Source organism: Rousettus aegyptiacus, unplaced genomic scaffold (assembly GCF_014176215.1).
Source record: "Rousettus aegyptiacus isolate mRouAeg1 unplaced genomic scaffold, mRouAeg1.p scaffold_m13_p_11, whole genome shotgun sequence".
Taxonomy (NCBI): Eukaryota; Metazoa; Chordata; class Mammalia; order Chiroptera; family Pteropodidae; genus Rousettus; species Rousettus aegyptiacus.
The window spans coordinates 5,783,975-5,926,136 of record NW_023416286.1 but is presented as its reverse complement, the minus strand read 5'-3'; the positions used below and the strand labels follow the sequence as shown (position 1 = coordinate 5,926,136).

At 42.3% G+C, this 142,162-nt stretch overlaps 3 protein-coding genes across 7 annotated transcripts in view; 2 read left to right on the top strand and 1 right to left on the bottom strand.

Moving 5' to 3' along the window:
• Window positions 1–31,658: 31,658 nt before the first annotated feature.
• Window positions 31,659–61,606, bottom strand: MTMR6 (myotubularin related protein 6). 2 transcript variants are annotated; one of them, XM_036228447.1, is made up of 15 exons: window positions 61,389–61,564; window positions 50,781–50,897; window positions 49,031–49,193; window positions 47,668–47,825; window positions 47,339–47,467; window positions 44,302–44,436; window positions 43,568–43,681; window positions 42,133–42,265; window positions 41,302–41,411; window positions 40,790–40,915; window positions 38,562–38,611; window positions 37,940–38,140; window positions 35,928–36,053; window positions 35,720–35,846; window positions 31,659–33,871 (listed from the first exon to the last, which is right to left on the bottom strand). In XM_036228447.1, exons 1-15 carry the CDS (start codon window positions 61,410–61,412, stop codon window positions 33,611–33,613), a joined length of 1,974 nt encoding a protein of 657 aa, XP_036084340.1. In that variant the 5' UTR covers window positions 61,413–61,564; the 3' UTR covers window positions 31,659–33,610. The 2 variants fall into 2 exon arrangements, with proteins under 2 accessions (XP_036084340.1, XP_016020625.2); XM_016165139.2 differs by lacking the exon at window positions 43,568–43,681 and having other exon boundaries at window positions 61,389–61,606.
• A 9,137-nt stretch (window positions 61,607–70,743) lies between these two features.
• Window positions 70,744–121,952, top strand: NUP58 (nucleoporin 58). Of its 4 annotated transcripts, none has more exons than XM_016165129.2 (16): window positions 70,744–71,024; window positions 75,661–75,803; window positions 76,834–76,869; window positions 79,199–79,348; window positions 79,975–80,112; window positions 82,211–82,321; window positions 86,085–86,109; window positions 87,263–87,328; window positions 87,648–87,822; window positions 90,870–90,949; window positions 92,865–92,983; window positions 93,353–93,435; window positions 96,085–96,286; window positions 101,679–101,777; window positions 103,363–103,458; window positions 113,959–121,952. In XM_016165129.2, the coding sequence occupies exons 1-16, from the start codon at window positions 70,918–70,920 to the stop codon at window positions 114,141–114,143; spliced, it is 1,815 nt and encodes a 604-aa protein (XP_016020615.1). In that variant the 5' UTR covers window positions 70,744–70,917; the 3' UTR covers window positions 114,144–121,952. The 4 variants fall into 4 exon arrangements, with proteins under 4 accessions (XP_016020615.1, XP_016020616.1, XP_016020617.1 ...); XM_016165130.2 differs by lacking the exon at window positions 113,959–121,952 and adding an exon at window positions 104,671–106,926 and having other exon boundaries at window positions 70,745–71,024; XM_016165131.2 differs by lacking the exon at window positions 76,834–76,869 and having other exon boundaries at window positions 70,745–71,024.
• Window positions 121,953–137,355: 15,403 nt separating this feature from the next.
• Window positions 137,356–142,162, top strand: part of ATP8A2 (ATPase phospholipid transporting 8A2) — a 476,394-nt gene continuing 471,587 nt past the window's right edge. The window contains exon 1 of the mRNA XM_036228443.1: window positions 137,356–137,468. Within this exon, the coding sequence (XP_036084336.1) occupies window positions 137,387–137,468 (82 nt within the window). The 5' untranslated portion in view covers window positions 137,356–137,386. The remainder of the gene's footprint in view (window positions 137,469–142,162) is intronic.

The window sequence follows — 142,162 nt, the reverse complement described above, 5'->3', positions numbered from 1 at the left end:
TAGCAGAGGGGAGTGAGAATCTCGTGATTGTTTCAAACTAATCACGATGCGTCCTCTAGAGCGGGTCCATCTTCCTTCAGTCACTGATTCCGGAACAAAATCGAGATTTCACTCACAAAAGAGGGACTGGCTGTTGGTAGGCCACCACACGATCACCAAAGACACCCAAGACAAATACCACCTCCTTCTGCCTCGTGGCTCTGCCCAGGTCAAATCACGAGACAGAATTCCTCAGTCCTTCTTCCTCGAAATGAAATAGTCACACACGTGAGTGACTGGGGTGATGGGAACTAAGCTGAGCCCTCCACTTTAAAGAGGCTCGTCCGTACATGGAATGCCCTCTGAAGCCCTAACCAAAGAGCGGGAACCATGTCAGGGGGCCGCACCAAGACGCGTGCCCCCGGGGCTGAGGGTTCTCCCTCTCACCTGGGGAGGGGCGGGCCCTGGCCCCGCCCCTGGGCCCCTGCGCAACCCGGGAATGGGCGCTGCTGAGGGCGAACGTAGCTACGAATAAGGGAAACGCAAGAGTGTCTTAGGGTTGGCGCAGGGGAGAGAGGAAGCGAGAAGAGGGCTGGGATGTAATGCGAAAACCAGCCAGAGGCAACGCGAGGGGTGTCGGAGTTCTCACAGCCCACAGCAGATGCTGCTGCTACTACGGAGAGAAGGTGTAAACGTCTGAGCAGATGGAAGTGAAAAGGAAAACGGAGAATGGAGGTGGAGAAGGGGGGCGGGACAGGGGAACCAGAAGGAGAAGAGAAAAGGCCGTGCCTTCTGGATTTGTAGGTTAACCTTGGGAGACTTACCTCTGTTTCTCTCTTCTCCCGGCTCCTGGTTTCTGGTGAACCCTTAAGCTGGTTATCATGTGGCTTGTTTTAATTCGTTTGAATATCCATGCTCTGAGTTCGGGGGTTCATTTAATTTTCGCCAGTGTAATAGACTAATCGGATTCTCCTCCTGGGGAGTTTGAATGTGAATGACAGAGACAGAGTCAGCAAAAAAAAAAAAAAAAAAAAGCAGAAGCAAAAGGGAAAGGCAGAAGGCAGAGGTCGGAGGCCAGCAGAGCGGGAGCCTAAGAAAACAGTGCAGCGGCCAAAGGGTCGTCGGAAAACGTCTCTGGGTGGTGGAGACGGGCACGCTAGTATCAGAAACCCAGAAGCCGTATGAGGGGCAGGGGGAAGCAGGGCCGTGGAATGAAACTCAGCCTGTTCCCGCTGGGGGTGGCGGCGTGGGGGGTGGTGGAGAACAGGAGTCCTGTCCTGAGAGCTTTTCTATTCAGAATGAGAAAGATGGCCTCCCTCTCTGTCTTCCTGGGACCCCTGCCACGTGGCAATTCTTCATTTCTTATTTCCTCACATATCCATTTAATAAGCTCTCCTTTAAAAAGAAAAAAAGAAAAAAGAACGTTTCCTTCCTGCCTTTGTATCTAGTGTGATGCGTGGAGCTGTGGCAGCTATCTTGTGACCAAGAAGAGAAAAAAAAATAAAATCAAGAGAATGCAGAGAAACGGACCCAGAGAAGTACCTTTTTTTTTTGGACTAAAGAGCTCAGTATATACTGTTTCTTAACATTCTTTTATCGCTTCTCAATTTTTATCCCAATCAATAAGAATATTTTTCTGACAGTGAAATATGTTCCGGTTCTGTATTCATGAGCAACATTATTGTGAGTTGTCTGGTATGGCTAGCGTTTGCCTGCGTGGCCAAAAAATAAATTCATTCATTAGTTTATTTATTTATCCAACACATATTTAATCTGCACGAGGTGCCAGGTGATGAGGTTTCAGGGATGAGAGAAATGGCCCTAAAATATTAATTCAATCTGGACTATTTTACAATTCAGAAAGGAGCGTGGAAAAAACGAAAATGAAAACAAGCGAGCTATGGAGCAAGAAAGACTTTAAATAAAATGTCCCACTGGCTTAAAGGAAGAAGGAGGAAGGGGACGGGACCACGAGTCATCTGTTTCCTGGTGGGGGATGGAGAGCCATTCAGGAATCCCTCTCATTGCCACTTGGTCCTCTCTGGACAGGTAGCCTGTCCTCGGGGACAATCTGAAACTCTCCTGCCAGCACGCCCACACTTAACTCGCACCGAGAGCTCTCCCCCGCCTGCGACACTTGGCGTGCATTCTGTCACTCCATCCTTGCAACGGCCCTGAGATAGGTACTATTGTCACCCTCACTTTGTGAAGACGGAAGCTGGGGTGCAGGGGGGACCCTGCCGGAGGTCACCCGTGGGTCAGCAGAGCATGGACGCCTGATGCCAGAGCTTTCAGCCCGCAGCCCTGCCTGGCACGGTGCCTGGCACGGTGCCCGGCACGCGGTGAGGGGACAGTGGCGGCCACTGTTACAGCCCCGACCTCCACAGAACCAGGAGACTCGGAACGCGACCCCGGCCGGCCCACCTGGGCCTCTCAACACCAGCCTAGGAAAAACCCGCCTCCAGCTGGCCTGCAATTTAGTCTCTTTCTGCAGAATCCACATCATTACGCTCACTAGGTGGAAGCCATTTATTTTGTGGAAATGGCTTATTTAAGAGGCTTCACACTCACCGCTGTCCACAGCAGGGCACTTTTCCAGTGGAGAGCCTTTGAGAACATTCATCGTTAATGAAACAGACTAATCTTAAGACAGAATTAAGATGGTAAAACCCATACAATTTTGTGAGGAAAAATCCTAAAAGGACGATTTCTTTGCAGGGATGCAATGCCAGGAGCCTGAGGTCCTCGTTACTCCTTTCCTGCCCCTCCAGGTTATGCTGAGTCAGAGAGCAGGAGAGAGGGACTTCCCGGTAGAAGGGGCTTCCGCGTGCTCACCGTCCCTCCCGCCCCGACTCCCTCCTTCCAGGGTTCATTGCCAGGCTTCTCCACGCCAGCGACTGCGATGAGGAAGAACGAGACAGGTGGGGTTCCACCTGAAGCTTCTGGCATCTGGAAGCCAACCCGGGACCCAGCTCTGGGACAAGGTGGCTCTGGATCGTGGTGGCCGTGCGTTTGGCTTTTAAAATTGAAAGACAGTGAAGGTGTGTGAGGCCAGGTGCGACTGTAACAGTGTCGCAATGCTTCATCCCGAAGAGCCTTCTAGATGTGCAAGCACTTGTTGCGGTCCAGGGGAAGGAAATGACGCGTGATTGTCAGACGCCAGGTTTTCCGTGATGGAGCGATTGCTCCCAAGCGTCCGCTGGCTGCATTTGGAATGACGGAAAGGAAGGCCGAGCCGCAGCGCACCCGCTGGCTGACACAAGGCCGGAATCCGAGCTTGTGCTGAGCTCAGCTGCGCGGCACTTGAAGGACTTTTTCAGGCAGTGGCATCTTTCACAAGTCCAATTGATCCTCGAGGTCTCTTCGAATCCTTGAAGCCTGGATGTGAGAAACATGCTCTGAACGCACTTTCAAAAGGGGGAAAGAACGATTTGTCAGACTCTTCGCGATAGCTGGGAGTTACATATTATTTTCAGATCGCCACCGCCTGGAGTATTGGGCCCTGGACGGGAGCTGCTCAGAGACCGTGGCGACCGCTGGAATCGCTCCTGAGACACTTCGCTCCACATTCTCCTCTCTGCCTTGTGCTTAGTACAGGTAAAAACGGTTACACCAGCTTGAACTTGCTCATGAAAAAAAATAAACACAGATCCAGGGTGGAAAACTTCTGGCAAGAAACCAAGCCTTGGCCTTAAACTCACAAACCAAGGGCCTTTAAAGAAATTAGACTGATAATCTGAACAAAGCAAAGTAGGGCAAAAAAGTAGAGTGTTTGAATAAAGACTTTCCGTATGAAGTTTTGACTCTCAACACTGACGAAGTTATTCTCATCAGTCTGGCTGCATTCGCCTGGCTTCAGCTTTGCTTCGTTTCCTTCCGGAATGAATTATGCACATGGAGAGGGACGTTTCATGAGGGGAAATTGGCATAGTCCTGTTTTTCTTTATATTTTGTATGTCAGCACCCCAACACTTCTTTCTGTTGGGCGGAAGCAACCTTTAACCTGCAGGGACGAGAGTCACCCTGCTTCTCCCCTGGAAGCTCCACTTGGTACCCCCTCCACAGGTCCCCACTGAGGGTGAGAGGTGTGTAATTATCCAGATGACAAACGGGGAAAACACCCAAAGACCCACAAAACAGATCTTCCAACTGTTGCCTAAAAAGGAGCTCTTACATTTCTCTTCGTCGGAATTGTCATTAGGCCACTATCCACAGGAGGGACATTCGTTGAATGGATGAGTTACACCGCAGGGCCATGTTCATCCCAGGCGGTTCCCCTGGTCCCCGGCACCTGCACGCAGACCAGTCTGTGGGAGACCACCTGTGTGGGATGCGCAGGCCCTACGGGATGGGCAGGAGCGGGGGGCTGTCTCTCCAACAGCTCCCTCTTTTCTCATTGATGAGACTCAGAGAGTAAAGTCCGTTTCCTGATTACAACCACCCAGTAAATTTCCTATTTCTCTTAGGACAATCAAGTCTGGAACTCTTAACCTAGTCCACATATCCCCATGACGTGACCTTTGCCTCTGTCACACCCTGCCTCTTTCCCTTGTCCTCTGCATCCTCCAGGCTCCCGCCACCTGGCCCCAACAGCCTGCCCACTGCCTGCCTCGGCCTTCCCATACAGGAGTCCCACCCCGACACTGACCCTGAGAAATGTCCTCTAATAAGGCCCCCTGCTAAATGGTCTCATGCCCTCTATGCCTTCCAGGCTTCTCATAAGCCTTCACCGTCTGGAACATCCCCGCCTGACAACCTGCTGTCATGTGAGAAATCCAGCCGCCCTACGACCACTGTTCTGTCCAAGCCCGGTGAAGGGAGAAAGTCTCCGTGGCGAAACGTGGAAGGGCCGGACAAATGAACGAAGCCTTCCTGACCTTCCAGGCCAGCCAAGCCCCAGCCGGCACGCAGGGAGAGCAGCCGCCAGGCTGAGCCCTGCCTGGATTCCTGACCCACAGCACCATGGGAAAATAAAAGTTATTGTTTTAAGCCAAAAAAAAAACAAACAAAAAAACCCCATACCTTCACTCTGGCTGTGTTCACCTGGGTTCAGCTTTGCTTCGTTTCCTTCTGGAATAGTACAATCAGATCGTAGGGGTAGCTGTTAGGGCCAGACGCCCAGGACGATGTCTGCTATATGGCAGGCGCCCCCAAAATATTTAAGAAACAGTGATTCTTGACATTCTCAGGAAGACTGTATTACCTGGAGTTTATTAAAATTGCAGAATTCTGTGCCCACTCTTACAGATTCCAACTATGAAGGTCTGGGGCAGGGTCCAAGAAACTGAATTTTTAAGAAATATCCCACGGGTGGTCTAAGGACCGCATCCCGAGGAACCAACTGATCTACTGTGACTATTAAGCAGCTATGATATGCTAGGTTAAGGATAATCTTCATCGTAGGGAGGGACAGAGAAGGAACAAGAAGTCAGTGCCCTCGCGGAGTAGTGATGCTCATTGGTATAACTGCCTGCTCCCGTTAGACTGTAAGCATTAGGTGCAACCCCACCAGTCTTGTTCATCCTCATCGCAGTCGCTGGCATGGAGAAGCCTGGCAATGAACCCTGGAAGGAGGGAGTCGGGGCGGGAGGGACGGTGAGCACGCGGAAGCCCCTTCTACCGGGAAGTCCCTCTCTCCTACCCTCTGACTCAGCATAACCCGGAGGGGCAGGAAAGGAGTAACGAGGACCTCAGGCTCCTGGCATTGCATCCCTGCAAAGAAGTCGTCCTTTTAGGATTTTTCCTCACAAAATTGTATGTATGAGTTTTACCATCTTAATTCTGTCTTAAGATTAGTCTGTTTCATTAACGATGAATGTTCTCAAAGGCTCTCCACTGGAAAAGTGCCCTGCTGTGGACAGCGGTGAGTGTGAAGCCTCTTAAATAAGCCATTTCCACAAAATAAATGGCTTCCACCTAGTGAGCGTAACGATGTGGATTCTGCAGAAAGAGACTAAATTGCAGGCCAGCTGGAGGCGGGTTTTTCCTAGTCTGGTGTTGAGAGGCCCAGGTGGGCCGGCCAGGGTCGCGTTCCGAGTCTCCTGGTTCTGTGGAGGTCGGGGCTGTAACAGTGGCCGCCACTGTCCCCTCACCGCGTGCCGGGCACCGTGCCAGGCAGGGCTGCGGGCTGAAAGCTCTGGCATCAGGCGTCCATGCTCTGCCGACCCACGGGTGACCCCCGGCAGGGTCCCCCCTGCACCCCAGCTTCCGTCTTCACAAAGTGAGGGTGACAATAGTACCTATCTCAGGGCCGTTGCAAGGATGGAGTGACAGAATGCACGCCAAGTGTCGCAGGCGGGGGAGAGCTCTCGGCGCGAGTTGAGTGTGGACATTGTTCATAAACCATAAACCGCCCGATCAGGAGCTCATGGCAAAGTGAGGGTGCAGGTGCGTGTGGCCGCCGCCAGGGGCGCGCGTGTTCATGTATTTACGTCTTCACTGTGCGAAGAAGGAAACTGAGGTTTGGGGGTGGGAGTAATAAAAATAGCTTTCGGGAAGTCCGCGTGGTCATCTCAGATTGCCCAAGTGACTTTGGGATGCTCATGCAGATTGATTTGTCTGCCAAGCCCCTGTCCTCCCTCCCGGCTGTGACCTGGAAGGAGGGGCGAACACAGCCCCACTTAGAGAGTGGGCTGAGAAACGCCACCACCTGCCAGCCCGGTACCCCCCTACGCACCCTCCCACCCCAATCTCCAAGGCTGAGCATCTACTACAGGCCAGGAGAACGGTCTTTCTGAGCTTCCGGTTCCTTAAATCAGATGAGAAGGATGCTCGTGGTCCATAATCCCCAGCATCACAGCGAAGCCCGAGGGAGATGCTCAGTGATACTGCTCCTGTAAAGTCGGAAGCATTGCACCAATGGGGCCCTTGGAGCTTCGTGCTGTTTGTCCAGAGGTGGCTCTGGGGGGGGGGGGTGGGGTGGGGGTGGGAGAAGCCCTTGGAGCCCTGGTTGCCCCGTGGCAGCCTCAGGACCTTGATCTGAATCCTCAGAACCGCTCAGACTCCTCTTCCTCGTTCATTACGTGGAGCCAAACGCACGCCCTCCTGGAGGGGCTGTGTAAACCCTAACGCTCCACCCAAAGGTCGCTGTCCTGGGGGGAGGGGTGCAGTTCTGGTTTTCGCCCTTCTTCCCCTTTGGTGGTCTCTGCGCCCCCTCCCACCCCGCCCCAGGGCAGGAGGAGCTTGGAATCACATCCAGAGGTCTCGGGCCTTTTCAAATTCCATTTCAGACTTCATCTCTTCTGTGCGCATGACCCGGGCGGCTGGGCCGAAGCGGAACCCGCCGCGTTTCATCCGCGGGCCGCTCTGCATGGACCCGCTCTGCCCTCGTGAGAGCCGTTTCCGAGAGAAAATATATATGGCTAATAAAATACTTTTGGAATAGTGATTCTGCAAGCTTCGATATAAAATAATATTTATGAAATATTCCGGGCTTCGGGTTGAAAGTGAAACATGAGAGTCATAAATATATCATCTAAGTCATTAGCCGAGCCGCGGTCCTGATGTCACAGGAAGTAGGTCTGTAGCCCGGGGCTCCATTCATCACATTATTCTATGATTACTATCTTGAAACCGATAACGCGTCCCTTTCGTGGGAGCGATGATTAAGGATAAAATTTATCACTGGGAAATACAGAAGTCCATCTATACAGCCAATACTCAAAGAAATGCTAGGTACATGGAATTTAGAAAATGGTTTTGGGGTTTCCCCCAGTAGCTGGGGACACACACGTGTGTAGCAGAGTCCCACACGTAGCGCTTCCCCCAATGAGCAGAGAAAAGTCTCGGCGTTTCCCCAGGCCTGAGTTGCTGTCCCAGAAGCTCCGCGCACTGTGGGTGGGGAGGGAGTAACTCGGTCCGATGTAGTCATTTACGCATTACCCGCGGGTATATGCACAGTTTCCTAAGTAAAATGCTGAGTCCGCCAGATACTTCCCCGTCTTCCCATTCTTCTCCAAGATGGCGAGGGAGAGGCTGGGGGTGACCAATGACAGCACGTGGTGCTGGGGAATGTCATCTCCCCCGGCGTCTTCCAGAGACCCTCTTGTCGTGACCCGCAGAGTGGCTGATGGAGCCAACCCCAGCTCTGCCGAGGGACAACGGGACCTCCCTGGACTGGGGTCGGGAGGAGAATGTGCCCACGCCTTCTGCAAGGGTCCTTGTCGCTGCCCTAGTAGTAAGTAGTTGGGCTCTCACGAGGTAATGAGGGTGCGGCGGGGTCCCTGGCACACCACAGCCAAGGGACCTGCACTCCCAAAGGGGCAGCTGAGCCGCGGCTCACACCGTACCTACAGGGATCACACTGGGGACCAGCCCTGATTACGAAGGCACCTTCACAGGAAGTGCGTCCGTTTCTCAGCAACGGCAATGGGAAGAATGACGTCATTACAGGTGACTTCTCCTACGGCGGATGGTTTAGCAGGGATAGTGGTGCAAATAGGGATGAGCAGAGGGTGTTGGGGTCCCCACCCCTGGGTCACGGTCTGGCCCCTTTCACTAACATAGAGAGAGGCACGCAATCGATTTACTGTCAAAAGGATGCGATAAAATGAAGACCCCGGTGTTGGCCCCCACCTGAAGCTTCCTCAGTTTCCGCTCAGCAGGCAGCACGTCTCGCGGTCCCCATCTCTGCTCCCACGGCCCCGGGGTTCATTCTCCAACGCCGTCACTCGCGCATCCACACGCACTTGACCCTGGCCGCCACGGTCCTTTCCCAAGTGATCGCTGTCATTTCCTCTTCCTGATTCTTCTTTGACATGTGAAACTACGTTGAAATAACAATCATCTTTTGAGCAAAGTGTCCTGGGGCCAGAGGGAAGGGGGCCAGCTCCTCTAGTAACTCCTGAGTCAGGACCCAGGAGCTCAGGGGACATTCATGTGTCCCCCACTCCCCCCATGCTTTCCAGCCCCACATTTGCTCTCTGGTCTCCATGGCTGCGCCAAACGAGGACTCCCTCTTTGACCAAATTTCAGTGAGGCTCCAAGCCCTCTTTTTAACTAGGCTTCATCCTTGGCCCCTCTCCTTGGTCCGTCAAGTCCAATTTTACCAAAGAGTCTAAGTCAAGTTCATCGAGAACCGCCCTCCCCCACCTTGATATCCAAGCAAGCTCCTCCACCCACCTTGATACCTGGCCAAGTTCTTTGGAATTTTCCATCCACTACCTCATCCTGCCCGTTGGGTAAACTTCCCCACGTGTCCCCGTTGCATTCTGGGTTGTGTTCAGTCTCTCTCTCTTGCTGCCATAGTCTTGACTCCCAGGGTCTTGGATAAAGCCTTGCTCGTCATTTTTCACGAGCGTCTGCATAATTGCTCTTCGCCAGTCCCGAAACTACCCTAACCCTTAGTCCCTGAAAACCGCTGTTTGATTTTGCTTCTGGGGCCCGGAAGAGCACATCCGGGCAATCTGTCTCTGACCCATGGGAGACGGGGCTTGGGGAGCCACTTCTAAGACGGCATTTTCCCTCCCATGTCTGGCACCTCAGGGCCTCCTGGTCTCTCCATCTCTACCCAGCATCTCATCCGCTGTGGCCCCTCCCTGGGCCGGGGGGCTGCTCCAGCAGGGTGGTCCCAGGGTCGTCAGGCTGTGGGCACGGCGCTGGCCTCCCGCAGAGCGAGCATTCCTGGCTGAGCTGCCACGAGGCCCAGGAGAAGATGCAAAGCTTCCTATGACCCAGATCTAGACGTTCCAGATGCCGCTTCTGCCTCTTTCCCTCAGTCAAGCAAGTAACTAAGGCCAGCCCAGATGTTGGGGGGAGGGAAGACTAGATGCCACTCTCAGAGGGGAGGTGGTGTTTGTGTCCAGGGAGGGAAGGATCCGGTGGTGGCATCTCAGAGATGAGCTACCCCACCTGGCATCAGTTGCCTTGGGGCTGTCACTCTCAAAACAGGTCATTCCAAGGAATTAACCCTTGGGCCATTGACTTCTCTCTGATTTATACTCTAAACGTCACAATAATTTTGCATCTTTATCCGTTTCTAGAGCTCGAAGGTCAAAGCTTAAACAATGAGAAAACAAACAAATAAATAACGTAGTTTTAATTTATAACCCAAAATACAAATGGGCGAATACATGAGTAAGTAGGTAGAGGAAAAGAAACAAATGTAAATATAAAATAAAATAAAAAATTCTTTATGAAAGAATTCTGTATGTTGTCCAATGGGTACTAGGTTTCTCGGGATGATCACTTTGTAAGGTATATAAATGTCTAATCGCAGTGCTGTACGCCCAAAAGGAATAGAATATTGTATGTCAACTATAATTGAAAAATAAATTTAAAAAAAAAATCCAATTTATGCAGCTACTCCTTCAAAAGAGTGGCGTTGAACTCCCTACTCCTTGAGTATGGACTGTGCTTAGTGACTTGCCTCCAAAAAAGTAGTTTGGAAGGAGGAAAATATAACTCCACTATGCGCATGATAGTTAAATTTAGGCATCAACTCGACTGGGTCACGGGACGCCCAGATATCTGGTTGAACGTGATTTCTAGGTGTGTCTGTGAGGGCGTTTTCAGAAGAGACTCACATTTGAATTGGCGGACGGAGTACGGGTGATGACCTTCCCCATGGCGAGTGGGCATCATCCAGTCTGTTGGGGGCCTAAGGAGAACAAAATGGCGGGAGAAGGTCGAATCCGCTCTCTGCCTGACTGGCCAGCTGGACCGTCATCTGTGCCATTCATTATCTGTTCTATCGGTTCTTCGACTCTTGAATCTTCAAACTACACCACTCACCTTCCTGGGCCTCGAGTTTGCAGACTGCAGATTGTGGGGCTTCTTATGCCCCATGATCACATGGGTCAATAAGCCAAGACTTTATGATAATAATACAATTAAATTTTATAACAATATATTATTATGATATTAAATAATAAATGCTAAAATAAGTAATACCTCATAATCTATATATACACACACACGCACACACACACATATATATATATATGAGCAATAGGATATATATCTTATTTGTTGTGTTTTCCTGGAGTACCCTAACACAGTGAGAAACCTGGCAAACTCTACCCCAGCCAGAATTTCAAGGTCAGCATCAACAGCGATGAGTCACGTTGATAACGCGTACCCTCGATACGATGTAATAAAAATGGCAGTTTACTTCTGTGCTATTCCTCCCAAGAACACATAACCTCAGTCCAATCACGAGAAAAAAATTAGACGCGTCCCAATAAAGGGTCGGGTCTCTTAAACTCAGTTCACACTGACCGGTACTCCTCAAAACTGCCACGGCCATGAAAAACAAGGAAAGAATGGGCAATTGTCACAGACCGAAGGAGGTCGAGGAGACATGACGCTTAAGCGTAGTAACCCGGATAAGATCCTGGAACAGAAAAAGGAGATCGGGATAAAAACTAATGAAATTCGAATAAAGTATGCAGTTTAATAGCGACGTGCCGACGTTAGTTCCTAAGCTGTGACCATGTGCCGTAGCGATGGAAGCTGTTAACGACCCCGGAAACCGGGAGTGGAGCATGTGGCATTTTCTGTGACGTCTTTGCGGCTCTTCTGTAAACCCGAGACTATGAAATATTTCCTAAAAAATTAGGTGAGTCTAAACTAAAATAATATTAGGTGATGGGATAAGACTAAGGAATAGAAAACTGGAAAATAAAAATTAAAAAAAAAACGCACGCCCAATGATACCCGGAGCCTGTCACTTCAAAGAACAGTTAAGAAAGCAGAAAAGGATTCCCCGGATGCTAATTACCTCAGATTGGGGACTTAGGATTTGGAAATGATCGTGACTATATACGGAGTCATTAATTATAAAAGATTAACGAGACTCTGATTCAATTTAAATTTTGAGTTTCAGATTTGCTCCCTTCTCGCCCGGATAATCCCAGCTGAATACCTCTCTGAACTGAGAACCGCGTGAGCAGCGACGCCTCAGAAATTTGAATCAGAATGTTCTCCTCCGGTGGGGTGGCTCTTTTCACGAACTGATGGATCAGTACCAGAGTCCGCTCTTCTGCCTCTGGCTACCTGGTGAAACTTAACCCACCACCAGCATCCGCCAGTGCTAGGTTACGGGAGCAGAGCTTTACGTCCCACCGTGCTGGTGAAGACGATGATGGTGATGCTGGTGAGAGCGGCCCCCCTTTTCCCAGAGCTGTGTCTCAGTGGAGATGGTCCTCACTCAGACGCTCATTCGGCCATGGCAACCGGGTTGACGGCTTCCAGTCATGCTGCCCTTTGAGTGGCGGCTCAGTGGGAAACCCAGCTCGGCACAATGGAGGCCCTGCTCTTTAAGGCCAAGTCGGATAGAGACACAGCTCTTTTCCCAGGCCTCCTGAGGAAGGCGGAGGCCAGGCCAAGGGTGCTGCGAAAGGGTCCCTTCTTGGGACATCCCGCTGTGTCATTTCCCATCGCTGCCTTTTTCAATAAGCAAGCATTCATGTACTAAAAGTGGTCATATCGTGGTTTTGACAGTGGAATTGACTTTGTCGTCCTGAGAGAGGATCTGCAGTGAGGACAAAGCTTCCTTTCATCACAGTCTAGAGCAGCATGCAAGGGGGAGGCTGGCCCGGGAGAGGTTATGTATGCTGTGAGAGTTTTAGATCTTATTCCAAGGACACTCGGAAGTCACTGGAAGGTACAGCCATTTAAGGGCAATGTGTGCTGGGGAATTTAAGAGACCTGCCTGGAATTGGAGGGGAAAGTTTATTGGCACTCTCATCTCTTTCATGAATTTTAATGACATGGTAGAAAATTAGGGTAAAAAAAAAAATTCCCAAAGTCTTGATTTCCTGGGGAAAAAAAAAAAAAAGCTACAATTTACCCTACCCTATGAGCAGCTGTTTTTGCGGGCTCCCACAATAAGATGGAATCAGGTTTTTAATCGGGGAAGGGGATCTTGTCCTTCTAGGCCATCAGCTAGCTAATCAACAAATATTTATTTGGTACCAGCAGTGACCTAGGCAGAGTGTTAGGAACCAAGAATAATGATGAATAATACTCAGCCTCTGCCCTTAAGACACTTGCAGCCTAGTTTTGGAGAGAGGCTGGTGGGGAAAGATCAGTTCCAATTCCGTCTGACTTTTAGAAGTTTTATAAACTCAACCCAAGTTTAAATATCTACAGGATGATACCCAATTTTTCTCGAGATCCTATAGCTCAACCTTCTTTAAAGTGTGTGTAATTTAACAACAACTTTTTCTGCTGACAGTCATGATTTTGCCAAGGTCAACAGCCAATCCCTCAGATGCCAGGAATGTTGGAACACTAACAAAGTCTGTCCTGTTTGTCTTTCTAGATCCTTTCCACTCTCTTTAGAATCCAGAAATCTCTCATTCTCTCTCCCCACCCCATCCTCTTAGAAGAGAATCTAAAACTTACCCATATTGAGATTTAAGGGACCGATGAAGCTCCAAGTGTATTTCAAAGGAAGCAAAGTTGGTAGATGGTTAATTTAATATACGTGGGTTAAAATAATAAATGAAGATACAAGCAAAAAATAGAATAGAATAGAATAGAATAGAATAGAATAGAATAGAATAGAATAGAAAAAAAGAAAAAGAAAAGAAAGAAAAGGATAAGATGTATTAGAGAGAGCAAAAGGGGAAGTAGAATTAGGCAGAGAGAACAGTGGCATTTCACTGGTCCAAGTGAGGTTTTCAAGCAATCAACAAACAGAAATAAAGAAAAGAGATTATAACAGTGAAACATGCAAAGATGACATGCTCTCAGAGTCAAGATCATTCACCCCAAGAGAAGACAGTTGGCAGTCTGATCCCAGCACAGGTGGACGCACCGCGTCCTCCTGCCTTGGCTCATTTTGCCGGACTGGGAAAGCTTTATCTTGGCCGAGGCCAGCAGCAGTCCACGGGCTCACTGGTGTCTGGAGCCACTGGGCCAGAAGACGACCCTACTCACAGGACGTGTGATGTGGAAGCAACAGAGTGTCGCACCCCACTGCGTGCTGTTCTTTCCCTGGAAACGGAAGCCTCTGATCTGTAGTGTCTGTCCTGTGAAAGGTGAGCAGTGTTAAACCCATAATGTCCCAGCGCCTTTGCTCGGGAAGAGGGTGCCACCTCACGTCCCCTTTCTCTTCCATTAATTCCACCGCCTCGTGCGACCATGACTTCTGAAAATCAATACACTCCTGATTCCTCTTTCCAAAAGGGAACGCTTAAAGGTCTTCAATTATTCAACTTGCACCAATTGATATCGACTTCTTGGGTAATTCTTTTTTCAAGCCACTCTTTAAACAGAGCAAAATGCTGTCGTATGCTTGTTACCCCCTCCTCCACACACACACACACACACACACATACACACACACACACACACACACACACACACGCCTACTCTGTCTAAATGACTCTTACCTTTACGATCGGTTTTAGGTAGAGCTGCTTCCTCAGCCTCCAAACTTCTCTGTCAGCCGGTATTCCCAGCGTGAGCAAGAAGGCAAAACCACACTCAAAGGGGAATATAGCATTTTTTTAATGAAAAAGGCTCTAGTCCCACATCTGAAACAAACTATTTGTTTTGAACCCGGTAAAGAATGCACCAGTTCGCTGGTATTGAAAGGAGCAATCGATTTTTCAAATATTTACCTTGCATTCCACCACTTTATGGATCCTTTATCAAAGGAAATGCTTCTTTGATCATCTGGTGTGTTCTTAGGTAAACGACAATATCGACTGCAATTTTTTCACTTTTTAAAGAATTGTATCTCTTATTTCTACTTGATATCTAATTACATTGCCCAGAACTTCCAGGGAATGGTAAATAATAATAGTGATAGCAGACATCTTGGGGTCTTCCCCCCATATTTAATGAAAATACTTTTAGGGTTTCACGTTTCAGTTAGCTGATGTTTGGTAGAGCTGCATGTCCTACTGTAAATGCGTATCTTCATATCCATATGCTGTTTTAAAGATTTTTCTTATCTCGATAGGGCAAGAGCCCTGAATAGCATTAAAATCTCTTCAGGATCTGAGATGAATTTGTTCCTTTTTGCGTTATCGATTTGATTAATACGTTTTAATATAGTTATTCTTGTATTCCTGTCATAAATTCTACATGATCATAATAAATTATTATTTAAGTGGTAAATGTGCTGTTAAATTTCATTTGCTACTCTTTTACGTAGAATGTCACATCTCGGTTAAAAGGTGAGGCTGAGCTACAGTTTTTTATTTTGGAATTTGGGGGAAATCTTTCACATGATTTTAAATTTTATTTTTTATTATTGGTCCACACATATTTCCCATCTTGTTCAGTTAAAGATTTTCCTGTTTATTAGCATTTATTGTGTTTTGTAATATTTGAAATTCCTATGTACTATTCATACCTCCCTTCATTCAACAAATATTGTGTCTGGCTTTATAGATTCAATTTGTAATAAGGTATCTGCCATGGAGACTTCACATTTTAGGCGCTTAATCACTGTGCCTGATGCCAATCCAGCTACTGGTGACTCAGTTGCGAATGTGCTTTTTCTCTCTTGAGTAGATATTTTGGAGGTTTGCCTAACTTGGTTGCTCTTGCCTAAAACACAGCTCTTGGGTTTTTTGAATTACTCTTCTGGAGGCCCCTTGTCAACGACTCTTTACGGTATTTTGACCTCTATGATTATTGTATGTCTACTTTTCTCTTGACTTTTTGTTCTTTTTGGCTCTTTTCTGATTCTCAGCTCATGTGTTTGTCGCTCTCTTTAAAAACAAAAACATTTAGAGATCTCAGGATAGCCCATAAATCTGACAGGGAGCTAACCCTTAGTTTCGGCAGAACGTTGCCATGTAGACAATTGTCAGTTTTTTTGAACGTCTTATGTTTGAGGAACTCCCCACCATATGAAACACAGCATGCCTGCCCTACATGAGGCGACAGTCCCAGGCACCTTCCCACATCCCCTTGTACTAGGACACTAGACTTTAAGTTAGAAACCAGTGACAGGAAGAACCGGAGGCCACACAGATCCCTGCCAGAGAGGGGCAGCGCGGGCCACGGCCACACACAACGGTGGGGGAGCCTGTGGAAGCCAACAGCAGAGACAAATTCCACAAAAGAAGGGAGGCCAAATATGCCCAGGGTTCCTAGAGGACCAGCTAAGGGGAGAAATGAAAACTGGTCGTCGGAGGTGACCTCCGGGAGATCGGGGGCGCCGGAAGCCCAGGCCAGCCTTTGTGATGACACCACTTCTTCCTCAGTGAATAGGGAAGGGAGGAAGGAGGCGCGAGGGAATGTGAGGGGTTTGAGGGAAAATGGCGTGGGGCGCACGCCGAAAGGGAGACCATCGGCTGCCGAGGTCGGCAAATCGTCTTGAGACTTCTCGAACATGCATGAATTTCCCCAACATTTAAACAATTTCGTAGCAGTGAATCCCTGTTACGCATGTGTATGTGTTTCAGAGAATGCAAGAATAAAAGTTGGATAAACCGCATCCTGCTCTAGAGCCAGAGGTAGCAGAGAGAATTGCCAGCCGCGGGGGAGGTCCCCGCCGCCTGGTGTCTGCAGTGGGGGACACGGGATTGCTCAGACAGGCAAACCGAGCAGGAGATGAGAGCTAAGAGCGGGTCACTCAGCAGGGACCAGCCTCTCTACATCCTTGAGTAGGGCAGAGCCGCCCACCTAGATATGGCCTCGTCTTCCACGAGAAATTGGACTTCATGTGTTTGCAAATGGTTTGAATTTTACCGACATGGATCGTCAATATTTTTTTCTCTAATACATCTCTGTACTTGCAAAAGCTGATGGAAGCAATTCCACATCCTCGCTCTGGCTTTTACCGAATAAAACATGTTTTTACTGAATAAAACATCTCTCCTCCCTCCCACATTTTTGTGTTCTCCATCAGGACCCTCTACTTTCCTCTGTGGTTTAAAATGCTTATCTTTGAATGTACTTCTAGTCTATGGGCGAGTGGGAAAGAAGTCAAGTACGTGAATAGTTGAGTTGGCTAACGAAGGCTCTCTCTGTCAAAACAACTGTATTTTACACCCACAGCAAATCCCAGACCTCGAAAACCTTCCCTTGAGCCTGGACTCCCCAGACAATACTTCTCACCTTGTCTTTTCGCTTTCCAATCACTCACTTTCACTTCCAAAAGAGTAAGGGATTCTCCTCTCAGACGTTCCCTACAATGTTGTCTCCATGGCAGACAACTAATTATACGTGGACTCTAAAAAGTAAATGCCAGACACCAGAATCCTAAATTAAGGAGTTTCACCCTATTGCTATTTACGAAAGGACAGGTGAATTCCTGGCCGTCATTTACTTCTGGGTCAACGTTAACCACGAGGTGTCCACTATGAAGAAATAGACACGAGAAGTCCACGTTCCAAGAGTGACCTACCGCGTTTGATTCTGGACCCGAAGCTAAGCCACAGGGCAGGCCTGTTTGTGCTGGCTGGACTCTTAGATAATTCTTCAAATGGTTCGTTCCCATCTGTTTTCCAAACACACTAGTAAAACTGTTTTGGACAACAACTGAATATTCTACGGGTCAATCAGAGACCACGAATAAACAGAAGGTAAATAGATAATAAATGACTAAATAAAGACAAAAATAGATAATCCAAATAAATGAGAAAAAATTCTTCACGGCTTTTAATCAGGCCCGCATTAATTTGAATCAAGGATCAGAAGCCAGAAGAGATAGACTTTCATGAGTAAATAAAGCGGCCAGAGGACAAAAGACATGGTTTAATTTTAGAATAACAGAAAATGTGCCTTAAAGGAAGTTTCTTCTTTATAGCCGTAACTCTGGCCACACTGAGTGTGGGCATATCTGGGGAACGTGGAGGCCGCCATCTGCTCCCGCCCACTCCCAGTCTCGTGGTTTCTCAGGCCTTTCCATCTGCTGGCTCACTCCTCACCTGCTGCCTGTCTTTGCTCCATGTCACCTTCCCAGCGGGGCCCACCACGATCACCCCATGCAACCCAACCTTCCCATCCTCCTAAGTGTATTGCTTTTTTTCATAGCACTTATCAGTTTCTGACGTACGACAGAAATTACTTTTCGTGGTTATAGTTTATCGACTGCCCCGTCCTCCCTGGCAGCTCCTTCTGAGTCTGCTCAGGTATCCCCTGCTCTACCCACACTTGGCATGTACCCGTGGGTGTCATGCTCAGTTATTTTCAATGACGATTAATTTTCGACAGTGCCTGTTATGTGTCAGACACTGAGGATACAACAATGAAATAAGCTTTGGTCCCCGATCTCAAGGAGCTTATAACATGTTCGAGGGCATAGAACAACATTGCAAATCTTCCAAATGTAGTGAGCGTTTTCATTACACAGTGCTATGGTGGAGACGTACATACATAGGTGTATCTGAATTGCTAGGAGACCACACGTGGACCCCTCAGCCCTGACAAGGAAGCCCCTCGTTGGCCATCCGTTCAAGAATCCATTGGCTAAAGATGAAGCTTGAGGGATGAGTAGAAGTTAGCCAGAAAGAGAGACAAGGGGGAGAGTAAGAACTCCGCCCTTGCCGTCAAGGCCAGCAAACCTCCCCCTGATGCCAGGCAGGTCTCCCCAGGTCCCCAGCACACCCCATCCCTGAGTGCCCACACCTCCTAACGACCTCCCAGTGCTCTTGGAATAAAACCCAAGCACCTAACTTATGCACGCACTTATCAGCCTCCTTCTCCCTCTGCTGCTCTCAAGTGCGATAAAGGGACTTGTGTCCTTATCACGAGCCCTTATTTACGTATTTATATAGCTCTGAATTTTTATGAGTTTATTTGCACTGCACTGATGACCTATGCCAGGCAGCCAGATTTCCAATGCTCCAGAGAATAACGGCTTTGCAGCTTCTTTTACGCATTCGAAATTGAAGAGGGAGCAAGAGTCCTTTTTTGTTGTTGTTGTTTTTTTTTAAGATGAAATTTAAAAAATAAAACTGTGACACTATAACTTAATGAATGAAACTTCTTTTAGTTAAAAAAACAAAGACAGTGATGGGAAGAGCGGGATGTGGGAAAGAGGGACATCTTCCAGGCACTCACGACCATACCTTGCCCTTGCCTCTGAGAATCTGGAGCAAGCGTACATTTAACTGATTCACTAGACACTCAGTAAATGCAGGCGTGGAATCTCCCCTGAGCTCCAGGCTCTTAATACAGTCTCCTCCTGACCATCTCCGCCTGCATTTCCCAGAAGGCCTCACATTCTTTACGTGAAAGGTGGAGCCCGTGGTCTCCCCACATACACGCCACCTTCAGCTTTATTCCTCAGACTCCGTCAGCGACATCGTCCGTCCCTGTCAGCAAATAGAGAGACACCCGAAAGCCCTCCCTCTTCTCCAGCCCCTCGCGTGGAACTGGCCATCCAGACTTTTCGGTTCTTCCTCTACAACCTCCCCATTCCTTCCCCGACTTGGCATCCGGGAAGTTAACGTTTTGCTTCGGTCCTCCGTCATCTTCACGTGAACCACCGCAAGAGCTACGTCACTGGTTCCTGCTGGAGCCTGGGTCTCCCTCGCCCTCCTCAACAGCAGAGCTTGTCTAGAACCCACACACGGGCACTTGATGTGGGAGGCGCTTGAGACAGCAGGAACCAGGGACCCAGGAGAGTGATGAGAGGAGCCAAAACCAGCACGAGGATGAGCCGCTCAGTTCGCCTCTCTGGGTAGCTGGGGCTCGATCCCACGCTCCTCTGAGTTTTTCGCTGAGGAGGGACCAGGAGAAGCAGCTCCCCACTGTCCCCCACCTCTCACTGTGCGCTTCCGAGACGCGGTGACGGGTGTGGGGTGAGGCGGGATATGCATGTGACACCCGCCCAGCAGAATCCACCTTCTTTCCAAAGCGTCTTTCTAAAACGTAAATCCGATTGTATAAACCCCCACTTAAAATCCTCCTGTTCCCTGAGGACACAGCCCAGCACCCACAGCCCCCAGGAGAGAGCGCCACGTCTGCACGGCCTGCTCACAAGCACCTTCCCAACCTCGTCTCCTCTCCCACCACCCAGCCCCACCCGACCAGACTCGTTATCACTCTTCTCCTTCCTCTGTGTTTGTTCATTCTTCCTTCTCGAATGCTCTCCTCCTCCTGGCGAATCCCTACTCAGCGTCTAAAGCTCAGCCCCCAAGCGTTTCTCCTCGGGCTCCTTCCTGACTGCACACGCCCCCTGCTTGGCCCACTGAGAAAGAGCCCAAGCGCCTTCCTTTGCTCCTGTAACAAAGAAGGGAAAGGAAAAGCCGCAGGGGAGAACCATGGACCCCAGCGGCTCTGAGGTTCCGCCTGTCAATTCCCTGCCTCAAGGCAGGAACTACCCCCATGCTCTAATTTTTTTTCCAGTGCCTCCAACGGTGTGGCCCATAGGTCGTTCCCTAAGTATTTCTTGAATAACGACACGAATTGGTCCCTGTCGGTGAATCATCCACTTGTTTAATGTGGATGTCATTTAAGTGCCTGGAGGGATCTAGAACTGGGCCAACTAAAGTTCACCTGAAACCTGTGTGGTCACGTGGTCAGGGGAGGCGGCAGTGGAGGGGTCAGCTGGACATCCTGTCTGTCTGCCACTCACTCTACCTTAGAGAGCAGCTTCCTCTCTTTTCTTTTTATGTTTTGCCCTTTAAAATATGATCCCGTGAGAGCAACCGCTATAAATTTTATTAGTTCGAAGTCCCCCAGGGACTCGGAAGTGGACGACGCTAAATCAGAGGCTCTGGAGGAAGCAGTAGGAAAGGTAACAGAGACAAGGGCAGCGCAGTGAGAAACTGGGTTCAAACGTTCCGTGGGGACAGTCACGCAAACCAGCGCCAAACGCCAAGATCTTCGCGGAGTGGACCGCGCTTTGCCGCAGCTGCATAGGAAGCAGGCGCATTAAACATTTATTAATATCGTGCATTTTCAGAAACCGTTTGGCCGTAAGCCACGTGGCCTCCGAGGCGGCGGCGTTGGCAAACGCGGCAAACGCAGCAGGGCTCGGGGCTGCGTGGCGCGCGTCCCCGCCGGGGTCCTGCGCGCGCATCACCCGGCGCCGACGTTCGGATTTTAAAATCCTCACTCACTGCCAAGCTCTGCAAGACACTAAAATATTTAAATGCTCGGCTCAGATTATGAGGAAAGGAGAGAGAAGGAGGGAGGGGAAGCGCACGCGCAAGCGTGGCAAATTGGGGGAAAAAAACCACAGGCTGTTTGAAAATTTAAAAGTTATCATTGTTGGTATGTATCAATAAGTTTTACGTGGTTCTTTTTAATTCCCTTTCTTTTCACTTGGTCTGAAATTAGGAAAAAACAAACAAACCAAAACTCAATGGAAGATGGGCCTAGACCCGCCATCCACCCAATCAGCGCAGCTCTACTGCGCAGCCGCGGGCCCTGGCATCCGGCTCAGGGGTCAGTGGACTAAAAGCTCCCTGCCTCCCCGCCCTTGAAAGCTTGTAGGCCTGGGGCCAAAATCCCCCGGGGGCATTTTTCTTGCTCCACATCGTTCTGTAGGACATGTTCATGCAGGTGTTTTAAATTGATGATGTTTCATATGCTTCTGATTTTTAACTGAAAAGTTATACGGGTAAGTTAAGAACTTTTTTTTTTCCTTTCTAAAAAGATGTGTAGACCCTACTTTGGTGGGCCCTACTTACTCATCTCCCATTCAGCTATAAAGCCACTGAAATCTGATTTCTGCCTCTACTGATACCTGAAACTATCCTTGCCAAATAACAGCCATAGATAATCTCTGCCCTTTAAATGACCTCCATTTGGCATTTGACGCGGTTTATACCTTTCTCAATCAAACTCTCTTCCTCACTGGAGTCTGTCTGTCTGTCTTTGGTTTTCTAAAATGGTTTACCTCCTGCTGTTCTCTCTCGGGCTCCTCCTGCATTTATCGGGAACACAAAGACAACACCTCGCTCCTGGGAAGAGGGAGCTTTCTGGAGTGACGGAAATGTTCAAAACTGGTGGAGATGATGGTCGCACGATTCTATCGATTTGCTGAAAACGGGGGACTTGTAGGCAAGAATGTAAATAACACCTCAGTGAAGCTGTGAAGAAATGAAATCTCGCCTTAGGGAATGGAATTTAGTCAGGAGCAGGACCTCGCACGCAATGGGCAGCAGGAATAATAGTTATTGCCTGTCACTCCTTCCTCCTTGAGCTGAGGCCCCGGCCCTTTTAGAATCAGCCTCCTTACTTGCCGCCACTAGAAGATAAGCTTCCTGAGGGCAGGGACTTTTTGTACTTTGCCCTCTTCTACATCCCCAGCTCTTAGAATAACGCCTGGCACATGGCCGTCTTGTCAAATATTTGCCATATGAATGAATGAATGAATGAATGAATGAAAAAACATGCAAACCTCTGTTTTCTTGCTATGTACTCACTCTACCATAGAGAGTTTGGCTGGGAGGGCGGACAACTTGCCCGAGCTCCACAGGTACTTCGGGGCTTGGCGGCAGGGCCGGGATGGGCCAGCCGCCGAAGTCCATGCTCTTCACCACGGCACCACGCTGCCTCCCATGAGAACCAAACAAACACTAGCAGGTGTCATCCCCCGATCTGCAAAGAGCTGGATGACCGAGGACCCAAGATAGCCACGTTGCTTTATGTCATTTCTTCATCTCAGAGAGGGATCGTACATTTTTTCCCGAAGAAGAACAGGAAGGGTTTTGGAAGAGCAGAAAGAGTCTGGACTTGGGACTCAGACAGGAGAAGAGCGGATTCAGACGGCGGGCAGTTTCCTTTACAAAATCAGAAAACGCCACCATCGCAAGACTTTAATGAAACAGTGTCTGCGATGCGCCCAGCAACCTACCTGTCATGCGGTAGCCACTCCATCAATGCCAAATGGATGAAAGGAAAGACATGGGGGGAAGAAACAAAGTAGAGAAAAGCATCGAGGGAAAGAATAGTAAGAAGATGGCACGAGCGAGACAAAGATAGAAAGAACGGGCAGAAAGAAGTGCTCGGTGTCATTTATGTAAAATTTAAAACACACGCGAACTGTTAAAGACAAGCATCTAGAAAGACATACGTTAAATATATCAAAGGTGTCTTTTGGGGGGAGCGGAATACAAGTGAGGTGAAAGGGAAATATAGATAAAATTAATTTTCATGATATATTTTATTTATCCAAAACGTTATCATTTTAACAAATGATTAAGACAAGGTCCAACGTAAGCTGCCTTATCCAAGACACTCAGAGCCCTACAGATGTCACTCTCATGCACACACACGTCCCTCACACGCAGGCAAGGAGAGAAGGAAGAAAGGCCACCCTCTCTGCCCACCCAACCACTCAACTTTTGTTCCCAAACTCTCTGATGTTTTGTTGCCCCATCTGCCAACTGCTCCAAAAATCTACCTCCTGCTGGATCCAGTGAGCCTAAAATCCTTCACGAATTCCCCGAGGTGCTCCCCTGCCACAACTACTTCGACACTCGGCCTCCTTCTACCTCCTCAAGCGCCAGGATTGCTGCCGAGGACTCGTTTCTTGACACTCGGTCCAGCGTTTGCTTTTTCTAAAGAATGCTTTATGAGATAAACGAAAGACTCCAGGATCGAGTTACATCTTCCTGTCGATTTAGGTACTGTCTTGTGTATAAGCATACGATCGGATTGCTTAAGAACTGAGGGCAGAAAAGCTGACGGTTTCATCTCTCAAGCTTTCAGAAATTGAACTGAACAGATCTGAACGAGCAAGATCCAGCTGTTCAGACTTTTGCTGCCTAATGCAGTAGGCGCAAGTGGCTATCGAGCGCATAAAATGTGGCTAGTCCAAAATGGTATATAGTGTAAGTGTAAAATGTGCAAGATTTTGAAGATTTAGTATGAAAAAATATGTTAAATATGCATTAATAATTATTAATCACTTGTTAAAATGATAACGTTTTGGATAAATAAAATATATCATGAAAATTAATTTTACCTGTTTCTTTTTACTCCTATTTGATTGTGACTTCTAGATGATGTTTAATTACATGTATGGCTTATGTTACTTTTCTGTTAAAGAGCATTGGTCTGAACTTTCCCTGCCACTGGGCATCAGTCACTGTTTAGCCCAGGAATAGCCTCTGATGTAACATCTGATGATCTTATCATTTGAATAAGAGCTTCTCATTTGTCCGATTTCACACTCATTTGTGCTATTTAACATATCTCCGGCTTCGTTTATTTTTCAATGCTCTGTGTTTGCTTTCAGATGACTGTAATGAGTCTAGGATCTCTCACACATTTCACATGAGCCTTTTAGCCCTGTTTACTTTGATTTCTGTATTTTTGGTAACCATAACGAAAGAAAAATTTAAGATGAGTTGAAGGATGATGGCTCAGTTAATGAAGCCGAGAAATACTTTTTTTTTTCCCCTCTTTCTTGCTGAGGTGACAGTTTTTCATGGTGGTCACTCTTCTCCCTAGTTTATTGACCTATATCATACAACAATAGAAAATAACTGAGCCAAAATCATAAGAAAAGAAAACTACAAACCTGTATGTTTGATAGACATCGATGGAAAACTGCTCAACAAAATACTAGCAAACTGAGTTCAACAGCACGTGAAAGAGAGTATAGGGATTCATTTCCAGAATGCAAAGATGATTAAACATACGAAATCCATTAATGGAATGTATCACATTAATAGAAAGGGAAAGAAACCCACAGGAGCATCTCAGTTGATACAGAAAAATCATTTAAAAAAATTCAGTACCCTTTCATGATAAAAAAATACCCAACAAAGTATGAATAGAAGGAAAAAAAAAAGTTTCTCACTATGATAAAGGCCATGTATGAAAAGACCCAGGGCTCACGCCGTACTCACTGGCGAAGGACGGAGAGCTTCCCCCTCGGATCCAGGACAACACGATGGTGCTACTTCCATTCAACACAGAATGTACTGGAAGTCCTAGCCAGAGCCATTAGGGAAGAAAAAGAAATAAAAAGCATCCACATTGGAAAGAAAGAAGTACAATTATCTCTGTTCACAGATGGCAAGATCTTATATGTATGAAGCTCTAAAGATTTATCTCTCTCTCTCTCACACACACACATACACACACGCACACAGTAAGAGCTAATAAATGAGTTTAGCAAAACTGCAGGATGTAAAATCAACACACAAAAATCAGTTATGTTTCTATATGCTAGCGATGAACAATTGGAAAAAGAAATTAAGAAAACAATTCCACTTAAAATAGCATCAAAAAGAACAAAATTCTTTGGAATAAAATTAACCAAAGCAGTGAAAAACTTGTACGTTGAACACAACAAAACATTGCTGAAAGAAATTTAAAAAGAAACGCATAAATGGAAAGACATCCCTTTGCTCATAGATCAGAGCCAAGATCGTTAAGATGTCAATACTATCCAAAGTAATCTGTAGATTCAATTCAATGCCTATCAAAATCCCACAGTTTTAGGGTTTTTTTTTTTTTTTTTTTTGCAGAAATAGAAAAGCACATCTAAAAATTTATATGGTCTCTCAAGGGATCCCAAATAACCAAAACAATCTTGAAGAAAGAAAAAAGAAAAGACAGAAGAACCAAGTTAGAAGACTCACATTGTTTTCAAAACTTACTACAATGCTACAATAATCAAAACAGTGTGGTACTTGCATAAAGATAATACAAAGATCAATGGAATAAGATAAAAGTCCAGAAATAGAGAAATTCTCGTATACGTGGTTAATTTTCAATGACTGTCAAGACCATTCGATGGGGAAAGAACAGTTTTTCAACAAATGATGCTAGGAAAAGTGGTTATGCACATTCAAAAGAATAAAGTTGGATCTTTATCTTACCACATATAATAAAAATTTACTCAAAATTGCTCAAAGATCTAAACGTAAGAGCTAAAACTATAAAACCCATAGAAGACATACATATCCACTGCCGGATACATAGCCAAAAGCATTGAAAGCAGAGACTCGACCAGGGCGTTGTACACCGATGTTCAGAGCAGCATTAGTCACAGTAGTCGGAAGACAGAAATGCCCCCAAACGTCCGTAGTCAGATGCACGAATAAAAAATGTGGCATAGTTATACCATGGCAAGTAGCCACAAAAAAAAAAGAATGAAATTGTGATACAGGCTAAAACATGAGTGCATCTTGAAAATATGATGCTACATGAACTACGACAGACACGAAAGGACCCAAACTGCATGATTCTACTTATGCAGATACTAGAATAGTCAGATTCGCTGAGACAGAGGGCAGAAGGGTGAGTGCGTGGGCTGCAGGGAGGGGAATGAGGAGTTAGTGCTTTATGGGGACAAAGTTTTCAATTGAAACTCTGATGAAAAAGTTCTGTTAATGGATTAGGCGATGATCGCCCAACACTGTGAATGTACTTAACGCCACTGACTTGTACGTTGAAAAATGATTAAAGTGGTAAATTCGATGTTATGTGTATTTTACCACAACAACATAAAAAGAAGAGCTGAGAGGCTTCTGGGGTCCCAGGGGATAATGGTAGCTACTTGTGTTCATCAGGATTCTACAGAGAAACAGAACCAATATGATATAGATAGGGAAAGAGTAATTATGAGGGACCGGCTCACGTAATTACAGAGGCTGAGAGGTCCCATGGTCTGCCAATGGCAAACTGGAAAACCAAGAAAAGCTGGTGGTATAATCCAGTCCAAGTTCAAAGGTCTGAGACCTAGGGAGAGCCAATAATATAGTCATCGGTCCAAGGAGAAGACCGTTCTCCCAGCTCAAGCATCAAGCAGAAGAAGGGGTGAATTCTGTCTGCCCCCACCTTTTGTTCTATTTGGGCCCTCGGGGGTTGGGAGGCCACCCACCCACACTAGAGAGCGCCATCTGCTTTCCGGAGTCCCCCAATTCAAATGCCAGTCTCATCTGGAAAAACCCCTGACAGACACATCCAGAAATCACGTTAGGCCGACCGTTTAGGGACCCATGACACAGTCGAGTTGACACGTAAAATTAACCACAAGTTCAGTCCTTATCTCCTTAAACCATACGTAATCTCCAAATAAAGACAATTTTACAAGGTCGTAATTCTGCATGATACATGATACAACTATCCTGCATACGGCGGAAAAAGCACGAACCCCTGCCCCAGGAAAGGAAATAAAATCCTCGAGTGATGTTTACTTTTCTCCTCGACGTCCTGCGACTTAAACACTATGATATAAAATTCACGATACTTAAATACTGCGGTAGAAAGCGTAGTAGTATTTGGAACATGGTATATTCCCTGATGCCGTAAGGGGAAAAGAGAGGAAAGAAAACAAAGACGTCGCTTCGTACGCGCACACGCAGACGTGTTCACAGATGAGCGGGAAACGCGGCCGTGATAGCCCCCGTTCCATAACCGGCCGCGCGGCCACTGCGGGCAGTTACAGGCACCTTCTCCCACCAGCCCTCATGCGTTCCCTTGGCTGCAGCGAGCGCCTTAGTCGGCCATGTTTCTTTACCTGGTGGAGTGACCCGAACCTCCGTTCCTGAAGGGCCGGGGCCACTACCAGTTCTGCCTGGATCGGATTGCTGTGGCTTTCCGTTGACCTCGCAGGGCACGGTGATACTAAGAGGCGCCCAGAGGGACCCCCTGTATTCCTCGCCTCCACGTGGACCGGCAGTACGACTTCCCCTGGCTAGGCGGGATCAGTCACCCCAGCCGGCTCAGTCACTCTCTTCTTTGCCTGTTGGTTCAGAGGCACGAGGACCCCAGAGCGGCCAGGTGGCGGCCTTCGCTTCCAGTTCAATGGGAACACTGTTGAGTCTCCTGGTGGCACTAAGACCTGTCAGGTGGCAGAGCATGACGCTGCAGGAACGGAAAGCAAATCACTAGGGGGACTGGTGAGGGGCGCCTGCCGCCCCATCTCCATCCCTTGATTCCTAGAGATGGGAGAAACGGCGCCGTGTGTTGGACACTGGTTTGGAGCATACGAGCTTTTCTCCAAACCCCTAAGGGCCTGTGTTGAGATCCACCTATAGGGACTGGCCAAAGGCTCCAAACAGCATCCCCGTCTGCCACTGATACTCGCAGGACCTTTGGACCCTCCGGCCCAGATGGTCCAAATGGTACAGCAGCTTGCACAGAAGCCGGGGCCTGCTGCAGAGCCTTCTCTGACTCTGGGCCCCACTCAAAACTAGCATCTTTTGGGGTCATTTAGGGAATGGGCCGGCCTCACACACTCAGATGAGGAATACGAGGACCACCAAGCCTTGTGCTTCTTTGGTTGTTGGAAGGGCCAGATGCAACAACTTTTTCGTCACCTTAGAAGGCACATCTCGACCTGTGCCACACCACTGAACTCCTAGAAATTCACGGAGAGAGAAAGCCCCTGGATTTTATTTCTCACCTGCTGGTACGCAAATGTCTTAGCCCAGGTCCGTCTCCTCGCGGTGGGAAGGAATCGCTGTCTTGCTCTAATCGGCATAACGGAATAAGTCTCGATCAACGCAGTTCCATCAATGGACCGGTGTTCTATCTTGTGGGTGGGGAAGGTGATCGAGATCCCTGTGAATTAACTAACGACAAAGGGCTGGAGGTTTGCTACGTCCCTGGGGAAGGACAGTGAAGGTGTGTTGCTGGCTTTGCCAGCCCAAAGCAAACTGCTTCTGGTGGTCTTTGCTAACAGGTATTGAGGGAAAAAAGCATTTACCAGATGCCAGCTGCACATCAGGCACCAGGGGAGGTGTCGATTTGCTCAAGCGATGAAACCACGTCTGGTACAGCGGCTGCCATTGGAGCCACTGCCCGGCCGCGTTTATAACAATCCACTGTCGTTCTCCAAGCCCCGTGCGCCTTCTGCACGGGCCAGTAAGCAAGCCGAATGAGGACGTGGTAGGAGTCACCACCCCTGCATCCTTCAAGCCATCCCACCGGGAAGCAGTGCCGCATTCGGCTTGTCATTTTCCTAAGTAGAGGCGGTGACAGCGGCTCCCACGTGGCTTTTCCCACCGTCACGGCCCCCACTGCCTGGGTCAGGGCACCAAGGTGGGGACTCTGCCAGCTGCAGAGTGTGTCTCCTCCAACCACGGATTCGAGATCGTGGGAAATGGCTGCAGGAGTTTGGGGACTCGCTGGTCCCACCGTGAGGAGACAGACCAGAGCGAAATCTTTATTGATAACCTGACCTCCATAAGTCCCTGCTCGGTCTGGTAAATCGGAGTGACAGTTTTTGGGTCTCCGGAAATTAACATTAGTTCAGAGCCAGCATCCAGCAGTTCCCAAAGGTCTGATTCTTCCCTCTTCCCCAGGGCACAGTTACTCTGCTAAGGCCCCAAGTCCCTTTGGAGAAGGCTGTGAGGAAGATTAACGGTATGAAATTCGGGTAGCATACTGGGGTCCTTCCTCCAGGGGACCAGCCTCCCCTTCATTCAAGGGGTTCTGGGATTGCAAACTGGCTTACATTTGGAGACCGAGAGGCTGTGGTTCTCCATTTTTACGATTCAGGTTAGACTTCTGTCCACTTGACCAAGAACTTTCCCGCTTCCACAGACTGACAAATAAGGATTTATTGTTTCCTGTCCATCTCACTTCTAGAAACACTGTCATGAATGAGCCCGTGCCACAGGTCGTCGGGAGTGAGACTCTTCTGTCCACTGCTTCGATTCCGCTGTGCACTGCGGTAAGCACCCCCGCCTTGCGTGTGGAGGTGAGTGCCCCCACCCGGCTGGCCCCTGCCACCCAGGGTTCCGTGACCCCCATTCTAAGTTCCGCACACTCATTATTACAACCACACGGAGGAACAAGTCGAGTCTCCCTTGCCACATCCTTGCCGGAGAATTTCACGCATTTCGACTTAAACGTGCCGGGGGAGATAAAAAGATTTGAGACCGGCAGAGTCGTTTCCACAGACCACACCAGAGCGGAGCGTCAAGGTGGAGAATCAACGGAAGAGGCTGCACGCAAGGAGGTTTGGGTGGCGATGAGACCGTGAACACGGGCGGATTAGTGTCCATGCCCATAGAGAGCATCTCTCTCTGAGTGAAGAGATACCAGCACCGTATCTCAAACCGCAGTCGAAAAGAAAGGGCTTGGGATACGTGTGGCCATCTTGGGAAGACATTATTTCTAGAGGAAAGAAAGCGTCTTGGAAGGTGGAGGCGTTGGCAGAGGAGAAGACAGCTGAACACAAGCATCTTACTGAGCTGTGGTGACATGAACGAGCCAGGAGACAGACTACTACATGGAAAAGCCAACAAAACAGCTAAAACTTGGCTAATGAAACGGATCAACGTCATGGATAAAAGTCTGCAACTGAGTTTTGCAGATGACGGGCGTTTCATCCAGCTTAGGCTGCCAACTGCAAGTGTTTCAGTATTCTAAAGCAGACTTTCTAGGGGGGAAATAAAAAGAAGTCAAAAAGGCCAAGCTAGTTATACACCTCTCAGGATGGACAAAATCCAGAAGCCCAATGACAGCAGACCCTGGCGAGGACGTGGGGCCGCAGGGGCGCAGGGCTGGTGGGGACACACATGGTGTGGCCGCTTCGGGAGAGAGCTTGGCAGTTCCTCACAAAACGAAACGTACCCTCACAGATGCTCCGGCAGTCACGCTCCTTGGTGTTTACCCAAAGGAGCCAACGTCTGCCTTCACGAAAACCTACACGTGGATGTTTACGGCAGCTTTATTCGTGATGGCCACAATTTGTAAGCAAGCGAGCTGTCCTTCAGTGGGAGAATGGATCAATAAACGGGTTCGTCCAGACAATGGAATATTATTCAGCATTAAAAAAATAAAGAGCTGTCAGGCTATGAAAAGACAAAGGAACCTTAAATGCATGTTACTAAGTGAAAGAAGCCGATCTGCGTATGGCACGATTCTAACTCTACGATGTTCTGGGAAAGGCAAAACCCCGGAGCCAGTCGAAATACCCGGGGTGCCCAGGGGAGCGATGAATGGGCAGGGCGCTGAGGATTTTTAGAGCAGTGAAAAGACTCCGTATGGTTCTCCTACAGGTCATCATAGATTTGTCCGAACCCACAGAGTATGTACTGGAAGCGAACCCTAAGGTAAACTGAGGACTTGTGATGGTTACGATGCGTCAGTGTAGGCTCATCCATTGCAACAAATGCCCCACTCCGGCGGGGGGTGAGGACGATGGGGGAGGCTGTGAATGTGTGGGCACAGGAGAGACTGGAACTCTCCAGACTTGCCTCTCGATTCTGCTGTGAGCCTTGAACTGTGCTAAACAGGCGCTCTAAAATCTAAAGCAGTCTTTAGAAAATAGAGCTACCCTGACACTACTCCCTGCCTGGCTACCCCACCAAATCAAGAGAATTCAGGGGCAAAAAAAAAAAAAAAAAAAAGGCTTCCCTTCATCTTTATTCAGTCAAAGAGTCCCTGAGCTACTTCGAGCCTAGCTAACCTGTTCAAAACACCCCCAAATAAAATGAAGACCCTTCTCTGCCAATCGTTTACCTCCTGTTTCCCTTCGGAGCTGGCTTGGGGGAGATAGTTCACCTCGAATTACATGCGCGTTGGACACTGCCTTCCGGCGCCAGGTTGGCAAAGGCACACGCAACAAAATGCCGATTGTAACACCTGACAGTGACAGGAACACAAAAGGAAATCCGAATGACATAATCAACTATTATCTGCTAAACCTTAACGTCTTCTATATAGTTTGCAAATTACTTTTGTATATGTGATCAATATCCATCTTTTGGAAGATGAACTGCTCAAACCTGGTACTGTTCTAACTAGTATAATGTGCAGGTCCACTTGCCTAGGTGACGGGAAAAAGACACAACTACGACGTGATCCCATCTGCTTCTTTCCCAAAAGAAAAACATTCGAAGTAAAACGTGAACATTTAATTTTAAATAATATATGAAATAATTTACATGCCATACATTCCCAAACACACTGAATGTAAATCCAATTTTACAATATGCTTTTTGCCAACATATGCCCTACGTGTCGCGTAGGATGTTAACTGATTTTTCAGTCCACGTATGAGCATATAAACACATATATGTGCCTCAAGTTGAAGACTAAGATAATAAACCAAAGAGCTGAATGAATATAAGAAGTCTCCCATGGAAGATTCTAAAACCACGATCGGTACTGGAACCAAGTAACAAGGCACAAAAGCTTTCCCTTTGCGGTCGCGAAGATTAAGTTTCCTGTCCCAGCGCTGAAATATCACAAATTAGATTTTATATATAGTGCATCTGTTACTGTTTAAAAAGGAGGATTTTTCTCATTATGTAATGTTACAGAAAGCATTGAAAAAATAAACAGGATTACATAAGTTCTTATACACTAAAGCTGTTTTTCCACTTGAAAAAGGTATTTATGTTCGAGACTAGTAACAGATACAGGAGTAATAGAGAAGCGTGAGCCGCCCCATGTACATTTCCTAGTAGCCTTGAACTGTACTTCGTGCCGCCCGCGCTACTTGAACTTCCCATTTTAAAGCCAGCAGGCTTGGGCAGCTCTGTCCTCAGGCCCCGGGCCCCATGTGAATGTGGGTTGTCCCCTCCCAGCAGGTCATCAACGGCAAGCGATTTTTTTTGTGTGTGTGTGATTTAAAGATATGTACTAGCACATGGAGTAAACAATTAACATAACGTGGCAAATTTCCTAGCATTTGTTTTCGTGACTATTTTGTATAAGGCTAGCCTTCGTTTCCCCTTTTTCTTCTATAGTTAGAGAAGATAAAATTTCGCATCGAAATGACTGCTTTTAGAGTCATATAAGCAAGCGAAATCTAAACGATCTGTACTTTCCTTTTGTTTTTCCCCCAAAATGTTTGGGAAACTGAAAGTAAGACGCTCTCAGTAAGAGCAGTGACTCACTGAGAGCTACAACAGTTTAAGAACACACACACGTACTATCCATTGTTTCTAAGAGGCTTTAGAGCTTCAGGTTTTTAAACTCACACGGTTATCAGAGGGATAAAGCCAGCCACAAAATAATCAACAGAATGCAGTAATCCACACATAAAAGACAGTCAGTCAAGTGTGCTTACACAGATCCAAAAAATCAATAACTGATGTTATGAATAATAAGTCATCAAATGCAGTACTAATTTGATTCCAAACCGGAACTGGAAGAAAGACTCCGGTTTCGTTAACTCTGACTGTGGAGGTGGGACCAGCTCGGCACGAACTCGACGGTGCGCCTCCGCCTCGGCCCTCGCACCTGCACGGCAGCGGGACGACCACACGGCTCTTCGCACGTAAAACAAGGCTGACGAAGAGCAAGCCGAAACGGTCCTGCTCTGGGCTATAAAACCAAAGAGTAAAGGGTAAACTGAGAGCTTAAGGCTTCCTTAGAAACACTTTTTGTGGCACTTCAACATTAAGCATCACTAATAGGCAAAGCATGTAAATAGTCGTCGTCACACGGTTACATCATCGAAAGCACATGCCATGTAAATTATGAAGTAAGGGACCGCCTTCTCGAGTTTTGTTTTCTGACAATTAAATTATATTTAAGGCTATTCATGTTTGGCTGTAACTGAAATACAAATCATACAGAATGTCAATTCACGAGTATACAATGCAAACTGTTTGGAGTAAATTTGCCAAAACGACTTGTTTCTTAAAGAAATGAAAGTCATTCTTTGCTAGAAATGCAATTAAACTGACTTATTCCTCTCACGAGAGCAGTTATGATCCTTTCTTCAACTATTAACCTACTGTTAAACTCTAAGGTCGTTATTAGACAAATTCCTCTTGGTCATGCGCACAGGTCACCCTCACAACAGTCCACTTCCTGCACCGTGGTCGGGCCGGGACACACTCTAACAAGTCATTCTGGCCACGCCGAACTCCAGGCTGACCACGGCGGGCTCGGGCTTGGCAAACTCCTCGGCGTAGCTGCTGTAGCGATTGTCTGCGGGGCTGCTGCCCTCTATGGTTCGAAGAGCGTCACTCACGGGGGGCAGAGCTGGCTCCTTAAAACACAGGGAGGTTTTGAGGGTAGGTGACTCAGGACGAACCGAATGTAACAATTCCTTGGTGAAAACTCCATCTATTTGCTCTTTTTTGTGTTGCTTAATTTTCTAGAACAAATCCAAATTTGAAAGAAGTTATGAACTGCACATAGACATGTTCAATGTATGTGAAAACACGCTTTTATAAATGTTCCCTACAGGTTTACTACAAAATTAAATCTCGAAAAATAAAATCTAGTGCAGGTGAATAAGACATGGTGGAGAATTCACATTATTTACGACTTTTGCAATGGAAAATGGTTAAGTCTTTATACTCAACAGCGGACGATCGCTAGGCCTTTATATCTGAAAATGGCATACGTTAACCAGAAAGTAAGAAAAGTAAACATTTTACAAAGAAACATAACTGCAAAATACAATAGACACACACTCAGCTGAAGATTTTATGCCTAAAGAGCTTTCTTACATGGTTTTCCTGCAATGGTTTGTTAGCTGAAAACACAGGCTTTAGGACACAATGCAGTTTTGGTTTTTTAAAAAACAGAAGATTTTTAAAGTATTCTTTGGCGGAGTGTCACACTCTCCGAATCCCTGGGCTGATCTCCAGACGATTGTCTGAAATTACGTGGATCTTGAACTTGCCCCTTTATAACATGTCCTCCTACAGTTTACTCAGTCACCGCTCTGATGACTAAGGCGCACGCCTGCCTGCGAGGCAGACAAGACAGTCTTAACTGTGTTATGACCACTGTCCAGGGGTTTAAAAACATGCACTTACTGATTCCTTTTGGTTATATATGATGGCAAAGAAAAGATTCTAGAAAACTCTTAGTTTGGAAAAAGACTTCTTAAACAAGGTACACTAAAAGCATAAAACATAAAGATCCATCTATTTGACTACATTAAAATTCAAAACACATATATATAACGTACCATAAATAAAATGGAGAGAGGATAAGAATAGACTAGACAAAGCCATCCATTATACGTATATGTAACTAACAAAGAGTCACTGTCTGGTATATAGAGAACTCTTACAAATCAGTAAGAAAAAGACAGCAGGGCCAACAGAAAAATGAGCCGCAGGTCTAAATAAGCCATTCACAGAAAGGAAAAACCGAACGGCCAACAAACACACGAAGAGTCATTCAACTCCACTTGTTATCGTGGAAATCCAAAACAGAAAACGATCTAAATGTTCAGCAGCTTAACGGATAGACTGTGATAGGTTCATACAAGAGAATATTATACAATAGTTATTAACAGAAGTGAATTAAAGCTACATGTATCGACATAGATGAATTCAAAACAATGTTGGGCAAAATGAAGCATGACAGTCTGACAAACTGCACGTAGGTTTAAAACATGCAGTTTCTTCGCTGAGTGCAGGGTACACGGGCGGTCCTGGTATTTGCTGCCTGCCCTTTATACCTCATACAAAAACTACATCCTTTCGTACTTTTTTGACATGTAATAAAAATACTTTAAAACCCACACAACATTATTAAAAACTGTCGTGGCTACAAACAGATATAGCAGAAATCTACACGTTTGCCCAGGAATGTCTAACGCCGAATGCTGCACTGAGCCAGGGAGGACGGGAGGCGGGAGAGCGCGCACGGGGTCTGCAAGATCTAAAATGTTCCGTTTCTTACAACAAAAACATGAAAGATCTGAGGCACATGTGATAAATGCTGAAGTATCACAAAGCTAGGTGGTGTGTACCCCAATACTTATTATTTTATATCTCTACTTTTTTATATACCTCGGACATTTCAATATATTTTAAAATTCAGGGAAAGTGATTCAAACTAACCTAATCAAAGAAGACCTGATTTTGAAGCAATCACGAATACTTACATGAGGTTTCTATATAAACGAATTTACACTAAGAACAGGCGAGTAAACAAATTCGACATTCCAAATATGTTACATTAGATACTTCAGAATACTTACAGATTCCAAGTCTTTAATATCCTTCTCTAGCTGTTCATTTTCCTCATTCATATTCACAGTTATATTACACACCAACTGCCTGGGATGCAACGTTCGATCGAATTGGTGGTACATGTTTCTCCAAAACCTTTACGACCAAAGAAATTTTTTTTCAATAAATTGTGCTTGAGAAAAATAGAATATAAACACTTCGATGACATCGACTTACTTAAAGTTGAAAGATACTGTATTTGGCTCCAAAACTGCCATTTTCTGAGACTTGTACAGAGGATTGAAGTACTTCTTTTGGTCATCCAGAAGGAATGGCCACAGGGAGTACGTCTTCTCCTTCAACCTATGTGACGAGAGAGACACACGGACCGTCCCACAGATGCCGACACGCAGTTTTATAAATCGATTATCTCCCCAGCAGCTTTAAGCTTTCGTTTTTCCTTCTATTCAGTTTAATGTCACCTTGTCTCTGGACTCTGTATTCTCCTTTTCTCCTTTTTTACTTATAATTGTGCAATAAAACCAATACAACACAGGCATGCCATGTTCTCCCACAATCACACACCTTAAGAGATTCCTCCAAAGTCCAGTTTCATAATCCTGGTCTCCGGTATACCTGTTTCAAATCACCACACACGGACAGTTGACCCTCACACGACATGGTTTGAAGTGTGCAGGTCCACTTACATGGATATTTCACAATATTTCAACGAACGTGCAGTTGGCCCCTCACATCCCTGGGTTTCACATCCGCAGAGTCACCCAACCACGCCAAAAACGGTATTTTCGAATCTACGGAGGTGGAGGGCCAACTTCAACTACGCAGGCATTTTCAGCTGAGTGGGCAAGGCGCTCAGTGTCCCAACCCTCCCTGCTCAAGGGTCAGATGTACACAGACGAGGTACTGATGTGTCTGTTTGGCCTTATTCTCCTGGCCCCGCATCTGGGCCATAATGGCATGTACTACAGGGCAGAGACAAATTTCAGTGTGAGAGAGTACAAAAAGGGGATTAGGAAAAATTGGGACATTTTTCAGAATTAAAAAACACCAATTATACTGCAAATCTAAGAGTAAGCAGGTGAGGTAGGTGAGTAATGGTTTTAGATGGTATATTTACCAAATGAACATAAAATAGATAGGGCTATGGGGGTAAAGAGAGAGAATCTGTGCATTTTTCACAACCCCTAAGATGACCAATAGGTATGTTCTTAGAGAAAAACTGCTGAAAAATATGCATTTTTATCAACATCCTTCTACTTATGAGGATGTCTGATAAACAGGACAGTTTTTTCTTTAAACGGCTCTGTACCCAGGACTCACCTCTCCTGATTATGAAAATCTGCCGTGAGCTACACCACAGAGCTAAAGTCGCACGTCCCGAGTCGCTCATCTCCATCACACTCTATGTCACTCGTGTTCCTTTACACGTCTGAGAATCCCCCACGTGCACTCAGTCCTGCCCCTAGCTCTGCTGGGAACTCACAGTATGGGGCTGTCTTCAAACTACTACCAGAGTTAGCTTCTCTAATATGCCACTTGGATGTTCCAAAATCTGTAACTACTCTTTACTGACTACTGTAAGAAATCTGAACTCAGAAATCCAACCTGAAAACATATAAAGCCCTCTCATAGCCTCACCCCAGATTTCCCTGAAGCCCCTGATCCCAAAGGACAGGTGTTGAGACCCAATCACGGACAAACACTGCATCCAGCACACGGAGATTTATTTCCCCAAAGAACTGTCTGTTTAGAAATGTGAGGACAGCTTTAAGGCTTCACCTGAATTTATACCACCCAGAGTTTTTAAATTTTTTACCACACTTTAAAACTTAGTAACCAATACTTTCTAGAAAATAAAGATTTTTCTCTTCTAAATATAAATTCAAACTAGAAAGGAACATGAAGAGATTCTAGGATGTTAATAATGGTTCCTCTTCTTGGTGTTGGTTACACAAGTGGATGAGTTTAAGATTTATTGAGCTTCAGACTTACGACATATGTGTGCTATGCTTCAAAACGAATTTTAAAAATATATTTTTACCATTAACCTGAGGGTGTGAGGGATATTCAGAGGGTACTTGGCTTCAGAAATACAAACAATAAAACCCTTACAATAAAATTCAGTTCTAGTTCATACTGTCAAGATATCTTATTCAGTTCAACAATGATTTATGTCAGACCTCAGTAAAGTAGGGAAAAAAAGAGCCCATTTAATCAAACTGTCTTACTTGAGTTCTTCTCTTTCCTTCTGACAATTTCCAAGGAAGTTTCCGAATTGGCACGAATGAATGTGTTCATGGATCTGAAGAAGAAACGCTTCGTTGAATTCAAAAGCTTGTGGAAACTGCTCGGTCAAATGCCACACACATTCCAAGAACTGAGTAAACACCGGTGAGACTTCCTTTGGGTCACCATCCAAATGGCCACACCTAACCCCCCCAGAAAGTACAAGCTTTTAAAACTGTCTCTGAAAGAAGTCAATTGTTCAAATGCTGTTAAATTTAAAAACAAAATCCTAAAAGACTGCTATGTTGGCATAAAAAAAAAAAACTGCAATGTTTTTATTGAAACAATTTATACCTAATGAGTTTTTCAACCACAATTTTAAAGGGTCTATTACCTTCTACCTGCTATAATCCAGAGAAACAAGAAAGTAATAAATTGCCATGAAAATTAATAAAGGTATGAGAATCAAATGACAGAAAAAATTAAATCAGTCTTCATACAAAAATCTGTATCACAGTCTCTCCTCCCACTGAACATGCGAGTTCATGGAGAACAGAAACATCCTGGCACTCTGACTAGTTTTACTAATTTTACAAAACATATAAATATGTAACTGTGACTCACCGCTCTGAAAATTTATGTCCAAAGGAGATCCAATCCTTTTCTATTAAGACCTTGATGAGAAAAAGTAAAATCCCTTTTATAACAACCTTTTTTTTTTTTTAGTATGGCTTAAATCCTATTATCTTAAAAATAGTATTTGGATTAGAGGTTGGTTTAATAAAGAGTGAAAATGATACATTAAAAGAAATATGATAGTCATAATTTTTGGTTGTATTTATTAGTTTAAGTGAAAAGTGTCTGTTATATAGCACTATTACATATACATTTTTGTATGTATAATAATGATACATGCTTAGAAAAGGGGTAGAAAAATGTAAATCAAAATGTTAATAGTGGTTAATCGTGGGTGCTAGACTGGGATTATGTTTTCAGCCTTTTGGCTTATTTGTACGCTACTTCCACCATGTTTTTAAAAAACAGAAGGAAAAAGAGACCAATGAAAAGTTTATATTCAAATCCAAATGTTAATATCTAAACTCTTTGATGGACTGTGTTTATCTGTTTTCTCTATCACAATTGTACTGAAATAATAGGCTTCTAATTTTTTTCAGGCTACTAAACAATGTATCTCCTTAGTATTTACTATACCCTATAATTTCATTATATAATTATGAACTGCATTCTTTTCAATGTCAAAACTGCCATGTTGAGCTTCTGTCTTAAACCAATCTGGACGGCCGGATGGACAAGTAAAGATGCGGTTTCTAGAGTCGCACCGCGTGGACTCAGGTCCCAGCTTCACCACTCCCACGCCCATGTGGCCTTGGGCAGGTGATCATGGGCTGTAGCCTCAGCCTCTGCCACCCTGCTACACACCCACATCTCAGACCCTCTCACTGAACTTGGCCTCCGCTCATCTCAGTGAACAGAGCACAGCACCATCCGCGGGGCCCAGAGCCCGGCTCATCCCAGAAGGCCTCCCTGCTTCCACTCCACATCGACCCGAGCGCCAGGCTCACCCACTCTGCTGCCTTAACATCCCTGGGGGGTGAACCCGTCACCTCCTCCTGCACCCCTGTCGTCCTCAGTCCTAGCCCTCTCCTCTCTCCCAAGTTGTACCACTTCCCACACTGGTCTCCTAGCGTCCATTCCCACTCCCCACTGCCTGTAAGACACCAAGCCATTTTTTTAAAAAAAAGAAAATCTAAGCAAGTTACTGTTTCCTGTGTTTAAAGCCTTTTGATGGAGCTCACTACCCAAACTCTGGTCTCCTCCTCCCCAGGCCCTCACCCCGCTCTACTCTCCTGCTCCCAAGCACCCCTTCCCCCCAGCTCACCCCGATCCCCTGCAGTCACCTAACACAGCTATGCTTTCGTCCCCACCACTCCTTTTGCCTGAGACGCTCTCGTACTGCCCCTGGTCATGCATCACGTGATTTCCTCTGGCTGGCCAGCAAACACAGCCGAGCGCGGCGAAGACCACGTTCCTTGTCTTACACTCCCACAGTAAGCTGACCGCTGTTTTATTAGCGGCACTTCCATTTGCCTTGTTTCAGATTCAGTAAGTCAGTGCCTCAAAACCATGCTGCTGGGACCTTTCCTTGCTGTGAGATGGCAATTAATAATTCCAAATAAATGAAAACTTTCCCCCATCTCTTCGTTTACTTGCCATGAGTTAAGATGTAAATTTTGAAAACATGAGTTAATCTGATCGTACGTTAAAAAACAACAAAACAAACAAACAAAACAACAACAGGAGCCAGGGTATTAGTCTCACAAAGCAGAAAATCTGTTTGACTAGAAATCTAATCTTCAGATATAAACCATGTTTCCTAACATGTAAATACAGCTAACAACTGGAGTTTTAAATAGAACATTTCTTCAAAAATATGATTTTTAAGTACTTTTATTTATGGCTTGTTTTACTACTTTACTTACATTTGTTAGATAAATATGAAGGGAACATACTGAGTATTTCTATTGTAATACTGTTAGGGAAAAAACTTTGAAATCTAAAACCTTTTGTCAAAAAAGGTGGTCAAAACGGAAGTCAGTCTAACCCGGGGTCTCTCAGCATCAGCACCACTGACATGTGGGCCAGACAGCCCTTTGCCGTGGGGCTGCCCGTGCAGCTGAGTACACTGACAGCATCCTGGGCCTCTGCCAGCGGGGTGCCGGCTGCGCCCCTTCCACGGGCTGTAACAATCGAAGCTTCTGACATTACCCAGTGTCTCCAGGGGCGCGAAATCACTGTTCGAGAACCACGGGTCTACCCAAATATCTCCTTACCATGAAACCTTTGACCGTTCTGTAGTAGGAATCCAATAACAGGGAGCCAAGGGAACACACCTGGGAAGTCCTGTCCCAGCCATCAGAACAATGCACCAACACACTAGCATTTTCAACCATTATCGCCTGAAAAGACAGATCGCACACTAAGATTCTAGCGGAACACATTTTAAGCGAATCAGTAAGTCTACTTATCAGGAACCATTAAGTATCGAATTATAAAGAAGAGCTAGGACTGCCATGAAATGCTGTCGCAGCATAATTTCCAAAAAACGAGAAAACACAAAGCAAACAAAGACAAAAATGCTTTTCAAAGTATTTGGGAATTTCTTTTTAAGTCCCTACATGAAGTGCTACATGATATTTTTAAAGCTCGAATTAAGTGAACCTCATTAAAAAATGTAAAACATAATAAAAGTTATCGGACTGGAAAAGATACCAGCGCCCAACAGAATACATCCATTCCTTCCCAACCATTATAAACCCCAAATCAGAAAGAGCAATGGAGTTACTTTGGCTAAGAAGATCGCAGCGTCCAGTACAGCTTTGATGTGGCGAAGCCAACCCGAGCTCTCCAAACCGGAGTAGAAATCATTGACAGAAAGCCCTTTGGTACCACTGACTAAAAAGGGGAGGAAATGATTCAATTAGAATGGCTAGAGTTTGCACTTGTATTCAAGATATATATGTGAATGGGGGAAAAAGAGGACAAATAAACAGTTAAGACTCTAAAAATGAAAAGGTGCTATTAGAAGCTCAATAACGGATTTTGGTTACATTTTTCCATCATTCCTTGTGCTTGAAAAAAATGTTCCTAACTATTTTTATAAAAAAATTACAGCACAAGTGTTTAATTAAAAATAGTCTACTATTTAAATTTTTTTAATTACACAGCATGACTAGAAAGATACTTTAATACTTGAATGGAACATTGGCATAAATTAATCTTAACTGTACTGACTAATCGAAAATGTCTAACAATAACAATTTTTTGTAAAACCATTAGAATACAGTAGCTACTACCCAAATATGGCTACTGAACATCTGAAGTGTGGGTAGTCCAAACCGAGATGTATTATAAGTGTAAAATACACACCAGTCAATTTCTAAGATTAAAGGCAAAAAAAAAAGTAAAACATAGCATTACCAATTTTCATATTGATTATATGTTAACATGTTTTTAATATATTAGGTTAAGTATGTTATTAAAATTAATTTCAACTGTTTCTTTGTACTTCTTAGAATGTTATTAGAAAATTTTAAATTACATAACTTTAAATTTTATGTTTGACTAGCATATTTCTATAGAACAAAGTGGACTAGAAGGTAAGCAATAATCATACCTTCCAATAATTTCTGAAGGCTGGACCGCATGACATGAATATTTTCAATTCCAACAAACTGAAATCTAATATTAGAATAGTTATCTTCATTTTCATAACCTTTTCCAGCTGCTCTGTTGGCCATTGCATTCAGCTAAAAATTTAAATTTTAGAAATTTAGAGACTAATTGCTTTCAACTTACCGACATATCATGAAAACACTAAATATACCACATTTCAGCTAGCAGAAAGTTTAAAGGAACTTATCAAAACTGAATGCGCTACCATTTTTTACAAGTCAACACATCACATGTTAATAATAGTAAAGGCCACTATACAGTAACAACGTGATTACTATACAATGGCAAAGTCAAATGGGAAGTTCCCCACAAATAATTTATAAAACTAATTCACTTATATTTTCAGTTTTCCATATGTTTGTAACATTTCAAAATTTTAAAAAAGAAAAGTTCTACCTAAATCCTGATTCACAGCTGAGCACTTTTTTTTACAGAATGAACCTATGAAAGTCACCTCAGAATAAGCCTGGAGCACGCAATCATTCAGAAAGCCCCAGAGACCCTGGAAATCAGACCTGAAATATACGTCAGGTTATCTGAGGTCCTCCATAGTAGAGATTACTGGGAGCCGACACAGTATGTAACACAGAACATAGTCCGCCAGCTTGACACAGCTCCAAGAATTGGGCCAAAGATAAACTGGTCTCTAGGGAGAAAGCAGGCTGCTCGGAGTCCCATAATCTTCAATTTTTAGATCGAATACTATCAGAGGTTCTCTTAAGATTTGCCATGTTTAATTCTTTCAGGCTAGGATTTTATGTAGTACATTATCACAACTGACCAAATAGTCTTATGAACTCATATGAAACAAAATCTAAATTTTGGGAAGAAAAAGTAACTTTTCATTCAGTGGACTGGGGCCCAGGTTTATAACAAATACAGCTGAATTTTATTTACTGACTCAGTCATTTAGCACCTATGACGACTGAGGTAAGAGTTAGATATTAAAATGTTTTCACAGTATTACTACTTAAGTTTTACTTCTAAAACAAAACAATTAAAGATATATTTTCTTTGCAGAAGTCAATTACACAAACAAGAGATTCCTGAGAAACAAATTGCCCTCAGATATCTAACACCACCTAAAAATAGTTGTAACAATTAATCCACCTATATTATACAAGAAAGTAAAATAGAATTTTTCTTACAAGAGATACCCATCAATACTCTTGACTACTAAGAAAGCCTTTTTAACAAAAGAAGAGCTTATCAAATTATCGGTTTCTAATTTTTAATATTCTTTAATTTACTCAAATTAATTATCTTCTGTCTTCTCTATTATCTTTCGTGAGACTACATGATGATGAGAATTATTTCTAAAACAGCTACCAATCTTTTCAACAAAGCTGACTAAAATTGTGGTCTATATCGCTCACTCGCTTTTTCTCATCGCTTTCTCTTATTTTCTCATCATTCCAGATTTTTGAAGAAATCCTCACTATAATTCTGCCAATGTCCTTTTGTGTAGCCCACCAGCTCTGCATGCGATGCTATAATAAAAATTGAAAGTAATGTTAGCTATTACCATTGAGGATTTTAATTACTTTAGTTTCAGGATCCTATATGAATTGGTTAACTGTGTTTATAAGAAGAAAAAGGGATTCTGACATTTGTTCCAATGACAAAAATTTAATCTTACGTAACATGTCTAACGGACCAACTATTTCCTGTTTATTATTTATAATTCTCTAATTTAATGTTTCCTAAGCTAACTCATTAACTATTTTCCTTATTTTCCTGAATGTCCATTATTTTAACACAAAGTGTTTTGCCAAATGAAAATTCTACAAAAAAAAGTAATAAAAATTTCTAAGGTTTCACAACACCCACTATTTAGTATTTCTTCACAATAACATAATACTAATACGCCATCAATACTTCCCAATAAAACTCAGCTTTCCTAAATTTACATATATCAGAAAACCTAAGAAATCACCATTTGGGTTACCGCGAAAGTGGTCTCCTAAGTCGCTATCCCTTAGGATCATTAGTCTCGTTTAGCTGAAAACTAGGATTCAGATGTTAAATACGGACAAGCTGATCAACCCTTTAGGATTAAAGTAACGAAGATAACTAAACTAAGAGACTGTCCTGTACCCGAGACACGTACTTTGGGCCTGGTATCCACGACGTACATGTAGCGGTTGACCGGGTTGGCCTTACTAATGGCTTGAAGCAAATGTTCGTCCTCCAGGCACCGGGCACTGAATCCGGACAGTGGCTGACTACACCGACAAATGGCGGCCTGATTTTAAAAGGACAGAAAACAGATTATCCAAAGATGTCTAAAACATGTGTCGAAAAAATGCTTAAAAGAAAAAAAAAAGTTCAAATGTGCAATCTGTTTAAAAATTGGTAGGACGATTAATGTTGAAATCCAATTTGAATTAAATACTATTTCAATACCTTGAAGTTACTTAATTTTCTCCAATATTCTCTTCTAAGAAACCTAAATGCCTCCCTAACTAGTCTGATGAAAAAAATCTTAGGTCCTTAGAAGCAGTCCTTGTCAATCTCCTATCACGTAACCTACTAAGATACTTGCATTCTGTGCCCTAAATAACAAGATACCTTCAACTCAAGTTCAAGTAAGAGATCAGTAAATAAATGTAGAACAGGATCTGAACTTCTACTTTCCAAAGGCTTTCAGATCTCTAATTAGAAATCAGTAATCTTCATATAAAATGAGACATAAAATGAGAAAAATGAGCTCCGATTCAATTTGGGTTAAAATATAGTCAGTCAATCTAAAAGAACAAAAATATCTGTCAGAAGTAGCAAACATCAAATATTTATTGTTGTTCAAAGTCTTAAAAAAAGATTTACAAGATTTAGACCTATATAATTTTTCTCTACCTTCATCCACACCAACTCCAACTTAACTCTACCCAAACATTCCAATCACGGTATCATTAGGGGAAAAAACGATATATAAAATTCACATAGTCACACAATTTAAATTCACACATTCAAAAAAAAAAACATAAAGATTTAAGGTAGAAGAAAATGAGGACTGCCTTATTAAATTTCTTTCAGAACTACTTCCTGATTTGTTGAGCTGGGCACTGAATATCTATTTTCAGCCTAGACTTCTGATAAAACATGTATACAAACATGAGTGTGTCAAACAGAGGTCACGACCAGTCATAACTCCCTATGACTTTGTTTTGAAAAGCAGATTAGGAACTTTTGTTCAAAGTTTTACTTTTTATCTCCGGCTCCCTTCTAAAACTCAACTTATAGTTCTAATAGAGAAACTTAATATGTATAAAACCAAAAAAGTCAAAGAGAATGAGAAAAGAGACAAAAATAGAGTACAGATGTCAATACAGTTTAGGGAAATGAAAGCAGAGTGACAAGTAATAACCAATTTACCAGAGCAAAGAAAGCTGCCAAATGGTTTGAGTCAATGAGAAGCAAATACTTTGAACAGCAAAATCCGAGGAAGGTGTAGGATCTGGCATTCTGAAAGCCTGCACGGGGTGTGGCCGAAAACGGCAGAGCTGGCTGAATGTCTGTGTAAGGACTATTCCGACTTTTGGGTCTTGAACACAGTTTATTCTATGAAGAGGATTAACCTGAAGACTCTGGACAATGGACATAGCTGTGCGGAGGGTGAAGACAGGTCCTGCATCCCCCCCTCCCCAAATGAAATTTAAAAAAATAACCAGGAGTAAGTAAAACCTGATTGATCTTCCAATCCCTCTTCCCACACTTGGATCCTGGCCAGACCTACCACACACATTGGAACAAAAATTACGGCAGAAATAATCCAAAAATAGAGATCACTCATGCATACAAACAGTCTTCTAAACAGCTTTGTAGTACCCCACTCTTTTTGAAAGGCCAGCCAAGAATCAGATATTTGAAAGACACAAAAAAACGGAAAACAAAATAAACAGAACAAACTCTGAGCAAACAGATAACTGACGTAGAGAACACGAGGATTCTTTTTCAAGATCCTTCATATCTTCAGAGAAGTAATGACATCTAAGAATAGAAAACTGTCTAAAAACAGGAAAGAGTTCTTAGATTTTTAAAACACTATAGCAAAAAAAAAAAAAAAAAAAGCGTCAGGTAGGGGGCGGAGAGACTAGATCTAAGAGATGGACTGGATATAAAGTTGAGGAAATTGTCCAGAAAATAGAAAGAGAGAAAAATTCAAAGAGAAAGTTAAGAAAAATGGAGGTTAATGTTAGGAAGCCGACTCGTCAGCTCACCCACACACAGAAAAGAGAAAATTAATAGAGGAGAGGAAGTTATCAAAGAAACAGAGGAGCAACTTCCCCAAACTGAGATCTGAGCTTCCAGATAGAATTTAATATGACACGGCAAGGCACATCACTGTGAAATTTCAGAACGCTGGGAGCAAGAAGATCCTAAAAACTTCCTGAGGGAAAAAATCAGGTCACAAGAAATTAGGAGTCAGAAATGGCACCCAATTCCTCAACTTCCTGGTTGTGGTACAGAAAATGCCCCTGGCCCTCTGAAAGTTACAGGTAATCAGAAGAGCCCAAGGACTTCACACTCAGAAAGCATTTAACTGTCAAACTTCCTGGCTCACTGTTCCAGGCCGCAGGGGAAATTTTACCATCATGAGCGATCCCTATTACAGACAGATCCGTATCTCAGTTCAAAGATGCCCCCTTCGCCTCTTGACATTGCAAAACACTCCCAAACTGAAGAGCTTACTATTTATTAAATGGGAGCCTGAAATACCCTTGGTTCTCTCCCTTTGCTCAGTGGTTGGTTTGTCAAAAGTATCTGGTTTCACTCAATACCAGCAGGATCAAAAGAGAACCACAGGCGAGGAAGAGAACTTGTCAGTTCACTAGTCCCGTTATTTCCAAGTCACAGCAGAAGGAAGGAAGGAAGGAAGGAAGGAAGGAAGGAAGGAAGGAAGGAAGGAAGGAAGGAAGGAAGGAGGCAAGAGTGGAGTGAGGGGGGAGCAAGATGGCAAGTATGAAAGTTTCTGTATTTCAGGGTAATTTGGTTTTAAAATTCTGAAAATGTAATTAAGTGAAAAACCGGCACTTCTCTGTCAGCATCATTATAATAACGACCTCTTAACGCAGAAGTGATTTTTTGAGACTGAAACCTGAAGAGGGGTCAAGCACCACGTCCACGCAGTCAGGGGCAGCGCCCACCTCCTTATGCCGATGATAGTAGCAAAGCACCGGGAACCTCCCCTTGCTCCGGAACTTGGAACTGCCCACGATGATCGGCTTGCTTGCTATTCGCGGAACGTAGAGTTCTCTGGGATAAGTTTCACAAATCTGTAGAAATCAGATAAAGCGTAACTATTCCACATATGTAGTTTGAAAACCCTGAAGTTAAAAAATGCCTTTAAAACCCTTAGAACTTAGTAAATGCAAGAATGGTACACAGCAATACAGAGCCAGCTTGCTTCTCTGGTAGCCCCTGACTTGCCGGTACCCACATTTTCCCAGACTCCCCCGGAAGGCTGCGAAGGTACCTTGTACTCTCGGTTGGCATCCGACAGCTGCCAGTTTGAATTTGGCACGCCCATCCTCTCATACTCCTTAGCGAGGTCAATGAGCTGCCAGCCCTGCTGCCGTTCTAAGTCGTTTTGTTTGGGATTATAAGAGAATGCGTAGAGATCTTCATATTTTGCTATAGCATATAAAATACATAAATGTTAAAATGCCAATTGTGAGACTTAATACACCACAAATAAAAGTAATTTTCAGTTTTACCCCTCCATTTTTTCCTTAAAGTCTTCAAAGATATGGCTAACACAAGAACATATTTGAACCAAATATTTTGTTCTCAGTCTGAGATTTAATTTACATCATCAGTAAAAGCTAATAAATAATATAAGAATTATACATTAAATACCCTACTGCAAAATTTCCTTTTCTTAAAAGTAAAATTTGAGAGACACGAATAGACACTTCCTACCATTTATCCCAAATGAAATGTAAAACTGACTAATGATGTAGTGAAAAACTGGAGGTAGCATATGGAACATGAAATTGTGTACATACTCCTACAGTTTTGACCAAAAATGGCAAGGCGCATTGGTCCAGAGAGCATTTACTTCTGAACAACGACAGGCCCCTGAAGTCCCAGAAGCATCTTTACCATAAGATGTGGCCTAACCTGGGACAATGGGATAAATGTCGTAGGCTTCACGTGTTAGGAGAGAAGCGTGAACGCGGACCCGCCCCTAGAGGACTGCGACCCAGGTGTTCAACAACAAGAAGGAGCACCTAGGAACTGCTGTGCTTCGTCCCCCTGGAGAGATCTCCGTAATTCCAGTCGTGTTGGGGGAAGGAAGCTTCCAGATCCCTAAGGCGCAGCAGTGCTAAGACCCTGGTGAGGGCCTGTGTCCTCCTCACTCCCACCTCAGCTAAAGCAGGATTCATCCTCTTTTCTCTCTGCTCATCTCCCTTATGCTCCACTCTAGTCGATTAAATAAATTAGTCCCCCTGCTACCAGAGGAGCTTGATCTTCCTTAATTTTTCATTTAGTGATCAATTTCCAAGTCATTCCCTTGGTTATGGGACACTTAAAAACAAAGGCTGTGCTACTGGGTACCAACAGATTTTAGAAACATTAATATAAATCTAGTTTTGAAGTCTGTACTATAAACGCTTCGTGTTGTCCTTACCATCACCCATGCTTCGGAACCCATCCTCACGACTCCGATCTCCTGTTTCTAATTACTTCCGGGCCAAAACGTTTAGAATAGGGTTCATAAGAACCTGACTTAAGAATAACTTAAAGTATAAAATAACAATGAGATATTAAATAAAGGCCCTTAGATAATCTGTCTCGAAATTGAGCAGGTCAGCTTTGGGCTCCAAGAACAGTACCTTGTTTTGACAGCTGTAGCAAAGAGTTGTAAATGTCATGGCAATCTCTTTCTCTGGGAACAATGAAATGCACAATCCTGAAGTTCTTGCACTGAATCACAAGTGGGCACCCAGAAGTCGTCAGGGCCAGTTTCTCTACTGAGGCAATGTGATGGTGCAAAATCTACGGCATGAAAAAAATGTTTGACTGCCATTATTAAAAACCGCTAAATATCTTATTCTCGCCACAGTTCACGAATGTTAGAAATGCCCCCTTTGAATGAAGTCTCCAGAGTTATATACTACAGATTCACACTCAAAATTTTTAAATGCCAATGCCCAAGCCAGAAATGTGCTGATACTCTCTCCATCACTCCACATTCGATACGTCACCAAACCCAGAGAACTGCATTCCCCAAAGGCGTCTGTGAGCTGCCTACTTCTCCCCATCTCCTGTCCCTCCCCCAGCTGCGAAGCTCTCGCTGGTTCTCACCTGAATTACTGTAAAGAGCCCCCCTAGATGCTCCTTCCGTAGCAGTGGCACTCAGCGTGGCACAGCTGTGGACGAGTTTCCACTTCTCAAGTCTCGTTTCAAGTCCCTCCCCACATAACTGAGTTCCAACGACAACAGCCTTCTCTTGGACCCTCGGGTGAGCCCGGCGCCTTCGCACACACTCCCAGTGTCTCCCCTAACCGGGACCCTGCAGCTCTGACTCCTCACTTGGCTCCCTCCATTTTCCTAGTGATTATCAACCTACCCTTTTCCTTCACATCGCCTCGTCCACGTGTGTCACGCCACCCACCAAAATATTTCCGAGATATGTTAACAACGTATACTTAGAATGCAAACACAAGCTTTTAGAAGAAACTAGAGGAGAAACTCTATGACCTTGAGGCAGGGAAGAATTCTTTAAGTCATAAAACAGCAGAAAACATTAAAAAAAATGAAAAATCTATTATGCTAAAATTTTACATTTTAACAGACTCAAGACAAGCCATGCGCAGGGAGAAGTAATGTACAACACACGTACCTGATGAAACACAGACGCCAGAACGTTTGGAAAATCAATAACAGGACAAACGACTCAACAGAAAAAGAAAAGGAAAGCTAAAGCCAAAATATCTGAAAGTAAGGTCTCCTTGTAATCTGCAAAATCATGACTACACACCCGCCAGCTAGGCGAAAATTTTAAAGATGACACTATCATGTGGCCGAAGATGACAAACGATGTGTCACACTCTACTGAGAACATGTTCAATCAATCCCTTTGGAGCGGTGGCATATTAGTAAGGGTGACTCTGCACTTATCTAAGGCCCAGTAATTTTACTCCCAAATAACCCCAGGGAAACTCTGGCACACATATGGGAAGAAACATATACAAAATATCCATTACTGCACTGTTTGTACTAGCAAATAAATAAATTAACACTCTAACTTCAATTTGGTATGAAAATACTATGGAATATATGCCGTTTGATCTGTTAACATAAACCTATATTATTTAGATTTTAAAAAATTAAAAGGAATAAGTAGGTATTTTATTATTATATATGCAGATAAACGAATCTTTCTGGTATTCTACAAAAGAATTCCATATGGTATTATTGTTTTATTAGGAGGGAAGGAAGAAGTGATCAGGTGAGTGAAAACTTTTTGGTTGAGACAGGCAACTGATTGAAATTTTTTGTATGTGTTCAAAATAAAACACCGCAATAGACCAAGTCCATTATTATAAGTACAGTAAATAGAACGGCAGAGTTCCTCCTTACCCAGGTTTCCTTCTGGTGAGAGTCTATAAATAACAGGTGTGTGGCCGTAAGGTACAGTGTCCCTGTCAATGACTTGTTGCTGGTACTGAATCGGTCAAGTAATTTCACTTGCTCAACCTAAAAAAAAAAAAGATGTTATTCTCATTTCAAAGGTAATATACATTCTTCTTCTATTATCCCAGGATTTAAATGTACCATCTTCAAAATTTTTCCTTCTTCTGTCAAAAATATGAGTTGATTTAACGCTGAATGTTAAATATCACATATCTTGAGGAATACATAAATCACAAACAACAAAGGTACTATTTACAGTTACAAATACGACCAACAGAGAAGAAACCTGTAAAAAATATTAACACACATATTAAGGTGAACGGGAAGGAGGGGTGCGGTATAAATAAGCAAAAGTGTTTTCTGTATTCAAGAGTCAATATATTTTATTTCAAGTTGGCGAGTCAAGTAGTGAATATATAAGGTTATTAGGTAGAGTTACGAAGAAAAATCAAATCAGGAAATAGCTACATGGTGGCGAATCCCCACTTATTCTCCTTACCACTCCACCCAGGACGATGTTGCGTGTCCGGCTCTGTGCTTCTACTCACTCATACCGTCCTCCCTTCCTAAAACAGTCCCTTCTGTCCGGCTAAGCACTAAGTGTTCTTCAAGGCTCACTGATGGCATCTCCTCCCAGGAATCCTTCTCAGAAAATCAATTCCTCAACCTCTTAGGTCTGTATTTCCTAGGGGCTCTGAGACCCCCGGCCTGGATTACGTCACATGCTGCTTCTGCATCCTTTCAGGGCTGAGGCAATGAGGTACACAGCACGTCTTCATTAACAGTGGACGTGGATGAGCACACACACACACACACACACACACACACACACACTCGAGGCTGCCACTGGAGAGCGGAACTAGAGCTGGCCAGGGATGTACAGGGGACCACTATTTTGAAAAAAACAGTAATTATTACTATCTATTCTTACGGGGGAGGGGGTAAAATAACTAATACCAACTCAAAAATTTCCATCCACAGTTACAGCACTATCCATTATAGAGCCTTAAATTGCGTATGTCTTCAAACAGCTAGGTAACCATTATCTCATTAATTCTATACTTTCCCCCCACGTATATTTTCTTTTCCCTTACTAAATTTGAAGAAAAAATGCCCCCATTTTGAAGTTATGATTTCCAAAATAATCAATAACCATATAAAAGGTTAATTAGCGGCCCCTTCCAAGAAATTTAATTCCATAGGAAGTTCTTTTACTTATAACAGCACCTGTTCGAATAAATTAAAATTTAAATGTAAAACTAAAATATTTGTTTTTGATACAAAACTCTACTTGCAATGAATTGTAACCCTTTCCTCTGGAAACTCAGAGACATGATCTACTTCATACAGCTCAGACCTGACAGTTGATGTGACATACAAAGCTGTAAGATCTTTACACTTTGTCCCTAAGGCAATAGGAAAACTTCCTTCCAGAAATGTCCTTTGATAGATGATCAGATAAAGAAAATGTGGTATGGGTATAGAATGGAATATTACACAGCCATAGGAAAAGCTGAAACATTGCCATTCAAGACAACGTCGATGGATCCTGAGATAATCACGCTAAGCGAAATGAGTCAGACGGGGAAAAGTGGAGAACCATATGATTCCACTCATATGCGGGACATAAAACTGAAAGCAACAAACGAACAAGACATACAAAAACTCACAGACACAGACAAGAGCACAGCGGTTACCAAGGGGAGAGGGGGACGGGGAGGAAGACAAGAGCAAAGGGCATCAGGTACGTGGTAACGGAAGATCTGACTTTGGGTGGTGACCACACCATGCAACATACAGATGACGTACTATAGAACTGTATGCATGAAATCTATAAGACTTTATTAACCAATGTCACCCCAATAAATTTAGATTTTTTAAAAAAAAGCTGAATGAAGATATCCCTTGGAGGTCAACGTTATTTCATAGTTTAGGACTAATTCTTCCTGAACTAAAAATCTAACTTCATTATACCACACATTTCACATCAAAACTTAAATTTCAATACCTATAAAACAATAGGATCAACTACTGTTTGCTACTTTTGAACACTACAGTTTGTTTTTTTTTAAACTCCATCTGAGGTTTTTAAATCCGAGGATTTTTAAAAGGTCACAAATATATCTTGCGCTTCCTTAAATAACAATTCTCTACAAGGCAAACAACCCTCTGCACACAATCATCTCCATGCAATCCCAGCTCTTTCATTTGGGTTTTACCTCTTTTGCCCATCCCCAATCTCCTACTATTATTCTTCAGGGCTCCACCCTCTGTAGGCAATCTTATCCAACTTTCATTGTTTTCGTCTGCACGTTAATAAGCCCCAAAATCGTATGACCAGCTCTGATCGCTCCTGAGAGATTACTGTCTACTCTACGTATAATGATTCCTGACAGTAGTGAGGTATTGTATGCCCAGTGCCATGATAACTTCTTATTATTTATTGTAATTTTGCAATGCTGCTCCACCTTGGATGTCTTCAGAGTCATGTTAAGCATGCTGAAAATGAAACAAATTCCCCCTCGCTCACAAGTAAGTTCCTAATTCTGTATTTCTGATCCGAGTTAATGTTACTCCATCCTCATCTAGTCATCCACACTAGACATCTGGAAATCATCCTACATCTTCTTCTCAACCCCCAATATTCAATGAATCACCAATTCCTACCAATTCTAGAGCCTAAATATTCTTAAAATCTGCCCTCTCCACCATTTAAGCAGTTCCTGCATCAGAAGGAAGTCGCCTGCTCACGTCTCTGTCTCTCCCATTAAGGCCGCAACATGTCCCGGAGCGAGGACTGTCTCTTATTTACGTCTGAGTAAGAGATGGCTAGTAGAGCATCCGACACAACACGTTTGCTGAGCTCGGGTGAACCGCCACAAAGGTACTTCCCATGCGGAAAGCGGAAGGGGCCCACAATCTACCAGCGGTCTCTTTTGCTGAAATCACCAAGGGATTTATTTAGTAAATGGAATTCTTCTTTATAACACACCACTCTCATTTTTCTCCGCCTCCTTTTCCCTACACCAGAGGTCCCCAACCCTCCAGGACACAGACTAGTACTAGCCCGTGGCCTGTTAGGAACCAAGCCACACAGCAGGAGGTGAGCAGTGGGCAAGCGAGCGAAGCTTCATCTGTATTTGCTGCCTCAGCTCCGCCTCAGATCATCAGCCGTTAGATTTTCATAGGAGCACCGGTCCTTGGTGCCACCAAGGTTGGGGACTGTTGCCCTCCACAGTAGATGAACAGTAGATGCTCATTCAACAATTCATAAATAAATGAACTTAAACAGACGAATTACTAATAGAGTATACGGTGATAGTTCATGTTTGTTTGTTTGTTTTTAAATATATGTGTGGACTCAGTCCTCTATTCCTACCCCATTACCCAATTAGCTCAAAGTCGCTCTTCCTTTTGAGCTGTAGTTCTGGCTGGGTGTCTATCAAGATTGGAAATTCAGCTAAAAATACTCTTCACAACACTATAGACCTAATTTTAATAACCACAATTACCTGAAATTTCCTTTGTTTGAGTTTTCATTTTGGTTACCTAGATACACGTTCCAAAGCCTAGCTACTTACTATTCATTTGAGTCATCTCCGAAGCTTTGCCAAGTACAAATCCCAGACCCCGTCTCAACTCCACTCACCCGCTCAGGAGCTGGACGCAGGGCATCTGCATGTTGAAGAGGCTCCCAGGTCACTCTAGCGCCACCAACACTCCTTCTAACTGTAACTCCAAACTAGTCCCTCCGGCTCTTAACTCGCGTTAGGTGGGTTCCTTCTCCACCTTTGTGCTCTCTTCTCAGGCAGGTAAGGCCCCAGCTAATCTAATCCTCCCACTTCACAAAGAGCTTGTTTCCATGGTGGGCCTTTAAAACGCACAACTGCGTTACGTGTACGCGACACACACTCCCACACGCACATCCTGGAAGAACACGGGAAGAACGTGCACATTGACACAGAGCACCAGGAAAGAGAATTTGCTAATTCATTCATTAAAAACCGACTCTCCCCCTCCAGGGCTGCTGTCAGATTGGGTGATAAACGCTGGTACTCCGCCCCGTGCCTGCCTGCCGAATAGCAAGCAATCGAGTGCGCAAATTAATCACCACAGCTGATAAGCTGATGAGGTAAGTGGAGCCCTGATGGGTCTCTGTATTAAACTACTGTCAAGTTCAAGTGGAGAAAAGAAGGAGGTACACGATTTCAAAAGCAAACTTGATATTCTAACATCCTCTATAGTGAAAAAAAAATACTATGTTTTCCTACTGTAAGTGTTGAAAGCAAAAATTAAAACTTGACTAATAAAGAGAAAGTACAGAATTCTCAGAAGACATAATGTAAAGGGGAGGGGCTTAACGTGTTACCTGATACAAAGAAACAAGACTAAGGTAGAAAAAAGGACACAAAGGGAGAATCCTAAGCACAGCAGTCCACGACCAGACACGGTTTCCAAGAAGACCTTTCTTTCCAATGGCGATGTGGAGAAAATGCTGCGTTAGGAAGAGACTGGCGGTGGGTAACCAGGTAAGAGGCTAAGTAAGTTATCTAGGGGTGTCTGGGAGAGCTGCGGTAAGGGCGTAGACTAAGTTGCAACACACAGGGCAAAGAGGAAGCTCATCCTGAGATGCTAAAACTGATGTGAAAAGGAAGGAAGGAAAAACAGAGGCTTCTAAAAGATGCTAAGCTCGTCCGACTGGTTGCCGTCCATCAAAGGAAATGTAAGACTGGGAGAAAAGAGTCCACCTTGCCCATCACAACTTGGGGATTGTTCACTGCCTTCGTAAATGCGAACTTACATGCCACCCAAGAAAATATGACAGAAAATCATTACATGATGTTTCAATACAGCAATTCCATACGGATGTGACAGATAATAAAATTAATCTGAAATCATCCCAAAACATTGATTTAGTACTTGTTCTGGAGGAAGTAAGAGAATTTCTGAGAAAATATACTGATTATTGCGTGTTTTGCTGCAAATTCTAAGATGAATTTTTTTAAATAAAGGAAATCAGATCTTTTTCTTTGCTGAAATCGTCACACACATTTCAAACTCGAGACTTCGCCAGTCTCTAAACACCAGCTGCTGCTTCGTATTTCCCCTTTTCGCCAAGGAACTTAAAGTACTTTCCAGACGTTGCTCCGGGTTTTTTCCAGCGTCGTCTTGGAAATGTTTTAAGTCAGATGTTGAGGAAGCATCTACAAGCCTTTCAGGTCACTACACGGAGGTACTGCAGAAAGTGTCAGGATCCTTTAATTACAGGTATCGCCAAGGCAAAAAGGAAATTGGGGGAGGGGGAAGACATCAGGGGAAAACAGAGAAGAAACGAAGAAGAAGAAAATGGAACAGGGAGAAGAGAACTGGAGGGTGTGGTCGTTTGGTGAGGATAGGAAATGCTAGCAAGTTACTTTAAGGGCCATTTAGTTGACTTGCTGTCAACTCCGGGCCTGCACTAAATATACCCCTGATGGTCTATACAGGAAGTTTGAATTTCAGCTGATTATAAAGCAGGAAATGAAAAACACAGGATATCACACATACACAGAATCACAATCAGAAAATTCAGATCTTTATCTGCTCCCAAGAGACAAAAGTGGCCTCTGGACCGGAAGGGACCACTGGCCTTCCACAAAGTCCTGTGGCCAACAGCTGTACTCACTTGACAACTACATGACATCGGCTATGTAAGGACGAAGTGTGCCCTCAAGCCCTCTCTATGGAGACACCCATTTGAGCCTCTCACAATCATTATTCCACACTCGGAGTCCTTATACCTTACCAAGAATTAGCTATCGAAAAGACAGAGCCCCCGTGAAGTGGAAGGTAAGCATCACAGGGCAGAGATTCTTATCTTGTTTGGTCCATGTCTCCCCAGTTCCTACAACAGCTTCTGCTTGCATAAGTCGCCAAATGAAACAGAACATAAATCCTGGGGCACTTTTCTGACCTACCCTACTTCGCTCTCCTGCAGCGTTGGACGCAGTTGACATTCCATGAATCCCTTCCTGTCCCCACTCCCTAAAAGCAAAGATTCCACGTTTCCCTTCGGGCTCTACGTCCCCCACTCTAACCTTCCACTGTGCTGGCTCCTCTCTTACTCTGCTCCAGCCACACTGGTCTCCTTGCTAGTTGTCACCAACCAGGCACGCCCGGCCTGCTGGGACGCTTCCCACCCCTCCCCCACCCATTTAAGCCAGCCCACTCCCTCACCTCTCTCGGGTCTGGACCTCCCTAACTACCCTATTTCCAACTGTCCCCCCCACCTGGACCCTGGCACCCTCCACAGCATTTACCACCTTCTACCATACTATATATCTGATTTACTAATTTTTTTATCGTTATGTCTTTCTCAACTAGGAAATGAGCTTTATAACGGCAGGGCTTTTTGTTTGGTATTAGACAGGGAAGACTGCTTCCTCCGCTTCCCTGATTCACCACCCCCATTTTACCCCTAATACTCTATCTCTGGCTCTCCCTCCTCTGCGTATTCCCAGGGTTCTCCCCTTCACACTCTTCTCCTGAGCCTCTTCGTATCTTGCATAAATTCACCCACAACAGGAAACGTCAATGATTACCTAAACACTGACGACCCCCAAATCTATTTCTCTGGGCCAGACCTTTGCCCTAACTCTACACCCTCATAATCAGCTACTTACTAAACAAAACCCTACCACTGAGTTCCTCTCATCGGCCCCCTCCTTTCCACTCCTATTCCCACTGCCCATCTACCTCTCACCACCCAAATCTCTTGACTACATAATTACTCTGCGAGGCAGGAAAGTGTAATGGTTAAGAGACCATTAACTGGTACTGGAAAGACCAGGATTCGATCTCCCAGCTCCCCCTCTTCCCCAGGAGGGCTAGCTGTTGAGTCAGGGAGGCCCAGTTATTTTATTTGATCTCTGCAAGTCTCTGTTTTCTCACTTGTTAGTGAGTCCAAATGGTACTTTACTAGTTTGTGGGGAAAAGCATTAGGTGCTCCTCAAAGTCTACTGGCTCATATTTCAAAGACAGTTAAAATAATATCACTTTCTCCTTGTTCTTCATTCATTCTTAGTTTTGCATCTCCTTCACCCTTTGTAACAGATAACATATTTGTGTACATACCTGTATGATCTCACATTCTAATGACAAAAGGGGGTAACAAGCTAAGACGAACTGGGTACTACTTTCAGAATAACTCAATTTGAGCTCTAGTGGGGTCGGATTTTCATGGGACATTCTATTCTTTAACACACTCTTCCGTCTTTCATACGGAACTGAGCCAAACATTCTTCCATTTCATTCTGTAAACTTCCATTCACAAACAGCACAAAATTCGACATCAATACATGATGTCAGCCAAAGTATGGGAGCCTGGCAGAGAAAGAGAAAGCCTGTCTCTGCATACTTCCCGCCGTTTCTTGGCAAGCCTACTCGTTATGACAAAATTAGAGCTCGAAAGGATAGGGAATAACTACGCTGTTCACGATGACAGCTCGGAGATGCTCCTCCAGAAATTCAAAGTCGACTTGACCTTTTTATTGATGTTATCCAGTTAATAAACCAAATGTGACCAAAGCAGGATGATATATGTGTTCTGGAATCTTAGACTTATAAAGCCACTTTATTAGTATTCCTTAACATACTTTATCTGATAAAACTCTTAGGCAAAATAATATACAAAAAACAATACCATGAAATATTGTTTACTTATGTCCAGAAGAGGTTTGAAGAATATAAAGCTCTTAGAGAGTTATTTGGATTTATGAATTAATATTAATATATTTCTACAATTAGATTAAAACTAGAGAGGCAATGGAAAAAACTATTACATAGTCCTTGGAGTTAGACAAACCTTGGTTTAAATCTTGACTCCAACCCACATGAGCTAACTGGACAGATTGCTTACACTCACTAAGCCTATTTCCTCATCTGTAAATGTACCCAACTGACAGGGTTATTTAAGAGATTACTGATAATTTTGTATGTAAAATTGTGAACTAACACTATAGTTTGCTATGCTGACATATAGTTACTACTTTTCAAATACAGTGGACCCTTGAAAACGGGTCTGAATGACGTGGGTCCACTTATAGGACGTTTTTCAACAAACGCCTGTACTGTTTTCAACCTATAGTTGGAAGTTTGTGGATGCAGAGGGCTGACAGTGTGCATTGATCTACGCCATTTTATGTGAGACCTGAGTAAGTATCCATGGATTTTGGTATCTGTGGAGGGTTCTGGAACCAATCCCCCTTTGATACCAACCAAGGATAGGTAAGTTCTGAGGGAGTCAAAAGGCATACAAAGATTTTCAACTGCACAAAGGTCAGCGCCCCAAACTCACAAGTCGTTCAAAGGTCAACTGTACAGCTATCTGAACAACACGGAATGAATCACAAGTTACACAGTTCTACTCCACAGTCAATTCTTGATCATAGTGGCTAAACCACATAGCGTTCAGAACAACTAAATAAAGTAATTCATTTTCAGTTTGTAATGCTTACAATTATTTTTGCAGCAAATTAACTATGTCCAAGTGAAGGCTATGCATAATAGAAACAAAAAGTTGGCTATGTTCAAATCAATCTTTTAAGTTATGATTTAAGAAAATATAGCCCACACAACAATGATCAGAACACATGATGAGGTCTATGTCAACTGCGCTCACTGTTGTGTACCCAGTGTCTGCACAGTGCCTAGCACGTAACAAGTACGTTGCAAATATTTGTTTAACTGCAGTCTACAGGCACTAAAGATTATTCCAGGGTAGAAGTGGACCAATGCTAGAAAAATAACCTAAAGCAATAAAGGAGCACACTAGCGAAATAATTTGAATAGAAAACTAATCAGAAATCTTTTAGTCTTTAAAAAGTCATAAAAGGATCTTAACTAAACCACCAGCACGGACTCACCATAAAAGGGTAAGACTAACTCAAAAAATTAATTGAAGAAAGTCCATCGACTGGTATTATTTAACTAGACCAAGTGAAAGTCACTAGCAATAACCTTAAGGAAGTCAGAGGAGCTACAACTATACAAATAAAAACAAAGATAAACATTCATCGTAAAATTAAAGCAGAAAGGCTTAAAATAAGGCAAGGGATCCTAAACATTTTCCAACATTTCATTCACTCTTACCATCCTCCTGGGAATAAGGCTTGTTCTAATCTAATTTATTAAACTCGGTTCACTGTTACTGTTTTGCTGTTGTGTGCTATGTGTGCACTGTAGCGTTATGGCAGATGCAAAGATCAGTTCTGTCTGGTACAGAGGGAAGTCATGTCTGGAACCTTGCAACCAGGATCAGAACCTGATTCGATGCCTACTCTATGCCTCCTCTACATCTTGTACTAGGTTATTTACTTAATCACCCTTCTGTTTCCAAATTTTAGGCTCCAGCAACTTGAATTTTAGTTACTTTACTTTTCTTCGTTTAAAAAAAAGAGGGATTTTTTTTTAGTGCTAAAAACAAGCTCTAGTAAAAATTCACGCACACCTTAAAAAGGGTTGTGAAACATTTTAATGACATAGCTCTCAAACTCTCCGTAGAACAAATGTAGATGACCCATGTCTGCTATTTTCCTAAATGAACGGTATCTCTAGGATAAGCAGCGATTAACTGATGGTTTCAGCAAACAGAGTCAAGATGCACACTGGGTCCTCTTCCCAGCGATCTTAAAATTATGTTATTCAATTCTTCTGGTCTCTGTGTTTTCTCCATCCCAAAGTTGAAGTCTAAGTGAAATGCTGTTGGTAATTTGGTAATATTTTGATGTCAATTTCAATTTTTTTAACATTTGCAAAAGAATCATAAGACGTGTTTGTCCTCAGAACAATTGCCTTCCACACAGAAAAATGATGCATGGAATTTAATAAGCTCAATTGAAGAACAGTTCCACTAGACTTTAAAATCTGGGATAGCAAAACAGTTTTCCTTTCTCGGTAACTTTAAAATCTGGGATAGCAAAACAGTTTTCCTTTCTCGGTAACGCCTCTGTTTACTCCGAAGACAATTAAATGTGACCACAGAAAGGGAAACACCAAATTTAAACGACTGGAGACCAAGACAAGAAAGTGAGGTGGAGCCTAGTGCTCATCTCTCCTCCAAAACTTGAATCAAGACGGTGTGACACGGGGACAATTAAACGCGAAGAAAGAACAAGGAGAAGCTTATGCAACATCGTGATGTTAACTTGAGGACCCACCGGTTTTCCTGTCCCGGGCGGCGAAAGGCTGAAAGGCCCCGCAGCTAAAGCAGCCCCCATTTTGCCCAAGAACATGCACTGCTGAGAGGGCGGCGACCGATTTCAGGGGACTTAACCCCAAGCAGCCCAAATCATCCGCACCCCAACGCCTTGGACTGAAAGAGAGATCTTACTCCGCGGGTACGGGGAGCTCCACAGCCTGCTTGGCCCAAACCGGCCCTGCCCTCCCAGACCAGGCCCGGCCAGGCCCCCTCCCGAACGTTCCTCGGCCCCGTCGGGCCAACCGATCGCCGTGGTCCGCCGCCCCCGCCCGGTCAGCCCCGGGCCGGCGGCGAACGGCTCTCCCGCGCCCGACTACCTTGGTCGTACGGATGTGCTCCATCGCGAGGCGACGTTAGCCGGCGGCCCGCCTCACAGGCGGACCATCAGGCGACAGGACCTGGGCGGCGACGGCGACCCAGACCCAGCAGGAACTAGCTCAGCGGGCCAGCGCCGCGGTCCCTCCGTCCGCCCCCGGCAGCGTCCACCGCGCAGGCGCAGCCGACCCGCGCCGTCTCCTAGAAACACTTCCCCAAACTAGGCGGTGGCCGAGGGGGCGTGGGAGGGCGGGGCGGAGCTTCGGCCTGGGGAGAGCGGCGCCTGCCTCCTCCGGAGCTGCTGTGCATCCTACAGCGCCCCCTATCCGTGGAGGCCTCTATTGCTCAGCGGGCAGAGGACCGGGAAAGCAGCGGTCTGGACTTGCGCAAAGAGAATTTGGTGGGTGAGGGCGAGACAGGATGTCGCTGATGTCCGTCAATCGGCCCGCAAGAATCTATTCTGAGGAAATAATCAGATATGTTGTGTGGGCTTATTTGAAACAATCAAAATCTCCCATACTATGGGGTTCGTTATGTGCTTAATACCAGTGATAACCTAAATATAAAAGACCAAAGTGCAAGGAAACAAGCATTTATTCGAGGTCAAAAGAGAATAGCTGTTCGGGAAGCACTTTTTTTTTTCAGGCAGAAACTCAAATAGTGTTCAAATTAGGAGACAAAGGCAAGGAGTATTTATGGACATGGGAAGGGAAACAATTATATTATAGAAAGAAGGCATTTCTATTGGTGCTAATAAGCTACCATAGTGATACTTATTCTAAACAATGTTTTCAATTTTCATTCTAATTGTCATCAGTCCAGTAGTCATAATACGTGCTTTCTTATTATCTTTGCATATGATACAGTGTCGTTCTGGATACAAAGTCGTTTTAGGCCCAGTCCAAAGGTTATGGTGCCCTGTTTTAATAATCCAAAGATTCCTTAAGGCATAAAACACGCAAGGCAGTTCCTCTGGAATGGCAGCTCTGGCTCCATTTTAAAGTGACTCTGTTTATTACATTGTTACATCAGCATCCATTTAAAAGATGCTACAGCTCCTCACAAGTCAAACCTGAACAAACTGAAAAATCAACAACTTTTCTTAGATCTATAAGGAAATTGAGATCACAGGGTAAACCACTGCTCCCAGCTCCCAAAATCAGAGAGAGGGACAGGTGACTACAGAGAATCACAGATATCAGAGCAGAAACCCACAAGCAGAAACCTCCCTGGGAATCAGTGCCCGGCAGTTCCTTTTACCCAGTACATCACGTCTGGGTATCCAGGAAAAAAATGACAAGACATACTAAAAGGTAAAAAGCAGTTCGAATATGCAGAGCAAGCATCGAAACCAGACTTAGATATGGCAGGAATTTTGGAATTATCAAACAGAGAATTTAAAACAATTATGATGTGTATGCTAAGGATTCTAATGGGTAGATAGTTTGCCAGAGCAGATGGACAATGCAAGCAGAAAGATGGAAATCCTAAGAAAGAACTGAAAAGAAATGCCAGAGATGAAAAAACAAACAAAAAACACTGCTAATGAAACGAAGAATGCCTTTGATGGGTTTATTAGTAGACGGGACATAGCCGAGGAAAGAATCTCTGAGCTTCATGATACCTCAATAGAATTCTCCAAAAGTGAAAAGTAGAGAGAAAAAAAGATTGGAAAAAAAAAAAAAGGAACAGAATAGCCAAGAACTGTGGGATAGCTACAAAAGGTGTAACAAACCTGTAGTGAGAATATCTGAAGAAGAAAGAGAGGAACAGAAACAAATATTTGGAGCAATAATAACTGAAAAATTTTCCCCAAATTAATGTCATTTAATCCACAGATCCAGGAAGCTGACAAAACATCAAGCCGGATAAATGCTAGGAAAACTACATTCATCCTTAAACTATAGAAAAGCGAAGATAAAGAAAATAATCTCGAAGAAGCCAGGGGATTATTTATAGGTAAATACCTATAGAAAAGCAAAGATAACAATTATGTCTGACTTCTCTTCAGAAACCGTGCCGGCAAGAAGAGAGTGGAGCGCAGTATTTAAAGTGTTGATAGAAAAAAAATTCCACGAACCTGGAATTCTGTACCCTGTGAATTATCCTTCAAAAGTGAAGGGGGAATATAGGCTTTCTCAGACAAAAATGGAGGGGATTTGTTGCCAGGAGACCTGCCTTGGGAGAAACATTAAAGCAAGTTCTTTAGAAAGAAGGAAAATGATATAGGTCAGAAACTTGGATCCACATAAAGAAAGGAAGAACATCAGAAGAGGAATAAGTGAAAAAAAAAGTATTTTTCTCGTTTTTAATTGATCTAATAGATAATAGTTCATTCAAATAATAACAGCAACAATGTATTTGATTATTTTTGTTTGTGGTATGTATAATATGTTTATGTATAAGTGCAATCAATGACGGCAATGATACAAGAGATGGGAGGGAGGAATTAGGATTTTGTTATTATAAAATACACTACAAAAAAAATTATACTGAGGAGTATTACATAACAAACATGTTTATACTGTATTATTGAGTGAAATGTAAGCTGGCTCTAGAAAGGTGAGTTCAATGTGACTGTATTTTGTAATTTTTATTTATGCAAACAAACGCCTTACATTTCTAGATGGTAGGATTACAGATAACTTTGTAATTCCTGTTTTTAGTGGTTCTCAGACTGGAGTGATTTTGCCATTAGGAGACAGTCAGCAATCTCTGGAGACACGTTTGGTTGTCATAACTGGGTGTGGGTGTGGGATACTACTGCCAGAGAGTGGGTAGAGGCTTGGTTGGCTGCCGGACATCCTGCAATGCTCCAGACACCACCGCCTCCACTGAGAATTATCTGGCCCAAGAGGTCAATGGTTCAGGGGTGGAGAAACCCTGCTCTAGGTTTTCCAAGTGTTCTGTACTAAGCACTTATCATTCTTTGTAACTAGAAAATGCTATTTTAAAAATACCATTTTTACATCATCTTTCTTACCATGTTTGGTGTTAGATAAACGTCCCTAACATCTAAGTTTCTTTTCTAATGAAAAATTTCATTTCGCTTTCCAGCATTTTGTCCATTTTTCTTACTCAAGTTGTCTTGGTGTTGCTTTGTTTTGTTTTGAGTGCCTGCTATGTTTCAGACAGATTGCCAAAGCAGTGGTGATGCTGACTAAACACAATAGTCTTTGTGGGGAAATCACCTACCCCTGTAAGATAAACATGTAATAAGAATAAAATTAGGCACCTGGAAACCAGTCTGGTTAGATTTTCACATCCAAAAGGAACACAAATCCTTCTCCTCACACCCTCCCAAAGAAATATTTAACACTATTGCAGGTCTTTATGGAAGACCTTTTGAGAAAGCAGAAGAGGATGAATTATATTGTATGACATACTTCAAGACTTCCTTAATAAAACCTCTTTTTATATTATTCTCCTCCAGATTTTTGTCATTTTCCCCATTCCTTGTTCCCATACAAGTTATCCTCACATCACAGGTTATCCTCTCCCTTCTCTTCTCTTGTCATTTCTCATTTTTTCTCTCTTACCAATTCTTTTCAAGAGGTAATAATGATGTTAGCCAACACCTATTATGCAATTATCAGGTGGTTGAAAGTATAAATTGCTTCACCTGTATTACAAGGAAAATACTACTACTTTCCCCGTTTTAAAGATGAGGAAAGTGAAACACAACGAAGTTAAATAACTTGTCCGACATTATACAACAAATAAAGCCTAGATCGTGATACAGAGCCAGACAATCTGATGACAGTCTGTATTCTTAACTATTCGATATTGACTTGTTTTTCAAAATCCATGTAAAAGTTCCATTTTGAAATGGTAATATGATAAATCAGGAAATTATTCTGTATTTTTAAAAAAACTAAAATAGGGGGTTAAATAAAAAATCAGTTTTAAAAAGGATCCAATAACTGACAAGATGGCGAGAGTTTACAAGTACAAAATACAAAGGAAGTTGTTTACACAGAGAGGTGAGCAGAATACTAAAATTGATGCAAAAGGACCATTTCCAAAACAGGTAAATTTAGGACAGAAAGTTCAGAAGTCAAAGCAGATGGTCTACCTTGATGATGCGTGCAATGGGAGAATCTACTCACATAAAGCCAGGGCCAGAAGGAAGCTCATCCAATCCAATCCCAGAATACTGAGGGAAATTTACCCTAACATTGGGAAATAGAGGAGTGAGGGCAATAACTGCCTGTCTTGGAAATATTAAACAATTACAAAAAGGTTATAAAATGGATTTACAGCCTAGATTCATACCACCTGGTGATTACTGCAAGAATCAAAGAGCCTCATTCCTCTGTCACCACAGAGGGGTGGATTCACTTAAGGGAAATAAAGACACTAGAAAGAAGAGGTTTGTTTACTGAGATTTGTTTTTATTCCTACTGTTTATAAAGCGTATGGCCCAGTTTAAGACTTCAACATGCACCAGTGTTCCCAAACCTTATCCTTCTCTGAAAAGGCTGAAACCAGTAAAATACATCAAATTAAGTATTTTCTGCTGCCCTGATCTCATCATTCATTCAAAGAGGGCACTTAATACAGTTACGGTTTAAATGGAGAAGTTCATGAAGACTTAAAAGCTAACTCGACAGAAGACCAGCCAGCTATGAAGAGATCTACTTCTCAGCATTAGTTAGACCAGTGAATTTCAAAATACCAACTTAATCATTGACCATGAGAAACAGAAGTTTAAACCAGACAGTCATGAAGGTCAGCATATTCTTTTCTGGTAAAGCAATGAGGACACTTTACACTTGAGAAGTTTGCTTAGTAAAAAATTCAGAGTAAGGGGAAGCAAAATGATAGGCTGCTGTCATTCTGGTAAAATCTCGATGCATTCATAAACCCTGTGGAAATGTGTATTGGCCTAGGAGCCAGAATATGTGCATCCATCAGGTAGAGTGACTTGTTTCCTTGAAAGATGAAAAGAATAAATGCAAAATTTTTTTCTCTTTGGCTCCTGTGTTTTGGAGATTAGAACCTGCCCTTTGCCCTTCCGTTAGCATATATCAAAAACAATTAGATAACAGGTTGTTGTTGCTGCTTTTATTGTTATATTTCAGCCCTAGAGATATTTTGGAACTTGGTTCATCTCAGATATTCCCTATGTCCCTTTGGTAACAGATGTAAAGTCTATCTTTTAGAGTGGATTCCTATTAAATATGGTATACTAAATTTAGCTATGAATAATAGAGTCCCAACTATAATGGCTTAAACAACATAGAAGTGGATTTTTCTTTCATTTGAAAGAAATCGGAAGGTAGGCAGACCAGGATTGGTATGCTGGCTCTGATATCATCAAGGATCTATGTTCATACTATTTTTCTGGACACTCTCCTTAGCACATGACTTACATTCTTAAGTTCCTCATGGTTCAGGATGACTACTGGAGATCCAGCCACGTGTCTAAGTTCCGGGCAGTAGGAAGGAATAAGGAGGGGAAAGGCAAAAGAGATGTATGCCAGTCATCTCCTCCTCTAAATGAGTCATACTGGAAGTCTCACCTCACATATCTCACTTAGATCTAATTAGTCACATTTACCTGTAAAGGAAGCTGGGACATGGAGTTCTTTATCTGGTTAGTGTGCCACCTTGAACAAAATTGAGATTTTAAGGAAAAAGGGAAGAATGAAAATTGGTGGCAACAAGATAGCTTCTCTCAATTTTATTTTGACAATGCCAGGTTTCTTTTCTCGATCTTCTCCTCATCCACTACTATTATCAGGCAACTTTTTCATATCTTATCCCCCACACTCACCAACAGAAAGGGCATCATTTCAAAATAAATGACCACATGTTGAATGGAATATATTTAGTTTCATGAAAACTCTTTCCATGCTTTCATTTGTCTCATTTCTTGGGTTATAGGTACAAACTTTATCAGGAAACAGATCATTACTGTTCTGATTGTTGTAGGTGCCAGCCCCCCCAAAAACACATGGACCACCAGAACTCAGTGAGTTATAGGAAACACACTCTTTATTCAGCCATCTGGGTCTGCCAGGGGTACACAGACCCCAAATTAAGCAGCCCTGAAATGTAGACGTACAGGGTTTTAAGCCCTAAATCTCATTCTTCATTCTGTCTAAACACAAAGGTCTATTTTTCTTCTATTCATTACCTGTCAACCCATAGGTCGGGTGTGCAAGCGGGGGAACAGAAGCAGAAAGCTTATTTAGAATGTTATGTTCCTATAATCAAAGGCCTATGTTCCCATAGCAATAGTCAAACAGTAATTTCCAGTAAGAATCGTTTTTTCATGATCTGTTGTTGGAAACTTCTGTTTTAACTTTAGGCCTTCCCGCCTAACTTTTTATTTCGAAAAAATTCAAATCAACAAAAAAGCTGAAAGAGCACAACAATGAACACCCACGTACCTTGCTTGCAGAGTCACCAATTGTTAACATTTTGTCGCATTTTCATTTTTGATCTCTCCATAAATTTTGTTGTTGGATCTTTTGAACATTTAATAGGATTTTTAAGAGAAAGGACACTATCTACATCTTTAAAATCAATAGATCCATTCTGAGAACCAATTCAAGATAGAAGGCAACTAGTTATATACATAGTCTTTAAAAGATAACTTCTCTCTTAGATATTTCACAGGATCACATTGTACATATTATAGATCTTTAATTAGACTTGAGATTTCTACTTCCCTTTTACGTTAAGCCTTTCAACTGACACTTCTCAAGGGGTTATCCTGATCATATTGGTGAAGCAAGCCTATTTAAATATCATAATGCAAATCTGAATAAGAATATTTTTACAGTACTATTGCATTTCAGATAATCCAGTTTGATTATGACATTAAAAATGTCATCGTACAGCCAGTAAATGAGAAAAAGATGAGATTTCTTAACAGAATTCTCACGATTTTAAAAAACAAGGGGAAACAAAGTGTCTTGCCATAGAATTTAGAATCTGAATCACTTGCTTCATCCTGGAAAGCAGTGATTTGAAAGTAGAATTGGGTTTGTGTCACATGATGTCAAAGAGGAATATTTGGGACAACCTGTGGAATAGGATGTGTTGCTCTCACTAGGTAAGGAAGGTTAAGCCAAATTCTAGTGCTCCATGGTTTTGCCTGGCTGGATAGGTTTTAGGCATAAATAGGCAGGAAGATTATGTTACTACAATTTTACTGTCAAGTTTTCAATTGAATAACCAAACTATTGAGCTTATAGAAACTGCTTTCATTGGAGTTTTATTCCTGGAGAACATAAGGATATAAAATGATTTCTATTTTGCTAATAGGACAAACAGAAGACATCTGAGAAAGGGCCTTTGAGGTACAATCTTAAACTTGGTGCATTTAGAGGCGTGTTGTAGATTGTAATACTGGTCATCAAACATTCCAATTTCTGTCTCTGCAATGCTCCTCTCGGTGGATTTTTTTTTTTTTGGGGGGGGGCAGGCACTTAAACCACTCTGATTGGAATCAATTTTGGAGAGGCTTAATTTGTTGTAGCCGCCAGCCCCCAAAAGACACATGGACTACCAGAATTCAGTGAGTTATAGGAAACACTCTTTATTCAGCCAGCTGAGTCTGCCAGGGGTACGCAGACCCCAAATTAAGCAGCCCCAAAATGTAGAAGTACAGGGTTTTTAAGCCCCAAATCCCATTCTTCATTCTGTCTAAACACAAAGGGCTATCTTTCTTCTATTTATTACCTGTCAACTCACAGGTCAGGTGCATAAGCGGGGGTACAGAAGCAGAAAGCTTGTTGAGAATGTTATGTTCCTATAATCAAAGGCCTACGTACCCTTAGAGATAGTCAAACAGTAATTTCCAGTAAGAGTCAATTTTTCAGCCACCACAAATTCAGTTCATAGTATGTGGCAATGCCCAAGCTCAATGCAAGAGAAAGTGTGGCATTAAGGGGAGTTCTGAGATGTGAGGTTAGAATGAGTAGTCATCAGCCCAGCATCGAGAGCCAGACAGACTGGAGCCACTGGGTTTTTGATTAATGTAGTGTCTGGTGAGAATCCTGTTTTAGGAAAGCAAATCTCGTGGTTGCTTATGGGATTATTTTATTGTTAGAAATTGCGAGCAGGAAAATCATTTTTAGTAGTGTAACAATCCCTGATGGAAAAGTAAAGGTCCCCATCATGATGGCCGCACCTCCAACGCATCACGGCCAAGCTAACTTTCCTGACCTTTTGCCATAGAAGGTCTCTTCTTTGAACTCACATTTTTCTCACGGTTAAGGGTTGCTCATGGAACCCTCAAATTTTACCGTACATTGTACTTGTGTTGTGGCATGTTCAAATCTAAGACCCACGGAGCCAATTGAGATTAATTATGAGCCTTTATTAGCCGGCCATCGACTGACTCTCCCCACTAGAGAATCAGGCCCGAGCTTCCGGAGGAGGCAGCTTATAAAGCCTGAAACTATGTCTTGGTGGCCTTGATCAAGCAAGCAAGCAGATTACAAAACGCAGAAGATGGCTGTTAGCTTTTAGCACAAAGATATATTGTTTCATGGAGACTCTTAAATCTTGTAGCAAAAGGGTCCTGGTAGTTTTGTTATCTGCACCCCAGAGGCAATGCTGTCTTTTCTCTTGGGAGCTGACACCTGAAGCTATTACTCCCTCCCTGTCTTGTCCTTGGTTCTAGCTTACTGGAGAATTTTTCACTTTTAACTTATTTCTGCAGTTTTCTGATCCCTTCCACTTTGCGATTCAGCGGGAGCGCCGTAAAGCCAGGAGGCAGCGGGCCCCGCGCGACTCCCGGGGCTCTGCCCCACATTCCGCCCTCTGACCTAGCAGGACACCCTGACGTTATCTGCAGCCTTCACAACATGCTTTGACATCCAGGGCGGTGGCCGTTTGTTTGCTTGGCACCGCCAACAGGGCCGGCCCCCTCAACCACGAACGGGACGCTCTTCCAAACTTTCTCGGTGGCCGCGGCATCGGGCTCCAGAAGCCTCGGAGCCAGCCAGAGGCGCTCACGTCGTACAACAGATGAGTAAATAATCATCGATTGATTTCCGAATGGTCAGGAAGCAGACACGCTCCCCACCCTCAAGGGGTGACGGCCAAGGAAATAGTAAAATGGCGCAAAAGGGATTCCGCGCATCCTCTTTGGCGGCAGGCAAGGGTGTAAGCAATAACTGGGATTTGAAACCCAGAGAGTACAGATTACCTCAGCGTGGATACTGAAGTAGAAATAGAGAACCCGCCGGGTTTGATTTGAAACCTGGGCGGCAGGCCCGCCTTGTCCCAGCGTGCCCCGCGCGCACGCCGACCCCACGCCCGTCCCAGGGTTCCCTGCGCGGCGGGCTCGCTCCCGGCGGGCTGTGCGCGCGCGCGCGGCGAGCGCCGGAACGTGCTCTTGAGTGCTTCCTCCGCCCACTGAGGCCTTGTCTCCGCGACCGCTGGGGTTTGAGCTTCCCGCCAGGCCGGGGCTGGTCCACAGCGATGGTTCGCGGCCCGCCTCGGCTTTAAGGCGACAAGCGCGTCCCAGACCCCTTGCCGCTTGCTGACGGCGCTGAGCCCCGGGCAGCCATGTCTACGGGGTTCTCCTTCGGCACCGGCGCGCTGGGCTCCACCACCGTGGCCGCCGGCGGGACCGCCACAGGCGGCGGTTTCTCCTTCGGCACAGGGTCGTCTAGGTAACTGCGCTTCCTCCCCTTCCCTGCCTGGGTCTACCCGCGGGTCTCCGGTGGGGTGGTCCTGCTCCTCTTTCTTCTCGCTGGCTCTTTTCCCGGTGGGCCTGGGGGAAAATAATCGCCCACCCCAGCCTTGTAGGCCTCCGCTCGCCGCCCTGCCCCTACAGGTTGCCTGGTTGAGAGGAAGGTGGACGGTGTCTGTATTGTGAGGTCCCTAAAATCCCTGGTGGTTCGAACATGGTTCCTACCGAGCGAGATTTGGCTTAGTAGAAGGGCCTGGGATTTCGCACCCAAACCCTAGCACTTCGTCAATCTTAGGCACAGAATGTTGCATGAATGAATGAAAGTATAGCTTATCGTGAGGTTTTAGCAAAAGACAGTTAATAGAAAATTCTAAGGAGGACAAATAAAAGCTCCACCCTGATAATTCAGATTTCATTGCAAGATACACGGTTTTAGACGTTGCAGTGTTAATGATTTCGTGGTTAATGATTTCCTGTTTGTGCCTCATGGGACGCTATTCGTCCTTTTTTGGGGGGTTGATTTTTGTTTTAAATACGTTTTACTGCATTTGTTGATGATAATTTTGAACAGAATGCAAGTTAGTACATCTTCGGTAAGAATGTTGTGTTTTAATGACTCACATCTTTAAATTGCAAAATGTAGGTAGCAAATTAATCCTTTTTAGGAAACCTACATCATCACTTCAGGTGGTGACAAAAATTTGGCTAAGCAGAAGTCCAAAAGAAGGCAGATAAAATAGTTAAAGACCGTTTTAATGACAGATAGAACCTTTAAAACTCAACCTTTTGAAAGTACAGATAGGGTTCATTAAACCAAGAAGTGTGCATAGAACGAGTTACAAGGTAGTTCATGAAGCTTGAAGAATGTGGTTGTAGATTAGAGGCAAAGATACCTTCAGCATTGTCTGTATTACAGAGGAGGAGGATCGCAGACTACACAGTCAAGTCAGAAATCTGGGAGTTTTCCTTACTATCTCCTTCGCTCTGTACACAATCAGCAAGGCCTGATAATTTTAATTCTTCATTTTCAATTTGCCACATTTCCAGTGCTACCACCCTGTTGCCAGCTCTTGTCACTCATGGAATAAATATTGGACACATTCCTATATGGTAGGCTCTGATTTAGGTGCCTACTATATAAATGAATAAGAATCTTGGTCTCCTGAAGGTAACATTCTTACGAAAATACTTAAAATTCATGCCAGGTTTTGAACTAGTGACCTTTCTCTTGTTAAATAAGTATTGCTCCTATCACCTGCTAGATTAGTTCAGTGAAATCCCAATTCTCAAAAAAGTCTCAGGAATCAACTTTTATGTCTGTCTAGCAAGGTTGAGAGAGATATATATCTCTCTCTATATATATATCTATATCTCTATATATCTCTATATCTCTATATATATTTCTTTTTTTTAATTGTGATTGCCTCTCCAGTGATTTTTCCCCCCACTATCATTGGAGTGAAGTACAAATACATCTTGCCATGGTCCACAAGACCCAAACAATTTGGACCTCTTAGGTTCATTCTGAGCCTGTCTTCTCATTTCAGTTTGCTCCAATTCAGTGATCCAGACCCACTGCAAAAAAATAAACATTTGAAAAAAAAAAACACAAAAACATTTGTATTATTGCCCAGTTCAGGACCACAAATAAGTGCCTGAAACAAAGATTCAAAGAAAGAAACCCTTACTTCGTATGATGCACTGTAGTATTTCCTGTTGCATTTTATTTTTTTAAGAAAATGCTGGTTGTTATCCATATTGATTTTATACCCTCTAACAAGTCCTGATCTTAGTTTGAAAATACCTGCTCTAACTATTGGGTCTTTTCTCAGTTCCTGAAGTGGCCAAACCGCACCCCACTGTAGGGCAGGTCCCCCTGCTTGGAATTCCCCTACCGCCTCCTACCCGGGTGGCAAACTATTGCCTACTTTTGGGACTCAAATGGTTACTTTCCCAGAGAGACCTTTTCTGACCTCTCAGTGTAGAGATGTCCATCCTCATAGCACCCTGTACCTTATCACAGTTATAATCAGTTCATTCTGTTTTTTGTTGACTTTCTTGTCTGAGCCCAGCAATAGATTGTATGCTCCCTGAGAGTAGAGACCTCTTCATACTGTTTTCCAGTAGATACAGTGGCACTCAGTACCTATTTGTTGACTGAATGAGTAATCTTTTTCTCTCACTGCCTGGACACTTCCAGAGGCCAGGGTCTGAGTTTATTTGCTATTCCATCCTCAGTCCTCAATCCCTATGACAGTGCCTGGTACTAAAAGGGCTTTAATAGAGACTTTATTGAATGATCAAGTAAATGAATTATTTATTAGCAATAAGAAAAATTTACACAGGTTTTAGGAAAGCTTGGATAAATTAATAAAAGGACAGACAATCTAACATCTCTCCGTTGGAATACTGGTTCGGAGGCCTGACTTCTCTGAGTGCTACTTGGTTTTTGGTCTCTTTCTGGGGAAGTTACTCTTCAAGTCTCAGTTCCTACATTTGGAAAAGGGGTATAATATTTACCTCAAAGAGTGGTTGAATGACATAAAACTTGTAAAGTGTTTAGCGTCATATTTGGCACCTGGTAAGTGCTCTGTAAATGTTAGCCATGACTTTGTCTCCTAAGTCCACGTTATGGTAAGCTGGGGAAGTTAAAATAACATTCCTGATCTGCAAGAGTAATTGGCAGATAATACTGGGTTGAGACAATAATTGGTCAGGTCTGGGGTAGCTTTTTGTTTTTCTTAAAGAAAATTTGCCACAAAGACATTTCTCTTGCTTCTCTGGTAGAGTAAGATGATTTCACTTTGATGTATTTCTTTGGTAATGTTTTTAGCTTAGTTATCAAACACTTTATCGTGTCTTCAGTTATCCGTACCTTAAGTTATCAGGAAATTTTAAATAATTGTCAAAAAATAGTTTTGCTGTACATTTTTTGTATATTTATGGAATAGTAAAAACAAATGGGATCACTAATTTCTTTGGGAGGAAGGGGAATATAATAATTATTTTCTTAATTTGATGTTATCAAAACTTGCCAATAGTGTTTTTTTTAAATACCTTTTAAATTCAGTTTCTTAAGTGTTGAAAGAGCTGTGCTTTGTCATTGAAACCTTGCAGCCCTGCTCTGACAATCTGCTGTACTTTACACACCCAGGGCACACACGTGTGTTCTTAACTGTCATTCTTACGATCAGTGGTAAACCAAGACACAGTTAGGGTGTGCCCTCTTTTTCTTCCCACTTGGTGTTGACGACCAACTTCAAATTCTACCTCTTGAATTAAACTTCTCCCTTTCCATTGTCCTCACAGTGAATTGCTGGCATAATACCATGTATTTAATTGTATTGAGTTTATAAGTGTTCTTAAAAATAGTAGCAACAAGATATATATATATATATCCGCATAATTTCTCAATATTTACAAAAAACCCTGTTAAGTGGGTACTGTTATTTCCAGTTTTCAGATGAGGAAATTGAGGCTCAAAAAGTTTAAGTAATGTCACACAGGTATCAGCACATGGGAACCAGTACCGGAACCCAGCCACAACACTGCTGCCTTCTCCTTAAGTTGAAATATTCCAGGCTTTCATGCTTTTTAAAACTGACATTGGGTTCTCTCATTGGTGATTATGTCTAAATGGAAGTGTAGGGAGAGAAGTGACGAAGATACATACATAGGATGAATGGGATTTCTCATTATGTTACACGTTATAATTTCTAAACTCTCCATAATTCTTGAAGTATCGAGTTGTCAAGATTTTCTTGCCTAGTTTCATAATTTGTTCTTCCACCTGTAGATAGCAAATTAGAGCCTCTGAGGCTTGATAAGAATAGTTGAAAAAGATGTGAATTTTGTTCATATAACTTGTTATTAGCATTTTTTTTTAAGCTTTCAAAAACTCTGAAGAGGATTTTTGATGGACACATGCTCTTAATACAGAGGGTAATTAATTTTGTTTTGCATTTTGCACTAACGAGGATATGTCCATTCATTATCCTTCTCCGTGTTCCCCCTTACCTCCCATTATTGCTTTTTCTGTGGGGAGATACCTAACCACACCGCACCTTACCCTATGAATAAGGTAATGTGGCAATAGAGAGGTGACGAAGACAACTTAGCATACCTTTCTATTTCTGGGGATGTAGTTGTACATCTGGGGATGTACTTCATATTAGTAGTTGGAGAAGAACAGTTGAATTTGGCAATATGAACTGCACATGGGTAGTTCAAGAGTACAATGATCCACATTCAAGGATTTCCTTATGGCCATTTTAGAATATGCTCGCCTTCGAACAAAACTGGTGACAGCAAAATATGTATCATCCTATTTGTGATAACTTGTAATCTGAAATCCTGATCACTCTAGATTATGCTTTTCTCGAAGATTGGTGTCGTATTTTTAAAGACTAATTTTATATGTGGATTTATTTTTAAAGAGAACTGAAAAATATTTAAATTTGGTTCAAGTTATTCTTTTCGTATCCTATGGAGATGTGTTAGATATGTTAAGTGAAAGAAACTAATCTTGAAGAGTTCATTTTTCATTTTTTCTAAGTATTGGCTCTAGTAGAACTTTATTTTGTGTGTATGTGTTTTTATTTTTTTTAATAAACAAGCAACCCTTCGGTGGGGCTCAATTTTGGAACTCTCGGAAGCACCGCAACTCCGGCTACTACATCTGCTCCTTCAGGTGGCTTCGGAACCGGGCTCTTTGGATCTAAATCTGCCACTGGGTTCACACTAGGAGGAACAAATACAGGTAGGGGGCATTGTCACGTTTGCTGGAAGTAGGTTTGGGATTTTATCCTTTTTCATGGTCTGTACTGTTTCTCTTCCCTTTACACGGATTGTCATTGGCAGTAGACCTAGAAAGTGGTAAATACTAAGAGGAAAAGAAATATAAGGATTTGGAAGTAAGGGGCCAGTGATAGGCCCAGTCATCAGCTTAGTCATCAGCTCCGATCCACTTCAGTGGAAGGAAGGCAAATGGGCACACACTTAAAGAAGTTGTGGAGAAGTTAGATCTCTTTAAATGTAATGACTTAAGTAAGTAAAATTTTTATATTAGATTATGTAATGCAGTGTTTTACCTTAATAAAGAGTGTTAAGTTTACCAATTTGGACGTTAATTTAGCATAAATGGGACAGCATCCTATTTCGCTATAACAACGTACATCCTTAAGAGATGTTTTAAACTGTGTGTTATTGTTTTACTGGGGAAAGAGCAAGAGTTAAAGGTAGGTGTTTCAGAAATAAAACGTTTTTTAAAAATACTTAGAGTTATTTTGTTATAAGCCAGAAGGGCTTCACAGGAATTGCTTCCGTTTTTATGCTTTATCGTGACCCTCGGCCTTTTGGTCTCTGTTTCCACCTCCTGCACTGACCTTTCAGCCTTGACCGCAGCACTTGTCACAGCCACACGTAGGAAGTGGAAGGACTGCAGGAGTAAACGTGAGCCCAGCCAGCGAGCTGCCCGGGGCGGCTCTGTGCCGGTGCTTTGCCTGGAGTAGCTTTTTTCTCCTCGCCTAATTATTTTATGAGCAATAGTTTGCATTTTACAAATCTTACCCCCTAATTAATGTGATTACATACAGCTTGTAATGTGAAAGGTGGTGCTGTGAAGAACGCTTCTATTGGTTTGTGGTTATGGTAGAAGAAGAAACTGATACGTTGGTCTTGTTGGCGGTGTCTCACTCCCCGAGGGTGAGTCCACGTCCTGCCCTTACAGCAAATCATAGAACGCCATATTTCTGTTGACGATTGAATTTTATTTCTCTTTTTGTCCCTAGGAATAGCAACAACTATAACTACAGGATTAACTCTGGGTAAGAATTTTTGAGGAAAGATCCCAGATCTCTGGGCTCCTACTCTTTTTCCTAATATCTTACAGAGCAGGAGTATAGAAGAAAGTGTGTGAGGAACTAAGTAGAGATCAGAGACGCTGACTTATCAAAGAACTTTTCAGTATTGGAGTATTTAAAAAAACAATAACTCTGTAGTCCATTTTTAATTAAAAATAATTTAAATACAGAAATGATTTTCTGTGAAAATTGATTTCACAGTACATTTTTCAGTTTTTTGAGCCCTTTTAATGGAAAAGGGACCAAACTGTAGGCCAGAAGTCTTGGAATCAAGCCCCGGTGCACCTCTATATAGTCGTGAGGCCTTAGATAGTCATGTAATACCTGGCAGCTTTTCGTTACTTATAAAATGAGGGTATTGGACTCTTAACAAGTTTTTAGATTCCCTTTCAGCTCAAAAACATCACAGTTTTCTATAATGGTATGCCGAAGGGACTGTTAATAACTAGGGTGACAGCCTGTCAGGAATCTGGATGGCAGTAAATAATGTGAAAGGAAATAAATGAGTGAAAGGACTTTGAGAAATCTCAATTACAATTAAATTAATAAAACTAAATTAAATATTGAAATAAAGATAGGTGGAATTTATTACTTGGAGGCTGCTTACCTGTTATCTATGGAAACCACATCTGTTTACCACTAGAGTTTCGGACAGGGTTGGTTACCAGAAGAATATCTGGAGCCTCTTATTTTCTGAGATTGTAGAACTCATGCATGATTTCTAAGCATTGTACTCCAGCTGGGATAAGGGCAATCCATAAGCATCATTTTGACTTCTTTTTACTTAGTGCTTTCAGGAGAAGCCAAAATACAGGTTATCCTTACTTCATTTAGACTTTTGAGCAGCTACTACTTCCTAACTCTGTGGTCTTGGGTATACACGATGCCTTAAACATTTAGTATTAGCTGTTGATGTGGTGATGGGGATGGTGCTGATGATTTCAGGAACTGCTGAGTGCATGGGCGAGGCAGTCTTGTGAGATGAAGGAAACAACAGGCAGGTGTAGTAATGTGTTCTCGTGTAATCTGATAACTAACACATATGAAAGGCACCAAAGAAGGCAGAGGAGGAAGAGAGTAGGAGTTCATTTTGGGGGCAGGAAATATTTCAGCTGGGGGGAGTGGAAAGTGTAAACGCCCAATCATAAAGGAAACAGGAAAAATGCATGTTCTTGGAGTTTAAGATTCAGAGGTAGCAATAGTAGGGAGAGGAGTCTTGAGGAGCATTTGGGACCCGATAGGGAAGGTGGTTGTGCGCCAGCTGTTGAGACTATATTTTAGAGACAGTGTAGAGCTAGTGGGAACCTTAAGTCAGGGGGAATCACCAGGGTATTATTTTGTTTTCCTTCCTTCCTCCCTCCTTCCTCCCTCTCTTTCTTCCTTCCTTCCCTCCTACCTTACCTTCCTCTGTCCCTCTTTCCCTACTGAGATCATTCCAAGAATAGATTAGAGGTCAGAGATTGACAACAGAGAAACAAATTAAAAGGTTATTGAAATAGTTCTTGAGAGAAAGATGGCCTGAGTTAAGGTTTTGGGGGATACTTAATATTCCTGGAATAGCTCTTAAGTAGAATTGACTGGATTTATGGCTAAGAGAATGCAGGGGACAGAAAAAATGTCAAGGATATTGTGGTTTCTTGCTTGAGCTGCTGAATTGACCACAGTTGAAGTTTTAGGAAAGTTTTTTTATAGGGTGACATGTAGCGCTCCAAAGGGACATTCAGGTAGAGCCAGACAGTTCAGACTTGGATAGATGTAGATTTATTTAGACCCATGTGCCTATAGCTGAAATTCTGAAAGTTGGCGAGATCTTTCAGGAAGTCAGGGAGCAGGAAGGGAGCCATAGGGAGTATCAGTTAAGCAGTGAACAGAGGAAGGAGACCCACAAAAGCAGACCGAGAAGAGCAGCACAGCAAGTAGGAAGAGAGCTGGGAGGTGACAAATGGAAGCCAGAAGGACGAGGGGAGTTTAAGCAGTTAGGGGTGGTTATTTAAGTAGTCTGGGAGGAGGGGGACTGGACTGTGTTTCTGCTGTGTATAAAGGAAAAGGAGGATTTCAGTATTACCACATCCATTGAATTTTCTGTTGCTTTTCTTAATTCACAGGGCCATCCTTTTCAGCATTCACCAGGATTTGGTCCCAACATTTGTATTTTTCTCTCATACACACAATTACATCCTTGTTCTATCTACAGGAAGTAGGATCGCAAATTTTTAGGGTCCCCGATTGACTGCTATAATGTGTGTATACAGTTATGGTAAAATCGGATTTTTTTTTTTTTTTTTTAAAACAGGAACGCCAGCCACTACATCTGCATCTACCACAGGCTTCAGTTTAGGATTCAGCAAGCCTGCAGCATCCGCCACGCCATTCGCTCTGCCTATTACTTCTACCTCAGCTAGCGGGCTTACTCTTTCGTCTGCTCTGACATCAACTCCAGCAGGTGAGGTATAATGTAGAAAAGTTGCTTTTTATGGTTAAATTTTAATTTTATTTGGTTAGCGAACATAGTTATCCACTTTTATTAAAGATCAGTTTGGGAACATTTTTATTTCAGTCATTCAGCAATTTTGACCTAAATGACTGATAGTGAACAAGATCAATATTGGGCATTAAAGAAGCAGAAGCCATCTTGGAAGTGGGTCTCTACTTACAGAACAAAGCAGGGGAAAGGGTGAGAGAGGCAAAATGTAAAAGTATTAACATCCACTTTGTTTTCAAGGAGCATTTTGGTGACAGGGAAGGATAAGAGTTTTATAAACCTTACCTGGCTCATATTCATTCACCTTTGAAGGTGAAGTCGGTGGCCTGGGCTAAAAACTCTTCATTACCGTCCAGACTCAGTTACCTGGTACCATTCTGTTATTACCCAAAGTCTTGTTTTCTGTCACTGGCTTTTACTTTGAAGGTAATATTTCTCTTTATTCTTAAGTGTATACTTTATGGAATAGTTTTTTCCAAGACCCAGTTTTATCATGGACATCAGTTTTTTTAAGAAAGTGTTTTGTATTTTCTGTGGCGCGCTTAGAAATATTTCCTTCTGCAGGCTGACAGTCTCACTTTTTATAGCATCCACAGGTTTTACGCTCAATAATTTGGGTGGAACGACAGCCACAACTACAGCCGCATCAACAGGCCTTTCTTTAGGGGGAGCCTTAGCTGGTTTGGGAGGTTCGCTTTTCCAGAATACAAACACAGCAACATCAGGTAATTGATGGCATTTACTCTCCAGAAATAGTAGATATGTTTAAATTTATCTTTAGGCATTTTGGGATTACTTTGTCTCGTTAACCTGTATGTTTTCCTTTGAGTATGAAAATTGAATTACAATGTTTTTCATGCATAATTAGACCTCTTGCCATATTTTAGAAGTAAGTTTTCCTATTTCTCAATGTTGACTGACTAGGAAAAGAAAGAAGGGCCTATCTAAAGGGTCAGTAAAGTTTCTACAGAAACCTGTCTTAATAAATAAAAGTTGAATGGCCTTGGATCATTTAGTGTCTACCTTCATTGTAAGACACCTTGACCTTTTAGGCCCCCATTCTAGAAATAGCTTTCCATTATAGACACCAGGAAAGGGTATTAGCATGCTTTGAAGGCAGGATTTTAAAATACAAATATTAAATACTTTTACTATAGCCAGACAAAATTTAAAGTGTCAGTTCACCTGACAGAAGACACAGAGTTAATATTTTATATCTTGGGTTGATTTCTCATTTTATGCTTATTTTGAAATCAGCCTCATGTTAAGGATTCTGCAGATGTTTTGAATATTGGCTGTAGCTACTGCCAGTATAGGAAAGCCATGGAGCCTGGTGGGAGTGAGAAAGCTTTCCTCCCTTGAAGAACTTCTGTTTAACTGTTTACGGATTAGGAAAATAGCACCTAATATGTGTGACATACTTTCCTTGATTGTGTGGGAGACATGAAGGAATATGACATAATGTTTTCTTTTAAAGCTGTAGTTTTTTGGTGTCCTCTATTCAGATACTAAATTTAATTCCAGGTCAGCAGAAGAGGAAAAAAAGACTTGGGTCAAGAAATTTGTAGTGTTCAAAGTTGCATTGATCTTTCAAATACTTATCTTTGTCATTATTGTCTAACTTTGTAGGTATTTAAATGTTTTCTAATAACCAAATCACTATAACATACATTCCTTTGCAGGATAAGTATTTAAACATCCCTCCCAAAGATCCCTGTGCAAGCAAAACACGAAAAGAATAGAAAGAGGAGGTAGAGAGTTGCTTTTGCATCTCATTATTGAGTTTTTAGGTTTGCTCTGATTTTTCTTAGGTCTTGATACAATATTCATTGAGTAATTTTATTTATGTTGAAGATGCCACTGGTTTTTAAAATATTAATAAGTTATTTAGGTATGTTTTTTCATACATTGCCAAGATTTCAGTTATCCTGTGTTTTTATCAGTACATACTACTGTTTCCTTTGTTTTTAAAGTCAATAGCATCTAGTCTAACAAGAAGCACCATTATGTAAGGGGGAATATGTGGACTTATATGATTTACCAATGCAAGATCTTTGAAATCTTGCTTCTTGATTCACAAGTATATATTAATGACAAGATTATATGTAGCTCATTAATTCCTTTTATCAGTGAGGTAAGATTTAAATAAATGAAATCTACTTTTTAAAAAAGGTTTATGAAAAAACTTGGAGTATGAAACTTTGATGATGTTGGAACTGTATGACTTTTAATGACCAGTTTTTAAAATTTTATTAACAGTGAAACTATTTACATTATACTAAAATTTTGGAAATTCGTATCAGATATTTATTTTTCCCCAGCTTTGTTGAAGTATAATTGACAAATAAAATTGTAAGATATTTAAAGTGCGCAGCATGATTTGATGTATACATTGTAAAAAGATTCTACCTATTGAGTTAACATTCCAACCCTAGATTATTTTAAAAATGTGTTATTCCAAACCATGATTAAAAGACAAAATACATTCATCTGCAAATATATAAACTAAAAATGCTTTTGTAGAGAAGGTTTAAAAAACAAGTAATAAAATTGAGTGTCCACGTATATCAGAACAACAGATACATTCTGACTCCTTTGATAAAAAATGAAAAACACATCTAAACTACATATATCACTGATTCCAGGTAAGACTATTCGGCTTTGTCCAGAGCATGCTTGAGACTTGTTTGTTGTTATTTGTCTAAAATAAGTATAAAGGAAATCTGGAATCTGATGTAAAAGTATTTGATTGCTTTCGTCAGAAGGAGAAATGGTTATTAAGACTACCACTGAACTTCGTAAATGACTTTGGCTTATTTGTAGGACTTGGACAGAGTGCTTTAGGCTTGACTTTGGGAACCCCAGCAGCTACTTCAACTGCAGGCAACGAAGGCCTTGGTGGTATAGATTTTAGTAGCTCGTCAGATAAAAAGAGTAAGTAATGTTACTGCTGTTTTATATTCTAACAGTCCTGTTGAAGGGGCTTAAATTCCTGTGTCTGGGAGGTTGTTATATATTAAATAATAAAGTTTTTACTGTTAAGTTTGTTTGCATTATACTCTATAAATTTTGTGTGTTGTGCATTTAAGATTTCATTTTTGTAGAAAACAGTAGATTTTTATGGGTCTATGTCTTACATATCTATCTTGATGTGCGTATTAATGCTTATGTTTTATTTGGGATCATGACATATTGTTCTGAAACCTGTTCTTTCTCATGTAATATATCACAAGTATTCGTCAGTGTCAGTAATTCTTTAAAAATATTTTAATGCTGTTTAATATCAGTGTTATGAATGGCTGTGTCATCATTTAGTCAGCCATCATCCTGTTGTGTTTGTTTCTAGTTCTTTTAGTCTGGTTCTGGGACGTAGCACCGTATTGGGCATCTTCATAGAGACAGTCAGCGTATTAATAGTTTAGAGTCTGGAGCTAGATGGCCTCAGTTCAGATTCTGGCTCAACTGTATGCTTTGCGACCTTATTCAAGCCGTCTATCCTCTCTACACTTTAGTTTCCTTATCTATAAAGGGCAGGGAAATAGCAGTACCTACTTTTGGGACTTGGTTTAAGGATTACGATTTGTAAAACCCTGGCAGAGCCAGGCACATAGTAAGTACTGTTTAGGTGTTTTATTATAAGTTTTTGTTCATATTTTTGGTTATTTCTTTAGGGTAAATACTTAGAAATTGAATCATTAACTAAGAGAGGGACATTTTGGAGACTCTTGGTACATATTGCAAAATTGCTTTACAGAGAGATTTCACCGATTTATTTGCCCACCAAATATGAAAACGTCCTTGCTGTGCCCCTGCCATGATGAATATTCTTCTTAAAAACTCGCCAACCCAAATTCATTTTGAAAAGTTTTTTATTGATGTTGGTGCTGTGTATGATTTTTTGTTTTGAAACATCTCTTCTGCTCTTTATGAAGGCATGGTTCACTAGAGTTTACACATGTCACATTGAACCTCGGACTTAGAATGAGGTAGTGGATGCAGGTGTAAAATAGTCAATGTCCATGTATCTGTATAAGAAGAGTTTTATAAATTGGGGTTTTATCATAAAGAGACAACTATTCTAGGGTGAATCACGCTAAAAGTTGGTAAAGGCTTTTTAAACTTACACAATTTGAGTTTCTTTCTCTTTGAATGAAAATTTACTAATTTCGGAACATAGGGTCTTATCTCTTGTTTTTACGTAGTTTTCTTTGTAGTAACTCCTTAATTAGAAAAATAGCCTTAGATGTCTTAGCAGCTTATTTTTTTTATTCAGTTGCAGCAGCCTGGTACCCTCCAACTACTTTTATTTTAAGCCCAAGACTGCTTTCTTCATTGTAATTGCTTTTAGGCTCCATGTGAAAGAGCAGATCAAGGCGAAGGGGTAGGAGAAATGTAAGGAGTTAATCTTGCCTGACCCTCCGCCCCCCACTCTCATCTTGTGCCTTAGCTAGACTTGAACAAGAGGAGCAGAGTGTAAATGCATGTGACTACGTGTACCACGTCTTGGTTCACATCTGTTGTATGTGTCAAAAGGATTCTTTTTTTCATCTACAAGATTTCTCTTTTTTCTCTAGTAGGTATTTCACTTAGTATGGACCTATAGTATCAGTGGTAGAAAACAGCATTTCATGAAGAAGGGGCACCATGGATTGAGATCTAGAGATGAGAATGATCTTGGCCCTCTGAAGAACTGCGGGAAGGCCAGTGCAGCTACAGAACAGAAGGAAGGATAAGATTCTAGAGGTCACGAAGGGCCTCATCTGCCACATCAAGTAGTTTTGTAATTGTACTGAGGACAGTTGGGGTTTTGATATGGATAATGTGACATAATGAGATTTGTGTTTTCAGAAGAGTATTCTGACAATCGCGTGGTGAATAATGCGCAGAAAGGCAAGAGCAGATGTAGAGAACTGATAGGAAGCATGTCTAGTGTCCACAGGTGTTGCCGAGGCACAGTGGGGTAGACTAATCAGTCCACGGTACTTTAGAAACAGGCCCAAGTTTTATTACACATGTTCGTGTCTGTCAGTTTTTATAAAGTATAATAAAAATGGATTAAAGAAATAACAAAATAATACATTATTCAATAAAAAAGTTGAACTATTTAGAAAAAAATTAAATTCTTAGTTTATATTACTGTTCTTAGAAATCTAAGACACTGTCTATAGAACATGGGTGCTAATTTCAGAAACGTTAAACTCGAAAGAAAAATCTTAGAATCACTGAAATACAAAATATGGAAAAATAAACTATAGTTGGATTAAAGAGATAAACAATAAGGAAACCCATGTACAAAGGTAAAAGGTAAATGACAAATCGAAAGTAAAATACTTGATTTCCAGATTATTTTTTCACATTTTAACGTCTCTGAAGTGAAACATATCTTAGAATTATAAGGATCTAACTTGAGAAGTAGACTCATGAAATATATATATGAGACAAAGTATTAATATACTTATTGTTGAAATAGCTCTTAGAAGTCAATAAGAAAAATATCTCAAAAATGTACTAATAACCTGAATTAGGGAGTTCATAAAAGGAAAAATACACTTGGATAATTAACATCTGAAAATGTTTTACTTCACTCAATACTGTCAGGAATATGAAATAAGATTATAACGAAGTGGCATTTTTCACCTATATACTGGCATGATTTATTTTTTTTTACTGTGTTTATTGTTGAGGATATAATGGAAAAGGTCCTCCTATTCCTAGTAGAGGGAAAGGTGGATTGGGACACTGTGGGGATGTGTCAGAGGCCTTCCCTGGCATACTCTTTGACCCCTCAAGACTTTCTTGGAATACGAGTAAAGCAGCACGCAGGTATTTGTAGGTAAAGACGTTCGTGGCAGCGTCATTGTTTCTGTAGTGAATGCTGATACGCTAAGAAAAGGGTTGGGCACAGGGCCATGATACAGCCATATCATCTCTGTACTTAGGGTCACTTAAAGCCATTTTAACTGATAGGGAAAGCATTTCACAGCATGCTGAGAAATGTATTAAAATACTATATGGTAATCCTAATTGTTTTAAAAAATGTGTGCATACAGAGGAAGGCTGGAAGGAACCACTGAAGTTCTCTGATGGGGACAGGTTTTGTGCATTTTTATATTTTTTATGCTTTCTTAAATAAACAGGTCTTATTTTTATAGCCAGAAATACATTTTGGAAAAGGAGAAAGTAAATCACTGCATCATTTTGCTGAAGGAGCGTTTTTACTTTTCTACTTTTAGATGTATACAATTGGTGTCTAATAGGTGTTATTACTGACTGAGCTGTATATCTGCACACATTAAAACTTTAAAAATTTGCTGCTTTTGTAAGATCAGAAGTTCAGATAATCTGACATTTTAATATTCCATAGTCATCGAGCCTTAAAAAAGTATCAAGGAAAGGTCTTAGGAGTTAAACTGCTAGGCAGGAATATTTTTCATTGAAGATACTTGAAAAGGGAAGATTCTCGTCTTTGAAAGAAATAAATGTAAATCAGCTACATGTTCACGGGGATATAAATATGTCTCCATAACATGTTGTGTTCGGAGTTTGTGGCATGTAACGACATTGCATGATGTTTAAGGGGCAGTCTCAGAAATGCTTAAGAGTTTCTATTTCTACCTGTTTGAGTTAACTTAAAACTTGTATTTGCAATATGTTATTAAATTACCTATTTTTACACAAAGCTTTTTGAATTTTCTAGGTGATAAAACAGGAGCAAGACCAGAGTAAGTTATAATTTAACTTAAAAATGTTTTAATTAAAGAGTTTTATTTATTATAGGCAGGTGGTATGGTTGAAAGAAAATGGAATCATATAGATATTTAGAAGAAATTTTTAACTGGTTTTGGTCAAAAATAAACTAATAAACATACTCTCTAGAAAGATTATTGGAAAGTCAAATCTTTAATTTTTAATTGTTAAGAAAATTCATAACTAATTTTTTCTGGGCAGTGGTTGACTCTCCCCCCGGATAACAAATAAATACAAATATATGTATGTATTTGTTTATTAAATACTGAACAGCTCATGGAACTTTACTCTTGAGCACTTTTTATGTATGTAAATGACAATATACATGTGCGAGTATATGTATATGTGTATATATACCTTTTATACAAATTACTATGCCAATACTATTCATTTCCTGATTATTAAGAGGAATAATAGCTTCCATATACATCATATATATGTTTGAAAATCATTATTTCTGTATTTTCTCACCTAATTTCTGTCATCTTATAGAAAGCCTCATAAATAAGTGATCAAGTTCACTCCTCCCAAACATCTTGTATATATTTTAGTCCTATTATGTAAATGAGGAAGCTGATCTATGACTGAACTCTAACTCAGGATTCCATTATAGTATGTCAAATTCCACTTATTCTTGTCCTTATTAAATGTTTTGATTCCTGTAAGGTATTCCTAGGTCTTATTTTGTTGAAGAACAAATTGAAGTTATAAAATAACAAAGTAAAATATTCTGTTCATCTTGTTATGCAGAGTTTTATAGGCTTTCTTTAATGAATGCTTTAATGTTTTTGAACAGAATAAAATGTCAATCATAGCATTTTTGAACCAGGAGGACCTTAGTTGACTATTCCGTGCAATCTATAGTATTTTCTGATTTTTTTTTCTTAAACATTTAGTCAAATTTATTTACATAGATGCCAATCTTAGAAATCTTCATATCTGATGAATTGTTAAAGTTATTGTATAGGTCAGGAAATGTATTATTCTTTACAAAGAATCAAAATCATACAAGCTGTGAATGGAAATATTTGCTTTATTTTCTTGCATCTTAACTATACTCTAGTAAAACTCATCTCTCAGCATTTTAAAATCTCACTGATTTTAATACATTTATGGCATTTTTCTTAGGGATAGTAAAGCACTGAAGGATGAAAATCTACCTCTTGTCATCTGCCAAGATGTTGAAAATCTCCAGTAAGTGTGTCAAATATAATTAGATAACTCATACAAGCAGAATGCTAGAGTGTATTTTAGGGGGAACATCTCTTTCTCCTAAATATTTTACCTCGGGTTTACATTCTGATGCCATAAGAAATTAGAGTGAACGCAGCACGACAGGAATTAAATTTCTGTAACTGCCATTTTGTGGAACAGCATGTGAACTATAGGGGCATTTTAAGTTTTTACTTCTTAAAACACTTGGACTGTGACGAGCCTATTAAAAAATGCACCTTTTTACCCGTGGGAAACAAAGGTATGGTTTGTTTAAACCCCATTTTGTTTTGGTTTTAAGGAAATTTGTGAAGGAACAGAAACAGGTCCAAGAAGAAATTAGTAGAATGTCTTCCAAAGCAATGCTGAAGGTACAAGAGGATATTAAAGCTCTGAAGCAGCTCCTGTCGCTGGCGGCCAGCGGGCTGCAGAGGAACACGCTCAGTATCGACAAACTGAAAATAGAAACCGCTCAGGTAAACGCGCCGTCATTTTGTCTAGGGCTTTTTTGTCTGTTTCTCATGAAGTAGGTCTTTTAAAATAAAGTTTAAAACCGTGTAGCTCATATACTCTTAATTTGCTATAATTATAACAGTTACTAGTTATTATTGAGTGTTTACTATGGATGAGGCAGTATTTTAAGCAATTTTTGTATGTGAGCCTTAAACTGGGGTTTTCGTGACAGCCCAGTGAGGTAGGTACTGTTATCTTCATTATGTAAATGTGAAAATAGGCAGAGAGCTTTGTGCGTAAGTGGGAGAGCTCCAATTCAGACCCTGGTAATCTAATTCGAGCTTATGCTGCTAACTGCCGTATTTCATAAGCATATGAGAGTGCCTGCTGGCTTGATTGGTTAAAGAGGAAAACAGACAGAAAAAAATATGTTTTTAATCTGTCGGTTGTTAAACAAAAATTATATCATGCTTTATAAATATTAAGTTATACTGATGACTTGCTAGTCTTAGGTAATAAAAATGGTATTGAGGCTCGTATCATCTGTCACTCTTGTCTATTTGGGTTTTTTTTTTTGACCCTGTGGTATAATATACAATATATGTGCAACATATAATATGTATTTCTTCTTAACGTGGGCTTATCATAGGGCTGTGTTTTTCATAAGAGAAGTGATAATATTTTAAGTAAAAGTTTTAAGTGTGTCTTTTTTAATTAAAATGTAATTGACATAACATTAATTTCAGGTATGCAGCATAACGATCAATATTTATCTGTGTTGCAAATTGATCACCACAATAAGCCTAGTTAAGATCCATCACCACAGATAGTTAAAAAAGTCTTCCCCCTGAGATAAGAACTTTTAAGATCTACTCTCTTAGCAACTTTCAAATATAGAACATAGTATTGTAAACTATTTTCATCATGCTATATGTTACATCCCTAGGACTTATTTATTTTATAACTAGAAGTTTGTATCTGCATAGGTGTTTTTAAGTCTACTATTGCATTAATACTTCATGATGTTTTTTAATAAAAATGTTGCTAAAATAGCTATTCTGAACTATGATGTTCAAAGGGAATTCAAAGGCTTTGTTTTCTGCTTTTAGATGTCCTAGTCACTTATAAATCCTTTGGTTAAATATGAATAAAGTATTCCCTCATGTTTCCTTCCTACTTATTCTTCCTTTATGTTTTCTAGGAGGAGGAAAATGTTAGTTATGCTTTCAGGCTGTGGAGAATGTTTAGATTCTGATTAAACATTACATATGTGAAATATGAAATTATATGGAAAAGGTTCTTAGCAAAGTAATAGAGGAGTCAGACTCAGGCAGAAGAGAAACAAGTGCTGAAATGGTGTCCATTGTAACGCCAGCACTGGGCGATTCCATCCACAGGTGTTTGCGGAATACCTGCAACGCTCCAGACTTCTTAATAGTCTTTTAGAGATAAAAAGACAACTCCAAAGGTACTAAAAAGTCTAGTTGGGGAAATGAAATAATAAAAGGTTGGGTAGAATATAAAGGTAGCAGATGAAGAAGGATATGAGTCAGAACAAGTTTCCTTAAGGAAAGAATCATCTGAGTGGAGGTTAGAAAATTTTATAGGAGATATCAAAGAAATTTGATCTAAGGTTATTTTTCAAATATACAGTAATTAGTGCTCTACTTGCTGTCTAGTGAATTATAAACTGAAAAAAAAAATGTTCTGACTCCACTAGTGAAGTAATTATCAATCTTATTTAAACCCAAGCCATTTCTTTGAAGAAAATGTTTCTTGGAAATATAAGCAATTCTGAGGTGAAGAGCGGTGTCGTGATTGTGTAGACCTTATGAAAGCGAAATCTTTTATATACATCGTATTTCGGTACATAACTCAAGCGTTTAAATAAGTAGGGTGGTTAAAGTTCTTTTGAGGTAGGGCTGATGCCAAACGATTTGTCGAAGCTGTTGCTGAGTCTGCATTCGGTGAACATTTTTAAGGATCTGTTATGGACAGAGCATTTCAACAGGCATTTGGAATCAAACACTTGACAATATTCTAGAGAGAGAGAGTCAGATCAGTCATGTGATATGTTCAGTACAAGGTATGATAGAGACACGAAGGGCTCAAGTGGACAGTTTTATCATTTGTCTAAAGTAGGAACCTTTGTGCTGGGTCTTGAAACATACTTAGGTATCCCCCAGGCTGGGAGGAAAGAGGATAACAAAGGCATGAAGGCAATAAATAGGCGTGTTTGAGGATCTTCAAGCAGTTTACTGTCAGAGGAGCACTGAGTGTGAGTCTGGGCCTGGCAAGAGTCAGTGCTCAGAGAAGTGGGCAGGGGGCAGAGTTCGCATAGTACAGACCTCTCCCGGGCATGTATCCTGGGGTTAGATAGGAAGAGTGGAAAGAGATGGAAGTAACAGACTTCGAGACTTAAGGGCTTGAGAGTAAAATGAAGGCAAGAGGTTGCTATAGGAAATATAAAGGTAAGATACTTTTTTTTTTCCCCAAGAAGGAAAACCTAAGAAAAGTGGTCAGATGATAGGAAGGTGCAATATAAAGAGTTAAAGCAGAGTATCAGTCTTAAAAACCCCTGACTAGAAAATAGGAATGGCATTGAAGAAGAGTTGAGGTGATTTAAGAATGGTTGAGTGTATAAGCTTTGAAAAAAACTGGACCGTTTAGGTTCAGTTCTCAGGCCTTCAAGCTATATGGCTTTGGGCAGATGACTCAATACCTCTAACTCCCATTTCTTCATCTGTAAAAAGGGAAAAAGCCCGTGGTATAGGCTTGTTACTGGGGATTAACCATGACGATGTAAGCAAAGCCTTTAGCATGGTGCTTGGACACAGTGAGTACCCGGAATGTTAACTGCCTGCCATCATCAGCCTCAGCGTTATTACTGCTACCTTCTGAGAGTATAGTTTGTCTTCTCTGCAAAGAGGTTTTAGTGGCTTCATCCATATTATGTCTTCATAGTACAACCCTCTAAGAATGGCATTGCTTGAAATTTCAAACCAGAGGTAGTTGGTAATTTTAGCCTAGCTTTTAATTGGCCCTTTTTTTTAAACCTCTGATGTATTAGGAGTTGAAGAACGCCGAAATAGCTTTAAGAACCCAGAAAACACCACCTGGACTCCAACATGAGAATGCAGCTCCAGCTGAGTAAGTTACTGGAATTTTTAAAACAGACGTTTCTCACACAGCATGGTACAAACAATATACAGGCTAGGGATTTTTAATTTACTAAAAAGCAAGCCTGGGTTAGTAAGCACTTCACATGAATTTTTAAATTTAATCCTCATGATAACCCTAAGAGGGTAGTTTATTCTCCCCATTTTATTGAAGGGTAAGTAAAGGCTAAGATCTGAGCTTTTAACCACTATTATGCCATTACACTTCATTTACATGTTACCTACGGGGTCTATTCCATTGTTTTTTTTTCAGTAGAAATTTACATTTTCACCCAGTAGTACTTTGTTTAAAATATTTTTGTGCTAGTCCGTCCTTAAACAGTGCGTATTAAATATAGTTTAACTCTCTTACTTATTTGCATAGCTGTTATTTACACAGGAAATAAATTATTAGGAGGAAAAATTAGAAAATGTACATAAGTAAAATTGAAAATAGTCCACCTGTGATTTCATCACCCAGCTTCATACATCCATCTAGTTATACATGTGATATATCCTGTCTCTTTTTATATCCTTTTGTATCACTAGAGATAGCAATAGCTAATAGTTTTCAAATGCTTACTGTATGCCAAGCAGTGTGCTCAGCACTTTACATGTTCTCTCATTTTCCGCAAGACCTCTAGAGCTGTTCGGTTCCTGTCTTAGAGATGAGCAGCCTGAGGCATGAGCCGGTGAGGCCTGTGCTTGTGAGTGCCAGAGAGAGGTCTGTTTGACTCCTACTCTCTCACTTTTCGATTTCTTTTAACTTTTTGTTATAATTTCAGAGTTACAGGAAAGTTTCAAGAATAAAACAAATTCTCATGGAGTATTCATCCAGGTGCCCTACACGTTAGCATTTTTACTGTTTTTGTTCCTTATTCTCCATGTGTACATAATATTTTTTTTTTCTCTGAAAAACTTAAGTACTTTAGTGTGTATTTCGTAAACATAAGGCTATTCTCTTTCATAACTACAGCACAGTGATCAAAACCAGGAATTTAACGACGACAGTGATATTCCTGTTGTTCAGATTAGCATGGGATGTGCTTCCTCAGTGGGCTTCCTCTAGTATTTCATCCCTGTGTTTTGTTCTTCATGCTGCCGTCAGAGCTAGTCTTGAAATAGGTTGACTCATCATTTTCCACTGCAAAAAGCTTTAGAATAACATTCAGACTGCTTGGCCTGCTATTCAAGTCCCCTTGCGGTATTTTTAGTTTATCAGTGGCATTTCGGGTTATAAGAACTGTAAGTACTTGGTTATAAAATCTGATTAACGGTTTCACTTTTTAAAAACTATTTTAAACTTATTTTAGACTTACAGAAAACTTGGTGGTACAAAGAACATTCTTAGATCCCTTACCCTGCTTCCCTAACTGTTAATGTATTGCGTAATCATAGTATAATTATCAAGAGCAGGAAATTAACATTGGCATAGATAATTAACCCAACTACAGAACTTAGTTGAATTTTGTTGACTTTTTCACTAATGTGCTTTTTCTGTTCTGGGAACATGTTATCTACTAATGTACTTTTTCTACTCCAGGATCCTATTCATATTGCATTTATTTGTTATTTCTACTTAATCTCTTCCAGTCGGTAACAGTTATTCAGTCTTTCCTTGTCTTTGATGACCTTGATACTTTTGAAGAGTATTAAATTACTTTGTAGATTATCCCTTAATTGGGATTTTTCTTGATCAGAGTAAGGATATGCATCTGTTTTTGATACCTTGGTAATTGATGAGTTTGAGTTTTTGTCTTAGTAATATCTGTGCCACTTAAATTATGCCATCAGACTAATTCAAAGTCTCTACTTAAATGGGGGCATATATTTATTTATTTGGTATTTTGAATGTAAAGAAAACGTTTTTCAAACTTTGATCTGAATTTGTATATGTTTTGATATAGCTACTTCAGAATCTTGGTTCAGCAGTTTGAGGTACAACTTCAGCAGTATAGACAGCAGATTGAAGAACTAGAAAACCATCTTGCCACTCAAGCAAATAACTCACATATAACTCCTCAAGGTAACATGCTTTCTGTTACTTTTGTATAGTAGATAACTACTAGTAATTATCTTGAGCTGCCATAAGAAAATTTCCTCAAAACTCCTTGATTAGATCTTTAATTCCTGTGAATATAAAATGCTTTATTTTGAATCGCTACCACACTGTCAATGGCAGAAGTCTGCGCTTCCCCTGCCTGCCTCCCGACGTGGACATCTTTCAGTGTGCTCATGCTGCTCAGTCTTCTCTCAGGCGTGGAGATGCTGATGGAGTTTTTTCCCCAACGCATTAGCTGTACCAAAAATAGAACTCAAGTAATAGAAAAATAATATTGATGGCGTTAATATATATATATACATATTTATGTGATAATATAATTTTCTTTTGTAGATTTGTCAATGGCTATGCAGAAAATTTATCAAACATTTGTAGCTTTAGCGGCACAACTTCAGTCTATTCATGAAAATGTAAAGGTAAGTTTTTATTATGAGTTCATCTATCTGTATATATAGACTCAAGTGGGATAAAAGTATTTATGCCTGTTATGGAAATAACTGAAATTACATATAAGTGAAAAAGACTTAAAACTAAAATAAGCCATGATCATGCTGTGAACAACTTTCTGTGTTCATATCATATTTTTTAGTGTCATTTTTAGTAGTTACGTAGGATGTCATTTTTTATGTGCATAATTTGTTTAACCCATCCTCTCTTGTTGGATGTTTAGTATTTTTCCATCTTTTTAAATAACACTAAAAAAGCACAACAGAATATAAACATTCTTAGTAGCAAAATTATTTTGTACTGCATTAAAAAACTTGCTTACATTTGTTCCTTCTAAATACAGGGAACTGTTTGTATTTATGAAATATTATAAATAAAATAATTTGTCACCGAATATTTAGAACCTTGTGTAATAATGGTAGTTTTTAAAATTTAAGTGAAATATGAAATACAAGTGCACTTTTTCCAATGAATGAAGCAAATTAAATTATTTACTGTATAGAGTCTAATCGAGATTACCGGATATTTTCATTTTTATTTTAATTCTATACCCGGTAACAATTTTTTAAAAAGTTAACCATTTAAATTACACCATTTTTGAAATGATAGCAAACTTTAGACCTTTTGCTTTAATACACTTAAAATTCTAAACCATATCTTTAAAATAATTTAATTTTAAAGGAGGAATTTTTATCAAATTAAAACCAAATTTTGTGTCTCTAATATTACTTTTTTAAGTGCTAAAGATGATTCTCTGTTGGCACTTTGTAGGCTTTGTTGTTCAGGTGGTTTTTCCATTAACTTTTATTAGGAAAGTTTTCAAATAGACACAGAAGTAGAACACTATTATAATGAATGCCCAGGTACTGACCACCTAGCTTTAGCTATTATCAAGATCCTGCTGGTCTTGCTTTATTAGTTCTCTACACAGGGATGCTTTTTTCCCCCGCAGTATTTTAAAACAAACCCTAGATTTGTCATTTGTAAATATACGTGCTTTTTCACTGGCGGGTTCTTTTCTCTGGTTTGAAAACTATCCTTTTTATGATTATAAAACAACAAAATAGAGATTTACACAAAGCAGCCCCAGATCATGTTGGATAAACTTGATAGGAAATTTTGGCCTACTCTTTTTTCTTTTTTTAATATACATTCCCTGAAACCAAAGGATCGGATCAGATTTGCTGTGTTGTCATTTGTTTTCAGCTGTATTTAGTGAGCAAACTATAATTTCTAGACTTTTTCACTAATAGAAATCTCAGAAGTGTATTTTTCTTCCTTTTATATTGTTTTTCATGAGATAGTCTCTTTAAATAGCCTTAAACTGCCTGCTCTAGCCAGGCTCAGTGACATTAACAAAATTGGACATTAATTATGAATTTTATGAATCATGGCTGATTTAAGGTCTGTTTTTTAAACTAATTGGCTTTTTCGTTATTTCTCAGTATTCGAAATAAAACTAAAATTAAGGGCTACCGATGCCAGACATTGTGGATATGTGTACATAATTACATAGAAAAGGGGATGATGGGCTTGGGGGAGATCATTTCTAATGAGATTTGTATTTTCTGTATCACATACCAGAATTCTGACTGCATTTTCCCCCAAGCTTCAGTTTTCGGCAGGCCCACATTAGTCCTTGCAGAGGTAGGAAAGTTTGAGACTGGAACATCTAATACTGACATCCACATAAAAGGAGATGATAGCTTTTAAATACTATAAATAGCAGTAAGATTTGTAAGTGCTCTACCTGTTGTAATCACAAAGCCTAAAATTTATTAATTTCTGCTAAGAACAAGTAGGAAATATGAAAAATCTATGTCTCTTCAAAAAGTGGTATAAAACTGATCTAGATTGGGTTAAACCTTCTTCAATGGAAGTACTTAATAATTCTGCTGTGAGAAGAATTCCTATTAAGAGTCTAAGTCAGGGCAGATTTTGCATTGGGTAAACCGGCCCATTCTATAAACTCAGTAATTTTTCTTTCTTACCCTTAAAATGTAAAGTCACCTTTTTTCTTCCTGTTTGCTTACACAAGCTCAACATGAGTCATTCTTATTGTAAAATAGTCAAAAACAATATTGATAAATTAAAGGCCCTCTTTGTATCATCCACGTTCTCTCTACTGAGGTAACATCTTGTTTTAACGTATGTCACTCAGTCCTTTAAGAAAAGATATTTAAAAATATTTATATACTTAATACTTTTTATTTTTCAACTTTTTTAATCTAAAATTTATCAAGAGTTTGGTCATGGTAGGGGAAAAGTCCATGAAAAACTGAAATATTTAAAACGATAGATACTGCTCTGCTTGTCTTAAAGCTTAGCTAACTCCTTTTAAAGAGGGTCTCATGAAGCCTGAATATTTTAAGCAGTTTATTGTAAGGACAAATGACAAAAATAGGAAAGAAAATATTAAAAGGAGTGATAGAACCTTCAAATTCATCCCTTCCCACACCATGCATTACTAGCAGTCTGATGTGCAATTTAGGCAGAATGCATAATACTGGCAGTGTGTTTGATGTGTGTTTGCTAACTTATTTCATCGTTATATTCATTCACTTATTACCAGAGTCAACATAGAATGTGATTAACCTTTTCTTTTTTAATTATTTTAGGTGCTCAAAGAACAGTACCTTGGCTACAGGAAAATGTTCTTAGGAGATGCTGTCGATGTGTTTGAAGCCAGGCGAGCAGAAGCCAAGAAGTGGCAGAATGCACCCAGAGTTACTACTGGACCCACCCCTTTCAGCAACATGCCAAACGCAGCAGCCGTTGCCATGGCTGCAACACTTACACAGCAGCAACAGCCTGCTACAGGTCTGAATGCATTCAAGTTATAGCTTCTTACTGTTAAAATGCAAAACATTTATGTGCATTTTTACAAGTCTTCCTTTTATGTTAGCACTGAAGAAATTTCTATGAATAGCTGTTCCAATACAATCTAACAATTGTGATGAACACAATTATAAACATATACCTGATAAAAAACGCAGGGTAGTCTTAGCAATAATTATACATCAATGAGATATTGAATATTGTGAATTTACTTAATGTTATTTGCTGTATTGCTATAAATACCCTTTAGAACATGGTGTTTCACTACTGAGTTCCATTTAAGAATAGCAGATTCTAAAATCGTGATTGTATCATTTATTTTAAAGTCAGATAATCTAGCCATATGTTGCATTTTTAATACATGGTACTGATAGATGGTGCATTCTTGTTTCCTCATACATAGTAATTACAATAGGCACATTCAGGAAGAAGTACATTTTTACTGACTCAAGGTGTGTTGAAGATCAGTTTTTATTTCTGTGTATAATGACTAGTAAGAGGAAGGTCCTCTCAACCAGGCTTGGAAGAAGGTACATGCTAGAATTATTTGTACCTTTTCAATGCAAACAGAACAGCAAGAGCAGGAAAAGATGTTTGGAGATGCTCTAGATTGAACATTAAGAAATATGAAGTGAAAAGTCGAGGAGATGAAAATATTTGGTGAGATATTGGAGAGCAGGTAATTTTAGTCTTTGACTTAATTCCAGTTGTAGTGAGAGAAAACATTTTTGTGGTCAGTTCCGCAGTGTTTAGTTTGGTCTCTTGTCTTCCAGAGATTGTTACCTGTCTTTTTACTCCTGCAGTTCCTCTTTTTGTCAGGCTCGAAGTTTGACATAGAAAAATAATAGTCTTAATGGATATCGATTTTTTTTTCTTTTTACTCATTGATAAATTTTCAAGTAATGCTTATTATTCTACAGCATGTGTCTTTCTGAGAGTTTCATATAGTCTAGTAGTAAGTTATAGTACAAAAAAAGTAGGAAAAAAAAAAGACATCTAGATTGCATTTGGGCTGCCTCCACAGGAGAGCAGTCTCCAGATCTCACTATTGGCAGTATAAAAAATTGTTCTTCACATTTGGAGGTGACAGAATTGAGTTTCCATCAGTAAACAGCTGGTGAAGGGTTTTTGCCCAATCCTGCACATTCCGTGGCTGGACCCCTGTGATACACGCATTGACTCGTGTAAGTGCTGTGTGACAGTTCTCCAGCTGGCTGGGGGGTGTGATTTTGTTCCCCAGTAACGGAGGGAAAAAGTCATGGGGTTGATTCCAAGTCATTATGGGGTTTTTGATTTCTATCAATCCCATAATTAGGAGCCTTAGTTCTCATGATTACTTAACCAATAAGTCAAACCAACCATAGTACCAATTTACTTTTTAGGGCCCGTGTCAATCCTAAAATAGATGAGATTATCATGGGTTTGTTAAGTGTTTTTTTGGGGGGGGGGCACATAAGACTTTCCATTTTAATAAAACTAGAGAGAAATTAATGATCTAAAATGTTATGCTATAAGTGAATTGTATTCTGTGTTACGCAGCTAAAACCGAAGCAAAATTACCTGTCCTTTTTTTTTTTTTTTTTTTTTAACATAGTCTAACGTGTAGGTTTTTTGCTCATTTTGGGCTTATGGACTTAGGAAGATATATGTTCATCCTATGACTAGGAGTGTTTGCTTTGTGCTTGGTTCCAGGGATATAGATGTAAACAATACAGATATGGTCTTTGCTCTCTGTGGCAGTGGAGAATACAGCTTGCTTTAGAGTAATCATGCTAAGGAGCCCTTTGCTCATATACTTTAATTCCGACTGTGACTTTTGCCAGGTTTAGGGGAAACTGACTGCTTTCTGTGTTCCCTGCAGTTTTGAAACCCACATAAGGGTTTTCTTATCTGGTGGCAGGAATTGTAATTTATCAACCTAAACAGTCTTACATTGTTTTCATCTTGAGTTGTGCACATTTTTAAAAATGAGAAGCATAACAGTCATAATCACAGTTTTGCATTGTTCTCTTTTTCCTTTTGGTTTTCGGAAGATCTCCCGATACCCACAGTCCATTCTTTTATGCCTCTGCCTGTTAGATTGTTAGTTATTTTAGTCCTGTCACCACTATAGCAAGATTTATGAGGTCAGTTAGATACGTACTCATTCTTTGAGTAACAGCCCATTTAGAAATGTCTCTATCAATTCCATCGTGCAGTGACTTATTTTTCATCTCCTGTGAGTTTGATGGAATCTTTTTTTAACTACCAGTAACAGATTTTAAAGACCATCTAGAAGAAGCTAGGTAAAGCTCGTGTGCTGTTTTTATATATCGCTGTCGATTTGTGTGGGATTTCAGTTGTCAGAGGGGTTTTGCTTTTTATTTACATGTGGATTTTGACTTCATTATTGTAAAAAAGCGGTTGGCTTCTTAGGCGACTATTACCTTCCGAAAGTGGTTTCTGTGTGGTCTTTCTTGGAGGTGGAGGTATGCAGTTAAGTGACTTCTTGACCATCTGTGATTTTTAATGAAAATGTGTAATAGAGCGTAGGCCTGTGTGATTTCTGGTTATTGCTTCTGAAGGCTGAAGAGAATTGATGAAAAACCAGCAGGCTCTTTAGGTATAAAGTGTCGGTACATGGATAAATTACATGTCGGTAGAGCTGAGCACACTTGTCCACTCGCCCGTGCTTCTGAAGCCTCTTAAAACGCTTTAGATTTACATTTAGGTTTTTCAGTATGATTTAACTTAGGATAGATTGTTTTAAGCTAATGTACTGCGATTAAGTTGCTGTTGTGTTTTGACACTTAAGAGTTCTTAATGTTTACATAAGACTTTTCTCGTATGACTTAGCTGCTGTTTTTAAGGAAAGCGGAGACGTTTTGTTAGGAATTCCTACTTTGTAGCTTTTAGTGTAGGTTTGGAATTTTAAGGTATAATGTTAAATAGGAAACTTTAAGTATTTTAGTTTCTTGTGGTTTTGTGATTTTGTTGTATTTAATAACCAAAGGAACATTCCCCATTAAATGAGTAGAGTAGAATTTTTTAAATTGGGGAAAAGGCATTTTTTTGTTTTCTAAGAAATGTCATTTTAAATATGACTTAAGGATAACCAGACTAATTACATTAGGTATTTTGAGTGATCATTGAAAATTATTAAAAATATTAGCACTTTAGTCCTTTTCCTGTGAATGCAATTTTACTTTAAAAAAAAAAAGTAGAATTTATTCTGGAAAATATGAATTACAGTATTAAACTTGATTTTGTTGTGTGTGACTATATCATACAGTAACTTTTGTAAAATGTTACTCTACATGAAGATTTCACTTTGGGCAGTCGTTGGGATATATTACTACTAACTTGGTTTTATTTATGGAACTAAGAGCCTCTCATTGAATGACTATTCAGATTTCAAAACAGACTTCTTGAATTGTTTACGTAACTTTTGCTTGAAGGATTGAGATTCTGTGCTTTCTAATAGTGAAACTAATTTATATGGTGGCCAGAGTGTAATATATGCTAATACTTTGGCATGGGAGATATTTATCATGAGTTTTTACTATTAAAAAATGTTATACATTTGCCTACTAGTTTTATAAATGATGTTGCCTTCAGAATTTGTGTGAAGGTACAAAACTCAAAATATCACGTACCTGTCTTGCAATGGAAAGTCTTGTCATCGTTAGAGTTCTTGATGACCTGTATCCTGAGTATCAGTGATTAGAGTTGCTCTTAGAAACAGACCCACACACAACAAAATGCATGTTATTTGAGTAACTCGTACAGCTTGTAGGGCTGAGGGCTGTGGTGTGCATTGTTCTTTCGGGTCTTCCACCAGCAGTGCCTCCTGTTAACGTGACAGTTAAGTCTCAACGTTAAAGAAACTGGACCTGTGTTTTCTACATATTCTTTGTGCTAAGAATAAGAAAGGAGTATGCTTGGTTTCTTTTTCCTGTAGTAACATTTTACAAAAGAGCTGCTAGGCAGGTATTTTATTCTCAAATTGATCTCGAACTGGATGTGAAAATTTAAATCCTTTTTTAACTTATTTTTTAATAATAGTATAAGAACTCTGGCTGCTATTGGTTCTTATTCTTAATTTTCTGGGTGGAAGCTATTTGGAAAGTCCAGTTTTTGTTCCAGTGTAGAAAATGTAGTTCTTCAGTCTTCTTTTCTTCGTTTTAATGCTTTATAATTTTACACTACCTTTTGAATATACAAACCTCATTCTTCATTGAACAACTTGAAGGCTTTGATTTCTTTGAAAATTTAAAAATTTCAATCTGTATATTACTTTGGCAGTTCCCTCAACTTTGAGATGCACTGATCACTGTGCTTGAAAAAGACAAGACTGAAGATTGTACTATGAAATTTATTGAATAGTTTTCATAAATTATTTATCAAATGAGAGATTTTTAGATTTTTGTAGTCTGCTTAGTTAAAAAAAAAGTGTAGTTAAAAAAGAGAGGCTAGTAAGTTTGATGCTATTGCCAAACAGACTCAGCCAAAATCTTTTAACCTAACAAATGGGAAAAGGACGACTAATGGTTTTGCATCTGAGTACATTTTCCAAAATGTTGGAAAGAAACTTCTGAATTGAAATCTTGAATGTATTGAATCTGTCAAGGTACACAGCGGTGCCTTTGTAAATGTTCGGTATCTCTTATTTAATCAGGTGATAAGTGGTGGAATGTAGCAGAGCTTAACAATAGAACTCAATTATCACTTTTTGTGAACAAGTTGGAATTGTCATGTTACTGTGTAATTGATTTGCTTTAAAATGAACAATAAATTTAATAAAATAAAACATTGTCTTGTTTTTTATCTATTTATTGTATATATATCATTTATATTTCATTTAAGAAATCATGCCTAGTTTTTGGGTACTTACTCTTATGAAGTAACATGATAGTTTGCCATGTTAGCGTCAGTCTCTTTTGATCAATTGAGACTTGACTCTAACGGTACGGAGTTTGTTTTAAAAAGAAAAAAAGTAAAAACCTTTACTGATTACACTAATTTTATCAGAAAACAAGTGGGGAGCTCTAAAATCATTCTAGAACTAAAACTAAAAGAACTATAATTTACAATACATTAAAGATTTCAAATTATTTAGCAGATTAAACTAACATTCATCTTTCAATGAAGTAAGCCTCTTTTAATTGTCTAGTTTGAATAAGCTAATTAAAAATTCTTTTGGAATAGGTAAATCACTCGGGACAGATACATTAGGCTGGGGAGACATCCTGAAAACTAAGTTCTAGCAAACAGATTTGTTCAAAGTAATCACTGTTCATTTAAAAAATAACTTCATAAACTTTAATCTTGAAAGAGTAAGGCAGATTTGTTTTTTCCCCCTCCCATTTTTTTTTTTTTTTTTTTTTTATACCAGGGCCACAGCCATCTCTGGGAGTTAGTTTTGGAACGCCATTCGGCTCAGGTATTGGCACTGGCTTGCAATCAAGTGGCTTAGGTTCTTCAAACCTTGGAGGTACACTTTAACTTTTCTAATATTGCATTGGACTATATACATTTGAGTTGATATTAGTCTGTAAAAAATTTCTAAGGGGATCTACTATTTTGGAAGTTAAGGTTCCATCTGGCAGAAATGATTCTCCAAACATAATCAGTGCTTTCTAGTATTAGATTTAGAACCTAAAAAATCATTCCATCTGTGGATAGTAGATATTAAAAAGCATTAAAATTAAGTGATAGGGATAGTCATATTTTCAAAGCAATATGCTAAAATGTGAACTTTTAAAATAACTTAGTTTTAATAAATTTAACAAACTTTAAAAAAATAAGTAGTCTTAACATCAGTTGGGAGTCCAGACTACTTATGGATATACGTTCTCCTAATCATCTCTTTCGAAAATGAACACTTTAAATGGGGAAATAACTATTATTAAAAGTTGAACAGCTTGACTCTATCCATTCTTAAGCACTTTGGGCATATTTGCCTATATACATACTTGCATACTTAAGCAGTTAAGTTTGCTAATTTCATAAGTTAACTCTAGTAAGGTAAGTCAGCATAAACATCATTCTAAATACAAATGTGTTCATAACTGTCTGGTGTGGATAATTGAAAGTTGCTTGTATTTTTACAAGTACATTGTCATAATGAATAAGTTTCCCTTATTTCCACTAAAATATGAGAGGAAGCCTATACGTTATTATGATTACTTAATATAGTAGACTATTGGGAATTACTAGAATTATGACAACAGAATTCCTATTATCTATACTCCAATTTACCATCATATTTCTTAGAAGCAATAATGCTATCAAACTCAATATTTTAGATAAGCTAAAGTAGCCTAAGAAGAATTGGAATTTCATTTTTAGAGCACTTGGCTTTTAGGAGAGTGGAAACAGGTCTTCAGGTGCTTAGCAGAATCTCCTCTTGAATTTTGTGTGATGATGAAATATGTTTGTTTAAATTGTGATGATCGTATCATTAAGAGAAAGCCGTGATACTGCATTCATGATTGCTCATTGTTGCTTTGGCTGGTCCTATGGCCGGAGCCTTCTGTTAACTAAGGAGCTTTAAAGTGATTGACTAGTTATTGACTAGTTATGCAGTTTTTCAGTGGTAGAGGTTTTTAAGTGAAAATTTTTTGGTAAAAAAAGCTTAGTAAAATCACCTCATACTTTGTGTTTAAATTGTGATGCATGTCATGCTTATTTATGAACTTAGTCTTTTTTTTTTTTTTTTGCAAAGTGAAATAAACCAAAGTTGATATATCTATTTGATTAAAATGCTTGAAGGGTCACTAAAATTTCTAGTTCATTTGGGAGAGAAAATACTAAAATAATCTTGTTTTTTATGGCCTGTTTCTTTAAAAATTAGTGATAGGTATAAATTTCGTCTAAATACATACAAATGTTTTATTGAATTAATCTAGTTCTTCCAGAAGTCGTAGGCCAAGGAGTAAGTAGCAGGTTTCCTTCATGAGGCCGTGGTTTTCAACACTGTATTTGTTAGACCTTTGATGATGTTAGGTTTTGCTTGCCAGTGTCCTGCAACCTGTGTTTTACCTGCCGTGTGTATTTCTCTATCACCCTCCCACTAGGATTTGGAGCTAGCTCTGGTTTTGGATGCAGCACCACAGGGGCCTCCACATTTGGATTTGGAACAACAAATAAACCCTCAGGAAGTCTTAGTGCAGGTTTGTGTGTTTCAGCCTGAATTTCAGACACATTTCAAGGTGCAAAGTATTTCACTTAAAAGGATAAGTATCGTTATTTCCAATATACAGAAAATATCCCTGATGTAGTTCCTGTGCCCCGGACAAAGCATGCAAGCCTAACTTTCTAGCTTTATCTCTCTTATAAGCTAAAGGTCAGATTTATAAAATATTTCTAACAAGACTTACTGGTTTGATATAATAAATGATTATATCCTCTCTTAACTAAGCAGAGCTTCTTTTGAACCCAAAGATAATTTTCTTCATTATTACAAAAACGAACCCATTGTTGTTTACATTTTAACCCAGTTTTTATCATTATTCATTCAAGAGAATGATTTCCAAAGAGATGTTCTCTAGTTATAAGTCCCATCTTACAAAACAAATGATGATTAATTGGATTCTTTGTTTATTTTTGAAATAGGTATAATCTTATGACTCTTCCAGTAGAAAATTCCAAATTCCATCTAATTTTGCACTTTTTCTGTATTTGTAAATAATGGCTTGTTTTAATGTGCAAAGTCTAAAAGAATGACATAATACCAATTAAATTGTGTTTAAGGGATTTTGAAAAACATTTCATTTAATATTAAGTAGTGCGTAAAATCAAGAGTATCCAACAGAGTAGGATAGTAGAATTCAGTGGTATCATGATTCTCTTATAAACATGTTAATATTGAACTAGGCAGTAACCACACTGGATCTTAATCATGCGAGGGCTCCTATAAAATCGAAACAATAGGTACCGTTCTTCGGTGTGTTCATTGTCCTGAAAATCGTGGGATGTGGTTTTCTTGGAGGACTTCACGTTGCAAGGAGGGAATCCAGCAGTTGTGAAAGTCTTCTGCATGTGGGAGTATGTTTCTGAAGGGGCTGAGGAGGAAGGCACGTTGGCATATCGAAGTAACAGGAAGGCGTCTGGTACCTCGAAGTCTTCTGTAGATTTCAGTTATTTGTGCTAAGTTTCTCTTTTGAGCTGGATCACTAAACTTCCGTCTTTAAAGGTGCCCCTTAGTTGTTTGCTAAATTATCTTTCTGTAAAATTGCATGTTAGAAATTTAGGGTTATAAGATATTTATTGTTTATATAGATCATATATTTTTTCAGCTAGAAATTTGCCTCTCATCCCCATTTTTTTATATTTGTTTTTGTGACCTAACTTCTGATCTGAATATTCTCTTCCCTAAACATAAGGCTTTGGCAGCTCAAGTACATCTGGGTTTAACTTCAGCAATCCTGGCATCACGGCATCAGCTGGTTTGACATTTGGGGTGTCCAATCCTGCCTCTGCAGGTTTTGGAACAGGAGGACAACTCCTTCAGTTGAAGAAACCTCCAGCTGGAAACAAAAGAGGAAAAAGATAAACATGGGTTGATGTGTTGAGAGAATCCGTAGCGGCATCGTTCATTCTATGAGTCTATTTTTCTAAAATCGATGCAGTGATTAAATTGCATCCCAGGAGATTTCTAAAGTTTTGATATTTTTCCCTACTCTGGTGTTTGAACTTTGTTCTTTATTTGCCATGCTAAGTATCTTTTTTCTTGTGATTTTGAAACCCAGTTGTATATTTTCCATTATTTTGGTTCTCAGTGTAAGAAATGTTCTGATTATATCACTGGTTGGTAAAACCTACTATTTAACCTAGTGTTAATAGCTATGTTTTTGTTGATAGTGTTTACATTATGTGAATATATGCACATGTGTTTCCTATACGGATGGTATGAATTCTAGGGCCTACACAGGAATCATTTGGTTCCTTGGTAAAGGCCTTTTGAACTGCAGGGCATCTTGTGAATATGTATGTAAATATATACAGAATAATACACACAATCGTGTGTGCATATAGAATATATATTTACAGATCTACAACTTTTGCCTCAGACTGTTCCTTTTTCTAAGGGTATTGCATTTTTCACCTTTTAATTGTCAGATCCTCAGTGCTATAGAATGATGAGCTGGAGGAACCAGGTCGTCGCAGTTACTTGCTCAGAAACGCAGTGAAATGGTTACTGGTGTAAATATTTGGCCGACTCCACTTCATTTCCCCTAGGCTTTTCCATTTTTGTTCTCTACCTTAATCTTCAGCAACTGCTCTAAATGAGGAATGCTGTAAAACTCATCAGACAGATTCGAACAACTTTTATTATCCTGTATGTCCTCATATTGCCTATATGAGAAGTCTTTTCGTATCCAAGACGTACCCTCAAGAGCATATTTGAGCTCCAGACCGGTGTTCTGGGCGTGAAGAGCTGTTAAGCCAAATTGATTCTATGCAGGTGAAGGATGCACTATGACTTCAGTGGAGACTTTTCTAACTTCCAGTAGCAGAGTTCTTCCTTTTAGGGCTATTGATACTGACACCAAATGGAGTGGCTTATCAGCCTCTTAATGTCTTAAGTAAGTGCTTAATTTGGAATAGAGAAACAATATATTTTAAGAAAAAAGGTATTCTTTGTAGCAACTGTAACTTATCCCATTTTAACAGTGAACAGAGCTCCAAGTGTAGGTGTGTCAGGTGCATCTGTGTAATATTTGTCTATATTAGTGTTAGTGACATAGAGTGGTGAAAAAGAGCCCTTGGAAAGAGATCTGCCTTAGCCACGATTTCAGACAGAAACCGTTAAGTAGACCTGTTTATCTTTCGAGTACAGTTTTCAAATGGGATGTGAACATGGAATTTCAATGAAAATAGTTTAATTTTTTATACGGAAGGTTTTGTACCTAATGTGCATCAAGTGAATATTTTCAGAGGCATTTCACCAAGCCACCTTTTTTTTCTACAGTAGGTATTGCGTATATATGTGTATATATAGATAGATATATACACACACACATATATTTTTAGTATAATGTTGGGTTTGATTATAAAAGTGTTGTCAAATCTGTTTTTATTTATCCGCATAAAGCAATGATTGGCTTTTTGGAATTGAAATTTTTGCGCCTTGATGCATTAACATAAGGAAAATGCTTTGTTTTTGGGCTCTAAAGCTGTTTTTATTTTTGCACTCTTCTCTAATACTGCAATCCCCAGATCCAGGTTTTGGGGAAGGACAGGAAAACGTGATTTTTGTGTTTTGAATTACTGTCAGAATTAAATACACAGTTGCAACAAACTTTTTTAAAAGGACATTGCATTGTACTGCAAAAATCTGAGTATTTATATTTCTTGTTTTTTTCTTTATATATTTTACATTTTAATATGTTGAACCACTGGAAATTTGCAACAGATAAATTTGTGGTAGTTTAAATGTGCTGTCATCGTGTCCATTGTCTTCACTTTGTCCAGAGCCTGTCGTTAAGGAAACAATAAACTCTCTCGTGTCAGTTGCCTTGAATCTTCATAGGTGTCAGGAGTTATTCTTAATATGGAATTTTCTAATTACTGCTCTTTATTCTTTATTTCTAATCATTGGTTTACACATTTAGCTTTTTTTTTTTTTTTTTTTTTTTTTTTTAAACTGAAGGCAACACAAGAAGGTGTGAGTGAAATGTAAAGTCTCTTTCAATGCCTAGACCTTCATCCAGCCTTCTTCCCCCGAGCGTTCACTCCTTTTGGTTTGGTGTATGTCCTTCCGGACCGTTTTTAAAAAACACTTTTTTCAGCATATGTGTACAAATGTTCAAACTCCTGTTTCTCTTTTCTCCTATTTGCTCACATTTTATCATTCTCTCATATCCCTTTAAAAAACAAAAAGACAAATGGGTTAAAAATCTATGTATTCTGTGACTTGCTTTTTCCCCTTTAATGATGTATCATTGACATCTTCCCATGTCAGTTTATGCAGATTTACTTTTTCCATACTCTCCTATAGCGAGGAAGTTCGATGATTTGTTCTGACTAATACCTGCTGATGGGCAGTTTGGTTCTTCCCAGTTTTTTAATGTTATAGAAGAAACTGCAATGATTCTTTGTGCTTATGTTTAACGTTTCTTTAGGATTGATTCTAGAAGAGGAATTGCTGAAAAGGCATAGAAATTTTGTTTTAATATCTGACTTCCTTCCAAAAATGCTATGTAAATATACACTTTTGCAGTGTATATGAGTACCCATTTCCCAGCAGTCTCTAACCTTTGATATTATCACTCTTAATAAATGCTTGTGAGGTTGAACTTTTTAATATATAGACATTATCCACATGCATGTTAAGTTGCATGTTAATATTCTTTGTCCATTTCTAAACCAGGTTATTTAGGAGTTTTTTCTTAATAATTTGTAGGATCTCTGTAGATAACGGATATTAACATTTTCTTGTGAGGTAGATTGAATTCTGGAATCAGCTGAGTTCAGACCCCTCCCTTGACCCCGTGTGATCTTGGGCTTGTTAGTTAGCTTTCCTAGACCTTAGCTTCATCATCTGAAAAGGGGATAATAAAAATGAAAAATTGTATTAATGATTATGCATTTGTGTAGCATAAGCTCCTGAGTCTTCACAGGCATTTACCGTCCCTGCACCAGTAACCGCTGCTTTAATTACTGTAGCCGGATGCTTTGTTTCGGTCCCTGATAGGGAAAGCTGCTCTCGTCGTTCTGGGGGTTGGAGGGAGTGCCATTCCAGGACACTTGCTCTCTTTACGATGAGCTTCAGTGCCCATTTTGTCAGGTTTTAGTTTTCTTAAAACCCTTTTGGGATTTTGATTGGATATATACAAATAAAACACAATCTGGGAAGATTTGGCATCTTAATACATACAGCTTGGTATGTGCATTTATTGGGTCTTTTATTCCTTCAGCAAGGTTTTACAGTGTTTATTAGATTCTTGGTTAATTGTTTTTCCTGACAGCATCTTGATTCAATTTCTGAGTGTGGATTTTTATCCTGTAGCTGGTAAAAGGCCATTTTCGTTATTACAAATGCAGATTACGTGTTCTTTTGTGATAATATAGCGAGCCCAAGTTAGTGTCTTACTAGTCTCAAATAGTGTTTTTTGCAACAAAGGAATTTGGACAGTGCCTTTAGAAATATTGTAATGAGATTTGTGTGTGTGAAATATTTATGTTCGAATGGGCTGTCACAAGATACGGCGTTGGCATCCCCTCCCTCCATGCCCCGCCCCAGCCACTCACTGTGAGTAAGCCTGGCCGCACTGTACTTTTCGGGGCATACCTCACAAGGTTGTTACTTTGGGGACACGCCCCTGGGGCTTGCTAACACAGGGCCAGTGAGTGTCCTGGGAAATCTGAGCCGGAGGGCCTAATTCAAATCACATTCATAAAGTCATACTGTGATCTTTGCCTATCAGGTATCTCCCATTGTTGAGCATGTAGTCTGTCCTGGGCACCACACCGGACCTCTATAAACTTGACCTTGTTTAATCTCAATATACCCTATAAAGCAGAGGGTTAGGCAGTTTGCTTGAGGTCACATGGTATTTGTCTGTGATACAGGAATAGTGCACTGGCTTTCATGCCTAACTTCTTAAAGGCATGGAAGGTTGTGTGATTACGTTATTTATATGGTGAAATCGTAAGTATATAATAGACTATATATAGGTAAGGTAAGTACAAAGGGCATGGGACTTGAGGGACAATAGTCGTATCTAGACTGGAAAGAGTGTTTGAAGAATCAGAGGCCAGACTGGTCTAGCCATCTTTGGCCTTTGCTCACTATTTGCCCGTGAGAGGTTCATGGGGGACAGCTGGCCGTCCCAGCATGGGCATCCCTGCTCACCTTGGCAAGGGTGATGGGGGCAGTGCTGGCTATCGGAACCTTAGGGACCGTCAAGAAGTTGTTAATAAGAAAACCTTCGCAGGAAGGCTTACCCAACTCCTGGAACCCAAAAGAACACGCTGTTTGCTCAGACTCCCTGAGGCTGGTCCTTTTCTTGTGGTACAGATGGGTGAGTCTCAACTGGCCCAAGAAAACCATTGGGTACAGGGGCAAGACACTGTAGGTACGAACACTGCAGCAGGTAGAAGAAAGGGGTTACTGGAAAAAGTGGTCGCGGCCCAGAATGTTTTTTGCCTTTCCCACTCATTCAATCTAATGTACTTTTTCTCTTGTGCCCCATCTGTCAATAACAATAACCACCAACTACCAGGCTCGCAAAGGTGCCAGAAGAGTGGGCTGTAGATCTAACTTGCAGAGAACTTGTCTTTGTCATCCTCACCCCTCTTTGAATCCCCTGGTAGCAAGTCAGTTTGGTTCAGTGAACATTTATTAATGTTTGCTACGTGTGAGTCACTGCTGGGAGCACAGAGGGTTCCAGGCAGGGGTAAGATATTGTCTACGCTCAGAGATGCTCAGAAATCAGTAACATTAGCTCACACTGAGTGCTAAGTAGAGGCCAGGGCCAACTCTCAAGAGCTTTCAATGTATTGTCATTTAATCCTCAGTCCTTTGACATGGATACTAATTATTTTTACAAGTGAAAAAAAAGAAAAACAGGCACAAAGAAGTTAAATAACTTAGCATCACTCAACTACCAAATGGATGGGCCATAATTCAAACCCAGGCAGTCTTTCCAGAGTCTAGGCTTTTACCTCTGACTATGTGTAAACAAGTATAAGGTGGGATTTCTTATTGGCTGATTGGATAAAGACACAAAGGAAACTGGAAAGCACAGAGGAGATATTAATTCAAGTTAAGGGAATCAAAAAGTTATTGTGATAGGTGGCTTTGAGCAATGAGTATGAATAGGATTTATTTTTTATAAAGTATTTCCAATTTGAATATAAAGAACCACATATTTACTTAATTAAAAGTAATCCTGAATTTGAGCAACACGAGGGGATAAAATTAAAAGCAACTGAACCCCCTCCCCAGAGAATGTTTCTGTTAAGTTTCTTTGAATCTTGATTCATATTGTTTTTTTTCACTTTTTAAAATAGCTGTATAGCATATATGTTCCCATTCTGTTTAACTAGTTCCTTTTGGTGAATTTTTAAATACTTCTATTTTTTTGCTATTAGAAATAAATCTAGTCTAATAGGTAAAAATGGTATCCAGTTTTACTGACATTTCTTTATGAGAGTTTGAACATTTTCATGTTAATATTGGCTGCCTTTTTCTTAATTATTTGTAAGAGCTCTTTGGATGTAATCACTATAGAGATGTTTGGAAAAATTAACAGTTTAAAATCTTTAGTCCTCGATCCATGTGACTTTTTTATGGAAATTATATCATTCCTGTTTCATGTTGCCTATAAACTTTCTTAATATTTAAATTACTTCTCCTACGTATTGCAAATGCTTTACAGTTAATTTATTCACCTCTGTTAATGATTTTTTGTTTTTGTTTAGAAATTTTATTTTTAATATGTTGCCAAAATGTATGTCTTTTTAAATCCCTTTCTGTAAATGAGTAAGAACTCAATGGGTGGAAAAAAGAGAATAAGCCATTTTATGTTTTACGGTTTATAAAGCCTTTCATCTTTACTATATATATCATTAAAACTTCATAACTGTATGGAAATGTCTGTAAAAGGTTCAGCTGTGTGGCTAGGGTCAGATCATAATTAGTGGCAGAGCTGAAAGGAGACGCCACACATCCCACTTTACAGAGCGCATTTGTGACTGAAATGTTGGGTCTCCCACTCCATCTCGTTCAAGCCTGCATTGCTCCCAGGTTCTTTGCGCCAGTAGCTTTTGCTTAGTCTTGCATACATATATATACACATGCTAATCATTGAGGAATTCTGCTTGCAGCTTGAGTTTTATAAAAAACAGCCCTTCCCCTCTCCTCCTTCCCCGACATAGAAAAAGCCTGAACTCTGCATTTTTTTGAAACGAATTTGAAGGTTAGGTCTCCCATCTCAGTTGGTGCCTTTTCTGTCAGTAAACCTTTCTTTGATCCAGACTCTGATATTTTGAGTTTTGGCCTTTCCAAGCATTGGGCACACGGACTTTGGGCCGGTACCAGTTTGGCGAGCGTGCCAGGAGACGGTGCCCACAGTAGGCCGGCCCCGGCTGGCGTTCCCCCCGTGGAGTCCTGAGCAGCTGCCACGGCCGTTTTGCTTTGGGACCTGGGGGGATGTTCCGGGCAGGTGCTGGCCGCCCTCGGCACACGGCTCGGGTGCAGTAAGGACCTTTGGACTTCGGTCTGCTGTTGGTTTCGTTTCTGGGGTAAGTCGTTCCCATGTGCGCAGCCCAGAATACTTTCTCCAGCCGGGCTTTCCGCCCCTGGGACAAAGCCATCTGTGTCTGGGGACCTCTGTGGAGCAGAGTCAGGATTGTGGGACTTGACCCATTTGTTTGCTGTGCTTCTGCGATCCTAGGGGCATGAGTTGGAAGTAGGGAACATCACCCCAGCGCGTACAACGGGGAGCTCCCTTGCCCTCTGCTGAGGCTTCTTGCTCGGCATAAGCCAGTTTGCTTTGAATTTGCGGTGCCCTGTCGGAGAGGGGAATCTCATAAGACTTGTGCCTGGTTCGTGAGCTGGTCCGTTTGCATTTGTGTGGCTTGGCGCATCTGAGGCTTAGGAGAGTGCTCAATGTGTTGTCTTGCTTGTGTATCATTTGTGTGTTGATCTGAGGCTGCTGCTTCCTCTCTTGGTTTGGAACTAAGAAGTAAAATGGCACCTGAGGCCGCTTCTCCCCCAAACCATGTTTTCATCTTCAGACACGAGGTACCTGCCGTCTTGTGCTGAGGCTCCATCCCTGCCCCATCTTCCTCCAGGAAAATCTTCCCTATGAAATTCAGGCAGTTGGAAACTGCTGTTTTGACTCTCTGAGTTGTCTGGCTTTATTGTGTACACTTGCTTCTGTTTTCTGTTTGTCAGCAAGACCACCCGAAGGGGCGCCCTCAAAGTAGACTCTTGGGCCCGGCGGAGACAGTGCAATGCATTCTTCGATTATAAATTAATTTTAAAATGACTTTAAAGGAATTCTTACGACATGGAAAGCTTTGGTCATCTGAGCAAAGCACCTCTGAGTTTTAGGTTGTACCTGGGACACACAGGCTAGCATTTTAAAACGAGAGCTGTGAGATCTGCCGTTGGTTATCGTGTGTGTGTGTGTGTGTGTGTGTGTGTGTGTGTGTGTGTGTGTGTGTAACATGTCTGCTGTTGAGACATGCTATACTAAATTGGCTTAAACAAACGCTTGTAAGAAAATTTCCAGAACAGAACAGAAAATAACCCAAATGCTTTTCAGAATCACGCGATCTGGGGAAATATTAGATATTAAATTTGGTTTTGAGTTTGGTTTGGTCAAAAAGGCATACTTTTAGAATCATCATTTAATAATACTTTTATTCTACTTGGGTTAATCAAATATGTTCATGTTATCCCTATTGCAGAATTTGTCAGCAAGAAAAATAACGGTATGATAAAATTTTTATAACTAAACTTAATTGTTAGGAGCAAGTAAATTAAGTGGGATAAAAAGTTTCCTTTAGGTTAACGCTTTAGCAATAATTGTGTAAGTGTATTTAAAATGGTTTTTAAAAATCTCTTGGATACTTTGGAACTTGAAAGTTTTGTTAGCTAAATTAAATGACAGATATTCATTGACTGTCTAGGTCCTTACCAAATAAGAATTTTTGAAAGAAAGTTTTATGTGTGGTCAAGCTTATTAAGATTAAATTTAATCAAGTAAGAAAAATATCAAAGGGGAGCTGATGTAGCACTGGAGTTAGATTTTCTCTCTTTGCTAAAAAGGACAAAGTTTCTTGGCCTATTGGTCTGCTACTGATACTGTAGGGAATTTTTTTGCTTAGAAAGCAAAGATTCTGTGTTCTATCAAAATAATTGTGTTTTATGTTGCTATAACCACGTCCTTGGTTACTTAAGAAAACAATCTCCTCAATAGTAAGAACTAAGTTTTGCTAACAATTGTGTAAACTTCTGTATTTGTTTGAAATTTTCTATTGCCACTTTGTTTAAATGGATAATTATTGTGTCATAATGACTTATACTATTTTGTCAAATGCCTAAACCTCTTGATATACTTTGACAGACTTCTCAAAATTTAAATTATAGAGTCTTGACCTGGGAATAACTGAGGTATTTCAGAACGGCCCCTGGAACACTTCAAAAGATTTATTTTTTCTCCTTACAAAAGAGAAATATTAAACTACTTAGGCTTATTTCGGTTTGTCGAGATTACATGGGAAGCTTTGTCAAATAAAAAAATAATTACTTTGTATTTGTATGCATATGTGCTTATGAGTAAAATGATTGTTCTAGAAATTATAAATTCCAAGCGTCTACAGTGTCCTGATATAATATTTTCAGTTGGTATCTTAAAATGTTATATGACAGAGAAAAGCAGTTCCTATGTCAAATATATTGTAATCGGAACTATAACCATGCCATCTTAAGATTTTTGTCATTTACAGGCAGTCCTTAGGTCTAACTTTAATAGCTTTTCATAAGTTTGCTTCTAGCAGGACAACGTACCTGACTGATGTACCTCTCCGTCGCACTGGTCCCAGAGACTGGCCAGTAAAATCATGGAAGAGCAAGCATCCTGATGACCAGCTTGAGCCCAAATGGGCCCTGCCCGGTTCTCTTAATAACCCATTCCTCTGTTAAATTGATCCAGCTCCTCATAAGAACACCCAGGATGGCCCCACGGCTGACAAACATTCATTCAGAAGGCCTCCAGAAGGCAGAAGGAAACGTGCTCCTGTTCAGGCCAAAGACACTCCCCAAAAGTCGGAGTACACATGCACCCCCCTCACAGATCTCAAGTTACTGTTTAGAAGACAACAGACAAAAGATAAGTAACGCACAGCGCACTTCCACGCATCTTCGTCTCCACTCACCTGCCTGTATTCTTAGTCCTTCAGCTGCCTTCAGCCGTCTCCTCTGTACATATCGTATTTATTTAGCTTCTTTTAAATTTATTTAACTGTCTCACAAGGGAAGCTCCCCAGTATTCTATCTGTCTCGCTGTCGGGAAGATGGTTTTTTGGACAGTGTTCGGCAGGACCTCCTTATCTCCTTGGTGGGGCATGCCAGCGTCTGAGGACGTGATCAGAAATCTTTCAGTAACCAAGGAAAATAGCCTCTGGGGCTGTTCAAGCCATAGCATCTCAAAAGGAGGCCTTAGACCGGTCGAGGTTGAGTTAGGTGGTTGGATTGCTTTGGATTACGTCCTAGCTGAACAGGGTGGTGTCTGTGCACTGGTCAACAAGAGCCACAGGCCAGGGCATCAAAATACTAGTGGCGCAGGACACCCGCGCCCAACCAGGCACGTGCAGATGCATGCAGCGAGGTGCCGAGCACTTCCGTTTCGTCAGCCCCGAGGTTTACAGCCTGACCAGCAGCCGCGGGCTCTAGCAGCCCTCTGCCTCGCACGGGCGGGCGCGGGGTGTTGCCAGGCGGTGCGGAGAATGAATCAGGCTGGTAAGACGCTGGCTGCCCCCTGCCAAGCGTAGGGACTGCCGCACAGGAGGTTCCTCCAGCCGTGTCTGCCAAGGCGGCAGCCTGGTGCCATGGCGCCAGAGCTGGTAAGGGCCAGCGTCAGCCACTGTTAAGAGCTCCTCAAGATACTGAGTCCAGGAGGGGACACTTGAATGAGGGCTGGACTGACAGCTCCCCCAAGGTAGCTAGGGTACCTCCTGCCAGAGAGGGAGGGGTGTCCCAGCCAGCCACAGTGGTCCCCGTTGGTCCTGTTGAAGTCTGGACTCAGGCACTCTGTGGACAGAACTGACACCAAGAGCACCAAGACAGGCCACTTAACGTGGCCTTTGGCCACCCGCTCACATTACAGATGATCCCAGCGCCTTCGCTCCTGGGACAGCGTGCCCGACGGTCAGTGCCTGCAGATCCTCCAGGCCGCATGCGTGTTAACGGGGAGGGATGATGCCACTCGCACGTGTTAGGCTCAGAGGAAGGACCTCAGGATGTGTCTGATGGCGAGTCCTCGCCTTGACTTTTCTGGCCTCAAGAGAAGCCTTTTAAGTTCAGTCTGAAGATTCCTTAGGAAAATTCCAGCAGAGCTGATTTAAAGGTGCCTATATGGTTAATTGCTCTTCTTGCTAGACTGAATTAAGCCAAGTTTATTGACACTAGACTTGTTTTGTTAATAAAGTAGTCTTAACTGGGCTATCTTTAGTAAAAATAGGGGTGATTTTAGGGAGAAAATTATGTTTCAGTAGGAACTATACTATATCTTTGTGGACATGAGATTCCAGTGCTGTCTATTGTCTTGAGTTTTGTTTTGTTTTCTCGTAAACTGGTCTGGGTCCCGAATTCTAGTGATTTAGAATCCTTGAGAACTAAAACTACCCATTTCCTGAACTTGTGATTACAAACCACAGCTAGATGACCGTTTCAGAGAGATTGCCACAACAGCTCATGCTTAAACAGTCACAGTGACAGATGCTCTGTGAGCCACACAGAAAGGTTACCTAGGCACCCGAGGACATCAGAGACATTGAAAACTACAAAAGATGCTCCCAGCCTACAAACGCAGAAACTGGTTTATAATTGGCTCTGATCATTAACCTTTGTTTTTCTTTTGTTTCCATAAATTGTATCAAGTACCGATGGTGTGGCATGTAACCTGTATAGTCATCTGTGTGGCCCGTTCTGCTGCCCAAACTCAGACTCCGATAGATCACCTTAGAGTCCCGTCCGTGGGTACCAGATTGTTCTCGGTTACTTGTTAGTGGAATAAGGAATGATTGTACCGTGGCCAACTCATCATACTTTGAGTGCTGGAGGAAATAATAACAAAAGTTACTCTTTATTCTTTGTCTCATATTAGGGTACAGGTATCCCGGCCTGCTGCTGCTTCTGCCATTGCTGTGGTCTCGGCTTGCAAAGCGAACACCCAGAATGCCCCCTCTAAGGCTCAGGGAACCTCCCGGAAGAGGTGGGCGTGTGAGTTTGTAAGAGCCGGATGAGAGGGGCACGATGGACAGACAGATGTGACTCCATTTTAAGAGCTGATCCTCCCTCTTAGTTAAATCTGGAGATTGAGGAATGAACCAGAAAAATGTTAACAAAGAAATGCTCGTTCTCTCTTCGACTGCATCGTCTTTAAGCCTTCTTTGTTCCCACGGCTGTCAGGCCAATGCCTTCTGTTAGTCTTATGTGTAGACGAGCTCATGATTAGAGGAATTCTGCTTGAGTTTTATAGAAAACAGCTCTTCCTCTCTCCCCTTGACGTAGAAGAAGCCTGAACTCTGTACTTTTTTGAGATGGTTTTGAGGATTAGGTCTTCCATCTTCTCGGTTGGCGACTTGTCAATCAATAAACTTTCCTTACTCCAGACTCCGACGTTGAGTTTTGGCCTTTCGAAGTGGGCACGCGGACTTTGGGCCGTAACACTTTGAGAGTTGTAAAGGTTTCAGTCATTGCAGTAACATTAAGGTAGGTGATATGACCATTTCTCCTTTACCCAGAGTAATTTGCCCAGAGTTAAATAAGTAGTAGTTATGGTGCTAAGGCTCAAGTTCAGTATCCTAGATGTCATTCATTCTTGTACAACCTTTAGAAATTCATACCACCGTTATCACATGGGTGCCACTTTCAGCTCAGTGTCATTTTCAAATGTAATTCTAATGCCTCATGTCCTCGTGTATCAATCCCTTAATCATTATGTGATGCCCTTCTTTGTTTCTTATTACAGCCTTTGTTTCAAAGACTATTTTTCTGATATAAGTATTTCTACCGCAGCTTTTTAAAATTTCCATTGGCATGAAATATCTTTTTCCATTCTTTTATTTTCAGTTCGTGTGCGTCTTTCAATCTGAAGTGAGTCTTTCGTAGATACCGTGCATATTGGTCTTGTTTTCTGTCTACCCAGCTACCCTACTTTCGATATGAGCATATAATTTATTTACGTTTAAAGTGATTATTGATATTTATTGCCATTGGAATATTTGTGTTTATGTTTTATATATGTGTTTGTTTCCCTTCTTAAAGAAATCCCTTTAACATTTCCTATAATACTGGCGTGTTGGTGATGAATTCATTTAGCTCTTTCTCGTCTGGGAAGCTCTTTATTTCACCTTCAGTTTTAATTGATAGCCTCACTGGGTGGAGTAGTCTTGGTTGTAGGTTCTTTCTTTTTATCACTTTGAATACTTTGTGCCAATCCTTTCTGGCCTGCAAAGTTTCTGTTGAGAAGTCAGCTGACAGTCTTATGGGAGTTTCTTTGTAGGTAACTCGCTGCCTTTTCTTGCTGCTTTTAGAATTATCTCTCTGTCTTTGTCTTTGGCATTTTAATTACGATGTGGCTCGGTGTGTGCCTGTTTGGTTTCCTTTTGGTTGAGGCTCTTCTTACTTTCTGGACTTGTGTGTCTTTTTTTCGCCAGGTTAGGGGAGTTTTCTGTCATTATTTCAGGTAGGTTCTCAATCCTTTGCTCTCTCTCTTCTCCTTCTGGTACCCCTGTGATGCAAAAGTTGCCCTAGAGGTCTCTTAAACTTTCCTCATTTAAAACATTTTTTCTTGTTGCTGTTCCGATTGGGCATTATCCACTTCCTAATCTTCCAAATAGTCGATTTGATACTCTGCTTCACCTAATCTTGATTCCTTTTAGTGTATTCATTTCTGTTATTGTAATCTTCATTTCCGAGTGATTCTTTTTTATGGTTTCCGTGCCCTTGTTATGTTTACTGTCTCTCTGTTGAAGTCTTCACTCAGATCGTCTGCTCTCCCCCTAAGTTCATTGAGTATCTTTATAACCAGTGGTTCGAACTCTGTATCTGGCAAGTCCCTTACTTCTAGTTCACTTAGTTCTATTTCTGAATTTTCCCCCTGTTGTTTCATTTGCTACGTCTTTGTTTATTTTCTCATTTGAGTTGCCTCTCTGGGTTCACTCCTATGAAACAGGTAGATTTGTTGCATCTCCCACCAGGTGGCCCGATGTAGTAGATGTTCTGCGTGGCCCAGTGGCGCAGTCTCCCTGATCACCTGCTCAGGAGCCTCGGGAGTGCCCTAGAGTGGGCTGTGTGTGTGTTCTGTTGGCGCTAAGCCTTGCTCGGATGAGAATGACTCGGGCTATCTGGCTGTGAGGATTGGCCACATCTGCAGGGTGCGAGCTGCTGTGTGGGGTCTGACCCCACAGGGTGGGATTTGCCCCAGCGGGCTCCTGTACCTGTTGAAACCCCCCTTCAGGTGTGCTGGTTGCGGGGCTAGTCCGCTGGTGCTGTTGTGGTCGGATGTCAGCCTCCGGGTTTGTTGGTTCCGTGCCCCCTTGGGAGGGGCTTCTGTGCAGGCCAGCCCCAGCCTCTGCCTTTGATCGATCGGGGTTACCTGGTAAGAGCTACAGAGAGGCCTGAGGTTAGTTGCTGCCTGTGCTGGATCTTGAGGCAAGTGGTAGAACCAGGCTGTGGACCAAGGCTGGTTGCCACCAGTACCGGACCTGTGGCAGCTTAGCAGAAGGGCCAGGGTACCCCAAGGCCAGAAGCCGCCTCCTGGGTGTGCATAAGGCTCAGCAGCTGAAGGAGTAAAGCCAGTGGGGTTTCACCCAACCAGAGCAGACTGTGGTTGCGTGCCAGTGCTGAACCTGTGGCCTCTTGCAAAAGTCTCAGATCTCAGGCCAGCCACCGCCCACCTTGGGTCCCCAGACACTGTTCAAGAAGTGCTGCAGCTCCGCTAGGGCTGGCGGCCCCACAGGGATTGTCCTAGAGGTGTGTGAGCAGAGGCCCGCTGATTGCTGCTAACAGAGCCTGCTGCCTGGAGGGCTGGGCGGGTCTGGCGACCCAGTCTGAGTATGCCTGGCGGAATGAGCCAGTTGTGTGGGAGGGGCCTCAGGGGGTCCCTTGGTAGTGTGAATTGGGAGCTGAGGATTGTCGATTGCTGTCAAGGGCGTCCCGTTTGGAAAGCGCAGGGTGGGGTTGGTTTGCTTGGCCAGGAGCCTGTCTCCAGTGATTTGTGAGTTGGGTAGGGTGGGGGTCTCAGGGAGTCACGGGGTGGAGTGAGGAATCCCATCAGGCCAGGGCAGACTCAGACTTGGTGTGTGTGCTGAGTCTGTGGCCACTTGGCAAGAGTCAGAACTCACTGAGACCAGCCGCTGCTCATCTCGTGTTTGCAGATCCTCCTGACTCGCTCAAGAGACACTGGAGCTTGGGATGGGGCCCAGTGTCCTCCACCGAAAGTTCCCCAGAGCTGCCTCAGGCTGCACTGGCTGAGGACTGTCCGTTGCTGTTTAATGCACTCTCTGCCAGGGGCGCTGGGTGGAGCTGGGCTCAGGGCAGTGAGCTTGCCACTGGCAGTTGGCGGGTTGAGTGGGCCGGGGTTCCTGGTAGACGCAGGGTGGAGTGAGCGCATCTCATCAGACCAGTGCAGTTCAGAGCTGGTGTTGGGAGCGGGACTCGACACAGGCAAGATGGTGCCCGCCTGTAGACTACACCAGAGAGGGGCCCGACGAAGGGTCAGTGGCGGCCGTCCCTCCAGCCCTCACTGATGCCGCACAACTCATCTCCCCCCGTGTGTGTCTTGTGCCTCCCGAGCTGCCGCTGTCCCTCTGCCGATGCCCAGGGCGAGTGTCTGTCGGCGGATGAGTCTGCGCGCGGGCTCTTTAAGAAGGGAGTCTTGGCTTTTCCGGTTCCTTCGGTCTCGCTCAGCTTGCCAAAATCCCCACTGGTTTTTACAGTCAGATTTTGTGGGACCTTCTTTTGGCACTGGACCCCTGGGCTGGGGAGCCCCCGCATGGGCTAGGGCCCCTGGTTCCCTCAGAGGGGAGCTCTGCAGCCACCGTTTTCTCCCAGTGCTCAGCCGTTACGTGTGGGTCCGGGCCGGCCCATTTTACGTCCCCACCCCTCCTAGTGGTCTCGACGTGGTTCCTCTATATCTTTAGTTGTCTCTGGTGTGTTCAGCTAGCCCTCAGGTGGGTCTCCAGGTTTACTGCTTTATAATTTCGTTGTAATTCGAATGTGCTCATGGGAGGGGGCAGTGGAGAGACGACCTCCCTCTCCTGTTGTGTCTGCCACTTCTGCTCACACCTCGTTGGCCAGAACCTAGTTATATCGTTGCACGTGAGGCTGGGAAACGTCTTGCTCGGTGGTCGCACCCTCAGCTAAGCTCTTGTTGCTAAAGACAGGGAGAGTGCTCACTGGGGCAACGATGAGAAGCTGGCCACAGGCTCTTGGGCCTTGGCTTTCCTCCTGAACGGCTGCTAACCCCTCCGGGTCTCAGCGCAGGCCCCCCTCCCCCCCCCCGTCCCCGGGCTTTCATTTAGTTTTTGGCTGCTTTTTTACCTTGCTTTTCTTACGAGCTCAGCTATGAGTTTAAAAGGTGTTTTTGAAAATTGTACCTGTAAGGCCAGTGCTCCCGGAAAAGGCCCCAAGGACGTCAGGTCCCCGCCCCTAACTCCCGCCTGCTAGCCACCCGAGGCCCATGGACCAATCCGCGGGTGCCAGGACTGCACTCGTGGGGCCAAACCACCGCACCAACACAAGAGCCCCACGCTGTGCTTTTGCCTTTTTGGACACCCTTCCGAATCATCTGCTTCCGCTTCCTGGACGCGACCCTAAAAACCCTGCCCCGACCCCGCCGAGGCGCGACTTCGCTGGCCAACGTGCTCGACCTGAGAACCTCGCCCGGGACCGCTTGCCTTTCAATAAAGGACGCCTGCTATTCCTGAGTCAGACTCTGTCTGCTGAGCGGCTGAACCTTACAGTGCCCATCATTTTCAGGTGTTTTGTAGTTGGAGTGTGTTTTAGGAGGTCTAATCTAAATATAATTTTAAATAGAGGGTTTTGACCTAATTTTTATGGGTACATATTTTATTGAATCTATCTTACTCCTGATATGAATGTAAACTGACCAAGACTGCATCTAATCCCAGTATTGATTTTATCCTTTTCGTCCATGGGCTAGTTTATATTATCCTTTCTTCAAAATCACTGTCCTTTGTTTAGCTTTTATTTTAACTTTCACTTTCCCTGTTTCTGGTGTTCTCTTTATTTTTGGCTTCTGTAACTTTATGTTCAGACTAGAGACCTGCAACTTGACCTGTTTCATCTACAGAATGTTTGCTGAGTTTTGAAAATCAGGTCACATGAAATTCCAAATCTCCTGCTGCCAAAAAGCCAGCGGACGTGGCGGTGGTGCCTCGGCCTCCGCACCGGCTCCGGGGGCCGCCCCTCAGAGCCGCCCCGCGCCCGCCAGTGTGCCCCAGGCCCCGCCCGCCTTCCACGTGTCCAGTTACCTGCTGCGCCAGTTTAATCATCTGCTGTGTTTCACAGCGGCTCTGTCACTTCTGCGCCCTTACCTGTCACAGGACACCTCTGTCCACGGTCTTTCCGTGTTGCGACTGGACTGGTAAAGTGGGGTTGATATTTCCTCCGTTTTCCAGTCGGGAGAAATGGCTCGCATGGAGCCAGGCCGCTAGGAGGCCTTCTGTCCACCTTCCCCGTGGACGTGTGCACAGGTGGCTCAACCCGCTCCCTGAGGCCGAGCCAGTGCGAGTGTCGGAGAGCACTCCGTCTGGGATACGTATACATGACGAGCCCAGCGAGAAACCAACTAAGCACGGACGACACACACACAAATAGTTGCCAGAGCATCACACGAGTTTAATCATACCAGATCCTGATGGATTCCAGTCCTAGCGGACCACCCGGCGGTGCTGGCGGAGACAAGACGCATAGTAAGCAGTGACCGGTCTATGCTGGCTCGGATGCTGTCGGTCTGCGGTGGTCAGTCAGCGCATCAGCGGAGGCCTCTTCCTCAGAGCAGAGCAGTCAGGAACCAAGAGTCGGAGGAACGTAGTTTCGGGGGGATGGGGACCACGCTCTCTAAGTCTGCATTAGAGTCCCTCTCAATTTATACTCTATGATGATGTCTTTGGTGTCTTATCAGCCAGCCGCAAGGGTGTCTGTTTATCTTACACATTTCGAGTAGCTAAGACATTTTTGGGGGGTTTGCATTATCTGGGTTACACACACACAGACCACTTTAACAGTAGCAACAGGGAGAAATACAACTTTTAAATTCTTATGTCACATACACACACACACACACAAACACACAAGAAATCATATTATGTTTGCCACTCGGATTACTGTAACACCCTCCGTGTCCACACAGATGTTCTGATGGTTAATCTGCTAGGAAATACACATTAGAAAGGACAATGTAGTCACCATGTGGTCAGGCTCCTCAGTGCTGGGGAAAGCCCCTGGCCCGTCAGTCACAGGGGACACACGAGATCCCCAGGCCGAAGCCGTGCAGTGCAGGGAGCAGACAGCAGGGGGCAGGGTTTCCTCCTGCCCGGGGCTTGCTATCAGTCTCTCCAACTTGCTACTTCATGGCCTAACGTTCTGTAATGGGACTTCTTGTATATGTGTTTGTTTTACTCTGTTTTAGGTACTTTCATAATAAAGAATGATTTTTTTTTTCCGATCATGATTTACATCTTCTGTGTTAGCGGAACAAAGGCTTGTTCTAAAGAGCAATGTTCTTTTAAATAGCTTAGCCAAAAATAATAATGCGGTCAGCATTTATTCCTTCCTGTTTCAAGAAGAATTTTGTGAAGTCCGCATGTGGATCAAGTGGTTCCAAAGCAAACTTACCATCCAAATTGAGAAGAAGCATTTAGGTACAAAATTCACGCAGGACTTAGTATAAAAAGAAGAATGTAAAATATTTCATTAATATTTCAATATTAATTTCATGTTGAATTGGTATATTGGGTTAAATAAACATTATCAAAGTTAATTTTACGTGTTTCTTTTTTTTAATGTGGCCAATATAAAATTTAAAATTACCTATGTGACTTGCCTTGTATTCGTCGGGCAGTGCTACTTCAGACAGTACTAACATGCGGCTTTTCACGCATGTGAAAGAGAAATAAAGTGCAGGTATTTAACTGCTCTGTGTCAGTTCCAACGGCTTTAGACCTAGTATCCCTGTGCTCATTGTCTGCCCTGGTCCGTCATCGGAGTTCTCAACCGTTATCTTCACAAAATGCAAGCAGGATTAGGCCAGGCCCATACTCTTAGCTGTGCTTTATTCCAAACTCTTCAGCATAGTATAAAAGGCCCCCCACGACCTGCCCTCTACTTACACCAGCCCCTCCAGGTGCTCACACGCTGAGGCCGTTCCAGAACACTTCTCTACGACGTTGCTTTTCCACATGCTGTTTCTTTGCTCATTCTTCCCCACGTCCTCCAGCAAACCTTCAGCTGGATCTCCTCCACCTCTTCACCCTGATTGGACTTCGGACCTTGTGTATAATACAGGCTGACAGCATTTATTTTTGTTGCTCGATAGTCTGTTTATCTCCCACATTAGATCATGTAATAACAAGACAGGAGTCCTGTCTTGTTTTTTTTTTGGTTGGTTTGTTTTTTGTTTTTGTTTTTGTTTTTTGTATCCTTAATACTTAGCATCTAATTGGACTCATAAAGATCTCTGAATTGAGTAATGCAGTGGGGAAAAGGTTAACTCAGTGACCCCCTGCTGACCTCTCCATGTAGGTGTTGGAACTGGCCTTCCAGGGTTAGAATCTTTGTTCTACCACTGAGTAGGTATATGACCTTGGCCAAGCTATTTAACATCTTTGTGCCTCATTAGCAAAATATAAATAATACACACCTTAAAGAGTGGTTGTAAAGATTAAAATGAGAACATATGTAAGATGCTTAAATATCTGTGTAGTGCAAGCTAAGCATGCAATAAATATATACTGTTATTGTCATAATACAGTCTAAACTATTTTTCTTTTTCTCTCAGGCAACAAATCACAGATTTTAACAGGATTTCGAAAACCCAGTGTTACAGAAACCAATGAACTAGGAAGAAAAATCCAATTCTGAGCTCATTGAATCAGCAAATACTTAACTTGGCAAGGAACTTCTGATTGTCGTTTTGTGAATTATTTAAGAACAGGACTGTGTATCTTAGCATGAGTTTTAGAATTCAGGAAAGACAGCTTGCCCTTGATATTTAAGGACAATTAATTTCTCATATAGTAAATGCTAGTGTGTTCAAAGGAATTGGGAAGTAGACCACTGATCCAGTGTTCACAAGGAATTGAGGGAAATTCACAGATGGAGCAGGGGGAGCTGATACGAAATACGGTTGCCCAAGTCTAGTGCATTAAATATTTGTTAACTTGAATAATGCAACTCATTTTTTTTTTAAAACCTATATCGAGATGTAATTTACATACTATACAATTCACCTGTTTATACATTCAGTGGTTTTTGGTGTATTCACCAAATTGTGCAATATCACAATCTAATTTTAGAATATTTTCGTCACCCCAAAAAGAAATCCCATCCACATTAGCAGTCATTTCCCATTTCCCTACCACCATCCCAAGTCCTAGGTAACCATTAATCCATTTTGTTTCTGTATATTTGTCTGTTTTGGACATTTCAGATAAATGTGACTGGCCTCTTTCACTTAGCATAATGTTTTCAAGGCTCATCCATGTTGTAGGGTATAGCAGTATTTCATTTTTATCACTGACTACTATTCAGTTGTGTGGATATAATACATTTCATTTGCCCGTTCATCAGTTGATGGACATTTGGGTTATTTCCACTTTTTAGCTATTATGAATGAGGCCGCTGTGAACACCGATGGACAGGTTTTTGTGTGGACATATGTTTTCAGTTCTTTTGAATGTATGCCTAGGAGAGGAATTGCTGGATCACGTAGGAACGCTATACTTATCATTTCGAGGCACTGCCAGACTTTCCCAAAGTAGCTGCCCAACTATCCGTTTCACCAGCAAAGTATTCCAATACCTTCATATCCGGCTTTTGCCGTTTTTATTCTAGCCATCCCGGTGGGTGTGGAGTAGCTCACTGTGGTTTTGATTTGTGTTTCTCTAACGACTAGTGAAGTTGAGCATGTTTTCACGTTTATTGGCCATTTGTATATTATGCAATTCATTCTTATATCTTGGGGGACACAGACAATATAGAGAATTATGACTTAAATATGTGGAAATGTTAGGCGGCAGTAGATGCTATGGAAAGAAAGCAGAAAAGAAGGCCAGAGGCGGCTGCGGGTGAGGCTTGCAGTTTTAAATAAAGTGGCTGGAGAAGGGTGACATTTAAGTAGAAGGTGCAGATGGTGGAGCTGCGCAGAGCCCTGGACAGGGCGGGCGGAGGAAACAGCACCGGTCTCAGGGCCGGTTTCAGGGCCGGACTCTGCTCATTCGGAGAGCAGCGGTGTGGCTGGAATGACGGGGGCGGGGAGTAGGAACTGATGAGAAGATCACAGAGTGACTGTGAGGCCAGGTTGTAGGGCCGCGCAGGCCATTAGAGGGGCGTTGGCTGTCACTGTTAATGAGACGCTAAGTCATGTGTATGGGATCTGACCTTCACCTAACAGGATGTTTGGGGATGCACGTGCGCCCACACGCACGGGTGAGGGGGTTCGGTTGCCACAGTAACAGAGGATCAGGGACACTAAGCATTTTGCGACACGCAATAATCTTCACAAAATGTCGGTGGAAGTCCTGCTGGAAAACGTCGGGGCAAGGAAGAACCAGCGGACGAGGTGAGAGGTGATTCCAGCCGAGGAAGGAAGGTGGTCCGGGTCCGGCTGGGGCAGCGCAGGTGGTGGAGAAGCTCGATGGTTCCGCCTGTATGTCGAAGCTGAAATTGACAGGACTTGCTGACGGGGGGCATGTTGGGTATGAACACAAGACTCATTGACGTCAAGTGTGACTTCAAGGACTGTGGTCTGAGCATTGGGGAAAATGGAGTGGGCGTTAATGGAGAAGGGTAGACTGAGGGAGGGGAGGTGGGGAAGGGGCGGCACGTTTGAAACACCTTCAGACATTTAGACACAAGTGGGCATGTTAAGTGGGCTGTTGGAAACACAAGTCTGCAGCTGACAACAGAGGCCTGGGTGCTGGTAGGAATTTGGGTCTTCTCAAGCCAGATGATCAACCGAGTTGTGAATTAGGGAAAACGCGAGCTCTGGGGCTTTCCACTGTGAAGGAGTCAGAGTGACCAGCAGGAACCAGTCAAGGAGACTTAGCATGTCCAGTGAGGCGGAAGAGAGAGTGAACTAGCAAGAAGAAGTCTCTGGTCACCTTGAGAAGCAGAGTTTGGTGGTGGTGAGGAGGAAAACCTGACTGGAGGGATGTCAAGGGGGAGGAGGGAGATTTCCAGTCTGGCGACTGTTTTGTTCCCTTGATGGCCCAGCCCTCCTGCTGACCGCAAACAAACCAGACTAAACGAAAAGGCAACTGCTTGAGGGTTTTTAAAGAGTCTACAACAGAAAGCAGGTTGTGGAGCAGGGGCCAGTTTATTTTTACTTAAATTTTTTTTCTCAATGCTTTGCCCCAGGGGCAGGTCCCAGTGGCTTATCAGTACATTTCAGGTGGCTAAAATTCTGTGGAAACTTCTGCCTTCTGGGACAGAGGGATCAGGTCAGGGAGTCCCTGTGGAATAGAGAGAGAGGGTGTTTGTGGTCTCTGAGGTTTGGATGAGGACGAAATGGACAGATCTAGAAGGAAAACCAGACGGAGATTTCCTAACTCTGCAGAGGAATCTGTGTAAGTCTCAGGTCAACCCTGGAGCACACAGGTGCGGGCAGACCCCAACCCGGGAGGGTAGCAAACCCTTAGAGACCCGGACTCAGCTGAGACTGGGACTGCTGAAGGCAAAATGGAGCTAATGGTCTGACCGAAAGCAGGGCACCTAAAGCGAAAACACTTGCCAGAGGCTTAGAGTGGAACCCGGAGTCCGTGCGACATAACCCTGACGATGTGCAAGACAATACAGAACTATGTGACATAGGAAGAACCAAGAAAATGTGACCCAAAGAAAGAGGCAACCCTGAGCTACTCCATGAAGCGAGAGACAACTCAGGATGAGTAAAAGTCAGCAAATGTCAGTAGAGAAGTAAATACAATGGACCAAATGAAAATTTTAGACCTGAAAACTATACTATCAAATGAAAAATTCACTGTTGAAACTAATAGCAAAATGAAAATAGTGGAAAGTCAGTGGACTTGGAGATCAATAAAAATAATCGTCTGAAGAAAAGAGAAAAAAATTTAAAAATACGGATAGTTTTAGGAGCCCGTGGCTTAATATTTTAAAATCTAATGTGTGATAAGAATCTCAGAAGGAGATGAAATAAATACTGAAGCAGAGACATTTTACAGATTCAAGACTTAACCAAGCCACAGGTAGAACAAATTAAAAGACATTATGCCTAGATATATCAAGACCAAAGATAAAAAAGATATTTAAAGTTGCTATAGAAAAATAATGATTTGAATACCCGTGATCTCTCATCAGAAACAATAGACAATGGAAAAACCTTAACGTGCGGAGAGAAGATGTATGTAGATGTGATACTTGTAACAACACAAAGGACATTGAGGGGAGAGTAGAGGGCTCTATCTCTATGGTTGGAAGGTTTCTACAGTTTAACTCCAAGTAGATTTGAAAGGTTAGGTGTATTGTAATCCCTAAAGCAACCACCACTGCCAGTGATAAAAACACAAAAGAAACAGCCAAAATGCCAATAGATGAATTAAAATGGAATGTTAAGTGTGCCAAAATATTTAAGAGAAGGCAGACAAGGGGATCATGCCAAAACTGGAGGTGAAAAATGTTTGTTATCTTGATGATTGGTGCACAGGTGAATACAGATGCCAAACCTTATCAAATTGTACACTTTAAGTATATAGGGTTTATTGTACTCCAATTTTACCTCAAAGAAGTAAAAGAGGCAATGAAGAAAGAGGAGATCGTTGAAAAAAAAGGGGTAAGAATTGGAAGGCAGATTAGAACCGAATTTTTTTGAAGATGCTAGAAATAATGGTATGTTTGTACGTTGACATAAAAAAGCCAATGGAGAGACACATCGCTGATGCAGGAGGGAGGGGAGAGAATTACTGGAGTGGTGTTCGTGGGGACGTGAGGGGAGACGGGGTCTGTCTGAAGCAGGAAGAGAGACGGCTGGGCCGCGGTGACCGGGGGTGCAGAGTGATGGGCCCATGTGGTTGGCGGTGGGAGCTTGGAGGGAGCGGAGTGGAGCAGGCGAAGGTGTGGAGGGCCGAGAAGAAAGAAGATGCCCAGCACTCACCCTGGGACAGCGAGCGTGACCAGATTGGGTTGCCAGGCAACACCGAGCACGCTTTCGAGGCTGGCAGCCGTGAATTCAGCAAGCCCAGCCAGTCCGGCGTTTTTCTTCACATGCAGATCTCAAGCAGGTAAAGTGAAGCTTGAGACTGGCAAGGGGGTTGGGATTATAACATCCAAACTGGGGAAGGAGGGAGATGGAGATCGGGCAGTGAAATAATTGTAGAATCAGTGGGTTTTAGGTCTTAAAAAGTTGAAAGGATTGTGTATTTGGTATTAAAGAGAATGTGCCGGAAAAGTAGATGACGGTAGACGCATGTGATGATTGAAATTCAGGTCGGGGAGGGGTTTCCCACTACGGTGAGGACGTCTCGAGCTGTGCTTTCCAATATGAGAGCTACCGGCCTTGGGCGGCCATTTGAATATAAATTAATTAAAAGTAAATAAAACAGTTTAGTTTTTCATTCACACTAGCCACATTTGAAAAGGCACATGTGACAAATGACCACTACACTGGACTGCACAGGTATAAGACACTTCCGTCATCACAGACACCTCTGTTAGACAGCGCGGGGCGTGTGACCATGGAAGTGAAGCTAAAGGTCAGGGAGGAAAAGGAAGTTCATGACCGCCGAGGCCTGGGTGCTGGATGGGTCGTTTCCGTGGACATTGGAGTCACCGAGAATCACACAGGAGCGGGGTTGGAAAGCTTGGGAATAATCCCGAGCTAAAGCCTTCAAGGAATGAGGTAAGGAGGAGTGCCCCAGGGTGGCCGGAGCTGAGTCTGGAGGTCTGAGCTTCCGAGCTCCGGGATTGTTTTGGAAGAAGGCCTGGGAGCAGCAGGGGAAGCAGGGACAGCCGCGCCACCTCCCGGCCAGGTGTATGAGGCAGGTAGAGCAGCCGCACTGCAGAAGGACTGCGAGGGGAGCGGAGCCCTCAGGAGAGACAGGTGCGTTTCTGTTCTAGCCGGAGGGCGAGGGGCTGTTCAGAGTTTGAGGCGATAAGGGCCTTTCACTGCAGAGGACGCAGGAGTCAAGAATCGAGGGTGAGAGCGGGTCAACGTGCAAAGGCCTATCGCGTCCGAACGTGGGAATGGGGGGACGCGAGCTGCCCCGGGATCGTGCGGGTGTGACATGAGGGCGAAGGGCGCCGGGAGCCTAGTTCTGGTGGGTGTCGAGGCTGCGGGTTGGGCAGCGGGGTTGCCGCGTCGCCTGGAGCTCGCAGGACTGCAGGGCTGCCGTCCGGGGCCGGTGCACATCGATCCTGAGCGTCCGGGCCTCCCTCCTGACACCCGCTCGTGGGACCACGGACCAGATCTGCAGGTGGGTTTGTCTGTTTTCACTTAAAAGAGATATATATGATACGAAAAGTATATGTTATGTGGGATAATAATAAAATAAGTACAGGTGTGAGTATGATAATAAGCATAGAATATATAACGATGACAAAATAAGCATAACTAATAATAATATAAATTATGAACAATAATGATAAACAGTCATGAAATCATCATTCGATTTAGAAACCAGAACAAGATCCATATTGCTGAAACTACCTGTGTGTTCTCACCCCGTCCCACCTCCCTGGCTCCCCGAAGAAGTCACCACTGTTCTGAATTTCATTCTCTTTACATTTGATGTTTTAACAATAGTTTTTATCACGTATGCATATTTCCCTAAACATTTTGTTTTGCTTGGTTTTGAGTGTTATAAAAACAGTATATGTAGTCTGCAAATTGCTCGCTCAGCGTTACATTTCCCAGATTTGTCCATGTTGTATCTGTGTCTAGGTTCATGGATTTTCATGGCCGCATGAACGAATACTCCCCGTGTGAAGTAACTGCCCCTCCTGAGAGCGGGCCCTTTGTACTCCCTGCATTTTCTGCTATGAACAAATGGCCGTGGGGAACATTTCCAAATGTGCTCCCTGACACACCATGTAGGAGGTTCTCTAGGGCGCTGTTTCAAACTGGACCACGGCCTATCAGTAAGTCACAGGAACAAGTTTAGTAGAATGTGCGGGGTTCAGAAGGAACCACCCCAAGATGTGCCTCAGAGGTGTGCACATTCCTTTGAGCTAACGGCTCAAGAGAAGCTTCTGCCCCTCAACCACCTAGAAGAAAGAAAGAAAGCCTTGCCCATAAGAAGCTACCATCAGAGACAACTCCTTTTGACCTAAATATAGGGCGGAGCAAACTTCTGTTTACTAAACCTCTGTTCCTATCATCCTGCAAAGACCCTTCAAAGCTCCCAGGGCACTTCTCCTCCTGAGCTCAGGATGTCCTGTGCACCATGTCCCCTTCTGCCTCTGACTCTCATGTACGCGGGGTTCCCATACACATGTATGTATTAAATTTGGCTGTTTTCTCCTGCTACTCTGCCTCCTGTCTATTTGATTATTAGACCAGCCAGAGGAACCTCGAGTGTAGAGGAAAGTTTGTTCCTCTCCCATAAATGCAGCCAGTTTCGATAGATTTCAACCAGAACTGATAGCTGTTAGCAATCACGGGAATGGTGAGCAGAGAGGGGAAAGGGGTGGGGGGGGGGACTTCGTGCATGTCCCCCAGGCCTTGTCGAAACATGGAGTTGTTCCTTTGTCCTCACACATGGGAACCCACGCGAAAGCTGACATCGTAAACGTCAAAGAAATGCACCCTATTCTAAAAGGGAGGCCTCCGACATGTTACCGTGGCAAAACTGGGAAGATTCTCGAATGCCAAACTTCATGCTTCTGAAATTGTTGGATTAAAGACGATGCTTACCACGAGAGTTATGTGAGATTTATGCATGTTGGGCCTTCTAACGAACCAAGGGAGTTTCCCGAAATGGGAAGAAAAACGATCAGACAGAGGTGGAAGTTCAGAGCAAGGTCCCTAGGTTCGCCTGGAACATCAGCCTCTCTACTTAAAAAACTCCCTTTGTGGTCCAAGGTAAGAAATCTGCGCTGCTGGGACTGATTCCGTATAGATTCACTGCAGGATTGGTGCAAAAGAAATGACTTGTACGCGAAAAAATAGAAACGGTCGGAGTATGCCACACAGAGGAAGAGTAGGTGTTGCTTTCCTAAATGAAGTTCACTCGAAAGCATGTTGCTTGTACCAGATTGGGATAGAAAATGTATCGTCGTGGCTGGTAGTCGAAAGGTTTAAAGCCACAGCTCTATAGAGCGCTGAGGATGCAGATGTTCACACTGTTTTCATAGGAGCTGTGTAAATCCGCGTTCTCACCAGCAGTGTGTGTGAGCCCCTGTTCTGCACCCCTCTAGCATCAGCGGTGAGAGATTCCTTGACTTTTGCCAGTCTGTTGGTATTAAATGTTGTTGCCTGGTGGTTTTAATTTTTAGTTAACGTGACTAATAGAGTTGATAATATTTTCATTTGTTTATGGGCCATCCACGTTTTCAATTAATATTTGCAATATCTTTTGCCCATTTTTCTTATTGGGTTGTTTCTCTTTTTCTTACTGTCTCAAATTCTAGCTGCTCATCCTTCATTGGTTATATATGTTGCAAATATTTAATTACAGTTTGTGGCTTGTCTTTTTCTTATACAGTGTCTTTCGATGAGCAGAAGTTCTTAGTTTTAATGCAGTTGAAATTATTCATTTTTCTCTTTATGATTTTTATGGGTTTTTGTTTGTTTGTTTTTGGTTCACTTAAAAACTCTTTCCCTACTTAGAAGCCATACAGACATTCCCTTTTTTCAACTGGAATTGACTCACATCTGCTGTGAGAAACGATTTTTTTTTCCCACATGGAAACTCAGCACCGTTTATTGAATAATCTGTTATTTCCCCACTGCTTGGAGTGCGGCCTGTGTCCCAGGTCGTTTCGTGTGTGTGTGTGTGTGTGTGTGTGTGTGTGTGTGTGTGTGTGTGTGTGTGTTTCTGACCGTTCTGCTCGGTGGTTTATTTACCTCTCCCAGCATCAGTTCCACACTGCCTTAAGTATTATAGAGGCTAAATTCCGAACCTAATTTTCTATGACTTCAAGGTAAGTCTAGTAGGGTCAGCTCTCCTGTTTGGGTCTTTCGGGGAACATCTCGCTTGTTCTTGGCCCTCTGCTTTTCTTATAAAATTGAGAATCTGCTTTTTCAAGTTTCATGAAAATTCCTACTGGAAACTTGTCTTAACTGTTACTGAATCCGTGGATTAATTTATAGATAATGATGTCATATAACACTTTTTACTATCAATGAGAGTGGTATAGAGTTCCATTTACTTGGGTCTTTTTAATGTTTTTTAATAAAGTCAAGACTTTTTCCATAGTAGTCCTTGAACACTATTTGTGAGATTTATGTGCAAGCTCTACTGCTATTGCAAATGGTATCATTTTTTTTTAAAGAAAGCAGTTAGCATTTCTTATTGTATGGAAATGCAGTTACATTTCATATAATGAATTTGTATTCAGCAGTCTTGCTAAACCCTTATTAATTCTAACAATTTATCTATATGTGCTTTAGAGATTTCTACTTTGATGATTGTATCATCTGCAAACAATCAGTTTTGTTTTTTCTTTCCAATCGTTTACTTTGTTGTTTCGCTCTCGGCCGGGTGTGCCGATACAGCATTGAATAGAAGTGGAAATAATAGGCAGTGTCCTGTCTTATGGGAGAGCTGTCAATTTTTCACCACTAGGCTTTTTTCTTTTTTCTTTTTTTTTAGATTCTCTTTATCTAGTTAAGGAAGTTCTTGTGTGGACATTAAAAAAACTCATAAATAGGTATTGAACTTCTTGATTTTTCTGCATCCACTGAGGGCCAGTACGGTTTTCTCCTTCAATGTGTTAATGTGTGAAATTATTATGTTTGCATATGAGGTGAATACTGTCATTATCCTCACTTGACAGATGAGGAAACTGAAATGAATTAAGTAGCTTGTCCAAGATCGCACAGCTAGTAGGTACCAGAGCAAGAATCACAGCTGGCATCCTGGCTCTCGCCTGCCACGCTGCACCTTCTGTCACGACCTCGGGGTGCGAAGGCCTCCCACAGTGCTGGTGCAGCTGCCCTTTGCACCGAAGGTCCAGCCGGTTTGCATTACGCGCAGCGAGGCTCTCCGCCAGGTGGATGGAGTCTTCTCTCATTGGGCAGAACCTCTTTTATCTCTGGTAACATCGCTGTTGTCTCTTGTTTCTCAGTGACATAGGCACTCCTGCTTTCTTTTTGTCAGTGTCTGCGTGATGCAAACTTTCTGTTCTTTTGCTTTCAGTCCGTCTGGGTCCTTACATTTCTGGCATGTCTCTTAGAAACAGCATTTAGCTTGACACTTTTAATTTTCATTTGTATTGGTATGTGTGTTTTCGACTGTAAATTTTATCATTGTTTTTAAAAGTGTCTCATCAATTCCAATACTTCGTGCTTTTCAGTATCTTTACTTTTTAGATAAGAGTGGTGTCTTAAAATCGTCTGTTATTAATGCGTTTATATCCATGTCTTTTTAAATGTCGTGTAGTTTTCTGCTTTATGAATATGGTTGAGTGTTACTTGGAACATAGATATTCATAAATGCTGTATCTTCACTGTCGGTTTTAGAATTCTAGTGTCCTTCATTGTCACATATAATGCATTTGGCTGAAATTCCGCTTTAATATCTCAGTTTCCTCACTGGCTTTCTGTTATTTTCATCGCTCCCCCCTTTAGGTTTAACCTTCCAAATCACTGTTATATGCAGCATAAGTTGAGGCTGCTTTGCAAGCCAAATGGAGAATCTTTTTATTTTAATATGCGAATTAGGCCCATTCACATTTATTATTGCGATTCATATCGGACCCCAGCCGTTTTATAATTACCGTGAACATTTTCTTCGTGTTAGCTGTGGGCAGAACCTACCTTACAAGTTAGCTTGTTGCTTGCTATTCCCCTTTAAGCTCACCGTTCTCATTTTTTTTTTGGAGCCTTCCCCAAGCCCACCTTTTTTGGTACTTCCGACGCCTACTTGTGAACTTGGTAATGCTTGAAAAAGTATGAGAGCAATTTACGTAGTGTCTATTTGTTTCTAGCTGGAGGGCCGAAGTTTCCCATGACTTATTTTTTACTGCTTGTTTTATCACCAGGCCATCTGCCTTCTCCAGCCTGGCCACATAGGTGTATTGAGCAGAAGGAACCGACTGGGAAATGCAGAAGCATTTGAGGTGGGAAAAAAAAGACAGTCAGCTGTACATAGCCTTTCGTTATACACGTGGGTATTTGTATGGGTTTTACCCATGACAACAGGGAGCCCAGACTAGGGGTTTGAAATAGAACTAAAATGTACACTACATGGAATTTTCTCCGGGGAAGCAGCAGCAAAGCTTAATTCATTTTTTACAGCAGACCGATCCCATTTGGGAACAAGGAAGGGTTTTCTTTAATATGTTCATTTGTTTTCCCAATAAAGGAAGCTGGTGTACAAGTACAAAGGCTCACTTATCATCTGTTTAAAACTCGTATTGAGCAGTGACTGCGCCTTTGCAAATTCTTCCTTAGAGCCTCTCACTAGGTCTTGAGAGCTCCATCCCACGTTTCCACCTCACAGTGGGAATTATTTTTTCTTCCATAGGTTTGGACTAATGCTTGCTTTCACTATCCTTGATTTCTCGTTTTACTCTTTCGTTGATGTCATTTGCCTTTTAATACTTAATATTATATTTGTAATTTGAACCTTCCAGTTTCCATTCAGGGTAGGATGATTCATGCCCCTATTTTGAGAGAGCGGTTTATCACTAGGCTCGTTTCACAGGCTGGGCTGGACTCTGTGATGCAAATGCTGACATTGCTGCTCCAAAAGCTGTGCCCATCGCACGGCCGCACTGAAAAACAGTGAGAAGAACGCCTTGGATGGGCGGGAGGAGCATGGTTTTCATATACATCTGCTTCTCCCTAACAGTTTTTCACTGAAGGCAAATTGGCTAGTTTATGTGTTTGGAATGACTCTGAAGATTTGCAAAAGTAACCTTTCTATGGTATGGGGGGAAAAGGGGAAAGAGTCCTGAAATATACCAAACAGCCTCTGTATCATAGAGATTTCCTAGAAAAGAGACAAGCAGGGCACCTGGAAATGCAGACTCAGAGCGTCGAGCGGCCCGCTGTGTATTTCCACGCGTGACATTTAATGAATGCTGTCTGCCTGCAGTCTCTCTGCTTGCGTAATCTCCAGCCAGAGGGGGACGCCTGTGTCTAGAAATAGCTCTCCATGTGGAGGCAGTTGCCATAATTCACTTTGCAGTGGCAGCTGCCTCCTTCAGGGTCTTCCATCCTGGTTTAACACTGGGAAACAAAGGGCAGGGCTGGCTGTCTGCACTAGATTGTTTCCTAACGGCCAGACGTATCAGTCACTGAGAAGCCAAACATCTGTTTCCAAAAGACAGGATAAGATTACCGTTGTCAGTGGCGGTTGTGTTCCTAAGTTTTAGAGACAGATGACTTTTTAGTGAGTTCTTTTTAGTTGTGTATTTTATGTCCTGAAGAAACCTGCCCTTTTGTTAATTTGATGGCCTCATAGTTACTCTCTCTAGATAAAATGTCATTTTAGGACCAAATCTTTAAAATACCCAGAATGGCCTCTACGTTTCTCCTTTATAAAGCCATCACATATTCTTTCCCCCCTGCAGAGTTCACAACATTTTCAGGCATATTTTATCTTTTTTTGGTTTCATTAGTCCTCCCAATATCTTGGAAGAAAGGAGCAAACTTCCCTTTGCAGATGGATTAAATGAATGCAAGGAGGAAACTGACCTGCAAAGCTGTACAGTGAGTTACCCTCATCCCCAACGTATATCATTATTTTTGAAATAGGGGTAGCTTTTACCAAAAATTACTGTAAGGACTTTTTTAAAAAACAAAAAACAAAAACAAACAAACAAACAAAAACATCTCTTATCTCCTGCTCATACAGGGAATACATGCCTATTGTGAAAGTTTTAAAAACAAAAGAAAGTCCATCCAGGGATTATACTGTTTAAAATTTCAGCATATTTTCTTCTTATTTCTCTGCATTAAAGAACTCACTTGCTGAAATATTTTAAAAAGAAACAAATAGAAAGTGTATAACTATAATTAAACTTGAAAGGGCTTCAGATTCATGTAAATCCTAAAGAACGTCAGTCAGATGAAACTTGGTCATATTGAAAAAAGATGTAACTCCAACAGACAGTTCTTCAGTTCACGGCCACAGTGTAGTCAAAAAATACAAACACGGCTATTTCAACAGAAAGAATTTAATATGGGGAATTGGTTTACATAGGCGTTGGGGGCTGAGAGAGCTAAAAACAAAGGGCGTTACAATCCCAGGGAGCAGTACTATGCCGAGCTCAGGAAATAAGAGATTATTATCCTCAAAACCTGGGAACTTGAAAAAGGCCCGCAGCGTGGGTGCCCGGGCCTCGGAGGCGGCGGCTGCGCATCGGAGACGTGGCGCGCGTCCCCAGCGTCGAGGAAAGTCGCTTCTTGAAAATTTTCGTGAACATAATGCAGTCCCCTGGGGTACAAAGCACGGGTGATCGTGTTGACCAAAGCTGAGTTTTGGAGTGTCATCATAATACACTAAATCCTAGAAGTCAAAAGGAAGAATGATGAAGAGCGAAAATAAAGGAAAGCGCTCGGGGCGCCAGGGGCTCGCCCTTGCAGGCCCTCCGGTCCTGTGCTGTCTGGCTGTCCGGGGCCAGTTTCTTGCCTTAGTTCTAAGTTAGCCGTAGTGGGTGTGTGTCGCTCGTGTAACCGGGCCCTGCCCAGCCGCCCTGGCTGCGTCTGGTCGGGACCGCGCTGGAGCCGGGCGACGCGGGGGGCGGTGGTGCCCGCGCCGGGGGCGGGGGGGTGGCACCCCGCCCCTGTGTCGGCCCCGCGTGCGAGCCCGGGCTGCACCCTGCGCCTGCCGCCCTGGCACGTGGCCCTGGTTTGGGAGCTGGACAATGGGCGTTCACCTGTGAGGCGACCGCGCGCTCAGCGGGGTGGGGGGGGGCCCGTGCGAGGAGCGAGCGGGAGCCCGGGGCCGGGGCACGAGGAGGAGTGAGGACGGGCGCCCGGGAAGGAGATGGAAACGGAGCGCCCGGGCAGCACCGCGGGGACGCAGAGGCGGGCGACCGGCGGCAGCGCGGGCCGGTTCACCTGCGCAGGTGAGGGCGTGCGGGCTCCGCGCACGCGCCGGTCCGTGCGAGGAGCGGGGCCCCGAGGCGTGCGGCTTGCCGGGGCGTCCCGCGGGGCGCCGGGGGGGTGGGGTGGGGGGACGGGCGGCGGCGGCGGCGGGGCTTGCGCGGGGGCCCCGCTGCAGGGCCGCGGTGGGCGGGAGGCAGCGCCAGGGCTCGTCGCCTCGGCCGCACCTGGGCTCTTTCTGTTTCTTTCCCTTGCTCGCCTGTCCTCTCATCTGTCGTCACTTCCTGTGATGGCTCGGGCAGTTTGACCGGCCGGTGGGGGGCGGGGGGCAGTTGGCACCTGCGCGGGGCCCCGGGCACAGGTGGGCTCTCCTGGCAGAGCGGCCCCGGCCCCTGGACGACCTGCCGCCTGCCTGGGAGGCGTGCGGCGAGACCCGAGTCTGCGCACCTGGTCAGCGACGCAGCGGCCGGATTCCGCACTTTAGTCATAAAAAGTGCTCCTCACTCTCCATAACCTGACAGGAGGTTCGCTAGGCGCATTTCTCAGCTTGTTTGTCAAAGTTCAGGCAGAGCTGAAATGGTGTTATCTTGCCACTGTCCTTTAAAAGGACATACATGGCTGCTCCAACAGCCCGACCCTGCGCCGTCGGGAGACCCTCCCGTCCCGCCTGCTGGGGACCCCTGGGCGGGGGCGCGGGGTGGGGGCAGGCTGCCTCCGTGCTGACAGCGCCATGCCCTTGGAGGCCCTGGGAGCGCGGCTGGCACTCTGCCAAGACGCAACCTAAAGCTTTTAGGTTCCTAAATAATTCAGGAATAGCCTTTGTCCAGACGTCCATCTGTGTTTGCCGCTCCTCTTAAACCTCAGCAAGAAAGTAGAAACCAATATTGAAATTTAATGTAATATGAACGAACATTCACGTTTCTTAAGTATTTTTAGCCCGCAGGAACGATGAAGCACATAGCAAACCAAATATTAAATGCAAACGTCTCAAAACATCACTGACGTGGCGTTACGCCCATGCGGGTGATTCTCCAGTCTGCGAGGAGGGCCTTGGGCGCTCTGAGTTCACCTCCGCTCCCTTTGTGGGCGCCAGGGGGCCAAGAGGAGAGTGTGCAGCAAGACTTTATATCTTTATTATGGATTCATATTTTTCATGCTATGCTTCTTGTTTTTATTAGGGTCGCTCGATTAGGGAAGGATGGTAGAAACTTCTTTTCCACGTACAGTTGTGTCTTGAGAACTGTAGATTTCAGCACCCCTGCCTCGGAACACATAGACAGAAATAAGGAAAGTGTCCCGTGACTTAAGAAAAGATGATCTATCGATCATAAGGCGTACGGTCTGTCATCCATAATGAATGGCTGCAAGAAGGTAAATCCTTCCCATGCAGTCCAACCAACACCTCCCCCAGGGGGAGACTCCTCGCCCTTTCCTCTTAGCTCCCATGCTCCTCGAGTCTGAGCTGGGGGATCTTGCGTGTATGGCTTCTCCCATGTGTCCAGGTAGGAGAGTCAGGGAGCACAGGGGAGACACCCCTTCTCCAGGGACCCCTGGGTGCCACCCAGCGCCATCCAGCGTGCAGAGAGCACGCGCTCCCTCGTGCAGAAGGAGTCTGCCTTTCTCGGCTTCTGGGCTACGTGGGGAAGGAAACGCACACCCAGTTCTCAAAACAAGGCAGGGGTGAAACTGTGTCAGTAACGCCCGGCCCCGTTTTTTAGGTTGGCAGAAAGCCCATGCTTTTGGACAGACAGCCAGGCTGTGTAAAGCACCCCGAGCTGAGAAATGCTCCACCATGCAATGTAGAACGAGTGTCTCGCTGATTCAGGACAGGGTGAAAGTGATAGTTCGCAACCATGAGGTAATTAGCCATACATAGGAAGTGGGTCTCGCTACTACCTTTGCTCTCATGTAGGCAAAGGGCGTTTGCATTTCTTCAATGCCTTTCCTTCCGCCCACACCCAGCGCTCTGCAATGGATACGTTAGCGCGGGACTCAACAGTCTGCAAAACGGCACCCGTGTTCCAGTCTCTCTTGTTTATAGGTAAAATCTGATCTTCGTGGCAGAGGCACAGGCTTTCACTGGCACTAAAAAACTGAGTGGTGGAGGCCGCTTCCCCACGCCCAGGGTTCCCAGGGCCTCTTTCTCGCCCAGGCAAAAGCAGGGTGCACCCGCTTCCCAGTTCACAGCCCTCACCCAGTGCTCCTTAATCTGCACCCCACCCTCCCACTGCCCCTGGAGGTCCTGGAGCTCTGGGGCGCTGCTCACGTGGCCTGGGACTCTGGTGAACGTGCAGGTTCGTGGCCTCTTCCCTGGACACTCTGAGTCAGCCCCTGGGGGCCCGATGGGAGGATGAGGCTCAGGAATCGACAGTTTTCATGAGCATCTCAGAGTGGGGTCTTATGACAGGACCACAGAGATTTTTAACTTGGGGATGCCTGCACCTTAGAGCCGAGGCGATGACCCACTGAGGCAGGGGAAGAAAGTACTGGATCATCTTTTCATTTGTTTTTATTTTTTAAATTCGATAGTCCATTTATGGACTTTACAAAGTCAAAATTCTGGTTCTTAAACTTTTTAACAGCATTATTGAGGCATATTTCATGTATGATAAAAGCTCGCCCATTTTAAAGGTAGAATTCAACAATCTTTCGTGAATTTATAGTCACGGAACCATCAGCATAGTCCAGTTTAAAACCTTGCCCCGACGATGTGTGTGCCCACTTTAAGTCCATCTCCACTTCCGCCGAGTCCCAGGCAGCCGCCCAGGTGCTTTTGTGTCTCTGTAGATTTTCTTTTCTGAGAATCTCATGTCAATAGGATCATGAGATGCGTGGTCTTTTACATCTGGTTTGTTTTATTTAGCGTTATTTCAGTGAGGTTCATCCATGTCACAGAACATATTAACAGTTGTTGCTTCCTCTTCATAGCTGAATAGTATTCCATGTATGGGCATACCACCTTTTATTTATCCATTCACCAGTCAATGGACATTCAAGTTCTTTCCAGTTTGGGGTTATTATGAATAATGCTGCTAGAAACATTTGTGTACAAGTTTTTGTGTGAATGGATGTTTCTATTTTTCGTGCTGGATTTCTAGGAGCAAAATGGCCAGGTTATGGGATAAGTTTATGCTGAACTTTTTAAGAAACTGCTAAAATGTTTTCCAAGATGGTTGCGCCATTTTACATTCTCACCAGCAATGCGTGTGGGTTCCACGTTCTCCACATCCTTGACACTTGTTACTGTCTGCCTTTTATTATAGCCGTTGTTTTTAACTTGCATTTCCGTAGTGATGCTGACGATATTTTACTGTGCTTCTGAGCCCTTCGTGTATTCTTCTCTGGTAAAGTCTCTATTCAAACTTATTGTCTATTTCTTATTGAACTGTTTTCAGATATAGGTCCTTTATCAGATACATGACTTGCAAATATTTTCTATTTGTGGCTTGTATCTTCATTTTCATACTGGTGTTTTTTGAAGTGCAAACATTTTTCATCTTGATGAAATCCAATTCATCGTTTTCTCTTTATGGTCTGCGTTTTTGGTATCCTATTTAAGAATTCTTTGCCTAATCTAAAATCACAAAGCCCTTCTTTGTTTCCTTCTAAAAGTTATATAGTTTTAGTTTTTATACTTAGGTCTATGATCGATTTTGAGTTAATTTTTGTATCTGGTGAGATATAAAGGTCTAAATTCACGTTTTCGCATGTGGATATCCAGTCATTCCAGCAGCATTTATTGAAAAGTATTCTTTTTTTAAATATGTGAAGTAAAAAATGAAATTTACAAATGCCTTATTTGTAGCTACTATCCAGATTTGTCACAGTGTCCTCGCTCAGTGTGTAAATCAGTCGGCATGTCGTGTAGTCATGACATGCTGACTCAACATGTACTCAACGTGTCCCCAGATCTATGACAGGGAGGGGTGGCTGGTCACACCCTCACCCCCCTATTCACGGTAGGCCTATTGCGACATGGCGCATGTTGTGTACCTTGTTATGTGGATGTACCCGTCATGCGGTCTCATTGTGACTAAGATAACCCTCACGAGGTTAACAAGTTGTTATAAAAACTAGGTGAGAATCAGGGACTGCAAGCAGTCGCCTGTCAGTGACCGTGGCGGAAGTAAATTGCCCACGTTCCTGTGAACTCTCTGTTCACTGCCCTGTTCACACCGTCCTCTGCCCACATCATCTTCCCCGCCGCCCCCTCCCCCGCCCCGGCACGCGCACTTCCCTTCGTATCTCGCTGTGTCCCCTCTTTCCTCGAAGTTTTCCTGAGAGGAAGCCAGGGAGGGTATCCTGGGTCGAGACCGCCTTTCGGGCCGTGACGGCATGTAGGGGGCAGGAAGGGCGGGGTGGGAACGGCGGCTCCTTTGCCAAGTCCGTTTTCGGTGCTGTTTCCCACACGCCCGCCTTCCTTAAGTGTGGCTGACAGAGGTGGTCACGCCCGCTCTCGCCTCACCTGGATGCCGAGGCTTGAGGTCCTGGATGAGCGCTCTGGAGGTGAGGTGGCTTTCTCGGCCCTCCCGCCTGAACCATCGTCAGGCACCCCATGCTGGAAGCACACCCAGGTGACAGGTGCTTCCCATTCCTGCGCACACACGTGTGCGCTTGTGCATGATCACGCATCGCACACGCTCATGTCTCCTCGCCTGAATGCTCTGCCTTTCTCTGGGGCTCCACCCACCTGGCCCGTTTGTCCCTCTCTGGTGCT

Bases quoted from the DNA above. Each gene is read 5' to 3' on its own strand.
- MTMR6 (XM_036228447.1), bottom strand. From the start codon at position 61,412: ATGGAGCACATCCGTACGACCAAG. The intron at 41,412-42,132 runs GTATGATTATTG...TCCCCTTTTTAG, and splicing joins CCTTCAGAAATTATTGGAAG to TCAGTGGTACCAAAGGGCTT. The intron at 40,916-41,301 runs GTAACTCCATTG...CTGTCTTTTCAG, and splicing joins CTGCGATCTTCTTAGCCAAA to GCGATAATGGTTGAAAATGC.
- NUP58 (XM_016165129.2), top strand. From the start codon at position 70,918: ATGTCTACGGGGTTCTCCTTCGGCACCGGCGCGCTGGGCTCCACCACC. The intron at 86,110-87,262 runs GTAAGTTATAAT...CATTTTTCTTAG, and splicing joins AAAACAGGAGCAAGACCAGA to GGATAGTAAAGCACTGAAGG. The intron at 90,950-92,864 runs GTAAGTTACTGG...GTTTTGATATAG, and splicing joins GAGAATGCAGCTCCAGCTGA to CTACTTCAGAATCTTGGTTC.